We start from the raw sequence: 144,179 nt of genomic DNA on the forward strand, positions 1-144,179 counted from the left end.
GTCTTGCTTAATGTGCTTGACAACCAAATTGGGTTTAGACTTTGCAAATGAGCAAAGGCATTGTGTTGTATGCTGCCCTAATAATGCCAGCTAACTAATTCATTACATTATAAACTAGCTGGGGAAGTAATACTATATTCTCTTCATATAAATGACATTGATTTTGTTCATGAACTGAATTTTGAATCGTAGAGTATCTACTGTCAACCACAGACCTGCTGGTGGAAATAAATTATTAAAGTTACGGTCTTTTCCATATGTGGAATGGTACAAATACTGCTTTTTTAGAGTTTGGTTTTCCACAGTGCCCATGCTTAGAAGTATTTTCAAATGTGTTTTCAAGGAAAAACATGACAACTTGACTTTAAGTAAATTCTTTCGTTATACCTAATTTTATATTACTTAATTTATTGAAGCCTGGGGCTTGAGAAGGTCTATTCTGGCAACGTGTAAAGCATTCATGGGGGGTTGGGAAGAGTATGTGCGGTTCCTGGAGAATAAATTCCGTGACTGTAAAGGAAAAACAAGATTCTCTATGTTGAACATTTTTTGTGTGACGGTGGCAGTTGCTAACAAATAAGTTGGAAATAGTATGATGACACTTGAGCTTTGTCAGACAAGAACTGTTTGATAAATACTTACAGAGCAAGCTTTTCTAGTCAACCTGTGCAAGGAAGAAAACATGGCTCTTCTGGTGAGGGGAAAACAATTGAAATAGAAGTAGTTTTGTTATAAACCTTTTTCCAGGCAGAAAATTTCTCAGCATTTAAAGTTTCTTGCATAGTTTTTTATATATAAACCTTTTAACTCAACTTATATTAATGCCCTTCAGAAAACATTCTTTTTTTCTACTAAGAGCATGAGTCTATTTTTAGCCTATGTGTAGGTCCTTTGGTAGAATTATTTCCTAAGAGTTACTTAAAGATGCACAACTGATTTTTTTGTTGTTGTTGTTTAAGACTACAAACATTTACTATCAATTACTGAGTGCTCTGTTTGGGGACCTTTCTAAAGGAACAAGTCCAAAAATTGTGTTAAAAATGATTGCAAATTGGGTGCCAAGTAGACATTTTCACAGCTGTTTACAACACATATACACGGGGCAGGCACAGGTGGGTTTGCATAACCTTCCTCACACTACATGCCCTTTAGTCTTTGTACCTGATTGTGACACTTACAAAAAATTTCTTTGAGAAAATGTAATAATTGTCTTTTTGTACTCACCAAGTTATATCTGGACTTTATTAAAACAACTACAACTGTGGTAGCGCTGTCTGTGAGGTAGGTGTGTCCAAGTAGGAGTTGAAATAAAATGTGGTTTCACTTAATGTTAGTTTATGGCTGAGCAGCAGCCTTCACCCTTCCCTCTTCTGTCCCCAAGGTGAAAAGAACAGTTTCTTTTGCCCAGCAAGAGATGAATTCCAAGAACTAGATCCAACAATACATCTATTCTATTCATGCTTTACTTTGGTTACCTAAATCCAAAATTAAAACTCTCTAAAAGTGAGCTTTGGATGCACCTCTGTTCAGCAGTTTTCCCAGCTGTCTGAAGTTGCCCTCCTCGGTCGGAGACGGTGCAAAGTCTGAAGGATATATGGGAGAAGGATGGCAGAGATGGGACTGGGGCTGTGTCTCTTTTCTCCAACTGACCGTCTTCTGTAAGCAAGGCTAGAGGATTTTGTTCAGAAAACACGACTTCTGTATCCCTTATTAGAAGACACTTCTTCACATACTGTGTTATCTCATTCAGGAGAAAGTATGGGTTTTAAAATACTGTGTACTGAATAGTTCTTTTTGAACTGCAGCCCAATTGCACTTTCCAAGCATTTCAAAGGAAGTACCTAGTTTTTATCCAGAGCGCGGGATTCCACTTGTGGTCACATATGTGAATTTTAAATTGAAACTTACAACCCATGCTAGCCTGGGCAGAACTGAAATTCATAAATGTGAAGTCTTTGTTCTGCAAAATGTGGTTGTATTACCTTTCAGGGACACGCTTTTGGAAATAGATCTTGAAATAACAGTCATTTGTATAAACAACCTGAGGAGTTTCACCTCTCTAAGTACAATATCATGCAGCTATATATTAGCTTCTGTTTTGCTACATCATCACTAACCTTGAACTGTTTTACCATTTTAAAAGGTTTGGGATTAATTTAGTTATAACATTAGTCTAGAAAATCTTCCATTAATGTCATTGAAACAATACTCATATCTTCTATGGCAAAAGACACGTGCTCCTAAGTACTGCTTAGAGCAAAATTGTTAAAAAATTTACTTCACATTGTGAGAGTCTTTCTTACCACTTTCTCTTTTTTTTCAGATACGCTTTGTAATAAGGAACTGCATAAGTACATGATGCTGGTGTGATAAATTTTAATCTAACTTTATATAGTAAAGCCCTTCAGAGTACCTACATATATGGGGTTTTTTTCCTTCACTTATATTGTGCTAATGACTTTGGAATTTAAAGGTCACTGTAAAGCACAATATGTTGGCTGAAGAAGCCCATGCAATTTTAATAGTGCTTAGCAGGCTGGTGAAAAGAGCAATCTTTAACAGTATGCATGTTCTGTGGGAGTTACTGCTTTATGATGTGCAGACATTGAAGGAAAAATGCCAGTGGACTGGAAAGTTGTTAGAGCTTAATGATATCCTGCAGTTAGATAAATGCCAAGGCAAACCAACCGTGCTCATTTTCAAGCTAGGATAAATTGATTTTGTGATAATTTCTTACCTGATTAATTATAAACAATATGTCAATATGATTATTTTTTCCTGCTATTCATGTAACAGCTTGTCTATGGTAAATTCTCCTTTTCAGTGCACCTCACTGTTGCCCTGAGAACTTTGTGCATCATGAGCAAGTAATAGGAATGAAATGTAGTTAAAAACCTGTCTTCCGTGTGGGAGGGTTTTTTGTTTTTTCTCTTCCCCCTCCTCCTCCCACCTCCATGACTTCAATTCAATCAAGCATTAACCAACCTCAAAATAACAAGATATTTAGGGGAGTGTGTTGTTTGGGTTTTTAGGAGATACTCTCAGGATATCTAGGAATCTGCATACCCAACCATTGGGGTTGGGTACAAGCCTAAGCCTAAAGCACAGCATTAAGTTTGTTAAGATACTTCAGGTAAAACGCACGTTGCAAATGTCAACGTATTGTAATGCAGAAGTAAAATGAAAATTGGAGAATTTTAATTGCTTAGAAGTTGTGGCACATAAAAAATAAGCTTAGAAATTATTACTTTCTTATTTTAATAATTTAATGTTAACCGTAGAACTGCCCAAGCCATTATAGGTTTCTCTCTCCTCTGATTTCATTGTGTCTTTTTTCTTTTTCTTGCAGAATAATAGAATTTACTGTTTGATATGAAGTGTGAGTGTTTGGTCTGTCTTTCAGCTTTTAATGAAATATCTTTGCAGGGAAGAGAAATAACTTAAAAAGAAATTAAGTCCTTCATTTCATGAGATGACATGCTTTGAAGTTTTTGTCATCTAGACATATCATCTTTCCAACAAGCCGAATTTGACCTAGTTAAACTTAATTTATCAACTTAGAGTTTTAGAGCAGTCTTACCCACCCTGATTAAGACAAGTACAGCATCATGAGTTCAACTGCAAGCTCCTCATGAAGAGATGTAGTTTGTTTTGTTGAAGTTACTACTTATCATGTAATACTTCATGTAAACTGAAATTGTACTGATAGTGCTTTGGATGGATGCATTTAATAAAAATTCAGCTGAGATAACCAGTGTTGATAGGTTAAGCAGTGGCAAGCACTAACTGAACTATGGCTTAAGTTGCTATATATGGAAGGATTTCCTCCTAATTTAATTGTGCTGCAGAGGGCAAAACCATGTTGATTTGCTCTCTAGTTTTTTGTTTGTTTGTTGTTTGTTTACTTTTTTGTGCTGACATATTGAATAGTGTTATATTGTTGGAAGGAGATGATGAAAACTGGTAATGGAATCATAGACTGATTTGGGTGGTGATGGAACTTAACCCAGTACTAACCCCCCTGTCGTGGGCAGGGACACCTCCCACTGACCATGTTGCTCAGTGCCCCATCCAACCTGGCCTTGAACTGGTCCATAGTATTGTTAAGTTACCACATATTGGATCTTCTCCTGTGATGCTGTGTAATGAAATATTTCATCATTAATTTGTTTTATAATGCAAATGCAGTAAGGGGAGAATATGTCTCCTGCCAAGTGTATTGAGGAAACAATTAAATTGATCTCTCAAGTACTATTATGTTATTCCCATTTCTATTTTTTTAGAGAAAGTCCCCATTTTGTACTTCCCACAGTGCTGGAATTAGGCAAAGTGTAGGTTTTGGAAGGGCTACAGTACACATCATTGAACTGTACCTGTCTGGTTCTCCCTTTCTAGGGGTATTTTTTTTTCCTGTTTCCTGTATATAATTTTGTAACTATATGTGCCATTTGGTGTCATTTAAATAAATATTTTAAAAAATGCAATTCAGTGGAAATCCACTATAAAATCCAGAGTTTAATATAGTGGAATTGTAGTGAATCTTGTAATTTAAAAGAATATATTAGAATTACAGACCTACACACAGATTATGTGGATTCAACTTACTTTCTTCCTGGTATTTCCTGTGATTAATGGTTTAGAGATATGACAAGAAATCAAGTGTAATGCTTTGGGGGTACCAGTAATTGAACATTGTTTATTACTGGATAGAGCTAGTGCTGTCAGTCTGAAATAGTGCTGTGTCAGAACACAACAGTTCAAGCTTCCTGCTTTTATTAATTAAATTGTGTGTGTATGTGTAATAGAAACCTTACAAGATCTGTCAGGTAATGGGAGAATTTAATATGTACAGAACCAAGATGGCTGATGGTGCCATCCTCATGGGTGTGAATAGTGAAGGATTTTACACATACCTACTGAGGGAAGAGAATAATGTGTGGCAATTCTTGTGCTTTATTTTGGAATTTGAATGCCCAGACACATCTTCCTCTGAAGTAAATAATTTAACTTTATAAACATCAACAATAGGAACTTAATGCTTTCAGCAGATTTTAGTAGTAAAATAATAACTCTTCAAAAGATTTTTTTTTTTAATAGGCAGCATTATTTCAACCAGTAACTTTAATAAACTTGAGGTTGCTGTGCTGATTTCCATTAGCACACCGTGTACACATTAATTATACCAAAACAGGTGGAGTGTACCTATGCCAGGTATGATGGCATTGCCTGGAGTAAGTATTGACAGTAATATTTTTACTTGGGTCACAGTGTGGATAGGGAAACTGGTTTGGTTTTCAAGACAATTCTAACACTCCACTTAAAAATTAATTTTAGTTTTCACGCTCAGTTGGCATTTGTACCTCAGACATACACTGTAACAATTTTTCTTCTGAATAGTGTTTTGTGTTTGAAAAAATACTGCATTTTTTGAACAACATCTTCTCTTCATTATGTTCATTCCCTTTTGCAAAGTAACACTGAATTTGATCAGAAACTGTATTTAGCTGATTGTGACAGAGCCTGCCAGTGCGGATTTAAATAATTCAGTCTGTAGTAAAACTTGCCTGAGTTATTTTCAGGTAGATATCTGATTAATTCTAAATTCCCTGTGGATTTGTGTAGCCCAGAGTTCCATTTGTTTTAAAATAAATACATTTAAGAAAAAATTCTATGCTTCAATGGGTTTTTCAGATAAGGACCGAAGCAAATCCTTATAAATAGCAGAGTTCATAAACCGTGGGTAAGAGTCTCTGTGCATTAAGGTATAGATTTGAAGCTGTGCGTCATCAAAGGTGTGTTGTGAGGGTTCCAGCATATTTCGGTTAATCACTTCTCTTACTCTGGAGTCCAGACTGACCTGTGTGTTAAAATAGAAAGTCATGTAAATAATAGTGGTGAATAGTACAGGTGAGGTTTTAGGTTTCTTTTATAGGCTGAAAAAGTGATCTTTTTACCAATTCAGCTGGTGTCCTCCATGAGTGTAAAAACTGATAAATATACTTAGGCAAAATTGACTGTGTTAAAATTTGGAAGAAGTAGTATCTTGAGTATGGATACAGAAATGTCCTCACTGAGGTATCTTACTTGAAGAAGGCTGCCTGCAATCCCATTATTACTGAAGCCTTAGAGACCAGTGGGTTATTTCCAGGCCGACTTCCTGCTCTGTAGTAGAGAGGATTTGTAATTTTTTGTGAAGGTTCATTTCCTGGAGTGCTGTTGTAAAGAGGCTGAATTTGGAGTAAGGAGTATGACGCAGTCGGAAAATGTAACCTGGGAAGCTGTTGCTTAATCAAATTCCTGTTAAAGAGCAGGGTGAATTGATGTGAACCACAGGTTCACATCAATTGATATAATTGATACGTATATGTATAATTATATATATATAATTGATATATTGGTATATTATAATTCCATACAACATACAAGTAATTTTTTTTTTCTACAAGGCTCTAGTGTCTGTAGAAAGACATTAGTATTATGAGAATAGACTGACTAGGTTTAAACAGCGTTTCTATAAGTATGTAAGTATAGCTTGCACCACAAACAATTAAGTTGCAGTTTTGCAAGGATATTGAAAGGTTTAAAATTCCAGCCTGCTTGGCAGTTCAAACTGAACAGAGGTGTCTTTTAAACCTGGCATATTTGCTAACAGCAAAGTGATGAGTAGTTTTGGAAATTTTCAGGAAGTCGTTGTGTTTGTTCTGTGGCATATTTTGTGAGCTGCTCTTTGAGCGATTTGCAAATAACACTTTATTTGTGGTTAATGTGCTTTTGGAGACACGTACACTGCCTTCCTGGTGCAATGAGAAAAGAAAATGATTTGTCCAACAAATAAAATTTAAGTTGAGCAAGGATAACATGATAACGTGTATTTGTGGCTCAAACTGAAAATTCCATGTCAGCATGCCATGGTAGCATAGGATGCGCTTTCTTCCAACCAGTGAAAGTAGTTTTGACCATTTCACCTCAGTGATGGGTGCCTCCTTCCCCTAAATCCCTACTTGATGGAAGTGGACTGGAGGGCGTGAAAAAAGTTCTCCCTGACTATGGGTGTAGCTTTAAGCAAGTTAGAACTTCTGTGCAAAGCAGCATCAAAGAATGTATTAGGAAAAGTAATATACCTCTTTTGGAGAAAGGATAGAAATATAATCTTCATAAATTAGCCTTGCTTTTTCTTCAATGACACTTTTGTTGGATTCTTGCTTTAGTTCCTCACAGGCCATCCAGAAAAGCATGTTTTCCTCGCTGAATTCTGTTCGTAGAAATTCACGAAAAGCATTTCTGCCAGCTGGTGTAAGCATCAACTTGTCAAATGACTGAGCCCAGGCATTTACTTCTTCGAGAGTAGGAGCAGGGCTTGAGGAGGAAGAAGAGCACAAGAAGAGAGAAATAAATGATTGTTACTCAAGCTATTTGCAGCTGGGAGGCGGTATCTGCCATCACGATGGAACAAAATCGTAAGGTTCATGGGGCTCTGATTCCTCAGTGGAACTACCCAAGTGTAAACTCTTTGTTTTTTGAAAGTGTGCTTATCAAAAGCTCTGATGCAGGTGATTCTCAGCGCTTTGATGCAGAAATTGCAGTTTACTTCTTAAAGTAATTGCAACAAAGAAGTACCTCTGCAACAGCTACGCGTTTTTTTCTATACCTAATAATCCTTGTTGTTGTTAAAAATTGAATAAAAATCTGTATAAAGAAGCAATGATTTAAACACTATGAAAGGTAATGGCCTGTATATTACCATTTTGCAGGTGCTTTTACCTGTTTGAACAATTCTGAAAAGACTGTTGCCTAACTCTTGGGAGGATCTGAGCTCCTTTTTATTCTATTATGTTTGTAAGGCTGAGCACTGCCAGTTAACCTCATTACATAGTTGCTGGGTGGGAACAGGATGTATTTTCAAATTATTTCAGAAAAGAAGGAGACTATTTACATGTTGGCTTTGATCTATCGTGTTATGAGAGTAGTTACATGTGGTTACATCCTGCATATAAACAAGGTAAAATATTATAGATCAGACCTTTGGAGGTAAAAAACAGATGACAAGTAGATAATAGATATTTTTGTATTTCAGGTTATTCACTGAAATTACTTAGTATGGTTTGTTGGGTTTCATTTTAGCTTGACAGAACACTTAATAAAGACCATACCTTTCCTCGCAGTTTGGAATACCCTCTGCTTGTAGTTCATGAGATGTTGTCCTTGCTCTCTCTTCTTCTTGATTTCTAACAGTAAGGCTGCAAGGTAGCAAACAAAATTTTAGTCAACTTTGTAGAGAAAAATTCTGAACACAGATATTAAAAAAAAACCTAAAAGGACAGAAGCTAATGACAGCCACATTAGCCATAGTTAAACTCTGACCTTAATTTTACAGTTGTATAAACTTGGCGAACTTGAGTGTAGCTGAATGCTGTTTGATATTGAATCACATAGACTTTCTACAGAGGGATCGTATATCCATAGAACATCTCAAGTTGTAAGGGACTCATAAGGATCATCAGGTCCAATTCCCTATATATGTGTATACACAAGTATATATATGTATATGGGATATATATGTATACATGCCTACTCTTTATTGCATATCAAATCTATTCTCTGTTGATGCTTATTATACTGTGTATGCTCAATGCACTGTTTTTGCTTAGGTTAGACCTGATGCGCTGGTTTTATGTGAGTTAGATTTCAAGGTGCTTTTGAATTTGTTTATTTAGGGGTTTTGTTTCCTCCTTGGCTAATTTTTTTTATAGCCATAGGGGCACAATGAGGACTAAGACTCTGGTTTGGAGTGGTAATACCATGTTACAAGAAAGCCAGAGTTCAGAAGCTGGATACAAGTTTTAACTAAGCTAGAGACTTCTCTGTGTGATGTTGGAAAAGTAAACATCTTTCAGGGTTCAGATATAGATACAGCCGGATTGTGTGGTAATTAATTGCAGCTTTAAGAAAGTTCTAGTATATGCTTCAAAATGTGAGGCTGGAGCACAAAGAGTGAATCTATCATTGCTGAATATTGTTTTGAGTATGTCTGACAGGAAGCACTTGTTTGTAGCATTACCAAAAAAAAAAAAAAAGTTTGCTTTGTAGTTGTAGATGATTCTTTTTCATTTGAAACTGGATTTGACAAAATACACTTTGTTTTTAGGGAATTCCTTTTTAGGGAATGGAGACTACATTCCAGTATATTTAGGTCTTCATAACTTAGGAAGAAATACATGTGCATAGACACACACATTCATATAATCTGTAAACCTGCTTAAAATAGGTCAAGAAGAAAAAGTCCCAGTGAATTATATAACCTGTAATTTATATGAAATGTGTCCTCCAGCTGAAATAAAGCAACACAGTTGTTACAATTTGATAAATATCAAACAATTTCTTCATTTGTATCTTACCTTTCATCCATGCTCATGTTCTAAGTTTTGTTACCTTAATCCTGAAGAGTCTCATTTATTTCTAATGAGATTTTTTGTTAAACCACTTAATTTTTCTGCCCTTTCTGCCTTCTAAACTCTTGGCTAAGTCTTCTTTGCAGCCTTACTATTTTACTGGGTATCTCGTTCTCCTGCTTTGCCTACTCTTAGTCCATAATTTGCAGAGACCTGCTTTTTTCTTTGCCAGGGCAAAGGAAAGGTTTCCTGTTGGAGAGCAGATACTGCAAACAGGGTTTTTTTTGGCGACATCTGAACCATACATTCAAACCAATGAACTATTTGAATTTACCTTTCTAGAAAAAAGTAAGTAGAAAACCTACTTCTCTATTCTTTTGGGTTATGTAGATCTCAAGCATTTACTACCCTTTTTACTGGCCTTTTTTGTATATGTAAAGTGATATATTATATATTCCTCACACACAGACAAGAAGCAATATTCTTGTGGGAGCTATTTGTGGATTGAGGGGAACCAACAGATCCAACAGAAAGGATTACAGTCTTCATAGGATAATGCAGAAAAGGGGAAAAAGACAAAAGGAATAACAAAAGCTTCCCTAAGAGAACACAACATGGCTCAGAAAATTACTTACAGGCAGGTTCTTTCCCTAGAAATGTAAATGATAAAGAGACTAGTGCAACACTACATCCTCTCAGGATCTGGAAGAGTAACAGGCTGGAGGCTTGAGTTTTGGCTGTAGGAATGAACACAGGCTTTGAGCATCCAGCTGAGAATCTCATTTAATTTCATTCTAAATCTACTATTAAGAGTATGCTGAATAATGGATGTTCAGCTGCATGACTCATGTAGACTGTTATTTTTATTTTTATTCATAATTTTTCTGTTCCAAGTGCATGGGCTATTTTGAGGAAAGGGTCTATGAATAGGGAATATAAATAGCTTAATTACGGTTTGTTTTGCATTTCTTGCTACTAGAAAACAATTGTTCTCAAAAAAAAAAAAAATCAGGAATTATTTTAAAGCTAAAACAAGCTGCTCTGTTTCAGAGCCTGTACTGGTTTCCCAGATGATTCCAAAATGCAAATAGGAGTTTAAAGCATCATGAAATTTGGGTACTTTCACACACCCTATTGAGTAAATTGCTTTCTTTGAATTGTTTGAATAGTGACGTGCACAGAAAATGAGCATTCTGGAAAATATCAGGTAAAATGTCAAAAAAGCACTTTATCAACAATTTAAAAGGTAAAATGCAAATTTTATGTACTCTTAGATAAATGTGTTTTGTTTTTTCCTTTTATGGAAAAACATGTTTGTGTAATGAGGCTCTGGACTGAGCCACTTGCAATTGCACTGGACAGCTGATGAGATGGCACTGGAATTTGTGTGGGATGCTTTAACATAGATGTCATTCTTCAAGGTAGCAAACTCTGAGCCTGCACAGACACAGTACTTAATACCTCTTTGAACTCTACCTTAGTTTACCTCTAAGCTCCTGCTGAAAAGCTTTTTAGTGTACCAGAGTACTGGGCATTTGTAAAAAACCCCTCCAAGCAGCCTTTTATTCTTGCAAACTATTCATTGTTTGCATTGTCTTGGCTTCTGCTGAGCTGAGTACCTATACCAAAGAAACAATCAGCTTGCTCTTCCCTTGCCTTCTAATGGTATTCTCCAAAGCATTTGCCACGAGGTGCTATTGGAAAATTGGTAGAATAGGTTACTAGCGTGGGCTCTAAGTCTGTTTATGACTTCTTCACCTCAGTGCCAGGTTTGCTTGCTCTGAAGTGGTTGAGTTGTGGATGGTGAGTTTATAAGATGCACTCTGCTTGCTGTCAGTGTTTTGGTTGAACTCCTATGGCTGTTTAAGACTTTTTCTTAATTTCAATGCAAGTTCTGGTCTCAGCCATTAAACATACAGTATGGGAAGATTTACTTCAGTTTTGAATGAAATCACGTGGATCTAGAGGAGCTGGTAAGAAAGTGAAGGTGAACACATCATTAATTTAAGGAATCAAGTGATTACGTGTCCTTTTTTGCTTTGATTCCCTGATAGATTTTCTTCCTTAATACCCTGTAATGGGAGTTCTTCAGAATTATTTCTGCTTTACTGCTCATTTTCAGCAAGTATCCACAATGTTTAAAGTCTCTGATTCCAAGGATTAGCTTCATATGAATTGCAGGTGCCATGAGTTGGCAGCACTAATTAATGACAACAGATCCAGTTGCCTTCGGGGAGGAAAAGAACAATGCTGGGCACCTGGTTATTCATTTTCTGACCTACAAATTCTTTCACCTTCCGCTATCTCTCATTGTTGAGTCCCAAATCTAAATCTAAAGCTGTGATACATTCTGATATTGCTTTCAGTTTTTAGTGGAAGCCTTGGTGAATCTCAATGCTGAGGAGAACCAGTCCTGCACAGAACACACCTTCCATTGCACAGTACTGACAACAAAAGTAAGATACTGTGCAAATATTTTCTTAAAAATCTGTTATTTCAATGGCAGGGCAAAGAAAGAGTAGACTGAAGTAGAAGGTTGTGCACAGTCATCTCTCACAGTCCCAGATTTGCAGAATTACACAGGTGTTTTGTTTGGCTTCTGTTGTCCTATATACTAGCTATGCGTTCCTTCCCTGCAATTCTGTTCCCCAGAGGTTTTAAGGAGAGGGGTTACCATGAGCAGCTGCAGCAACAGCACCAACAAAAGCAGCAGGCATTGGACCCTCGATTTCCTGTGCTGAGCTGAGCCTGTGCAGCACCTGGGGTGTCCTGGGTTGTAGACATCTGCCGTTTGCGCATCTCCGTCCTCTCTGATCCCATGGGCTGCAAGACAGCAAAAGAAGGGGGAAGTAAGAAATCTATCTTTTTTTTTTTTTTCCCTTTTGTTTGCTTTAGAAGTCTTACCAAGAAGTGCAGAAGGCCACAGCTACAAAGGAATTGAAAAGCTAAACACCTGATTTCCCCCCATGGAATCTCTTAGGTGTTGAATCCTTTGGAAGATTCACTCATTTAAGTGCTGAGGGGGAAGGCAAAGGGCTAGTGAATTCTGCAAATGGGTGGGAATACAATGAGAAGGGAGTGGTGATGCAGAGAGCAAAACATACAAGGGAGGGTCTTGAAGAGCTCTTGGCACAGTGGTATATAAGCCTAGGAGTTGAAAAGTGTTTCATGAGGTTTTGACTTTAAGGCAAATCCTAAAGCAAATGATACAAAACAGAGGGAGTTAGGGCCTCTTTTTTTCTTTTTTCTTTTTTTTTTCCCCCCACTCTTTTTCTTACATTTGATTAGCCAGGGCACAGACTTAATGATGCTTGAGTGAGACACCTGAGCTCTCCTGAAAATCTGGTCTTTGTTGAGTACTGAGGATGTTTCAAACCTGCTGGTTGCCCTTGTAGCAAAGGGGGTAGTGCCAGTGCTCACTTGTCCATTGTAGGCCTGACTGCCACAGTTTTTAAAAATGCTTTTTTCTCAAGGAGGAGTCGAGTGCTTCTGTGAACATGAGGAGAAAACACACAACTAGATGATAATAATTACAGTATTTTGGTTGACCCCCAACTGAAGACAGTGTGAAACAATTTTTGATGGATGCACTGTTTGGGGTTTTTTTTGCGCTGTTCTAGGAAACCTTTTTGGAGCCTGCATTTTGCAGATTATGCAGAGAATTGGTGTTGATGAAGTCCCCTTAAAGTCCCTGTCCCTTTCTGACCTATCTTTGAGCTTCATATTTGCTCTACAGCACTTAATAATGCTCTCCCTATTATGCTGAGGGTTGTGCCATATGTGACAGATGTCTTTTATAGATGAAATGCCAGCTTGTACAAAAATGAGTCTTTCTTCATTTTATTTGTATTTGACTTTTGAATACATAACTAGTCATCCTCCTATGTCACGAGATCCCTTTGTGTGTAGGTTTGTTTCAGGTTGCTAAACCTTTTTAGGCCGTGACAGTTGTAGGGGAATTAAAATTAGCTGCTACCAATTTTGAGTTCTTTTTTAAATTGATAATTTAATATCAGACTTGAATCTAATGAAATGAATACTGGAGGGTTAGAAGTTGCCTTCGTTTCTAAGATGTTCAGCCAGGTTTAGGAAATACTGTTGTTGTAACTTGAGGGGGAAGGTACAGACGTTGTCATGTACTTGACAGAAGTGTCAGGAGAAGAAAGGAGGTTATTTTATCTGAGTGCAGCATTACATTTTGCTGCACTTCGGCTACTGGATTTTTTTTGTTAATGTTGAATTTCTTTCTGTCTTACAGAGCTTAGCAGTTTTTGTATTTGTGAGAACCACCCACTCTCCCAAGAGACAAATGCATGACATGGTGAGCAGAAGATGCACCTGTTTTGAAGGAGGAATAAAATACAAGAACAACAGTACAGATAGAAATTATAACCCATATAGATAGAAATTATAACCCATTTTGAAACTCTGTAGACCTAACTGACAAGCAATACCTGAATGACCAGAAATAGAATATCAGAAAAAGAACATAGTTCCCCACCCCCGCCAACCTTTCTCATTTCAAAATGTGGAAGAATAAATGTGAAATGTAGAATGAATTTGTAGATTCAAATTTCTTTCCTTCAGAGTTTCAGATTCACAGGAATAGAATGAAACTCTTAAGTGTTAATTTCCTTCCAGATACCTGTACTTTTTTATATAGAGCCTTTTCACAATTTCAGTTAGAAAGTGACAGTATAATAAAGCATTATTGGAAGACTAATATATCTAACATTATTTCAAGCTGTTTTGGACAGTAAAGATTTGTTATTGATTAGAAAAATGTAGCTTGAATTCAGATGTGCTGTTTATATAGCCTAATCCATAGGCTCTTGAGATGTTTTATGTAGATGGTTCACTCATTCATATCTCTAATCCATATTTCAATTGAGCAGATAGTGATCTGAGTAGAAAATTTTGTTCCTGTTGTCTGCTTTTTCCCAAGGAGAAAGGTATAGGATGGGGAAAATAGGAAGAATACACTCTCCCTCCCTGCCTCATTCCATCGTGACTTAATTCAAGAGATCTTTCTGGATCCATTGTTACCATTTCAGGTGGTTCTTTGTAATTTTCTTTGACATCTTTAATGAAAGGGAAGAATATGTAAGTACCTGCATGGCAAAAACTGCCCAGCAGCATCATGTCTTTGTTTCACTTCTGAATCATAGAGCATCTAACTATGACTTCTGCAGAAAAAATAATCTGTGGGAGAAGCAGATACGTTGCATCAAGTGAGGGTTTTGTTTCATCCTCTAACCAGAATTGCAAAATAAAGTTGACCCTCATATTTACAGAATGACTTGTTGCAAAGGTATTGTCCAAGTTTGTAATGCCAGACATGAGACCTGAATGCACAGTAGGACGTAGCCTCTGCCTAAGTTATGTCACATTTTCTTATCTATCTTTAATAGATATACACTGGCTTTCTAGATTTCTTTGCTTTTCAGAAAAAAAAAAAAAAAGAAAAAAAAGAAAAAAAAAAAAGGAAAAGGTAAAGCAGTGAAGCCCAAACCCTGCAATTTTGCAGCTGTACATGGTGATACAGTTCCCTGTCTGCTGCTTTTGCTCTTACATAAGCTGCTTCTTGCCTGGAATAGAGGCAAAGCCACAGACACTGAGTTTGTGTAAGTCATCTAAGGATTCATTTTCAAAGAAAAGTACCTTAAGTGTTAAGGCTATCAGAGTATGACTGTAGACAGGGAAGTATATTGATCTTGGAAGGTGTATGGCAAAAAGTCATAGAGATGAAGCAAGTTGTCTGAGATGCAGTGAGCTAATGACAGAGCCATGAATGAGACACAAACAGAAAAGCTTTGTTTTATGTATGTAGATGTGTTTCTGCTACTTCTAGTATATCCAGAATGTCACTATGGGACATGGAAGTTTTCCATCACACTTTGCTGCTTCTTGGTGCAACCACCATGGCTGTATAATGAGCCTTGCCAGGCAACTGCTTGAATTACTGTTTTGAGTTGTGCTGTGTGCAGGAATGGCTAGTAGATTTATCAGTTACCCCAGTGAATATTATTTGTAGGAATTAACAAAATTTCTTGCTTCTTTATAGTACAAGCCACACTAGCAGCAGTTTGAACAATTGGTTGACTGACTTGTGGATCTGTGGGAATTGAGGTCCTTATTTTTTTTGCCCCCAGTAGACTCCAAGTGTCAGGACAAAAAGGAGAGAGTTTTTCTAGACCTCCTAGTAAAAAGGTCTTCTCTTAATATAATTTTACAGTTGTTAATTTGGGACATCAGATGGTCTGACTGGGTCATGCAGTAAGTGTAAAACCAATTAGAAAATCTAGTACCTGTGTTCTTTGCATCAATGATGATACTTGCAATATATATTAGTTGAAGAATTATTCACCTGTAGCTCCTGATGCTATAGCACATGGTCCTGTTGACCACTTCAAGTTTATTATCCCACAGTACTAGGCCAAGGATTACGAACTGTAATCAAAGTGAGTGGAAGTGTGACTCCTAATTTTGCAAGAGGGCTTTCCTTTTTTCTAGGCTGATATTGTGGGTGATCAGGTTGTTTTAAGAATGAAAAGTCAGAATTGTCAACAGCATTTTGATCTAATAGCTTACCTTAAAACTTCTACAGGAATGACATATTGATACTTAACATTTAGCTAAAAAGTTTTCTTTTCTTATCTTGTCTGATAATACCTTCAGCAGACCCACAAATGGTAGAGTGGGGAAGTAGCTGAAGAGGCACATGGATATTGCTCCCCCCTTCCAGCTGCTGCATTTCATAAGGAGTTTAAGAGGTAGCCTAAACCTCTTTCCACAACCTCAGTGTGATGCTTAAATAACCATCTCTGTTTATTTAAGCCAGTAGTGCAGTGTTGCAAAAAAATTCATGTATGGAGCTGGGCAGGGAAAACAATTAGTTGCAGCAATCAACTTTGGAGCTCAAGGAGCCTGAGAACTGAATTGTGTATAAAACTAAGCGCGTTCAAGGGTGGGGGAGAGTTCAAAGCAATTATTTGACTGTAGAACAAAAGAGTCCATTCGTGAGGAAAGCAAGGTATACAGCCATCCTCCTACACCTGCTGCTGTCAGGTAGATCACACAAATCTGACATGAGACTGTTTTTTAGGTAATATGGCATTGAAGTGGGAAAGAACCTGTGATTGAACAGATTTCTCCTTGTAGAGAAATTTTATAATGCAGTTAGCAAAGAATTAATTAACTGGGTCAATTTTTTTGTAAATGTGACTGCAAATATTCTTCAATCACCTTATTAGCAGGTGTGCACTTTGAAAGTGGCAGTTGGTAAATTTAACTTGTTGTCACAGCAGCCTCCCAGGACAGTTACTTGTTTGGTCAGCTGACACTCTGGAGATAAAAACCAAGATGGAGATGTTCTTTCTAAGGTTTTCAGTTTGCCTGGCATGCAATTGGTATTTAGTTTTAAATGGATTTTTTACTGACCAGTATTTTCTGTTTCCTTTCTCTTGCCAATTAAATATAAGTATGTCCATCAACAAAGAGGATGTATTCTTTGGAATGTCAAAATCTTGTTGTGATGAGAGAAAATTCTATCCTAGTTTTTATTCATTCAATTTTAAAGTATTATGTTAATTACTTATAATGTGCATTAATGCTAATTTCATGTACATTAATGGAAAATGACATTTTTCAGCTACTGAAAAATTTTATAATTTCCCTATGGTCAGTGAAGACAAGGGAATTTATACTGGATACCAGCTGAGGATCTGATCTGGTACTTGTATTTATGCTGCAGGAAAAAGTGACTTCAAATCTTGGGTTGGACTTAACTCCACGTGGTGCTGAGCAGAGGTGTTCTGAATTGTCTGAAATGCCTTTCTTCAAAATCTCCTTCTGCTTCCTGAATGCATTTAAACAGTTGGTTACAGTGAGAATTTTACCTTGTCACCAAAAATGACTTTTTCCATCTTACTAAGGGAATAATGTGTATCAGTGTGCATGAACTATTGTTCTTTGTTTCTGCTCTCTTTGGACAATTTTGCATTTATGCTTTGAGAGAACTCTTGTTTTAACTATACATTAATTTTAGAGGTAGATTTTTTTTTTCCAAGGTAGTTTAGTTATGTTTAGATTCTTCAATACATTTATTTAAATAGTTGGAGATACAGACCTGTGAGGTGCTGTTCTTGAGATCCTTGCAGGTTCAGGAACATCAAGATCCCTCAGGTTCAAGCTCAAATCACTGCTCTGCTTTTGTTTGGGCTTTGATTCTTTGGTTTTATGGTTGTTTTTTTAAGTCACTTGAGTAGTCACACTGAGTTCTAGTGCTTTCCCTCATTAGGACTGAGGCAAGGTTATATTGCTGCTTCAAGGTAAGTGAGAAAAGTCTAGCAGCAGAACTTACCTCTGAGCCCCAATGGACAGTTTCAGCAACCTGTTTTGTGACATTTTGTCCCCTAAGACACCTGGCATTCCTATACCTTGGATGCTTCCTGGTCTCTTGTTTGTGTTTAATTCCCTATTACCTTTAACTCCCTTACTAGGTTGCTGGGCTACAACAGAGCTCCATAACCTAAAATTTGCCTCATTGAGGAATAATAAGCCTATCAAATATTGTCTTTCTCTAGGTTATCTCGTTGACACCAAACTGGAAATTTCACTGCTCTAAACGCCCTGTACCTCCTTTATCCTCTCAGATTTCCAGACCTCTCAGAAGGTGCTATGAGAATGAACAAATTGTATGAGAATCCTCTGTGCTGGATGTTCTCTGCACTTTGAGAACTAGGGTCTGTCTTCTTTGTCCCCACCATCTGGAGCAGCTACATGCCTTGTGAAAATGGGTTAGAGAAGAAAACACAGAAGATTAGAAAACTGGAGATAGGCTGCTATCTTGTTCATGCTCTCTTTGAACCCAGCCTGGGTACAGTTCTAGCCAATAGCTAGGTATAACATGAAATGTTATCTCTGTGTTCAATTATCAGTTTGACTGCCCAAAGTAATCACAGCACTCCCAAAGACACCCATGTCTGCTTGCTGAGAGCTTGGGTAGCAACAATTTAATAGAAAAAAATATTACTTTTTCATTCCTATGGATAGGGAAGGGCTAAATCTGATGATTCTTGGGTAGTCGACGGGGTCTGATTTTTGCTAATATTGCATCACTGTGAGGAATCAAATCCTTCAACAGGACAGTCAGTGTCCAGATGGCAAGAGGAGTTTCTGTTGCAAAGGTCTTCATAGTGATGGTGTTGGCTGGATCAGATGGGACTCTGAATCATGGGTTACTGTGCAGTTACATCCAGCTGTCTCGTGTTCTTTGGGGCTGCCCCATACAAAACATCATCTACCTACCTGAACTGTGTACGCAATGTCCTACATTGTGTACCTTTCTGCATCTGCAAGAAGTTTCTCTGACTACATACAAGTGACTTGCTACTTGCAAGTCTCCTCTGACTACCTGCAATCTATGCAGAATTGGACTGATTTTGTAGCCTTGGAGTCTCTACCCTAGATGTTAATCAGCACCTTGAAACATAAAGAAACTTGTCTTAGGCACAGCAGGTCCTGCCTGGAGGAATCCACACAACTGTCCCCACTCTGCATGGAAAGCACCAATAAGTCAAACCCCTAAATGAGGACAGGGAGTAGGAGTTGAGTTGATCAGCTTGTCTCCAGTTGGTTCACTGTTTCAAGTCAATCTAACGTAGCATCTATGCAGATGCCAGAGTTTCTGTGTCTCCCAGGGAAAGAGATGTCCTTCTCTATGTAATGATAATAACAAATTTAGTCCATTATAAAATTGTCCCTAAAGAACAATGAAACAAAAGTAGAGGAAAGTTAATGGCTTCTTATCCAGCAAGATAGCATTTATGAATCATATTAAAAAGTAGATGCTCATATTATTTGATGCTAATAAATAAGAAAAGAAAAAAAAAGTCCAAGGATTAAAGAAAGCTACTACTTTTAAAGAAACACTACTTTTGACAATAGTGGAAAAACTACTGTATGCTTTAAGAGTAGTGTTGAGGTGGTGAAGTAAGTATGTCTGTCATACCTTTTCCACTCCAAAGCATGCCTAACATTCAGACTATGAAGCATTTCTGTATGTAACCTTATAAACATAAAGGAGTGTAAAGGTCAGGAGTGAAAATTATTTCCCTGTTTAAAAACACCTCAGATGATATCTGGCTTAGTTGTAACATTTATAGTATTTGCTAATGTCTCAGCAGAAAGGTGGGTTACAAGAATATAGCATTCCCAAAGGAGGAATATTTAAAATCTAAGCCACAAATGTCAAATTTAAAAACCAAACCAAAACCAAACCTCGGACAAATACAAAAAAACCAAAACCAAAAACAAACAAACAAACAAAACCCACACCAAAACAAAAACAACCAAAAAAACCAAAACAACAACAACAACAAAACAAACAAAAAAACCCCACCAAGAATGTGCAGAAGATTGTAGTCAATAACTTTATACTTTTATCCTCATTTTATGCTGGAGCACAATGACATTTTCTCAGCTCAAAATGGAAATATTCTATTACTTAAACATAATTTCTTAGACATAAGGTTTCCTTCTTGTACATGTTACAGTCAGGCAGGTGTGCAAGCTTTTAACTTGTCCTCAGGGCTGATTTGCATGACCACAGCATGAAGCTTTCACAGTAACTCCACAGCCTGAGAAGCCCTGTGCTATAATGCTAGCTGGCAGCCACTTGGATTGAGTGCACAGATGTGGATCATATAGTGCAATTATTTTTGAGTAAATACTTCAGGCCTGATCCAAACCCCATTAAAGCAATGGAAACCACCTATTGGTGTCAGTGAGCTTTAGGGAAGGTTAGGTAACTCTCACAATTGCTGCTTTGTCTTTGGATCCTCACGACAGTGATAACCAGCGAATTGGAAGAGATTCTGTCCTTATCTACTAATGTCATGAGAGACTTGCAGCAGCTGGGGTCAAGCTCCAAGTAAATCTCTGGATCTATATTTTAACAATTCAGATATACATGGAGCTGCAACATACTCCCACTGAAGCCTGTGGCAGTTTATTGTCAGCTGAAATATGAACAGGAAACTCGATGCTCGTGCTTCTTCCTCTTCATTGACAAATGTGACAAGCAGGCTTTCTGCATCAAGCAGTGTGCTATTTTAGACAGAGAAGAATTCTAATATATGCTAATGAACTCACCCACACATGTGCACATGCTTTAGGCATAGTTGTCGGATTGCCCACTTAGTAAGTTGAGAGCAAGAGCTCTTTGAAAGTTATTTTCTATTACTGGAGATTTGGTGCATTGTGGTGAGGTGACTGAGATGGCTGAGAGTTTGTAAATGCAAGACAGAGGTTAGCAGAGAGGAGACTGGCAATGACATGGAATAAACCAGCTTTTTATGTCATTGCTGTGCCCAAGTCTGTCAAAGGCTTAAGTGGATAAACTTGCAAAAGTGTTGTCCTTCCATGAGTTTAACTAACAATTCTGGGATGCTTTTTTGTCAAATGTCTGGAAATTGAGTGCCTTTACCTATTTGACCTAATTTATTTTTCCAGAGGAGCAGCAGCTCACAGGAGCTGAGTTCATCTATCCAGCTTAAAATATTACTTTACATTTCAAAGGGAATGGCTGAAAGTGTATCACACCCGCATAGTAACAGGTAATGGTGCCTTGATCACATCACCTCCAGCTGAGGCATTTTTCTACCAATGGCTGAGACGTCTTCTCCTCCTTTTTCTTTGGTATTCGGTGCTGCCCAGCTGGCCAATACATCAGCCCACTGTCTGCAAAAAACTTCCTGCACTAAAGTCTTTCTGTGAGTAAAATCTGACTTTCTTGTTAAGAAACTGACTTGCTCAGGGTTTCAGTGGGATTTTTGTGGGGTGAGGTGTTTTTGGTTTTGTTTTGTTTTCCTTAGAGAGATGCCTTATATCTCCTCTGGATAAAGAATTGCTTTACTTTGGATTTTATCACAAGAGATTTAATTGAAAATATTACTCTAACATGTAGTTAGCAGGGTCACTGTCTGTCATTATTTCTTCTGTAATATGGGAAAGACATGAGAGAATTCTTTACCAGCTGCATGGAAAAAGCAACCTGTTGTTCCAGTCCAGCTGATTATGTGGATGCTATGACAGTGGAGCAGTATGAATATAAGTACGGATATAACTTTGTCCCATGCTGAGTCCCTTCACAAACTGGGTCATTGCAAACTGCAATTAAGTTAAATCAGTGTCAAGTCCTTCTCTGCACAGCACAGGCTTTTGGCATCCCTTTCCTTGTCTTCTATGGCAGCTGGAGTCGACCTCACTGGATTTATGTCAGTCACACTGCCTGATCAGCTCTCTTGGAAGCAAAAACAACCAAAAAACCCCTCAGGTTTCTCCAGTGTTGGAAGTTTTACTGTGGCTTCAACCCTGATTTGGCTGCCTCTGATGTCAGAGAAAGTATCTGCTCCTGGTTATTTTTATGTAGCTTGCTTAAAAAAAAAAAAAAATCATTCATCCTAATGTTTTACAAACCTCTCTACTATGCAGTGAAACTGCTGCATGTAGCAGATTACTCTACTTACTCCCATCATCTCCTACTGAGGGCTTGGTTGCATTGTGCTTAATTATGAATGGTCTCCAAAAAGCCCATTTTACTGTACTATGAAGTGACTCATATCACACAGAAGCTCTGACAACTCGCACCGGGTACTGGAGGCACATGGCGCTGTATTAGTTGGTGACTCATTTCATGTTGTACTCAGTGGTGAGATCTGACTCACACTGAACTGTGTGAGGCGCTGAGTGACATTGTACTGGTCTGAAAGCTGGTTTGAATTGGGATGACTCACCCTGGAGTGCATTAAACGGTGATTCACATACTGTTTCCTATTGATTCCGATTGTCGCGATTCACTTCGGATTGTACTACGCTGGCATCTGGCTGCTCTGGCAGGGCAGGCACTGTCATAGTGACACTCTGCCTTGTGAGCTCAGCTATACTGCCAAATGGCACAGTATCAACCAGGAGGAGTATTACCAAAGTCAATTTAAAGCTGAAGTAAGATCAGAAATTGGCTTAGCACACCTTCACTTTGGCCATGACACTTTATGGGCATCTATGCTTCACCTGGCTCTGACAAGCTTTGAAATATGCCTACAAACAGCAAGTGGAGAGTCACGAATGTCTAGCTAAGAACCCTCCTGCTTCTGAATGCCAGGAGATCTCTGGAGTATTTCCAAGACTTGCTGCCTCCTTTGTCATTTTTCTGAGTGACACAAAGATGAGATGAACTTTCATAAGTGACTGACTACTGGTAGTTGCTTAAACATTTCAAGTTCATCAACTTGTGACCTGGACTCAAGAGCTACGGGCACCTTATATTCTGAAAACTCCTTCCTCGTACTTTAAACTCAGCCATCAGACATCGCTACTCACTCTGAAATATGTTCAGTGTTCTGTCCAAGGGGTAAAGAGGTGTGTAACAGCTGAGGTGATGCTTCCATGGTTAACTATTTGGGACCCAGAGTAAAGATATCAAAGTAAGAATTAATGTAAAGGGTAGATAAGAAATTAAAGGGGAAATAAAGTAACCGTTCTCTCACCTTTAAGCATTTTATAAAACATAGTGCAAGTTTTACAGTCAGTTGTCTGAACATGCTTTGAGTTTAGAAAGACGCTCCTAATTTTAAACTGACCACACCTAGGACTGAGGTCCGAGCTGATACTGATTCTGATGCCCATTTATTTGAACCAGTTCTTGGTTCCACAGTACAGCAGAGGTGTAACTAGCATCATTGGACGTAGCTCTGGAGAGCCCTGGATGTGTTGCTAATGTTCTGTTTGTGCAGTGAGCACGGAGGTACAAGTAGACTCCTCACTGTTATGTCATAGCGATGGTATAGTATGAAAAATTTTGATTTTACATTTTTCAACAGCAAAAATGAAATAATGGAACAGTTGCATCAAGTAAATTACATTGGTATTAAATTACTGTAATTCTTACTGGAATGTACAAGGATAATCTTATTTCACTTTCTGCATTTGTGTCCAATTTTCATTACCTACTTTTTCTTGCCCACTGACATTACCTAATGACAGAGCTCAGGAAGAGCTTTTTCTCTCCCAGGAGGATGCATGATGAGGCAGGCTAATACTGGAAGAGTCGCTATGGAAGCACTCGCCTGTTGCTGCTCATCTTTCCAACTTCGCAGGGGAGCTCAGGGCCCCGAGATAGGACGCACCGCGGGACAGCCTTCACGGCGGGGCGCGGGGGGGCGGGTGTTGCCTTAACTTCGGTCGCACTCGTGAGGAGAGGCAGAAGGGCCCCTGAAAGCATGGCAGGGGCCGAGCCGAGGTGTTACCTGCGCTGAGGCCAGGGAGGTGACGGGGCGCGGGGTGCGATCCCGCCCTGGGGAGGGGTCCTACCCCCGCTCCCGGAGCCGCCGTCAGCCGGGTGCCACCCGGGCTCTGCGCTGGGGACGCGGTGGGAGCCGCGCCGGGAGTCCGTGGGGAGGAACGGGACGGGACGGGGCTGGGCAAGCCCGAGCGCCAGGCGCTCCTGTCTCGCAGCTCCCGACCCTCTGACATATCGGGGAAGCGCCTTTTGCGCCGGCTCGCTCCGGTTCCTCCCGGGGAGTGCCGCCACAGCCTCTCTCCCGCCCCGGCCGCTGGAGCCACCGCCGGCAGCGCCGCCCGTCCCGGCCCGGCCCGGCCCCTCCCGCTGCACCCGGACCGGTCCCGGCTACGGCGCGGGGGTCGCGGCTGCCGGCGAGGAGCCCGCAGCCGCCCGCACCGCGGGACAGAGGGGCCCGGGCGGCACCGAGCGCTACTTACTGTGTCGGCGACGGGGCCCCGACGGGCGTCCTCGCCCCCTTCCCCTTCCCCTCCTGTCCCGGAGGGCTGGGCGGCCGGGATCGGCGGCTCGCCGGCCCCACGCATGCGCCCGGCCCCCGCGGGCTCTCACAGTGCCGGCCGCGGGTGGGCTCCGCCGCCGCGACCGCAGCCGGAGGGAGCGAGGCCCGCAGCCCGCGCTCCCCGCCCCGGCACGGCCCGACGGGGCGGGCTGCGCTGGCCGCCCCCGCCGAGGCGAAGGCCGGGGGTCCCTGCGGCTCAGGGCCGGTTTGCAACGGGATCGAACGCGGCAGCGCCCGCACCGCGGCGGCGGAGTGGGGAGGGCGCGGGGGAAGCCATGGGGCCGGCTCCGCGTGGAGAAATGCCGGAGAGACCGGCGTGAGAGCGTGTGAGTGGAGTGTGCGGGACAGTGTGTGTGTGTGTGTGTGTGTGCCGAGGGGAAGGGGATGGGAAGGGTTTGGAGAGGTGGCGGTGCCGCCTCGGGGCTCGGTACTGATGCTTCAATACAGATGCCTTACGGGAGAGCCGGGCTTGTCAACCCGGGGCTGAAACACGGTCCCATTTTAAGTGACTGCAGGGATACACATTTTCCCCATCCCCCAGCTGCCTCCTGCCTTCCAGCGGCTCACAGCTCACGGCCGCCGGGCTCTCCCGGGATGGCTCTCCCGTTCCAGCGGGGCAGCTGTGACCCGGCTGCGGCAGCCGCGCAGCGCGGCTCCGGGGAAGGCGAGTGCCCGGGGCCGCCGGGCTCGGCGCTCACCCCGCTCCTCCGGGGCGGCCCTCTCGGCAGCGGCGCCCTTACCAACACCGCCACGTTTTGGGGATTATCTCACCGATAACGATCCGCCGCCTCCACTCCCCGGGCTGTCCCACATGCCGTCTGCCGGACAAGGGTTAACGGGACGACTGCGGCTGGCTAGTGCCACCGCCGTCTACGGGCAGAGTGACACTGTCTTCCCGTGAAACCCAGACTGATTCGGTGCGTGAACGCTCTGTGCACTCCCGGTTCCCGGAGCGGGACTCCCGGTTGCCGTCGGGGCTGTTCGCTTCCCGCCCGCGCACCAGGCGCGGAGCACGGCGGCCACGGGAGCCGCCTCGCTGGAGCCCGCGGACCCGGGAAACGCTGGGGATGGCAGATGGGGAGCAGCGGGCTTCGCCTGTAGCGCCCGGGGCTCTGAGCCGCGGGAGCTCGCCCTGCGCCCCCGAGACTCCCACGCCGGTGCCGGCTGGGGCACGTGGGCGGACAGCGGCTTCCCTGGCGCGGGGAGTAGGAGGAGAAGGAAGGGGCGGATGCGGCCCCGGGAGCGGTACTCACGGCGCCGGCAGGCTCGGGGGCAGCGCGGGGCTGCGGCGGCGCGGCTCCGTGGCACGCCGGGCATCTCCGGCGCTCCGGGGGGAGGCGGCTGGGCGGCGGCGGCGGCAGGGCCGGGGCGGAAGCCGGCGGCGGCTCAGCCCAGCGGCCCCGCAGCAGCGCGGCGAGCGGGCAGCGGGCCCCGGGCCCGGCCAGCAGCGCCGCCAAGCCCGAGGGGCAGAAGCGGGACCCCGGCGCGTCTCGACGGGGCGCGGAGACGAAGCGCGGGCAGGGCCGGCGGGCGGGGAGCTGCGGCCGCAGGAAGGGGCTGGAGAGCAGAGCTGACAGCGGGGCGAGGGGCCTGGCAGGCCTCGGAGTCTGCAGCGTGCGGGGGAGGTGTGGGAGCGGGGGGACGGGGCGGGAAGAGAGAGAGAGAGAGAAAGAGAAACACAAAGTGAGCATCACTCGGGGGGGGGGCAAGCGGGGACCCTGCACAGCCCAGCAGAGCTCCTCCACCGAGATGCTAATCCGAGGGGTGGAGGGGTGGCAGCCTTGAACCCCTACAGCCTTGCTCCGCACCCCCTGCGAGTACGCTCTGTCTTTTTAAGTTTCCTGTGCCGGCCCTTTAGGTGAGGGCTGGAGATCTCTCCTACCCAACCAGTGCTCATTGGGGTTCGGGGCAGGTCATAGTGACAAAGGAGCACGGGGAATATGTCGGCCACTTACTACCTACGCGTAAAGAGAACCCCCCAAAAAATCCTCACCCAAAAAGCCAACCGCAGACGACGGACGGAGCTGCGGCGGCGGCAGGCGGGCGAAGTGGCGGGGATCGGAGAGGAGCAGAGCTACGGCCGCCTGGCGCTGTCCAGGGTCCCGACCCTGCCCCGCCACCTCCTGCAGTGGCCGGGCAGCTCAGCGAGCCCGCCCCGCTCTGCAGGCAGCAGGGCAGTGTGACCTTGCCCTTCCTTGCTGAGTGCCACTGTCCTGCACAGTGAGACCCGCCTTGCTAGACCATGACCCCTAGCTGAGTAGGAACTGACAGAAATCACTCACTGTGCGAGCTCTGCCTCTCTTTTTTTCTAGCAGCGATTTCTACCTGTTCCTGCTCAGGGCATCATTTCTTCAATCAAGGTACAGCCCTTTGCAAAACATCATCCCTATTTCTGGCCTACAACCAGACATCAAAGATACTGGGAGGAACTGAAGCCTACACAGTGTGAAGAAAGTCCTTCCCACAGTGATGGCACTGCCCTTGAAGGCCAAAGGCACTGTTACTTCAGTGGGATAACACAGCTGTGGTGCTATTGATGCCAGGGGAAGGTGCTTGTTAGAGCTGAGACTAGCAGGGAAAGCTGCCATTCCTGCACAGAAGGAGAGTTTGCTGTTGCTTAGCAGCAGAGAGTTCCCCTAGATGTGTTTGGAGAGATGAACTAGGGTAGAAGCTGGACAATGTTCCCAGGAGAAAAGAAAAAATAGAAAGGTTTATTTCTGCCCCACAACCTCAGTATTTCTCCATCTCAGTGGCAAAGAGTCCTTCTGCAAATCTCTGCTCCTTTGGTCATGGCAGAAAGCACACAAGTGGGATTTTAAATAGACTTCTGTGCTGAACCAAAGCCTAGAGAGGACCTATAGAGATATTACAGGCTTGATAATTAGGATTAAATGATACTGCCTCACTCCATGTCAGAGAAAATGGAAGAAAGTCTCAGTAAGTGTACTAAGTTGTTCATGTGTCCTAAGATCAAGTTCAAAAAACCTGTTAAGACCTTTGAATTCAGCTCTTAGTCTCACTGCCAGGAAGGGCAGTCATTTAATTCAGACTGGTGAGTAAATGTGCCTCCTCTAAGACCTTTCTAGACTATGGTCTCAGGTGGCTTTTAAATCTTTGCAGGAATGCTTGAACAAGTTTAAGTTTAAAATACTGGCATAGCGTGACTTATCTGTGTGTGTTCTTGCTCCATCATCCTTTGCATTTCTCTCAGGAGAGTCACTATCTGTTGTCCCTGCCCATGGCAGGGGGTTTGGAACAAGATGATCTTTAAGGTCTCTTCCAACTCAACCATTCTATGATTGCAAATAACTAATTAAAGAAGTTTGGGGTTGTTTGTTTGGTTGTTTGGTTTTTTTCAAAATTAATGACACATAGTGATGGTGCATAGTATTGTATAAAAATGTGGTACTTACTCTCCCTAGCATAAACTGTTAGATAAACAAATCCACCTAAGCTAACTACCTTCCACTGATTGGTGTTTGTAGGCTAATCTGTCTAGCTCTGTAGGCAGGTACATCTGCATCACTGCATGTGTACACAGCCACCTAAATCCTGAAACAGCTAAGTGGTGTGGAGGCCTACTGTCCTTTCTAGCAATGATTTCTACCTGTTCCTGTTCAGGGCTTTATTTTTTCAGTCAAGGTCCAGCCCTTCCCAAAACATCATTCCTATTGGGGACATTGTCCTTTAATGTCCTACGGTTGGTAACACAGTCAACTTCTCCTTTCTCCCTGAATAATGGATGCATGCTGGTGTCCAGCTGCATAAGACAGAACTGCATAAACAAGTGCTTGGACTTGGATGAAATGGGGTTTAAGGTTGAGGGAGCTGAAAGACACAGACTGAGACCCTGTCTCTCCCTAAAAGACTTGTGAACATACATTTCATATGTGTGAAAGAAAATTCCCTGCCATCAGAGTAGCTCTCTCTGCATGTGCATGGCTGTGACCTTACTCTTGGTTCCCACTACTGCTCTGCTTTGTTCAGGTTACATGTATTCCTGCTCACTTAAATTGTTAAATAGAGAGTTTTTAGACTGTTGAATGGAGCTGATTCATAGTGAATTAGGGAGCAATTCAAACAGAGAGTAAGAAGCCATTTTTGACTTTTTTCATTGACATGAAAGGGCACTTGTTACAAATCATTTTGAAGATTGAGAAGCTTTTCTGGGAGAGGAGATATTTTCAGAAGGAGAATGAGTTTCCAGGGACTTTAGCTAAACTTCCATTTTCTTTATGTATCAGCAGTATTCTAGTATTTTCTTTCTTTTATCCCATAATAAAAGCTAAAAATGCAAAAAGAAAAATAAAAGATACATTTAAATAACCATATTTTGAATTGAACATAATACCAGTGATATGATGGGAATCAGCTTTGTTGAACTTTGAAATATTTATATCTTTTCAACATCAGTTTCTTACAGGTGTAAGTAACTTTTCTTCATGGATCTATTAGTAATTGCTTTCAAATAGAATATGTGTGCTCCATGCTGATGTGAGGCAGAATAAACCAAAGTCTTCAAACATGTAAGACCAACTATAGCGTAGCATGGTGCCTCAGGCCATTAACTAACGTGTCCTACATGCAGGGATGCCTTTTAGTATTAATTTTTCATCAGCTTTAATGGCGATGTGTTAATTCAGAAGTAGAATCCATTTTGTGTAAGCCCATGTTTTAAAGTCCCACTGTGAAGCTCCTCCCAGTGCCATGTCATTCAGAATGTCACAGGGTGTCTCTTATCCTTTTGCTGGAGGATTGAGTTTCCTCAAGACCAGATGCTGAAATCTGTAATTGCATCACATTAGGACTAACACTTAAAAAAATTATCGCAGTGATTAGTCTTGCTTTAGATCTCTGTGCAGGCAGAATGTTTTTTAATTGGTGGCTCTGCTTAGTGCTTTGATATTTGTTTCAGCACCATAAGGTTATTTTGTAGGATGATGTATTTTCTCAGAGTTGTCCAGTCCCATATATATGTTCTGCCAAAACTCTTGGCTCCAGTATTTGTTATCAGTCAGCCTCTGCTCCGATGCCACTAGAAGTCCAGGAATTAGCCTCCACCGTGTCCACTCGCAATTCTGTTTCTTTTCCACTCCTACATATCACATCTTTGTTACTTCTAAGGCAGTGGAAAACTTAAAGAGAAGTAACATTTGAGATGGAATTAAATATTAGAAATAAGGGTATGGTTTCTCACAGCAGGACTGAATGCTGGGTTTCAGCACGTCAGAGTCAGCTCAGTGATGGTTCTACTCCCCCTTCTGGCCCCAGCCCAGCTGATGGGTGCAGACTCCGTGGGGTTTGTGAGCCCTCGGATGGAGCTCTGTGGTGCAACTCATGTGCTTAAAATCCTTAGTGACTCAGAGTTTCTGGCAGATTGACAGACTACCCAGGAAGTCGGTGGCTTGGGCAAAGAAGGTCTAATTAGAAATTGCCATATGACACATACAGAAAATTAAATATTTGCTGAAGTGCGACTGCATTGAGAAACTCTGTTTTTCTTTTTATTTGTCATGTTTGGCAAATCGAAGCTTCACTATATTCTGTCTGACTTTCGCACCTGATGAATGACAATAAATAAATAAAAATATAATGCCAAAGGTTTTCTTTTGTAAAATCATGAGATTAACATCTTTAATTCTATCGTCTGTTTTTGGTGGTTTTGTTTTGTTTGGGTTTGTTTGTTTGTTTGTTGTTTTCCAGAAACCTTCAAATTATTTGTACTCGTTAAAAATACTTACAGTTTAGGCTTGATTTAAAAAGAAATATCTCTTCTATCACGACAACTCTCCATTAGTGTATGTCCCGACGACATGATAGACCCAGTACCAAATATCTGGGCAAAATGTTGACCAGAACAAGATTAGCTCCTACAAAACCCCCGTGAGTTTCCAGACGATGGAGGAAGCTGCTCGGTAACGCTCATCACAAGCTTCCAGAAGGTGTCACTGTGCACCTACATTTTGAATGGGAAACCTCAACATTTAAGGATTACTGCCAAAGCACTATTCCTCCTTCTGCTATTAGGGCTTCTCTTCTCTATCCATAATGGAAATTAAAAGAACAATGAAGAAAAAAAAATATTTTTTTTCCTGATTTGAAAAGTAAAAATATCTTCACAGTACCACTGTCACTGAAGAGGTACCTATCCAACCATCACCTGCAGGAATCTTCCTGTTATACTGTGGGTCACACATAACCTGATTATTATGCAGAATCCTTACCACACGTGCTTGGTAAGTAATAAATACAGTTAAATTAGAGAAGAAATCAAAACTGACATGACTGCACTTTTTATGTCTATGAAGGAGTTAGTAGTTACATTCTAGAGCTGGTTCAGAAAAGAAGATTAACAGGGCAATTTGGAACTGATGCTCCTGAACAGATCAAGGTTTCAGAGTAGCTGAGTAGTTCAAAGTGAGTCTGAAAGCCTCGTTGCACAATGTGGCTGCACAGTAATATTCCAGCTTGACAAGATCCCTGAGAAAGACACTGTCATTTTAGCCATTAATTTTCATCAGGTTTTGGACCTTATAAAATGTGGATGAATTCAGAAAATTATGCAGCCATGTTAAAAGCCTGATGGGAGAAAATATAGCTCTCTTATAGGATATGGTGGAAAATGTGAAAAGAGAAATGCACCAAAATTCCTTTGAAAAAGAAGAACAAAAGAATAAAGAACAGGCACTCAGAGATTGCTAAAGAGTATGAGGTTAAAAGGCACTATCAGAAACGACAGTGTCGTAGGCTGATAGATGCTGCCATGAAGAGTAAACTCTGTATTTGTCTATTGTCTCATTGCAAACTAGATTGAGTTGGTGACCAGAAGTATTTATCCGGTATCTTATAGTGATATATGAATGATGATGAGAGGAAAAGGAACTGATTTGATAAGAATGACAGTGAGGAGAAAGTGTAAATACATTTTGGAAATGGGAAAACTTCAGGTGATATCTGTGCCAGAGTACTGATTCATCAGTGGTACTGAACTCTCATCTCTGTCATGTAGATATCCCTGTAGAAATGAATGGAAAGGCCTGAGGCTTCATTGCAGAATCTCTCACTAATATTTCTTTCAGAGATGCCCTTTGTGATCTTGCCCATGTAGGAGTACCCACCTGGATTAGAGAGACTGTGACTGCAGACAGCACAAATTACTGGCTGAATGTCATGTTTGCTTCAAGCTTAGAAGCAGACTTACAAATGGTATCAGTTCCCCTGACACCACAAATACTGAATTACAACTTTAAGTTGGAGAGGATCTCAAGTAGATAAAAAGAAAAAAAAAAAAGCTCAGACTTACTGAGCATTTGGGGGAGGCATTGATGTGTTCCTGTGAAACCACATTTCTCCTGTTTGATGCACAGAGAGATTGACACTCCTTTCTGCAGGTTGGACTTTTCCTCTGGCCACTCTGGGCTGTCCATCATGTTTCTCTGCACTGCAATTTGCTGAAGATTCTAGAATTGTCCTGAGAGAGGGAGAACAGCACTCAGGATGCATAGAATTCTGAATATATCTATTTTTATGTACCATCCTTATGTATCACTATTCAAGATAACTCACTGACAGGCCACACTTATGGTGGTTTCCCTCTGTTACACTACTGCTTTGAAAGACCATGTCCTCCTCCTGGACAGACAAAATGTCCCGTCCAACCTCCTTTCTGCAGTTCATTACAAACAAACCTCCTCACCAAACACAGAAAAGACAAAGTGAGTCTGCAAGTCTCATCTCCGCAATAGCTTATACCTTTTTCTCTGACCTGTAACACCTGTAACTTATTTCTTCTCATTATTTGTAAAGAATGGTAAGAAACCAGTAGAGTTGGACTTTTCATTCTGTCCCAAGTGTGCCCATTTAGAAACCAGTGTGATACTTGAAAAATCACAGCATTCTTATGAATCTGAAACGATTTTATAGTCTGAGCATGCCACTGTTGTCCAGGTAAATCATTCAAGAAGATGCTGTTCTTGTACTGAAATAAAGCACACACAGTTATCTGCACAGGGTCTGTATGAACAGAATAAATGCAGTGCAGCGAGGAAGACTAGCCTGTCATAAAAACAGCAACCCATCTTTCAGAATCAAACATTTCAGTAAACATTAAGAAAGCCAGTTTTCAGAAATGTCCTTGGCATTTAAGGGCTGTGACTCACTTTGTCAGTCTTCCGACTGTAGAAGTATTCCATGCCAAACCATCCAGAAGATCTGGATGTAAACTGAAAACCACCCATATTCAATAGAAATGTTATAGATGTCCCATGTATTGACATGCAGAATTCGGGGTAATGTAAATCAGTAAATGGAGCAAGAATTTGCAAATGTAAAAAACAGGACAAAGGGTCAGAGAGGAGCAACTCAGCCACTTCTCCAGTGCACTTGTGCAAATCTTTCCACAAGTTCCAAGCACCAAAAGGCACAAAATGTGTGAGTGCCAAAGCTTATTTGGGATACTAAAGTGCAGGATGGGCAAGGAATCCCTAAAAGGAGATTCTCTTCCCCAAAGACATCTGTCTTGGAAGAATCACTGTGTTTAAACAAATTAGTTTGGTAATAAAAAGAGAAAAGCATGGATTTTACAAAATCAAGCACTGCAGTGCAAGAAAATTAATACTTTAAAATATTATAATCTGCCTACCTCTCATAACAAATGACAACTGTTATACAGTTCAAGAACTAATAATTTATCCTATTTTGGTCTAAGTCTGACCCATTGTTTTTGCTCTTAACCTGATTACCCTCAAAGCAAACAGTGAAGTTGACAGAACAGTAAGAACTATCTTCTTCTTTATTTAGTCCTAAAGTAAATCACATAAGATGTCACAGAAAAAAAATCACAGCTACTTTCTGAAATCAAGCTGTGTTCACAACTGGAACCAGATGCATAACCAAACAAAACTGAACCTTTCCCCTTTTCTATATGAATTCCTCATCATAGAACTGACATCTCTAGACTCCTGAAAATAATTTTCATACTTTTTGAGAGAGTAATTAAGTTCTTGCAGTAGTGAAACAGGAAAAATGATGTGATGTTTTGTAGGACAATCATCTGCTGCTTGGCAGGCACTACTGGGCAGCTCCTGATTTATTTCAGCCTGTTCATACCTTTAACAGTTGACATGGTATTTTAGTTTGGATTTACTTTCAGAATGACACTAAAAGCATACTATTGAGGGCAATAGCCTCCTGAACTGTTTCCAACCACACCTGGTGGTAGAATGAAGATCTGTTAAGTTACAGATCTCAACATCTAGTTTCCTGAAAGTCCCATTAGAATCAGTGTTAGAATAAAGAGGGGCCGTGGGAAAGGCCTAGCCTTCTCAGACATCCAGAACAGTCAGTAAGCAGGCACAGACCTGCTGCAAGCCAGGCTTCATCAGTTCACCTGCTCACAGATCCTTGCCATTTCCCAGGTTTCACCCTTCAGCCCACCTTTTAGATGTGGCTGATGGAAAAACAACATTCTGCCTGCCTTAGTTTTAAGAATACAGATACAGTTACTTACATTGTACATTAATAAGCTGTTTTCATCCCACACGTGGCCTCTGTGCCATAAGGGTCAGTCCCTTGCATTTCCTGGCTTAGCAGGGCTTTGGGTTCAACCTGCCCTGAGAAGGATGCACCTAGCTGTCACCTAGCAACATGGAGGTGGATTTTGAAATAAGGATATTTGTGATAGGATATTGTGATCCCTTTTTGCACCTTTCTTTTGACTGGATGAAGCTGATTTAGGAAAATGATGCAAATAAATGGGAATATGTAGCAGTTATTAATATAATAAATAATAAGTCCCATGGGGACCATAGCGACACCAACGTGGTGTGTAACAAGAGAGAGCGAGAGATCTTTATTCAAGGAGTCCCGGCTTATATAGCAGTTTCAAATGCTGCCACGTCACACAGGTAACTTTTTAAGCCAATCCCATACAAGCATTCAACAGAGCATGTGTGACAGAGTACTTAGAACTACAACTCCCAGGATGTTTTGCAGCACCTGGTGTAACCAGACCCCACAATTCCCCCATTTTTATTAATAAGAAGATACAAACAGTGTAAATTCAAAAAACAGTGCAATTCTTAACAAAACGCTTTTCATTTGACATAGTAAACTTATTTCTTGCTTAAACCTTATATACTTAAGAGTTCTATATAATAACAAAACTTTATTCATTATAAACCTTATTTACCTAAGAGGTCTATGGAATAACAAAACTTTATTCATTAAAAACCTTATTTACCTAAGGGTTTTTTGTAACTGGGTAGAACAAAAACTTTTATCAATCTGAGGGTTTACTTATAACTGGGGAAAACTTACTTTATTAAAACACAAGGAAAAGTTTAAAGGAGGAACATCATGTTTTGAGTTGTCTTTTATTAAGGCGATGTATTAGAGGTAGTGTTTGTTGTGTGTTCGTTTCAGATATTTTGTATAGGGTGTAAATGGTTCACATACATTCATACATTCACACAATTTCTCTTTCACTCATTCGGGTGGCCACCCCAATCATTTTTCATTCATGCATACATGCAATCTTTATTTTGTTTTCATATTCTAGGTTATACAACTTAAACTTTTATGTAGTGTTTGGTCAGAATGAAAATTGTTTGATTCAGGATTTACTTACTTAATTACATGCATATTCTGTCTACTCCCCTTCTTTTGTTGTGAATATGGAAAGGTAATGAATTTAAAGGTATAATACTGGTAAGTAGCGTGCACATTCCTGAGTGTGTACTTACAGAAATGCATAGGTAGGTTACTATTATAATGTGTTAATAACAATAGAAATTCTTAAAGATGCTAATTACTACTTAAACGATATAGTTATAAACTTAAACTTACTTAGATATATTTAAGAACTTAACAATTTTAAACAATACTCAGTAAATGTGACTATCAGTAATTTAAACAAAGTTACAGGGAAATTAGAAACTTAAAAATGTATTAATAAGGGAATGTTGAATTTTTCTCTTATTAAATAGAAAACTAAAGACAGTTAACCAAATTATTTTAGATAAAAACATTTGTAATAATTTCTAAAGGTTTATATGTAAAACATGTAAAAACAGTCAGTAAATTCAGTGTCTGTATAGTTTTGGCCCCGGCCCAGGTCTTTGTCCGGGCCGCCGCCTCTCTCACAGGAGTGGGGAGGCGGTGTTGTCACTGTTGAGGCTCCCAGGAGGAGCCGGAGTAGCTGCGGCCATGGCCCGGCCCGCTCACGGTGGGGGCCATGTCGCTGGTCATCGCCCGCCGGGCCTCGGCTCGGCTGCCGCGTTGTGCCGCATGTGCGGCTGTCCCGGGCCGCGCTGCTGCGGCCGCGTGGTCCGCTTCAGGGGAGCGGCGGCACGGGCGGCTGGCTCGTGTAGTGGGACGCGGCCGTCAGTTCCAGGCACGGCCCGGCCCGGCCCGCCCGTCACCACGGGCTGCCCGCGCTCCAGGTGCAGGCGGGCGGCGAAGGCCTCACAGGTCTGCGCCGCCGACACGTGCTCGCTGAAGCCGCCGCGCCGCCCCAGCTGCATTTACAAACTTGTGCCACAGTCCCGTCGCAATCCTGCTCGGCCGCCCGGGATGGCCGCGGGGCCGCCCCGCGGCTTCTCCTCAGGCATGGCGGCCGCTTCCCCGGCCCGGGGTTCCACGCGGAGCTCCGCCGGGAGCTCCACGCGGGTCAGGGGCGCGGCGGAGTCGCCGCCAGCTGCGGCGGGGCTTCAGCGTCGGGTCACCGCCTCCCGTTCGGCCGCGCCTGCCGGGCCTTGGCCCGCTTGCGGAGCTCTGGGAGAGGCGCCCCGCGGCGGCGCCGCTCCGGTCGCCTGGCTTTCTCCACGCTGTGCGCCGGGCCCGCCGCTCCCGGTGGTGCCGCCGCCGCTGCCATCTGGGTTTGCAGAGGAACCGCCGCCGCAGCCTGGTCGACACCAGCCGGCACCGCGAGATGAAGTCGCCGTCGCTGCCGAGCCCCGTCCCGAGCCGCCCGCCCGGGGCCGGAGTCGCCGCCCGCCGCCAGCAGTCCTGCGGAGCCGTGCGCAGCTCCGTCCCCGGTCTGCCTCGCTGCGGCTGCTGAGCACCCCGACAGCCCCGCGCTCTGTGCCCGCCGCCGGCCTCGCCGCTCGCAACGTCGAGCGGCTATCACGTATCTTTTTTAAACATCGCGCCGCTGTTGCTGGTAGGCACAGCAGCTGTTGCTTAGCTACCGGCTCCCAGCACGGACCATGTTCCATGCGTGCCTCCAGCAGAGGCAGTCCACAACATGGCCACGAGACAGGAAGAGAAGGTATTACCTTCTGCTCCCGGCATGGGCAAGATGGTGCCGCCCATGCTCCGGCGTGGTCTCCACGTGTTTGCAGGTTTGCCATGGCTTGGGGATTCAAAGTTTGTTCCCTTTTACCAGTTACATAACCCACGACACGCGCTTTCTTCCCGGAATTCACGCATCCGCAAAAATTCAGCACAAAAAGGTATATTCTAAGGCTTTTCTTCCGTGCTCTCGGACCCCCTCCCCCTTTCCAGACTGCAGTAGCACGTGGAGTTCCATGCTTTACAATGTCTGGGGGAGGGGAAGATTCAAAGTTTATCTCTGTGGACGAGTTCTCTTGCGAGGGTTTTAAAGCGTCCATCTTTTTTATTTCTATTTTCTCTCTGCTTCTCCACCCCTCTTTCCAAGTAATTTCACTAAGAATTGTAAATAACAGCAGTCTTAAACCAGTTATTTTCATCAATTTTAAAAGTCCAGTTATTTTATGTTTGTTAACTTGTCTCCAAAGTCTTTTCAATATTAAGCTTAAGGCTTTTGCAATATTCTGCGGTTCACGTGAATTAAAAGTTTTCATTTTTTCTCTTTTTCTTTTTTCTCCCGCCCTCTCACCTGGGACGTAGATTTTTCTTCTCGAGAGCGTCCTCTCAAAACGTAGGCAATTTCCTACCGAATTCAGGCCTTTTTTCGAGCTCAATCGCGGTTTCTCCCGCCTACGCCCATCAGAGTTTCCTTTCCTCTGGTACCTGGCGTTAATTTCTTTTTCACGGCGGACGTCCCTCAGCGTTAAATATAGGCTGGTACCTGACGTCTGGTCCGTATTTCTTCCTGATTCAGGATAAGGCTTAGGTCCCTGTTCCGGGCGCCATATGTAGCAGTTATTAATATAATAAATAATATGTCCCATGGGGACCATAGCGACACCAACGTGGTGTGTAACAAGAGAGAGAGCGCTTTATTCAAGGAGTCCCGGCTTATATAGCAGTTTCAAATGCTGCCACGTCACACAGGTAACTTCTTAAGCCAATCCCATACAAGCATTTAACAGAGCATGTGTGACAGAGTACTTAGAACTACAACTCCCAGGATGCTTTGCAGCACCTGGTGTAACCAGACCCCACAGGAATAATGTTTTTGCACAGAAGGGACCATCAAAATGTAGGACTGAGTAAGCATTAAAAGGCTTGAAAGAAATACTGCTTTTCCCTTAGAGTCTTTGAAATTTTTGTGGAAATAAACTACTGTGAAAAAGCATATGTGGAATTAATGATTTTTGTGTTTTTGCACCACTTATGCAAAATGCATTATCAGGTAGCATGCATTGTATACAAATGGGCAAGGAGAAAATTACTATTCATGCTCACTATATATACAGCAAGGACTTCAAACAGCAGGCAAGGATATCTGAGTTGATCCTAGCAGCAAAGGTCAGATGATACTTTCAAACTCACATCCAGAACCACCTTTCATAATTGTAGTTCACAGAACTGCTTGGGTTCAAAGGGACCTTAAAGATCATCTATTTCTAACCACTCTACCATGGGCAGGCCCACCTTCCACTAGACCAGGTTGCTCAGAGGTCCATCCAGCCTGGCCTTGAACACTTCAAGAGATGAGGCATCCACAGCTTCTCTGGGTAACCTGGTCCAGTGCCTCACCACCCACACAGTGAAGAATTTCTTCTTCATATCTTATCTAAACATATCATCTTTCAGATCTTTAAGGTCATTCCCACTTGTCCTATCACTACATGCCCTTCAAAAAGTCTATCTCCCGCTCTCTTGTTGGCCCTAGAATTCTGGACTAAGGTCTCCCTGGAGCCTTCTCTTCTCCAGGCAAAACTACCCCAATTCTCTTAGCCTGCCTTTATAGGAGTGCAGTTCCAGCTCTCTGATTACCATGATAGTGCACCCCACATCCTTTTCCTGGTCACTGGAAGGGTTTGCTAATTAGTGTGGACTTGCTGATACCTGCAGCTTATTCTGTGTATTGGAAATAAAGCAGAGTGTAATGGGAACTGTGCTCAGGGGATCTCTAACATATCATGGCATCTAGGCAAAATCACAAGTCAGAGCAACACCAACTGTATTATACAGGACTGATGATGCAGAAAGGTACATAATTTTAATTTTGTATTTGTGATGGTTTTGATCTAGGCCTTCCTGGTAACCAGTTTGTAACCAAGGAAGTGGCCAAGTACCCAGTATTCCATACGATTTTTACGTAAACCAGAGTATAAATAAGTTGGAGATTAGAGACCTCTCTCTCTTCTCTTCCAACGAGGGTCGGGAACTGTAGGTCCTTGCGTTGGTCTCGCTTATCTAAAGCTGAGGCCTGCAGCGACCGCTGGCCTGCCACGTGGGGGGTTTGGAGAGTGCTGGCTGTGTCTGCCAATCCTGCTTTTTCTAAGGGAAGTGGTGAGATCTGTTTTGTTAATTACTGGTATAGTTCTTGAATTTGATCAAGTATACCTGTTCGGTGTTCCTTTTTTTTTCCCCTTTCCCTATCCCTTCGGGGAGTGGATCCCCTTTTACTGTGTATATAGCATCTTAACTGTATATAACTTTAATTTACGTAAATATATATATATATATATTTTATATAAACAGCTTGACTTTGGGTTCTTTAATTTTTTATAGTTTTTTTTCTTTGCTCTAAGAGGAGAAGGGAGGGAGGAAGGGGGCTGCTGTCGTGACTTTCGGGCATTTGGCAGGGAGCCAAGTCCAAACCATCACAGATTTTCTGGTGGCCCGGTACGGGGAGATTGTTTTGGTTATCCTGGTTTGTTTTGGAACAGTTACCGGGAAAACTGCCAAGAGAGGCTTGTTTATATAAACAAACCTATTGTTTAAGAACAGAGAGAAAGAATAATATAACGATGGCTATTCTAACTACTTGTTTCATTGTACTAGCTATATTTGTGCCTGTTTTGGACTATCCTGTAGGGAAACGCCCAACTGGAGATGAATGGGAGGAGTATATCCCTTCCTTTGATTGGGATGAATGGAAAGAGTATCTCACTTTCCTTGATTGGGATGAATGGAAGGAGTATTTCACTTCCCTCAATTTTGACATCAAAGGCCTGCTAAAGGAGATCCCTATCATTACAATTGGCTCCAATTTTTACTTAAATTGTTTAGTGACAATCCTAGTACTCGTGAAGGCAATGAAAGAGTTATTTAAAACTGGAAGAATGGTGTTGTGTTGCTTTTCATCTTGTAGAAAAGGTCAGACCTCTAAAGGATTCGCTGGAACTTTGGGAAGACTCTTGGAAAGGCCAGTTTCTGGATGGCAAGGAGCATGGGTAAATTTTGGCAAACTGGTAGGGCGTGTGGCACCTCCCATTGTTTGGGACTTCACGCCAGAACATGTGTCTAATCCTGACGAGATGACACGTTGTTTAGTTGAAGGATGTCTTTCATATGATGACCCAAACACGCAGCTCCTTGCTTTATGCTGGGGTCTAGTGACAGCTTATGGAGCTGCCTTAGATCACTATCAAAAGCCTAAGACAGAGGCAGAAAGTCAAAATATGTCACCTGAAACAAATGATGCCCCTATTGAGTCCACAGACGTCGAGATCCAGACTCAACCTGAAGTCAGCACCATCTCTATTGAGTCAACTGAGTGTGGAACACAAACTCAACCCGAAATCAGCACCGTCTCTGTTAAACTGACTGAATGTGGAACACAGACTCAGACCGAAGACAGTGCCGTCTCTGTTAAACTGACTGAATGTGGAACACAGACTCAGACCGAAGGCAGTGCCGTCTCTGTTAAGCTGACTGAGTGTGGAACACAAACTCAACCTGAAGTCAGCGCCGTCTCCGTTACTTCAACTGAACATGGAACACAGACCCAACCTGAAGTTAGCGCCATCTCTATTAAGTCAATTGAGTGTGGGACTCAGACTCAATTTGAAGTCACCATAGCTTCTACTAAATCTGTTGAAACTGGAGTCTAGACCGTAGATCTCATGGACACTGGAACTCAAACTACGACATCTAATGTTAAGGCTATGACAGAGATGAAGACCCGAACTACAAACCCGAGAATCACTATTGCCCCCCTAACTAAGAAGAAGATATGGATAAGGGATACTGCAGAAGCTACAGGCCTAGTTCCACGATTAAGGCGTATGGAAGGAGAAGAAGAAGAAGAAGAAGAAGAAGAAGAAAAGGGAACAAAGGAACTTGCCAGCCCCATGGAACCTATCCCATTCAGTTATGTAGTAGTGGACGAATGGACGGCTGCAAAAGAAGAAGAAGTAACAGCGAGAGAAGGAGCGCGCCCAAAAGAATTAGGAGCGCGTCCAAAGGAAAAGGGAGTGCACCTAAAGGAAGAAGGGGCGACAGCACAAATAGCCAATAAACCACCAAAGACAAGGCTGACACCCAAATATTCTCTTCCTGACTTTCCAGCGGAAGATACAGAAGAACGGTTGAGACCTTCATCCCAAAGTCTGAAGGACTACTCGCTACCTCCACCTCGTGGGCTTAGACAACGGAGTAGAAGTCTATCCCCGCTACATGCTCAGTCTCTGCCTCCATGTGAGAGAGGTAGAGAGAGAGAGAGAGCAGTTCCACATAGAAGCGTCAAAAGGGAAGTGGAAATGGTTCCACCTAGGGGAGACCCTTATTCTGGAGCAGCAGTTGTGCGAACGAGTGAGGTACTGCGAACAATGACCCCAGCAGAGCTCCGGGATCTACGACGGGATTACAGCCGCCGGCCTGGTGAACAAATTCTCACCTGGCTGGTACGATGTTGGGATAATGGAGCCAGAAGCCACTTGTTAGAGGGTCATGAAGCACAGCAGCTAGGATCCCTCGCTCAAAACCGTGAAATAGAACAAGAAATCGCAAGAGAGACATACAATCTCAGTCTCTGGCTCCGAATCCTCCATGCTGTGAGGGAAAAATATCCATTTAAAGAATACTTAATGAGTTCTCCGAAAAAGTGGACGAGTGCAGAAGAAGGCGTCCAATACTTACGAGAATTAGCTATGCTGGAACTCATTTATTGCAATTCAGATTATTATGACTGTTTAGAACCAGAGAAAATTTCATGTACAGAGCCAATGTGGAAGCAAGTGATTAGAGGTGCCCCTGCATCATACCTCAATTGCTTAATATCAGTATATAATCCAAAAACGGATGAACCGACTGTGGACACCATGTGTTCATGGATACGGACCATAGCAGAAAATTTGGAAAGGTCCTCCGATGCCCGACACCGACCTATCCATGCTAGGGAAGCAATGGAGAGGCCCTATGAATATTTCAGATATGAAGACGACTATAGGGATAGAGATGATAGAGTCTATATAGACTACAGAGACTTTAGAGACAGACCAATAAAATGGTCTCGACCACGATTTCGACCTCGATCTTGGTCCCGGCCTCGTTCACGGTCTCCTTTCTTAGTACGCAGAAGGAGAGGAAACCCCAGACCGAGGTCACGTAATCAACTGTGGTCCTATCTGCGCAGCAAAGGAGAAAACATGAAGAAGTGGGATGGTGAACCCACTTCCAAACTTGAGGCCAGAGTGAGAGAGTTACAACAAAGGGAAAACAACAAAAAGGTTGTCTACGTGATTGATGCAGATGCTCTACAACCTCTGAAACACAAAAAGATGGAGATCCGCTTTGACAATAACAAGAAGGCTTCCAAGAAGGCAAAGTCAAAGTCGGACGATGAATACTCCGATCAAGACCAATAGAGGGGCCCTGCCTTCTGCCAGGAGAAGGATAGAGACCAGGAAGATAACAGGGTTTACTAGGCTGTGTGGGTTCGATGGCCTGGCACATCGGATCCTCAGAGATACCGGGCTTTAGTGGATACTGGTGCCCAGTGTACTTTAATGCCATCAGAGCATAAGAGTATAGAGGCTGTTTCTATTTCTGGAGTGACCGGAGGGTCTCAAGAGTTGTCAGTGGTAGAGGCCGATATGAGCTTGACAGGAGACCAATGGCAAAAGCATTCCATTGTGACGGGGCCAGAAGCCCCTTGCATTCTTGGTATGGACTACCTAAAAAGAGGATACTTCAAAGACCCGAAGGGGTACCGATGGGCTTTCGGTGTAGCCACGGTGATTGAAGAGAAGTCCAAGCAATTGTCTGCCCTATCTGGCCTCTCAGAAGATCCTTCCATTGTGGGACTACTCCAAGTTAAAGATCAGCAAGTGCCTATAGCCACTGCAACTGTACACAGGCGACAGTACAGGACAAATCGAGATGCTGTGATCCCCATTCACAAGATGATCAGGAAGTTAGAGAGTCAAGGGGTGGTCAGCAGAACACACTCACCCTTCAATAGCCCTATCTGGCCTGTACGTAAATCCGATGGAGAATGGAGACTGACAGTGGACTATCGTGGCTTGAATGAAGTCACGCCACCATTGAGTGCTGCTGTACCAGACATGTTGGAGCTCCAGTATGAGCTGGAGTCCAAGACAGCGAAGTGGTACGCCACTATTGATATTGCTAATGCATTTTTCTCCATTCCCTTGGCAGCAGAGTGCAGGCCACAGTTTGCTTTCACCTGGAGGGGTGTGCAGTACACCTGGAATCGACTGCCCCAGGGGTGGAAGCACAGTCCAACCATTTGTCATGGGCTGATTCAGGCCACCCTAGAGAAGGGTAAGGCCCCAGAGCACCTGCAGTACATCGATGACATCATTGTATGGGGGGACACAGCAGAAGAAGTTTTTGAAAAAGGGCAAAAGATCATCCAGATTCTCCTCGAGGCCGGTTTCGCCATCAAGAGAAATAAAGTCAAGGGACCTGCCAGAGAAATCCAATTCCTAGGGGTGAAATGGCAAGATGGACGTCGTCAGATTCCAACAGACGTCATCAATAAGATCGTAGCAATGGCTCCACCGACAAACAAAAAAGAAACCCAAGCTTTTCTGGGAGCCATAGGCTTCTGGAGGATGCACATCCCAGAGTACAGCCAAATTGTAAGCCCTCTTTACTTTGTGACCCGTAAAAAGAACAACTTCCAGTGGGGTCCTGAACAACAACAGGCTTTTAGGCAAATCAAGCAAGAGATTGCACATGCCGTGGCTCTTGGTCCAGTCAGGACGGGACCAGATGTAAAGAATGTACTTTACTCTACAGCTGGAGATAAAGGTCCCTCCTGGAGCCTCTGGCAAAAAGTGCCTGGCGAGACGCGAGGGCGACCACTTGGTTTCTGGAGCCGAAGCTACAGAGGTTCTGAAGCCAACTACACCCCTATGGAAAAAGAAATCTTAGCGGCATATGAAGGCATACGAGCAGCCTCAGAAGTGATTGGTACCGAAACACAACTCTTCCTGGCACCCCGATTACCAGTGCTGAGCTGGATGTTCAAGGGTAAGGTGCCCTCTACGCATCATGCCACCGATGCCACGTGGAGCAAGTGGATGGCTTTGATTACGCAACGTGTCCGAATGGGAAACTCGAATCGCCCTGGAATTTTGGAAATTATAACCAATTGGCCTGAAGGTGGGAACTTCAGTCTGGCGGATGAAGAAGAAGAAGAGCCAGTGAGTCGAGTTGAAGAAGCTCCGCCATATAATCAGTTGCCAGATGAAGAGACACGTTATGCCCTCTTCACTGACGGTTCTTGCCGCATTGTAGGAAGGAGCCGGAAGTGGAAAGCAGCTGTGTGGAGTCCCACCCGACGGGTGGCAGAAGCCACTGAAGGTAAAGGTGAATCGAGTCAGTTTGCGGAACTCAAAGCTGTCCAATTGGCCTTAGACATTGCAGAAAGAGAAGGATGGCCAAGACTCTACCTCTACACTGATTCGTGGATGATAGCCAATGCCCTATGGGGATGGCTAGACAGGTGGAAGAAAATGAATTGGAGACGTAGAGGAAAACCCATCTGGGCTGCCGACTTGTGGCAAGACATCGCTGCCAGAGTGAAAAAACTGAATGTGAGAGTCCGCCATGTAGATGCCCATGTGCCCAAGGATCGAGCTAATGAGGAACACACTCATAACAGACAAGCAGACCGTGCTGCACAAGTCGAGGTGTCACAAGTAGACCTAGACTGGCAGCAAAAGGGTGAGTTGTTCCTAGCTCGATGGGCCCATGATGCTTCAGGCCATCAGGGCCGAGATGCCACCTATAGATGGGCACGAGACCGAGGGGTGGATTTGACCATGGACTCTATTTCCCAGGTTATCCATGACTGTGAAACCTGTGCTGCCATTAAACAGGCCAAAAGGTTGAAGCCCCTATGGTATGGTGGACGCTGGGACAAGTATAGATACGGAGAAGCATGGCAGGTCGACTACATCACATTGCCACAAACCCGCCAAGGTAAACACTATGTGCTTACCATGGTGGAAGCGACTACTGGATGGTTAGAGACATATTCGGTACCACATGCAACAGCCCGGAATACCATTCTAGGTCTCGAGAAGCAAGTCCTGTGGAGACATGGTACTCCAGAACGAATTGAGTCAGACAATGGGACTCATTTTAAGAATAATCTGGTGGCCACTTGGGCACGGGAGCATGGTATTGAATGGGTATATCACATTCCATATCATGCACCCGCCGCTGGGAAAATTGAAAGGTGTAATGGACTGTTAAAAACAACTCTGAAGGCACTAGGTGAGGGAACTTTCAAGAACTGGGACAAGCACTTAGCCAAGGCCACCTGGCTAGTTAACACTAGAGGCTCTGTCAATCGAGCTGGTCCTGCCCAAGCAGAATCCCTCCACACTGTAGATGGAGACAAAGTTCCAGCGATCCATCTGAGAGGTATGTTAGGGAAGGCTGTTTGGATTACTCCTCCCTTGGGCGAAGACAAACCCATTCGTGGGATTGTTTTCGCTCAAGGGCCCGGAAATACCTGGTGGGTAATGAGAAAGGATGGAGAGATCCACTGTGTGCCTCAAGGAAATTTAACCTTGGGGAAAGACTAATCATGTGCTTTGAGTTGTGTTTTACAGGAAACCAGTCACCAGGTGGGAAAGACCTGAACAAACTAATGCCGGTATCCAGTGATAAACCAGCCCAGACCAGAGAACCAGCTCTAAAACCACAACTGTAATTGTCACCAAAGAGCCAAGAATCTGAACCAAGCTAATCCTGATGCTGATTCTTCTACAACAAAATGGATGCTCTAAAGAATGAACAAGGACTATATACATTTATCCATATGTGTATATATACGAAGGATATAAGTGAAGACAGAATATAAGTGTTACGTAAAAAAAGTATGGAATAAGGGGTGGAGAATGTGATGGTTTTGATCTAGGCCTTCCTGGTAACCAGTTTGTAACCAAGGAAGTGGCCAAGTACCCAGTATTCCATACGATTTTTACGTAAACCAGAGTATAAATAAGTTGGAGATTAGAGACCTCTCTCTCTTCTCTTCCAACGAGGGTCGGGAACTGTAGGTCCTTGCGTTTGTCTTGCTTATCTAAAGCTGAGGCCTGCAGCGACCGCTGGCCTGCCACGTGGGGGGTTTGGAGAGTGCTGGCTGTGTCTGCCAATCCTGCTTTTTCTAAGGGAAGTGGTGAGATCTGTTTTGTTAATTACTGGTATAGTTCTTGAATTTGATCAAGTATACCTGTTCGGTGTTCCTTTTTTTCCCCTTTCCCTATCCCTTCGGGGAGTGGATCCCCTTTTCCTGTGTATATAGCATCTTAACTGTATATAACTTTAATTTACGTAAATATATATATATATATTTTATATAAACAGCTTGACTTTGGGTTCTTTAATTTTTTATAGTTTTTTTTCTTTGCTCTAAGAGGAGAAGGGAGGGAGGAAGGGGGCTGCTGTCGTGACTTTCGGGCATTTGGCAGGGAGCCAAGTCCAAACCATCACAGTATTTTAGTGGAAATCATTTACTTTCATCATTCTGCATGTGAGAAACATATAATGGAATAAAGGTAAATTCCTTCTGATGCCCAGACATCAAAACTAGATGCCTTTCTAAGAAGGTTTCCATGGTCTTCCAGAGAAATGTTGCTTTTCCCTAGTGTCCTTTAATCTTAACTGTAAATTCTTGCTGCTGAAACGGTATCCTAAATTAATATATTTGTAAATTTGAATATCTCAAATGAGTTAATTTAGACTTAGTCTGAGTAGGTTACATATCAACCAGTATGACATTTTGTTCCACTTAAAGAAGGTCATTGTATATTATTAAAAACAATCTCTATAATTCAGGTCAGTATAGGATTGTTTTGCTGAAAAGTTTCCAGAACTAGTATAGAAACAGTTTGCCTTTTGATTTTCATATTCATTAAATTCTTTCTGACAGTAACATCCTAATCAGCCCAGGAATCTGCATTTTTTCCATTTCAAAGGTACACACCTGAAAAGGAAGCTTTAGGACTATTTCAATAGTAAAATATGTAAATCACTAAATTGGAAAACCACATGATTGCAAATTAGTACAAATTATCTCTGAGGACTAGAAAATTTGCACACCATTAATATGCAAGTAATCCACCCATTAATGTGTAGTTCATTATTATTTTGACAACTTTTACAAAAGAATGCCCTCTGATTGCTGTCTACACGCTATTATTGGCTCATAGACAATGCTGAGGAATACAGCCAGCTATTTTCTGGATGCAAACCAAATTTTTTTATGAATTAAAAATATTATTATGTCATTAATTACAGAACAGTTTAAAAAGAAAGACTCTTTGAAGAGCTCTTTGTTTCACAGAATGGTTGAGACTGGCAGGGGCCTCTGCGTATTGTTTGGTCCTGCTTCTTGTTCCTCAGGTTTGGAGACCTCTGAAGATGGAGACTTCACAACCTCTCGGGGCAACCTGTCCCACTATTCCAACACCCCACAGTAAAAAAGCACACAACTTTTTCTGTCTGATAGTGTAATTCCTTCATAAGCCACATTCATCTGTTCTTACTTTCGTGCATAATGCTAAACATTAAAACATACAGTTTTCAAGGAGTTATGTTTAAAGTTTGAGCTCCTTGCAGCAGACTAGTATACTATGCACGTTCAGAGGAAATACGACAAGAAAACTCCAAACCCAACATGAAAGGTCTCTGCAAGGCTGCCCAGGGGTAGCAAGTAAGTGGTGAATATGAGTCCTATCTACTGGCACTAGCTAAACCAGTGGCTTATTGCATGTCTTTCAAGGCTAAGCCTGCTGGAAGGTGTCCCATTCACAGCACATTGTGCTCCTCCACTGTTCCCAGCAGGACCCATAGAGCTGAATCAGCCTCTCCTGGCCAACTGTCCCCACCTTATATACTGGGCATGACACCCTATGGTATGGAATATCCTTTTGTCCCATTCAGGTCAGCTGCCCTGGCCCTGCTCCTTCCCAGTTTCTTGTGGACCTGCTCAGTGAGAGAGCATGGAAAACTGAAGTCCTCGGCTTAGGGCAAACACTGCTTAGCAACAACTAAAACTTCAGTATGTTAATAATGTTATCCTCATACTCAATCCAAAACACAGCTCTGCACCACCTACTAGGAAGAAAATTAACTTTATCCCAGCTGAAACCAAGACAACACTGCAGGTCTCAAAAGGATTAATACAATCTGTAAAAATGTGCAGGAGTAGCCCTTTCCTAACTAGTGAAAACATTTCGGGGACAGGACATACCCTTGTTATAAAGGATATATGTCAAGAAATCAAAATTAACCCCCACAGAAGATCACAGAGAGATAATGTTCTCCAGCTTGTCCTAGAAAAAATGTTGCTTCCCTTCAAAACTAAGTGCATATGATTTTATTTTATCTTAATCTATACCTATTTAGCAAAAAACCCACTCTTTAGCAAAAAGTATTCTGTATCATCAAAGAAGTTGTCAATAAGACTAGTTGCTCATAATTTGGTGGCCCTAAATGCTATATAATACTCCTAATTTCTTTCCCAGAATTCTGTCTCCCTTTAAAGCATTGCTCCTGAATAAAACAGAGCATCAAACATCTCAAATTTTACATCTGCTGTGTAAGAATAACCATTTCTGGCATAGACAAAGAATGCTAGCTGCCAAGTGATTCAATCCATAACCATACAGTTTGCATTCCCTGCCCATCTCAAACATAAGAATTAGATAAAACGTGACTGTTGAACTATGTTTCAGCTATTTAACTATGCACAACACCTGCTCGAAAGAACAGAAGGAATGTGCTCTTGGTATAAGTTACTGCTTGGTTTGTTCATAACACCCTACGACACAATCACAAGCTTTCAGACACACAAATGTTACCGTGACTAAGTATGAAAAATAGGCTTCACCAAATAAACACTCCTGACACGCCATACCTAGTAGGTATTGTATTGCCTAAGGAGGTGAATACATTATATGAATATAATATATGTTATATTCATATAATTATATATTACTAATATCAGATTTTTTTCCTACTCTTATAAAAGAGAAAGACAATGTCTGACTTCAGAGGGACTAAGAGTAATAGCAATTAAGAGTAATAGCAATTAATGACTGGCAGCACTCGTTACCTGAGGATACTAGAATACTTGGCAAGGCAGTGCAATCATTCAACTATCATGTCTTGCTTTGAAAATAACATCTTTTATGCTTTTTGACCTTTCTGGAGTTGTTTGTTAATGGATTCCTATTATATCAAAGAAAACATGATTCAGAGCTATTGATGAATAACTTAGACGAACTGTGCATGGTCACGAATGACTTTCACATTACAAGAAGTTCATAGAATAATGTTTGACATCTCCCAAAGGGTTCTTCCTGCAGAGCTGAGATTAGCTAGATGAAGGAAAAAGGATGCCATACTTCCCTTGGGCTGTTCCTTCAGACAGCATGCTCGTGGTCATTTCTATTTCTGCCTGGCCTCCCACACAGAATTGGACTTGGCAAGAAGAAGGGCCATGCTGGTATAACCAGGGTATCACTGTGCCTCAGCCTACAGGTTATTGTTTAAGGAGGTTTAATACTTGCTCTCTGCCTCTCCTTGGCACACGCCTTCTCACTTACTTGCCACTATGCTTTTCTTCACTTCTCTGCTCCATGCCTTGAGGAGGAAAGAAAGCCATTACAAATGAGACAAATCTCAACAGCGAGCTGGAAAGGACTCTGCTTGAATCCCCAGCAAAAAGAGGGCTGCTTCCTCAGAGTAGGTGAGCCGGAAGCAAGAGGATCCCACATCCCATACCACAGTATTTGAGCAAGGTAAACTGCACAGACACATGGATAATCCAAGAAGCATCCAGCTCATAAGACAGTATCACAGCAAGGTGGAAGTTGGCTCCTCAGATCAACCACCAGGCAAGCCCACACTGACAGGCAACAGCCAAGGTCCAGCCAGAAAGTCAGCCCTGGGTGGGGGTCGAGGGCTCAACCAGGTGGCTCCACCTCAAAGCTGTCTCTTGACTAGAGACGAGCACTCCTTCAGAACAGCTCAGGAGAACAGGCCCTCAGGGCAAAACTCCTCTTAAATACTCTTAATGTGACATTTACATTAACTCAAGGATTTGTTTGTTTCTAATCTCCATTTGCATTGCTTAAAAAGCCTTTTCCTCTGACATGTTTGCATCTTGATTTATAGAAGTGCTAAAAAGCAGAATCGAATAAACTGCTTTTTACCAGTCTCAGCACAAAGATGCAAGAATTTTCTTAACCTAGAGCTAACACGGACACATTCCTGTGTGCTCCCAATGAGCTTTTTGCAAGTTAACAAAATAAACACCCCAGAAAAATTACACAGCACAAGGAGGTAGTGCAAGGATTCAAATATATCACAGTGTTTTCCTGTTGACAAAATTTGGCCAAAGTCCCATTCCACATAGCTCATTGCTATTGCTTCCTCAGAAGACAATGAGAATTTTCTCCACATTTTATTCCATGTCCAGATTACACCTGGAAAGAACATGTTTCACTTCTATAATGTAGTTATGATTTCTAAGCCTAGAATCTCCAGATTTTTTGGGGTTTACATGAACAATACACCTACAGAAAATAAGTGACTGGGCAAGTGCAGATAAACAGCAGTGTCAGGACTCTGAGGGCATTCATAAATGTTAATGGCCCTGACCAGCCTCAGCTGGGGCCTCCGCTCTCACCCATGGACCCAGGAGTTCTAGGTTAAGAAAATTCTTGCATCTTTGTGCTGAGACTGGTAAAAAGCAGTTTATTCAATTTTGCTTTTTAGCACTTCTATAAATCAAGATGCAAACATGTGAGAGGAAAAGGTTTTTTAAGCAATGCAAATGGAGATTAGAAACAAACAACTTCTTGAGTTAATGTAAATGTCATGAACAGTATTTAAGAGGCCTTTAAGCTCTGCCTACCACCTTTCAAAAACATTTGGTAATTCAGTTTCTCTTTGAAAGCATGTTCAAGAATAAATAAACCTAATTCAAGTGTACTGCTATTTTTTTAAAAAAAGAACAATTTATTTAATATTTTGACTTTTGTACTCTTTGGCACGTTGAATTAGATGCCAACTTGCTCTCAGAAGCAGCCACTACTCACGTTCAGAAGCATCAAATTCAAAATCTCATCTAGTGCGAAAGGGAACATGGGAATTAATGAGGACTGTGGAATCAGTCCAATCAAGGACACTGCCAGTCACACAAATTACAGGTCTAGGAACATTGTCTACAGTAACCAGTATCACATATAGAAATTTTTTACCAGAAAGAATCTGAACTTTAATGCCACAAGGACTTAAAAAAAAAAGTAAGTTTTAACATGATCTCATCTATTCTGGAAGTGTGACAAACTAGTCTTTAACCTCACAAACTTCAAGTTTGTTTCCTAAATACTACTAGTAAATTATGAAAATCTTGGAGCCATCAGTAAAAAAGGAAGGCATTTCCATCCTATCTTAAGTAAAGTTTGCCATTTATTTTAGTTCCTAGCCTTAGGGCTATACACATTTCTAGATGGGTAAGTTTTCGAACTTCCTATCACCTCGTAGGCTCATTAACTACTAGTAACATTGCTTATGTTATATATGTGAAAGGATCATTTGCTGATATATTTTATAAAGTTTTTCCCCAGAGCATGTAACCTCACACATGAGATTCCATGTGACAGCAGCTTCAACTCAGCTGAGCTCAAGGAGTGGTTACAGAGCATCTCCTGGGCAGTCCCTGCAGACTGTCCCTGCAGAATGTTCCAGAGATGAGAGCCACACCAGCAGAGCTGCAGCACTTATAAATAAAAGCACTGAACAAAGTAAATGGGACAGATAGCCAGTAGAAAGGAAGAGGGTGGCACTGCTGTTAAAGGAACCATGGACAGTAGGTGGCTCTGAACCTTCCAATGCCATTTAGATACCTCTGTAGATAAATCCCTTTGCAGATTAGAGAAGTAATAAGTTGTCCTCTGTGCACCATGTTCTCAGAGACTCAGCAACAAACTACAGTGTCAGGCAACATTCATAAAAGTAATCACCAAGCTCAAGGGAACAATCAGCCTGGGATGAATTAAAGGATGGGTAAAATAAAAATGTCCGGGGACATGAGCTGTGAAGAACTCAATATATGGGTTTCAGACAGGGTTAAATTCAGGAGCCATTGGGCCTGTGAAAAAAATCCCTTTGCCTTCAAGAGGGCCAAGAAGTCCCCAGGCTGTTATGCTAAATGGGCAGATAATGAGAAAGAATGACATGAAAGTCTGAAAGGAGTGTACTTTGTTCATTATCAGAAACAGTTTCTCAATAGAGGCAAAGCAGACTGAGCATTTACTCTTAGCAAAAGCAATGAAAGTTATTTAGGATGACTGCATTCCTATAAATCAAATGAAATGTCTTTCTGGAAATGGGCATGCAAGGAGATGGATGGAGAAGTCAAATCTAGCTTTAACTTGAATCTCTGTAGGGCAGATGTGGAATGGAGAATGGCTTCTTTCCCTGTCTTGCCTTTCACCAACCATGCCAACAAACCTCAGCTAGCTGCCTTATCCCCTCTCTACCGGTTTTAAGTCTGAAAAAATGCCAAACTTAATGGTTCCAAGAGTGCAGGACTTTGCTATCACATTCTCTTCCCTATTATGCACCAGGGTACACCAGTTCTGCACCAAAGCTTTAATAAGATACAGTTTCTGGCTTGTCCCTCTTGCTCTGCTGAGCTGCACAGGAGCTTGCTTCTCACCATAAGTAATAACAGCAGAGCCCTCAGGCAGCTTTCAGGCTTTTGACAAAATCTAGAGGATCCATGACTGTTGTTTTTAATTAAGGAAAACAGCTCAGCTCTACATGCTCACTAAAAGGGATATACTGTAACACTCTAATAGATTTTAGTATTATGCTGTGTTTGATTCCTTTGGCATATTTTCTTTTGGTAACTACCAATAAAAATCAACTGATGTAGCATCAGTAGAGAATGAAAACCTCTTCAGTCTCTAAACACCATGAAGCAACTTATTTTCCCTCACCATATTTTCCCTCCCTTTTAACAACAGATTAGCTTCACAAAGTATGAAGCATTTTTAGGAGTTGGATGGATGTGTTTAAGATGTTCTTTGAAAGCAGAAAAGAAGGAGAATCACCACCTCCTTTTTCACTGTGGTTCGGACACACTGAGGAACAGAGTGCAGAAGATGAGGCTCAGGAATAAAGGAAAACCACGTGAATGTCTTGGTGATAAACAATCTATGGCTGTTATTCATGACATTAACATTTTCTTTTTCCTTCTTCCCAGATATACCACTTCACCCCCTCCTTCAGGACATTTGGATAACCCTGCTTTTTTTTTTTCTTACCTTAAAAATCCACTGTGCAGCTTTAATCTCCATTTCATCTTCATTTTGAAGGGTCTCCTTTGCTTGACAGTTGTCTGCATGGTAGCTGTGAGTCCTGAAGTAGAGGAAAACTTGCCTCCACATCGAGAAATAAAAGGGCTGTTCCTGAATCAAATTTTTCAATGATCTTCTTGGAGAAGCACCACTTTTATTTAATGATGAAACTGAACCAAATCCCAGACATCGGGCTGAATGACAACAACATAAAGATTGCTCGTCCTTACACTGATGGACAAATGTCAGGGCCTCTTGCAGCTTGCCAGTTCTTCCTGCAGCCTCTACAGCTCTGGAGACAAACAGGATTATCTGCCCTCAGATATCTGCAGTGTCTCATCCCCTCAGCATGCGCCAGCTTAGAGATTAGATTTACAACTTTGTAGGCTTTAGTAAATTGAAAAGGGGAAAGGCAGGCACATGGTGGTTGAATATACGTCAGGGAAACAAGCTGTAACAATCGTGAGACACATTTTATCGCCTCAGAGTGAATGTATTTAATTTACAACTTGCAGGAAGAAGCAACTCAGCACACATACTCATACTCTGCAGGAGGCACCAAGCAGAGATGTCTGTCTTAGGTCAGTGGCACCTGTCAATCACATTTTTTTCCTCACTGACTGAACAGATGGTCTGCTGGTAATCCTTCTAGTGCCAATGAAAACAGCACATGAGTCACAGCCATGTTTTAGGATAGAGACAACCCAAATATAAAGACTAAGGCTCCAGGTAGATTATTAATAGATTGTTTCTCCCAGCTATATAGAGGGTTGTCAGGGTTTTGCCTTCTGTTTGTCAACATTCACTTGCTATTGTTTACATCTTTTTTTCAAGTTGAAAAATATATCTAACCTAACATTTTTTTCTGCCAAGAGGCCAAAGTTTTGACAATTCAGAATTGTAGATACAAGGTAGATATAACACCATCTGCCCCCACAGCACCTCTTGTGAGAAGAGCTGCCTTGGTCACATCTCTGTCTTTTTTTTCAGAGAAATCCAGGAAGTGCTGAGGAGTGAAACTAAGAACAATGAGGCCTGACAAGCTGAATTGCACTAGAGGTCATTGTATAGTAATAAAGATGTGGCATAAGCTCTGGTAATATGTCTGACTTTGGTAGAGTTGCTGCTGAGGTGGAGGAAACTATCTTTTTTTTTTATCTGTTCTTTAGCCAGGCTTACTGTCAGCAGCACTGGGTAGCTCAGCATTTCCTTTTTAACTCTGAAAAGATTCTGCACTGACCTTGGCTTTTCCTGTGTCTGAGGATGAAATTAGAGGATCTATTATCTTTTTTTTGTTTTTTTTTTTTTAATATCACCTGGTACTGCAGCAATTTTCCAGAGAAGAGCACTCCTTCTACACATCCAGGTGTGGACCCCCTTGTACAGATGAAAGCTGTTGACACAAAGCAGAAGAGACTGATGATGAGAGGAGGAGATGCTGTTGGCTGCAAAGAGAGGCTAAAGACTGAGATCATTCAGCTTTCAATACAGAAGTGCACGTTCATGAGACAGAGACACTTGTCCCTACTCCCTAAAATAATATACTGTACTATTTTAACCCCAGATGCATTATTTCTCAAGGCTATAAATAGTATTGCACTGGCCTTTCTGTTCCTGTTTCTTCATGGTGCTTCACTTCCAATTTTCTGTCAATAAGGCATTGTTCCATTCTTTTGGGGGGGAAAAATAGAAGACATTAATTACAATAAAAAGTTCATTTTCTTTCAAAAACACAGCTCCTATGGAGGGTAAGTATAGTTCTTTCACTGAGCATGTGAAACCGAATTTCAAAGTGGTAGTGGTTCAATCAGAAGATTGCCTGCTCCAACATATATTGTGGCATATTAGCTTTTCCAGGTCCTTTAGGCCAGGATCTGATTAATTTAAAAGAAAAAATGATCCATGTGCTGTGACCTAGAAGTCATATAAGTCTATATTGGTTGCAGGAGGTAGTTAAAAGAGATACTCACTAAATAATCTTCTCCCACCATGACACAGACAATAAAATGAAGATAAAATAAGTGGAGAAAACAAATACAGATGAAGCAGTAAAAATCTGGTTCACAATTTTGCTATAATTACTTGGAAAATGTCTGGTGAAGTACTCCATATCTCCTCACACTGAAAAATCACTTCTCTTTCTGTGCAAGGAAGCCTGTTCTGTAACAACCCTCCACATTTAGACAGGAGAGAAAAACCCAACTCTTTAATATTTTGTGAATTAGAGAAGTATGTTAGCTCTTCCTGACCTTCTAAGTATGTTTTTGCTTGGATAAACTTTCTGAGTATTTTCTTCTACCCATGTTAAATACTCGTACAGACATGCAGGAGACAGCCTATACAGGTGATGTATAGAATGCTGAAAGGTTAAATGGCAAAGCACTTCTGTAATTTGCAGAATATGTGATAGACAATGACACATCATTCTTATTACAAGAAGGAAAGAAGACTAGAGAAATACTCTCACTATCCAGCTGTCTGTAGTCTTATTGTGAAGGTGTCTACATTAATTTTTTAGTATTAAACTATTGAGCATTTTTATTCTTTGTGATCCAGGCAATTGATGAGTTTTCTTCCTGCATGCTGATTGCTTTTCATTTTTCACTCTGTTTCACACATCAGTAAAGTCATCTAAATATAGCAACTTCAAGTGAAGTTGCGTTGCCAGGAGTTAAAGGACAAGCACTGATGTGACTGAAAATAGCTAAATGAGAATTGTTTTGCGCACCTGAATCCTCAAGGATACATGCTTGCCGAAAAATAGGAGCACAGCACTTTTTCAGTCATTACCTTTAGCAAGATTCAAAGAATCAACCAGCATGAATAAGGTGCCATGAGGTGCTGTCCAAGGCTGATGACACAGGATGTGTTTGTACTGGTTGCTGAGAACTGCCTCTCGATGTCGTAGTGATGACATGCACACATGAGACAGGCTCCTATAATGCTATGCAATGCTTTTCTTTTTCAAAGCCTCCCACTGCAATGCAATGAAGATTCTTAACACAGAGAGGGCCTCACGAGACTCGCACTGAGTGAAAATTTTCAGATGTGCCCAAGTGTTGGACAGGTGGGGCATAAGAGCACATGTGAATCTGTAGCTTACCACCATCCTCTGGCAAGGTGGTTCACAATTTCGCTGTACATTTGCCAAAGGACTAACACCATCATCAGTAAAGTTTTCACTACGTTATTTACCTCCTTTCTCAAGCATTTCTGAGTGTGCTGAATAGTACAGTCTCCGGTCAGATGCTTTTTGCACTCTGTTGAAGACCCTTCTGCATTGTGAAAGCTGGTAATTTCCTCCTTCCCTACGTTGTATGTATCTCATTCAAGAGTTATGAATCAGTGCACAGACTTTTCCGTTTAGCCCAGAAGAGGTGTTGGATGGAGTCTACCTGTACACACCTTGTCTACACACATGAAGAACTCCTTCAGAGGTGTGAGACATGATTGTCCCTGACAGAGCTATAGTGACCTTTTGTTATTGTTTTGCTTTTTTTCCCTTACATGGCATAGAAGAATATGTAAATTAAATACATTTCTATACAGGTATATTCAGAAACGATGTGTTGTTTGCATCCTTTAACATGGCACATTGGGTTCACTAATTTGATTCCTCTGCTGGAGATTCTATTACCATGCCTGGCATCGACGGTATGCTTACTGTTTTATAGTTCCTTAAATACCCCCTGGAACTCCTGTTAAAAAAAAAAAAAAAAAAAAGTAATTACTATTACAATTATTTCTCCTCTCTTTGCCTTTCTCTTTCTGCTAATTCAGTAGCTTCATGCTTTCAGACATTCTGCCTCGCTCCAAGGTTACAGAAATGTTACAGGAAAAATATTTTTTACTGTAGCCTCTCAACAGCCTGGGAAATAAATAGTAGAGCCAGAGGCTGCCATTTATGATGAAGTCAACACACCAAATCACAGCTTTTCAAATTTCTTTTCTATAGACAACTGATTATGTTGTTGTAGTATAAAAATTTTGACTGCAAATAGCAATCCATCTTCTTTTAGCCAGACTCCAGGCTGAATGGATGGAGCTAGACTCATGCAGGTGGTGGAATTAAGCAAAAAAATAGTCTGCTATGAAAAAGTATGACCACTGATGACCTGATGTATGCTCCAAATAAGAGATCACATTGGGCACCAAACGGAAACCATGAATTTATTATTCTCTGCTTAATATAAAGTACTGAAACCATAGTGGAGGCAGGGAATGGAAGTGGGAGAACCACAATCCTGTGCATACGCAGGCTCATACAGAGTACTCTGGTACTGGTGCTTGGGTTAAGAAAGAAATGTGCTAAAGGGGTGGGAGAAATATGCTGCACAAAATAGATTACAGTCCAATGTTTTGGATAATTTCCTTTAAATAGGTGATTCCCAGCAGAATAAGTGTCTTTGCATGCCCAAGAAAGCATTCAGGACATTACTCTGCTAGACATAGGGGCACATGATGGGAAGCAACTCTACTTGTGTCTTAAAACCAGCAGCTGGAAATGCACATTAAAAGATGCTGATCCAGTTTTCAAGGGTTTACTCAATCTCTGAGAACAATTATTGGACTGAGCTTGGAAAGGTGAAGGTGGATGAATACCATACCTGGCCTAGGTAAGAGAATGCACAAAGTCATCAATGTCTTAGGTGCTGGGACAGTTTGGGGTTTGGGTAGAAGTAATATGGTGGACAACTGAGGAAGATTCACGGAAGCAATGTGACCCTCAGAAGAGGGCGAACTGGTAGCTTGCAGGATGGCTGCACAGGCCTTCGATGCCTTGCTGTGGTTTAACCTCAGGTGCCTTGGTGCTCTGCAAGCCCTGCTCTGTAGTAATGGAAACATTCCTGTTTTCAGCACTAATCCGAAACATAGCCCCACACTAGCCACTCTAAAGAAAACTAACTCTATCCCAGCCAAAACCAGTACCTGCCTTCATTATGCAAATTGCATTTAAAAAGCTTCAAACCTTGTTCAGTTTATCTTGCCAGACCTTTGTGCTCTGGTTTATTTGTAAAACAGGTAGAGCTATATGTATCATCAGTAACGTGGTTTGAAAGGACTGTGGAAAAGGTGTATTCCAGATAGCTGATGCTGGACTCAAAACAAGAGTGGCAAGTGAGACATGCCATAAAAAGGCAGAGCAGAATTGGGAGATACAGAATGCCACAGGACAGAAGTTACAAAGAGTGTTTTAAAAGAGGTTAAAATAAGGCCAAATTCTATCTCTAAGCTATGAAGTAAAAATCAATTTCAAATAATCCTTAAAAGGAACAGATTTTTATTCGAGATTGTGTGGATATTTCTATGCTAGAGATCAGGAGCTGTGCCAGCGTTTGTTATCACAGTATGCAGGAAACCTGCAAGAATGCAAATTTGTTAGATTAGATTTCCAAGTCCCACATGCTGGGTAATCCACAGAATCACAATAATGGATGTGTTTATTACAGACCAAATGACACAGAGCGTACTCAGGGCCTAGAGAGCTTTCTTCTGATGAAGCATAAAGAAATGCAAATGCTGTTACTAAGATTGTGTCTGGGATTTAAGCTTGTGCTACCAAGAAACCAACAGTATTATTGGGGTGAGAAGAAATATCCATTTTAAAAGAGAAATTCTATGGAATTATAAATCAGTGGCAAAGTAACGACAATGCTCCTTGAGTTAAAAAAAGCACCTATAGGGATACTGGACAGGTATAATTTAAAAATCAATGTATCCCTTAAGCGGAAAATACAGAGAGCCTAGAAAAATTAAGTTAACTGTACGCCAGTTCTAAGTCAGCTCTACATTGGCTGTCTTGATCTGCTCACACACAAAACTCTGATTATTTTTGTTTTCTCTGCTTTTCCTCCTTATATGTTAGCAGAGTTATCCTTCGTGATCATTTCTGACTAGGAGTGGTATGTCTGTGCACCTCATCACAGCATGACTGGAAAACCTCACTCAGCAACTGAATGCAATGAGAAGCTTTTTCTCAGAAACTTGGAAGTTTAGGTCCATAGCTGCTGAAACACTCGGGCTTTTAGTCTGAAGAGTTTCCTGCATCTTTTGCTTGCAGAGGCAAAGCCCAAGGGCCCTCTTTAAAAAAAAACAAACCCAAACAACAAAGGAGTTATGCAGGGAGCATTTTCCACTGAGGTATGACTGGGGAGGAAGGAAATGGTGTGACACTGATGCATGTCCCGGAGTGAGGGGCTCACGAGGCAAGAGAGAGCTGTGACACAGTAAATTCCAGGCTGGCACAGCACAGCCAGCACAGGCACTCAGGCCTTGCTGCCAGGCACAGAGGCCCAGGAACACCTCTGTAGGAAAGAGCAAACTTTGCTTTTCCATTGCAGCATGAGAGGCAGAGAGTAAGAAAATGCTGGATACTGGAAAAACAACACAGCTAGGGCTTTGCCTGCCTTGTTCCCAGCCCATCCACCTCCTGTGGCTCCCTCCCGATCTTGGTGGCCCCTCACCTCTGTGGGGTGCAGGGGAGAGCCACAGGAACCTTCCAGGGGCCAGGAGGAGCTTGCCCTGGGGGACAGAACTGAGGGGATTTTCGGCAAGGGCATGTAGTGATGGGAAAAGGGGTAATGGCTTTGAAAAGGCAGGTTTCGATTAGATATTGCAAAGAAGTTCTTTACTGTGAATGTCATGAGGCAGCGAAACAGATTGCCCCATCTCTGGAATTGTTCAAAGCCAGTCTGGATGAGGCTTTGAATATCCAGCTCCAGTGGGAGGTGTCCCTGCCCACGGGAGGGGAGTATTGGTCTCTTCTCCCAGGCAACCACCAGTAGGACAAGATGGCACGGTCTTCTGCTGCGCCAGGGGAGGTTTAGGTTGGGCATTACGAAGAAGTTCTTACGGAGAGAGTAACTGGGCATTGGAATGGTCCGCCCAGGGAGGTGGTGGAGTCACCGCCCCTGGAGGTGTTTAAGAAGAGACTGGACGTGGAACTGAGTGCCAGCTGACGAGGCGGAGTTCGGTCACCGGCTGGACTCGACGCCCTCAGAGGTCTTTCCGAAGCTGGTCGATTCTGTGACCGCTAAGGTCTCTTCGAACCCAAAGCGTCCTATGGCTCTATGGCATGTGTATGTATGTATGTATAAATGCATATATATATGTATGTGTGTGTGTACTCTAACGTGTACTCTACACGCGTGTACGCGGTTACGCAGACACCGCCACGCAGCGCGCAGGCGGGGCCGGCGCGGGCTGTCCCTCGCCGGCCGCCGTGGCGCTCACGTGAGCGGCGTCACATGAGGGCGGCGGGCTGGGCCGGGCCGGGCGGTGCGCGGAGCTCCCGGCGCTGCGAGGGCCGCCCGCGGCCGCCTCTCCTTCTCCCTCTCCCTCCTGCCCTCCCTCCTGCCCTCCCACGGCCCCCGCGGTGAGTGACAGCTGCACGGGCCCTGGGGCGGTGGGGTTCGGGCTGTGCCGGGCCCCGTGTCTGCGGGCAGTGCAGGGAGCGGCGGGACGGGGCCGGGGCCGGGGCGTTTCCCCCCACCCCGTTTCCCAGGCGTCTCTCGGCTCCTTCGACTCAACTGCAGCTCCTGTACTGCTGGAACCGGTGCTGCCGACTGTGCCCTCGGGGGGTGTTTGAGCGGCTCTCAGGGGGTTATCGAAGGACGTGGCGGTACCGCCTTTTGGGGGTGTCTGCTCATAGAGGTGGTTTCAAAGGGAGGAGACTTCTGCTCCTCTGTTTGTCCAGAATAGTTCCTTTCTTTTTTTTTTTTTTTTTTTTTTTTTTTTTTTTTGTTAGAATCGTATTTTACTTCAGTCACACAAACGAGCTGTGCTTGCTCGGGGCAGGGCAGAATGTGCCAGTTTGCCCCCTCTTGTAAGGGGGGTCAGAACAGTCCAGAAACAGGCTGCATGGAGAGGCTTCGTGCAGTTTAGGTTGTAAAGAATTCCGGCTCCAGCTGGGTCTGAAGGCTCTGCAAACACGCTTCTTGTTTTGGCATCAAAGTCAGGTGGTGATTAAAGGAAGGAGGAAGAAGTGGTGAAGGTCACTGCCTGTGGTATGTGGTGTATTCTGATGAAGAGCTTCTGTTCATATTTAGTTTTAGATTTGCTTTCTGTACAGTAATGATCTTAATGTTCTTGTTTGTCTGTGTAGCGTGAGTTTTAATTTATATACTTACAAGGTTTTTTTTTTCTCCTGAAATTGTAGTTCACATATTTCTAATGTCTAAATACGCTTAGACAAATAGGGGAAGTAAATTAGTCCTAATGTGTGAGTGTGGAGAGGGTACGCATTCAATTTTAGCCATGCTTTGGAAGGAAGATAACTTCTGTTATCTGTAGGGCTACTTGGATGTTGCAGAAGAGTAGCCTTTATTCAAATAACTTCTTTTCATTGTTCAAGGAATTACAAGACTGGAAGTTATTTAGTAATGGTATATGTCTTTTATTTTAGCAAACTTATGATTGGCTACAGTTTAGTGTGTAGGTATGGCTTATTTTTGTTTCAGGTAATGCACATTTTAAATATTTCATAGAACTTTGATTTCTCAGAAAGTACTTAGTACAGTTTTAGGGAATGGGATACCTGAAAACAGATTTTTATTTGTATTTCTTTAAAATATTGGACAGATACTCTGGTCTTTAATACTGTAATAAGAGGTCTCAAATCTGACTTGCATTTCTAGGTACATTTTAATTACCGGTCAGGATGGATATCCGAGGTGCTGTAGACGCTGCTGTCCCAACAAACATCATTGCTGCCAAAGCTGCTGAAGTTCGGGCAAACAAAGTAAACTGGCAGTCGTATCTCCAGTAAGTAAAAATTTCCCATGTACTCTTTCTCTCTTAACGTTAGACTTCTTGAGATTTTACGCTGAATTGGAACATCAGGTTGCAGCGAAGAACGTTCTGTCTTAATTCCATGGAAGTAGTTGGTAAAAGTCCACATTAAACAGAAGGGGTTGTGGAATTTTTTCTTATGACTTATTACCAGAAGAGGAACAAAGTTTGCATAAATGTGTGGTATAACTGTCCATTTTTTCCCTCCTCATTCAAACACCATTCTCAAGTTTAGCCTTGTTGGATGAATACTGAATTAAGAAAAGTTTGTGGTAATAATTGTTTTATATGGAGGTCTGTTATCTCAATTGCTGAAGTGCTTTTTGTGGGATTACAAATTGTACTAGCAAAACTGGACTAGTAGTCCAGGAAAATAGACAGTACTTTAAGTAAAGGAAGAGCAGTACTGGAGAGCAGTTGAAGCAAGTAAATCAGGGAGTAGGCTGAAACAAATACTTTGGTGTGGGGAGAGCTGTGCTGGTGTTTCAGGTAAGCTCAGAGTTCACTTTGACTTGGTTATGGTGGCACTAGGAGTAGCAAGAGAAATAGTGTCCTAAGAGGATATAAGGACAAACTGAGGAAGATAGATTTATGCATGAAGTAGGGAACAGGGAGCAGAAACAGACTTTTAGTGGTCCTTTGTACTCCGAAGTGAAATGCAACATTCTTGCAGCCCTGCCTTTCTCATGAGAAGAACCTATAAAAATAATGACAAACTGTAAATTGCCATTATCTCATGAGGGCCCACGTATATTAGCAGATTACTTCATAGTTCATTGCTCTGTAACGAAAGTGACAGAAATCTTCATGACTGTAGAGGTACAAACCATACTGATGATGTTTTGTGATTATCAACATTACACCACTTAAAAAATTGTTTTTCAGATCGCTGTCATACATATGTAAATAAATGTTTTATATTAAGGAAACCTACAAGACTGTACATACACATGCAGGCTGAGAAATGCTAACCCAGTAGGAGCTTACTAATGACTTCCTGCTTGCCCTTTCCTGTGTATCTCAGACTTGCTTATTCCATACATTGAATTGTGTTATTTTTATCCTCTTTGTGTTGTATATCTGCATTATAAATCTGGATAAAGGAACTGATCTACTGAGGGAACTTCTCTTTCTAGGCTGTTTTTAAGATGGATCAGTTCTTGGTTCAGTTTATAGGGTGGTCCTCCAGTGGCTTTGCAGGCAAGAGAGGAAGCTTGGTGTGGTAACTTGACAGTGGCAGCTACCAAGCAGTTTTCAAATTATGGCTTTTGCTGTTACCGTGTGCCCTATTATCCATCTGGTAGGAAGTGTGTCCTGAGGAAGCCTGAGCAGCTGTTCCTGTGCTGTCCTAGTGGCAAGTTTGCAGTGACTTGTGATGAAAGGGAGAGTACAGTTGTGCACTGCTAATATAAGTGAACATGAGACTCTTTCACTGCTTCTTTGGTGGTTTTTACTGTAGGGCTGGTGAGATTAATCTGTTGCTTTTGTTGGTATAAGAGATGGTTCTGTTTGACAAGGAGTTGTATTTTGAATATTAATGTAGTAATATTTGTTTGACTATGCTTTTTATAATTTTCATTCATTCTTGGGATTCTCTTTCTCCGGTGCTGTATAAGGATGGGGGGAGTTTTGTTTATAAATCTTTCACCACATTTTTTATAGCATCTTACCAAGAGGCAGGATTCCTTTTCAGGATTCTACCTGTAGAATTTGACTTTGTTTTGGTTTTGAATCTGTGAAAAAAAATATATATCTATTTCCTGTCTTTGAGTCAGCCAAGTTCTGGAGGCTATTGTAGTCCATCTGGCTAGTGTTTTTTGCCATCAGATTGTGAGACTGCTTGATGCTTGGTGCACTTTGTATGTCAATGACAGTGTGTCCTCTTTGTTTTTGCTTTGAACTGAATGTAATCTTTCTGTCTTGTATTAACTGATAGCAACCTGTCTATGTGGGGCTGAAGTAGCTCAAGGATTGACTTAAATGGTGCCAGAGGGATTGTGGAACATTGTGAAGTAACTGTAGTTCCTTGACTTAGAAGTTTTCTTATAAATAGTTATTGAAGAACATCAGCAGAACTTTTTGTGCTTCTGAAGAGGAAGTAAAATCCTAGCTTCTGTTGGACATGCCCTTTTTACAATGGACAGGCTTGGATGTGATAGTGTCTTTGAGGCTGAGCTTTAAGGGATTTCTTGAAAAGTCAGTCAGTGCAGCTGTATCGGCTCATTTGTAGAATGAAGCACATTACTGCATGAGTGGAAACTTTATTCTGATGCACCTGTTAGAGGCAGCTCAGATTGATGTGTTTTTGTTCTGTAGAGCAGAAGGAAAATGCAGTCCTGGTGACTTGGAAGGACACTTCTCTTTCTTTTGAGCTCCTTGTTCTGACAGCTGATGCACTTAGTGTGGTACACTTGCATATAAATAAATGAAGGCACGCTTAAGTCTTCAGATGTTTTTACATTAGAGGAAATATTTTTGTTTTCTCTAAGTTCTTAACACATCAGGCATCACATAATTTGTGCTCCTTAAGCTGTAAGTAGTATTTATTTAATTGAAGTCAAAGAACTTTACAAGAAATTCTGATGAAATTTTTTTCCCCCTGGCTGTGGCAGTTGTATCTGTGTATAAAGATGCTTTAAAGGTTGCATTGGTTGCAACAGCTTTGGAGTCTGGGTCACACAGTAAGGTGTTCTGAAGTTCTTTTCTGCTCTCTCTGTTCTTCAGTGCAAAAATAAAGTGGCTCACCAGTAGCTGGTCAGACTGTAGTAGCCTGACTTCTCTTGTAGAGCTAGTTCAAGCTAAAGATTAACTGACATAGTGTTTATTCCACCTCTGAAGGTTGTAACTGTAAACTAAGTATCAAACTATGCTAACACACATCTGCTGACTTCTGATGTTTTTTCTGTATATGGTTGGCACAAAAGTCAGGTACTTAGGTATGACAACTGTATATATTATCAGTTTGCTAGTGTGTTCACTGCTCCCTACAAAATTAGGCTGTGGAAAGAGACAATTTGTTTCCTGGTGCTAAAATTTAGCCTTTCTTTGTGTTGAATTTAAGCTAGCATCTGTGCCTGAGGGAGAAGGAAGTAGCAAAACTAGGAGCAGTGGAAGGTGAAGTGTAGGTCTGCCAACCTTTTGGAAACTAAATGTAGTTGAAGGCATTAGTTCTGTACGGACTTTTTTGCCTTTGGATTTTGGGACTTGTAGCAGTTTTGAGGCATGGATGCCTTTTGTGGGTTGAAAATACAGTAGGTGACTGTTTTGTGGTTGCTTTCAGTGTTTGCCTCAGGGTGTCAGGATGCCTTTGGGGAGGGTGTGTTGGCTTGCTTTCTAAGGGTAGTAAATGAGTTCTGTAGAAAAATGAACTTTTTACAGAATTTACCTTGCATCTTATTGCACTGTAGGTTTTCTAGATATACAGCATTTGACAGTACTTCATACTTAATCAGGTGAGATACCTGTTTGCTAATTTATAAATAGCTTCCCGTGTGTCTTCGAGTACTTCACGTACATGTTTGTGAATTCTGATGTTAAAATATCTATTCTATGTTCCTGGGAGTGGATGAATTTTCTAAAGTGGTTGAATATCTCAGACTTTGAAAGGCAGTCTTGCATTAGAGGAAATACAGAAGTTTCCTAATTTGTAGTGTGTGGTTTTGGTTGTTTTTCTTTAAATCTGGTCTAGTCTTGTGGAGTACATTCAGCCTGTTTTACTGTTTTAAGTTTGTATATGTTAAAACTGTTGAGCAGTTGTATGAAATGAGTGTTTCTAGGTACATGCAAAGTACTATAGAAACCTGGATAAAAGAAATTATGGCTTCATGTGAGCTTCATATTTGCTGCAGATGTAGTAATTTTTTTATATTAAAAACAACAACAACAAAACCAACCAACCAAAAAAACCCCTAAAAATCCAAAATAAAAATGAAACAAAATACTCTCACCTCCAGAGTGTCTTTGGTTAAATCATTCAAACAAAAAAAAAGGGAACAAAAGCTACTGGAGGAAATGCATAATTAAAAGAAGGAGTCACAAGTTCCTGAATCATATTGAGAGACCAAGAGGTTTTAAAAATGGTGGCCTTGCAAATTCATGCTTTCTAAATCTTTTCAGTTTACTCTCCTGTAGCTGGTGTTCTCAAAGGCAGGTCTCGGTATCTCAAGCACAGAGCTTTGAAATGGGGTTCCAGGGTTCCTGGTCTAAACCTGATATGCTCAGACAGCCTGTTGTGGTTTAACCTAGCAGGCAGTTAAACACCAGACAGCTGCTTGCTCACTCCTCACCCACCACAAGGGGGTGGGGAGAGAATTAGGGGGGGAAGGAAAATTCATGTGTTGAGATAAAGAGGTTTTAATAGGACAGAAAAGGCAGGGGAAGTAATACTACTACTAATATAAAATAACAACAACAAAAGGATTTATATTAAAACTAGAACACAGCACTGTGCCAGCCATTGGGAAGACTATTAACTCTCTCCCGGTTGAAACCAAGGCACTGCTGAAGCTCAAAGTGACTTCTGTCTGTTCACAAAAGACTGTTAGACACATCCTGGAAAATAACAAATTGAATTCCTGTTAGGGATAGAAGGAAGCTTTGGTTACTCGTTTTTGTAAAGGTGCAGAGAAAATTCCTTTCTCTTTGAAAAGAGGATGAGGAGGATGTGTAATAGGATCATGGGACCTGATACCAGCTGTCTTAGGCTGCTTTGCATTTTCTCGTGGTTTGTTGTTGGGTATTTTTCTCCCCTCCAGTGGTTGCTGAGGTTTACTACATAATCAATTATTTCAGTATTAAAATGAGAGGAATGGAAATAGATGCATTTGAAATTACTAAAACTATTAATCATATGTATGAGTTCCCTGATAAAATATTAACAACTGGTTTACAAAGCTGTCAGATCCCTTGTAATGTTTTGTATGGGTTGGAAGTTGTCCTTTTGAATGGTGCTAATAAAGCAATAAATAGTAAATCCTAATGTCTTTTTTTCTCAAGGCAATATCAATCCCCACATCTTTTTTTCTTTATTTTTTTACCCTGTGGTCTAATGTAAGATAAAATCCAAAACTTGAAAGCTTTTTTCCTTGGCAGTTGGCAGACCTCTTCTAATAGCTTGGCTATAAAGAAGCATCTCTCTTCATGAGGATTTCTCCAACATTAAAGCTGAAAATTAAGAATTTCACCTTATGTTGGCTTTGAAGTGTTTTGTAAGTGGCAATTTTCTTATAAACAATCAACTTATCTTGTTGCTTTTATATCAGTATGATCCATCCATCCGTGGCTTGGCCAGCATTGTTTGAAGCATATGAAGCTTCTAGTTATGGGTCGTTTAATCCAGTATTTGTTGCAGGTGAATTGTTGTCATCTTTCCACAACTACTCAAATCCATCCTAAACAGAGAAGAAAGAATATTGGTCCATCTAAAAGGCATGTGTTAGCGGCATGGTCATCATCAGCTAATCATATATAGTTCATCTATACTTAGTTATGGTTTTGTAGAAATTAGTCGAGACTACCCTACCACTGGCTTTGTGAGTCTTCCATCTAGTAAATCTTAATTGCCTTTCTTCAGTGCATATGAGGATAAAGCAGCTGGAATACAGGAATAGCACACGTGGTACTAGGCTATTTATGTTCTTTGCTTGAATAGTAAATTGGTAAAATATGACTCTGTGATGGGGCCATACTCATGACGTAATCATTTAAGAAAGATGAAAGATAAGAACACATTGTAGATCTTATTTGTTTCTGTATGTCAAGAATCCAGGTGAGCCAATTGGAAAAAAATAAAAAGGGAACATTTCCTGTAAGTTTACAAGTATTTTAATGTAACCTCTAGTCATGGAACATCTGAAAAGTGACCTTGATGTGGAAAAGATAGGTTAAAAGAGTCCATGCTACATGGCTTTGCAAAGTGGAAGAGGCATTTGATTCAGTGGAAATATTAAGAGGAGATGAGTCTTGGAAATAACTGAATCAGAGCAATGTCTAATGCTTTCATCTCCAGTGACTTTTGTATTGATGATGATGTGCACAGTTTTCTTCTTTCCTGTAGCACCCCTGGTATTACCTAGTACGGGCAGTCATCTGTTAAAGTCTTGGATATTTTTAGGACTAATTGATTTACAACTAGTGTTCTTACCTGAAGAGTATCTGATTGTACTGTTTTGGCAAGTTTGTTATTTCTTGTGATGTTCAGGTACTGTGAAACTACCAGGAAAAGCTGAAGAGTTGTAATTAGCAAAAGATAAATTAGCGACCCTGTTCTCTGTCCTCCTTCCAAGTCTCTCCAGTGCTTATGGTAAACTTAAAATAACAATTAGTTTTGTTTTTAGCACTTATTTCGTTGGATTAGACTGTTATTCATGTTATGTGCTATAATCTTCTTCCACATATTCTCAGTCCTGTCTCATGGCTACTGCTGCACAGCAGCTTTTACTCCTTAAATATATTATCACAGAAATGTTACTGTCATCACTGAGTGGCCCAGCTTTGGCTCGTGGTGGGTCTGTCCTGAATCTGACTGGAACTGGCTCTGTATGACATGGGGGACACTTTTGCTGTCTTCTCATAGCAGCCACCCATGTAGCCCCCCGCTACCAAAACCTTGCCAAGTGAACCCAGTACAGTTACTTCAAACTTACTGTTTGTGTTACTTACGGTTTCATTTTCATTGGTTTTGTTTTTCAGAGGGCAGATGATTTCAGGTGAAGACTGTGAATTTATTCAAAGATTTGAACAGAAAAGGAGTCCAGAAGAAAAACAGGAGTTGTTGCAAACAGAAGGCAATCAAGTAACTTTCCTTTCTTTTAATGGTCTCTCTTTTGAGGAGGAAGATGGAAGGAAGTTTTCATAGTAATTCTTGTTTTATTGTTGGTTGTATACAGTTAAGATGTAATGGAATAAGTATAAAGCTTACTATAATGATTCTTTTTTTTTTTTCCCTTGGATATAGGTTGGATGTTATTTTTTAAACCTATTCAGTAATTATCAAATGTCGTCTGACTTTAACTATGTTTTGGGACAAGCCAGCTCAAGTCTTTCCTCATCCCAGTTTACTTAATCATGCACACTTGTACTTGAGCCACTTTCTTAAAGCTTTTTTCCTTATAGTTTATTGATGTTGGCTGCTACCAGTGAGATTTCTGCTTAGTTAGCTCAGTAATAATAATTTAGTTCCAGCAATGGAATCCACTGACTGCTAAGGTGGATTCAGTTAAACACAGGTGTCTAGTGTCATTTTAAACACGGTAAGATACGATATGAGGCATCTGCATGGGACAGAACTGGTTCAGGACTGAATCAGCCCTTAGCCCTTATGGAGTCCAGGCAAGATGCCCAAAAACACTTTATTGACATTTGAATCAGTAGAATCTCAGCCTTGAAACCTGAGGTTCTAGCACACAATATCAGACATCAAGAGGATTGGGAGAGGCAGAGAGTTAGGTGAAGAGTAGATGCTTTTAAGATACACTACTTTCCAGCCTTTTTTTTCTACTTTAATTTTAGGGTTTTCTGTGTTTTGGTTTTTTTTTTTTTATTTTTATTTCCTCTCTAAATTGTATTGTGTGACTGTTTATGTAATGGACCATAATTTGTGTTGTAGCAAACGTGTATGTGGTGTACATTTTATGCCACTGTATAATTGTGATGTAGCAGTTCAGAGTTCCATTTCTCTTTCAGTTTTAGGTTGCATGTAGTGAAGGGGAAGGAGGGAGTAGTGCTGAAACTATTTCAGCCTGTAATATCTGTTGCTGAAATTGTAAAATAATATGGGAGGCACAGCACAAATAGGAACAAGGTATATAGTAAGTGAAGAGATGAGAGTGACCTATCTTCCTCCCTCCCATTCATGTTGCTGAAGCCTTCTTGTACTATGTCTGAGTTTGTTGCTCTCCTGTCAATTTACTCAGATCTTCCCACTGCCATAGAAAAGGACGCTGAGGGAAACATTTCTAATCTGACTTTCAACAAAGCATCTCAGTGACTTTCCCTAGCGGGTACTTATTTCATTTGAAAGCCATAAAATAATTTGTAAAGGGTAACGATCAGTGTGACAGAAAATTTTCTTTGTGAGATAATGTCAAATGTATTCATCTCTTACTGCAATTAAGTAAGATGTTGGGATGCTCAATGGTTATGTAAGACTTAACTGTGAATTAATGAGGTCCTGTATTATATTATCAAAAGGAATGAAGACAATTGCTAATATTAATTTTAATGTTTCTCTTATTTTTCTAGTGTGCTAAAACATTTATAAACTTGATGACTCATATCTCCAAGGAACAGACTGTTCAGTACATTCTGACTATGGTTGATGATATGCTGCAAGTAGGTCAATAACCTGTATTATTTTTAAGTCTTTAAATGCATGCTTGAATGTTTCCTTCATTTATGTCTCTTCAGATGTTTGTCATGCTGTGTTAAAAATATTCTTTTAAATTTTCAGATCTTGTCTTCAGGGATTAAATGCTGGATCTAAAGTTGTAAGGATAATTTAGTCATGTGTGTGTGTATATATATATGTACATGTTTAAAATCTGGAAATAAAACATACCTGTATGCATGTCTGTGGGTTCTCAACCTTGTTTAATGCAGAACTGGGATGTTAAGGCTGGTATTGCATAGCAGTTTCTTTTATGTGATCCTGATTTGCAGAATTTTTTTTAAATGCTTTTTGGACTTATTGTACTGGCATATTTTGTGGTGGACCTGACAGTGTTAGGTTAATAGCTGGATTTGATGATCTTAAAGGTCTTTCCCAACCTAAATGATTCTAAGATTCTGTGACCTGTGCCCTCCGCCTTTCCTGTTGTCTAAAAGTTCTAACTTGAAGTTGTTGAGGCTTTTCCTATGAAGGTGTTAATTTGGCCACCTTCAGCAAGAAAGTGTAGTTTCTGCAGCTTCAGGTTTCCAGAAAAAGTTAGGTTAGTTATGTACCAGGAACTTTTGAATTAATGTAGTATACAGGTCTTTGTAGCTGTGGGATACAGAGGCTTATGAGAGTAGGCTATAAATTTGGTCTCAGGACTGCTGAGCTGACTGGGACAACTGAAGGCGAGGCTTTGCTCAGTCAGATAATCCTGCTTTTACATTTCCTTGCTCTGAAGTAGGCTAAGAGAAGTATTTGGAGTGATGATGTAACAAGATGAGTTGAGTTGTGTGAGTTTTTCTCCTGGTATTCACATAAACTATCTGTGTTTGACAGTTTCTGTTATATTTGATATGAGGTGACAGTGAAATGTATCTAATGATATTGGTTTAGGTCATCACCCTAGGATGTTCACCATGGAGGTGAACCATGTGAGTTCTGATGCCAACTCTGAGCATTTAGTATTTCAACAGGCAAGTTGAAAAGTGTGAACCACTCCACAGTACGTATAACATGGGGTTTCTTTCAGGCACTTGTCTGCATAATAGAGCCCTTAGTGAGTGCCCTGACATCTAGGATAATAGCTAGTGGTGGTGACAGTTTATTTATCTGTAGCTTTGTCACTCTGACCTCTTCCTCTTTAGATTTACTTTTTTGCAAGTGTGGCACAAACATCAAGAAGGAGAGAAGACAAAAAGGAGCCTCAGTGTCATGTGTCATTTCTTGATTATCACACTGAGTTGGGAGTACCTTGTTTTGGTTTTCATTTAGCATTTGATGACAAACTTTGTCTCAGTGTGTGAGAACTCTGTTTATTATAGCTACTTTTGTGAGGAATAAGTCTCACTTTCTGTGCAAGAAATCAGTAGCCACAGAAGTAATAATTTCTCTTGCCCTTCTTCAGAACTTTTTGTGAGCGTTAGTAGGTCTTGTTTTGCTTATGCCCTTTGCTGTTAGCACGTAGCCTACAGCTACAGTACACGATAGCCCATATCATCTCCTGTGCTGTGGAATTAATACCCCACAGGTAAAGGCTTTCACTGGTCCACTCTTGAACAGTTGCATGAGTTCTAGGTGGTCACAGGAAGTAGTTTTGAGTAATCTCTTATTTGCTGTATTGTTTCTGTCTTAAACCCTGCAGTTAGCTCAGTTGGTCAGAGCATGGTGCTAATTAACACCAAGGTCATGGCTTTGATCCTTGGATGGGCCGTTCACTTAAGAGTTGGACTTACTGATCTCAGTGGGTCCCTTCCAACTCAGAATATTCTGTGATTCTGATTAGTGGTTAGATGAATGTGTTTTCTTGACTTTATGACATTGCTGTGTTCAGGGCCTTACCCTGCTACAGAAGTGGCATGTGTGGAATTCTTAATGTTACACATAATGGCTTTAAATTGACCAGGCTTTATAGTGATACAGGAGAATAGATATGTGCTAATATATAATGGTGCGCATTATATACTGGCTTTTGTTTGAATTTGGATGCCCTTTTCACTTTAGAAATTCTGCTTCAGTTTTTGAAAGGCTGCACTGACTTTTGTAATGCTGTGTGTGAATGCATTATTCCGGGATGTCTGACTGCTGGCCCAGAGGGCTTGCGTGCAGACATCTGCATGGCTTCATCCCAGGGTTTCCTAATCTGCCACATCTCTATGCAGCAAGGCTGAAACAGGACTTTTGTTTTGTTTTGATCATGTTCACGTGGTAGAACATGCTGTCAGCGATGCCATATGGACCCCTGGTTGCACGTTTTCAAGGTGTAAGATTCTTGTCAGAAGGCAAGATATTGGCCAGTGACTGTGAGTTTAAGGCAGGTTCTCTGCAGACTGCATGGGCAGAAGAACCCACAGTTTCATAGAATCATAGACTGCTTTGGCTTAAAAGGGGATCTTGAAGATTATCTCAGTCCAACCCCTGTGCCTTGGGACAGGACACCTTCAACTAGACTAGGTTGCTCAGAGCCCCATCCAGCCTGTCCTTGAAGACCTTCAGGGATGGGGCATCCACAGCATCCCTGGGCGACCTGTTCCAGTGCCTCACCACCCTCTCAGAGTACAGAATTTTTTCCTAATATCTAATCTAAACCTTCTCTCTTTCAATTTGGTCCCATTCCCTCATGTCCTGTCACTCCATGCTCTTGTAGTCTTGCCCTGTCCTTACTGTAGTAGGTATGGAGTCTCTCCTGTCTTTACCTGAGTAGTCTTAATTCAGTACATTCAAAGATTTTAATCTTTAATTGTTCAAGGTCATGGTACCATTGACTCTTTGAGTAAAATTTGCCTTGAGCATGGATGTTTGCTGCAGTTTCATGAGATGAACTAATGAAATAATATTTGAAAGCTGCTTTTGATAGCTGAAACTTCTACAGACTATCACAGGTAACAGTGTCCAGGTTTTTAGTCTGTGTTGATAGTGACTGGCTGTGGTTCTTCTGTTATCTTTCTATGCTTTTGTTGTGAGGTGGTAAAAATTACATCAACTGTGTTCTGAGCACACCAAAAGCCTACCTGAGTGTCTAGGATTGTTCCAGGAATTCTACTTACGGATCTGATGATTTTTATAAGAAAGATTTCTTTTAAACTCTGGCAAATATGAAATTAATGTGGTGTTAACTCTGTAAGAATATTGCCATTCTGCTTATTTCTGAAAATGGAGAGTGTTAGCATACTGGAGTCCTGGAGGAAACATTTCTTTTTGTATTCATCTGATAAATTCTTGGAACAATTTCTTTGGGTTAGTGACCCCATCACACTACACAATCTGTTACTTATGAAATCTTTAAGAACCTATGCTGTAGTTGCTGCAGGTAGTGCCACCCAAGTGAACTTCATTATGCTTTTTTAGAAGTGACAGATGCTAAATTATTCAACTGTTGATGTGAGAGCTTTGGGATTTTCTTTTTAGCAGCGTTGTCAGTAGCTGCCTAGGAAAGTGCAACACTACAGATTTCAGGGCCGTGGGCAGTTTTCCATTCCTTCCCTCTTTAATCCTGTACCTTAACAGCAAACCAGATGAGTCTTCTGACTGACACTGTTGAAGTTATTTCAACATTTTTACTTCCAGACCTGTCTGTCTCCTCCTTAGTTATGTTGTAAATGGAACCCATTGATCGAGTTATTTTTGATCTTTTTTAGCTAGACTGAGTAGCACAAGCATAGATGCTAACAGTAATGTATTTGATCGAATGCCATTTTTCATCAAACAAGCCCTCACAGAGTGCAAGCTCTCCACCAAGACACTGTGTTCCTGAGATCTTAACTTTTTATTTACTTCATAGTTTGAACAACAAATTTCATAAGCATTTCTGTGTGCTCTTTGACACATGCCATGTAGAGCATTGATCACTGTAAGGGTGAGAGCTGGCAGATAACTGGCGACACCTGAGCCTCCCCAGTCAGTGATCAGGACAGCAATTTGCAGCCCATGTGGTACAGTACTGGCATGGTTTAGCCCCAGCTGGCAACTAAGTATCACACAATCACTTGCTCACTCATCTACCAGCTGGATGGGGAAGAGAATCAGAAGAATAAAAGTGAGAAAACCTGTGTCTGAGGTAAAGCCAGATAGTTTCAGTGAAAGGTTGGTTGTAACTCTGATGCTTAGTAAGATGCCGGTGTTTGGATCACAGATACATTCAGGTCATCTTGTGCTTAGTGACTCTTAGATGGGTATTCCAACAAGGAGAATTGCTTAGCTGAGTCTTGGTCCAGAGTTAATAATAACGTGCAGAACTGATGGAGAAAAGCCTTTCTAGTTAGGGGACTTTGAAAATTAAAATGTTTGGGTGGTGGAGACTGAGATACTGTTCTCATGCAAGTTTCCCAGTTACAGTGTTTCAAACAGTTTTGCCTTCCCTGATAGAAGTTGCATACTTGGTTGTAGTAGCTTGACTTCAGCGGGGAGACATCTCTTCAGAAGGAAAGCTTGCTATCCACCAGGCTGGAAAGTATATGGAAGTGCTTGAGGAAAAGCAAAAATTCAAGTATTAGATTTTTTGGAAGGCTGTCTATATTCTAGGCTACTAGGAAAGAGTAGAGCTTGCCTTTCTCCTTCATGTTTGTCTGGCCTGCTTTAAGCAGAACTGTAATAGCTACTTTACATAGTGATTATTAGGTGAAATACTGGAAGACTGCACAGTGCCCAGGTTTAGGTACTCATGGTCACTTGTGGTTCAACACAGAAGCCCTGGGGAACAGACTTCTGGTGGCTGTGCCCTCTCTTAGGTATGCAGCTTGCCTCAGAACTGCTGAATTAGTTGCAACCTCATCTGGTAGAGAAGGGCTCACTTATAATAAATAATAATAATGGCCAGTCTTCGCGAGCGAAGATCCGGGGAAGGTCTTTACACCTTCCAGCCTGCGCATTGGATTTTTTAGGTGAGACACAGTGTGCGCGGAACTGAGCCCACCCTTTAATCCTAAGGTTCATCTGCCGGGGCCAAGCGAGCTTGGACGGTGGCAGCGAGGTCCTTAGGACGTAGGTGGGTTGCCTTTAAGGGCTAACGAACCCCACCTGCCCGGGAGTGGCCCTGACCGGGAATCGAACCCGGGTCTCCGCGGTGATAGCGCAGCGAGAAATGCAGAGGTAGGGCTAGTTTACGCCTCCAAAATTTCACTTGTAGCACATGGAGCCAAGGTGAACAACAGGCTCATGGGCAGAAGTAGCAACACATGGAAAACTTTGTATGGACTTTAATTAAGCATAATTGATTGGATGAAGAGTAGTGTTCCTCTTAAAAAATGACAGTAATTATCTCGTTTCTCATTTCTCTCATTGCTTTTTCAAACGGATATATCCATTTTTGCCCAAGCAGGTGTTAAGAGCACTGAGATATAACCAGGATTTCAGGGTTTGTTTCCCCTGGGCCAAATCTTTAACCATAATGTGGAAGTGCTCAGATGAACTGTATCCACAAGTGATTGTCAAACTGAAATATTTTCACACCGGGATGTGCTCTGACAATGTGTGCCAACGTAACAAGGAGCAAATAACTGTGTTAACATTGAATGCTTTTACAAATGTGTCATCTTTTCCCCTCTCCCAATTTTTACAGGAAAATCATCAGCGTGTTTGCATCTTCTTTGATTATGCAAAGCGTGGTAAAAACACTGCGTGGTCCTATTTTCTGCCAATGTTGAATCGACAAGATCTCTTCACTGTGCATATGGTAAGTTTTAAATGAACCTGTCTCTGAAGATGGTAGAGGCAAATGCTGGTTCTATTTTTCTTCAGAAGATTTTGGATTTTGAAGCTAAACTTCTGCCTGGATGAAAAGTTTTCCTCTTGCAGTCTAGATGAGTCATTCTTAATGCAGGCTTCATTTAACCACATTTTAGAAACAAAAGTTACATTGTTTGCTGACATTTTTTTTTGCTGGGAGATTAAGGCAGGCTTAAAAAACTTGGAAAAACAAGGATTTTAGAATTAATTAATTACAGTAAGACATACCTGAAAAATTACCTTTTATCAGAGCTGCCAGTCAATGCCCCTAGTGCTGTACAAATACTAGCATTTAAGTTCTCATCCTGTGCAAGGAAAATATCTTTACCTTGATGAACCTTATTTTCTCATATGCTCAAATTACCAACTGATTCACTGAAAGCCGTGCAAGTGCTGCTCAACAACAGGTAAAACGTTGATATGTTATCAGCACTGTTTTGGACACCAGTCTAAACCACGGCATCATATGGACTGCTATGAGGAAAATTAAGTCCCTCCCAGTCAAACTCAGTACAACCATGTGCAGTGTATGGTTTCTGCTGTGTTTTGAGGTACTGGTTGCTGCTCATGTATATGGAGTAACTTTTCTGGAATTCTTCTGTCATCAGTGGTAAGAACTGGCTATTTCATATTGGCAGGTTTTTTTTTCCTTGTGGGGCAAAAATATGGCTGTATTACTGTGAATTCCTAGTGAAGACCACAGTTTCCACCACTGAAACTTGCATTATGGCATGAAGAGGAGAAAGCGGCGTGGCTGTGAATTGTTCTTCACTGCATATGTTTATGCTGGCATGAGATGGTAGAATCAAACCAGGGATCAAACTGCAAACCCCCATACCTGCCCTGCATATTAGGCTGTACTGGTGCAGGGATTCCACCAGGCAAGTCATGCTGTTTTGCCCTTAGGTGTGGCCAGTGCAACTGTGTTTAGGACTGTGCTGCAACTTGAACAGTGAGCTGGCCTGTCCTCAAGGAAAATATCAGACTTGATTTTTTTTTCCTTCCTTTTTTTTTTTTTTTTTAATCTAACTGATTGACTGTGTGGATGTGAATCAGGTTTCTTTGTGCAGCTGAGGGAGGAGGTGGCTGGGGTTTTTCTGGTTAGTGTAGTTTGTTTCTTGGTTTATTTGGTAGTAATGCTGCTGAAGACCCATCCTGCAAAACTGCAGTTTGAGCAAGTTCAGACAATTTTGATTTCCCAAATATGCAGGTAAAGTCTGATTTTTTTTTTTTTTTTTGGACCCCTCGTAGTGCCACCTAATTAGTCTCCCTGGAATGGTGACTTTTAAATGTGTGGAATGGAAATTTCAATCTTCACTATTTCTCTACTCAGAGATATGTTTTTCAGATAATGTTTCCTTTAGGTACTGCAAAACTGTACAAATAATTTCACAAGTCACAGAGAACCTCATGTGAAGTGCATCCACTTTAAAACACTAAGTTTATTGCCTTATTATACCTTTTCACAGCTCTTGTGCATATTTTTTTAAAGCACATGAATGTTTTCTAAACCAAGTTTTAGGATTGTGTTATTTCGTTATTTTTATTTTATTTTCCTCCTTACTATGCATGCTGGAAGGCGTTTGTTACCATGTTATTGCGTCTGTCTAGCCAGATAAAAATCCTTATCCTCTGTCTAGGCTTAAATTCTGCTAAGCATAAATGGTCTCTCATTTGTGGGCCAGGTAGCAGTTTTAACTCAGGAGCGTGGTAGACTAGAGAGCTAATATCTTGTCTTGTAAAGCTGGAGGGATTTTACAAGGTTATTTAATTGCATTCAGAAGGGGATTTGATGCATTTTAGTGTAGAGATTTTTTCCAGACTCTCACTTGTAATCCCTCTAGAAATCGGTGGTGGTGTCGCTGCACATGTGAATGCAGTGAAGTGGAAAGTCTCGTCACTCCATCATGGAGCTGTATGCAGGCAAACAAACCCCTTCTTCAGTAGTTTATTGGTTACACTGCCTTTTTATGTCCGAGCTGGCTCAAATGTTTTTGCAAATAAGTTGCAGGCTACAACATAGATTTACTTCAAATATAATTTGAACAGGCTGACATAGAAATATCTTGTTGTTTAAAGTATCCTTGAGCCATAGGCATCATGAAAATTTTTAACCTGACGACATTTTTACTCCTCAACTTCTATTCTTAAATTCTGCCTTCCCTTTGAGTTTCTTTTCTGCTCTTCTTTTTCTGAGCTTGAAACTTTTGCCTACTTGAAGATGACTTGCTTCAGTTTAAGTACAAAAAAACTTCGATACCGTGTCCTCATTTGTCTTGCCATATGCCACAGTTGCTTAAATCCAACCTGCTCATGTGTGTTAGGCCTTTAAGTGTTACTGTTGATCAATTCTGACTGTAATGATGTCCTACAGCAGTAGCCCATTGGTAGCTTCCATCAATCCTCTTCTGAGTTCTTCACTGATGCCTTGTGAACTTCAACAGCTATGGGTAACAGATGACATTGTGAAAATTAACCAGTTACTGGAAGGAGAAGCAGCAGAGAGCTGAAAAGAAACAAAATTACTAGGCACAAAGAGTCCCATACATAGAAAAGAGGTGGATTTTTGTAAGGGACCATTCTTTTCCTAAACTTGGTTTCCAAAGCTTATAGTACTTCTCACTGAATTCTGAAATTGCCGTGCTTGAAAAATCTGTTTATTATTATTTTTTTCAGGCAGCACGAATTATTGCCAAACTGGCTGCTTGGGGAAGGGAGCTTATGGAAGGCAGTGACCTGAATTACTATTTCAACTGGATTAAAACTCAACTCAGTTCACAGGTAAAAAGCTGCTTTTGTTTAAACATTACAGTGACTTTGGAAACATTTTTCAAGAATATGAATGTATAGATGTGCAAGCAAGAGGTATAGTTTTAGGTTTTTGTTGTTGTTTTTTTTTTAAATGGAATTTTACTTTGTCATTTTTAAAGCTAAATATCCTTTATTCAAGCATGTAGTTTTTAACTTAGTATTTTGCATTTTCTACTCTAGTCCTTGAAATTTAAAATAAGTAAAACTTTTTGCCTTTTCTGTTGGCTAACACTAATTTTTCTTCTGGACACTGAGAAAATACGTGATGGGGGTTTTTGTCTTGCCTCTGTTGTTTTGGTTATCCTTTTTGCTGGGAAGAAAAATCTCATGGCAGCAGGAATTGAATGTCAAAACTTTTTTCCAGTTGACTGTAGTACAGAACTTTTATTTTTAGTTCTCTCTCTTGAAATTAAGTAAATTCTGACTTTTTTTTAAGGTATTGTCTTAGTATGAACTGCTTACTTGTGGCTTGTCCTTCAAAGATGATTCATTCTCCTTTGTATTCATTTTTGGAGATTTTTCCTTTAAAAACCTAGTGATGTGTCATTCTCTAATGTAGTGTTGTAGCAGAAGTGCATTCTGGAGAGTGGAGAAGTAGATTTAGTAATTGTATATTTTTCATAGTTTTCTAAACTGGGTCTATTAAAAAGGAGTTTTATATTTTTTCCTTTGGAATAAGTATCTTAAGTTGGAATTTCCTTCACGAAGATTCTAAAGAACAGTTTTCAAATTCTTAAGTTGAATATGTCTTGAGTAAATCTGCACATAAATAAAAATTAAATCTTGATATATTAGAATCATGTCCAAGCATATTTTTTTAGACACAAAGTGTGCTTGGGAAATAAATATAATACATTATGACAGTGTGTTGAGAAGGAGGACTATCTAATAGATTCTAAATCTTTTCTTTTTTTGTAACTAGAGAGATTGGAGAACCAAAAGAAACTTGGTAACAGCTGTTCCTTAGGGGTGAAAGACAGGTTCTGATTTTAAACTTTTTAATTTTTTTTGCTAGAAACTGCGTGGTACAGGGGGTTCTGTGGAAGCAGGAGCAGTCTCCACAAGTGATGTGAGTATATCTTTGAAATCTGTGAATTTACTATTTTGGGCAGGTGATACCCACTCCTTGGATTAAGGTGCAGATCTGTTCTGGTATCTGTGATAAGAAGTACTTGGAATCAGAACTATACAGCAGAGTGCCAGGTGATGGCGCCAAGAAACAAAAGTATTTTTAAACTCTCATTTCACAAAGAATGTTGGCAGTGAAAGTATATACTTTGCAAGTTAGTTTGAGCTGTTAAAACTGTAGATGTATCTAGCTTTCTTTTTGTTAAGACTTGAAAAAATTATGTAAAATTAATTTAATATTTGAACAATTTTAAGTCACTGACTCAGTGGTCTTAGAGGCCTTTTCCAGCCTGAATAATTCCATGATTCAATACTGTGTGTTTAGGACTGAGCTGTTGGACTTGTAGAAGAAACCTAAGGCTATATGAAGCTTTTGGGTGTTGTGATGTTGAACTCAGAAAGGGCATGTCAGACATTAAAGCTAATGTTGCCACTTAACTGTTGTAGCATGAAATTGCAAAAGTACTTTCAAAGCTGTAAGCTTCTCATATTTGAATAGCTTGAATTCAAAGGAAATTTTTTTTGATACTAAATTTCATGTAACTGTAATGGCTGGTGAGCCTGGAGACGAACTGTGGCAGTATGACAAATGCAAATGATCATCCTAACTGGTTTTGCTGTGGTGGTGTGGCAGGATGAGGTGATTTATCATAGTTCTTGGATGTGGAGTAGAATTCAATTTGGTCTCTTGCTCCTTGTGCAGCCTGAAAGTGTTCACAGCTTTTCAAAAGTCTTAACCTGGAATTTGTTTTTCTTCTAAGTGTAATCATTGCTTTAAGGTGTTACCTTCCTGTAGAGGAGAGCCTCTTAAATTGCCATCTGTCTGCTGTTTACAGTAGGAAAGATGAAAGACTGTTATGCATGACCATGGGTAATGGGTGAAGATGAAGTATTCCAGTATTTCATGTGCAGATCTTTGTGCCATACTGTTAGGTTTTGTTGGACTGACAGCCCTCTGTCACACAGCCTTAAAAGAGTAGCATGGAACATCACTTACTGTGGAGCTCTTCTGACTTGTTTGGAAATCTGCATCTGTTGTACTGTGCCACAACAAGGTCCCAGAGCAGCAGAACTGATAGCGCAAATATGTTCATGGATAATTAAATTGGGCAAGTATTGTCCTAACTTCATTAGTGTTCAGGTTTCATATCTAGCTTATACAGGATTTTGAAGCAGGTCCTGACTAATTTATTAGAGATGCGTTTGTAGCATTTTGTACAGGAAATGAGGGCAAGAATCTATTATGAAATTTCAATTATAATAGTGTCGGATGAGAATGCTCTTATGAAAGCAAACTCCAAGTTCAGTAGTATACAGGTTGGTGATGCAGATAATATAATGTTTGGGGTGGGAGAGCTGTCTGTGTGTTTATTGCTGTTTTATTTGCATGGGGTGTGAAAGTGAATACTTACCCAGGGAAATGAACGTTCTGTGTGATGATTTGGGCCTAGATGTTCAGGCTTAGTTTTTACATAAAGGTCTTGAATCTCTCATGAGAGACAAACAGAATTAGTTACTCTCTATTTTAAATTCTTTATTGTCCCTTTTCATTTGGGATCGCGTAACTGTTTGAAAGGTTTGATCTTATGTGAGTGAGCTGCCGTAAGACTTTCAAAACACTAAGTGACGAAAAAGGCTTATAGGAGAAAAAGCCCCCAGAAACATTTTATCAGCAGCATATCTGAGTATTAGTGAAGATAGTGCTGACAATTGAGTAAGAAGAGAGAAAAACGTGCTATTTCTGTTGCACCTTTGGATTTTTCAGTTGCTGTAGTGGGAGGATCAATGTGTTGACCAAACCCCATTTTTGAACTGCAGCCCATCTTATGTGTTACTACACAGAAAATATATGTTTTTACTGATGAAAAATTGTTTAATGTGACTGTTCATGAATGAAAATAGAGTTCATTGGTGCATCTCATAATTTTTCTGATGGTAAAGATTTAGTCTTATTCTTTTCTTAGCACAGCTTATGTGTTTTTCTGGTGGCATTGTTTTTGTCTGAATACACATCTCATTATGATAAGTAAGGTACTGTGTGGCAAATGCATAGCAAAATTTGCAATTGTGAGGGCACCATTGCTCTCTTGAGTTGGAGTGGAAAGAACCTAAGCTCAAGATTCCTGTTTCTGCAGTAACCTCTAGCAAAGTCCTTCAAGCTTGGTAATCAGTTTGCTGATTTATTTTCCAAAGTTTTCTCAGTGGAATAATAGTTGACCCTGTGGATGAAAGGGCTCTGGCAAGTATAATCAAACAGAAGGCAGCTTTCATTCATGGGTACTGAAGGAAGGCATGTTCACATGTTCTGGTAATGTAAAGTGTTGTCACTTGTGTAACACTTCTTTAGTATTCAGAACTCTTCTCAATTTATGCCAGTAAAACCTAGTCTGGAAAACTGAACTTCAGTACTTAGTAACTAACTGTTCTTGTAAGAAACGTTGTGCTGTTCTCTTCACCCAGAGTTCCCAGTATGTACAGTGCGTTGCTGGATGTCTGCAGCTGATGCTCAGGGTCAATGAATATCGCTTTGCGTGGGTAGAAGCAGATGGAGTAAATTGGTGAGCATCTATTTCAATTTATGTGGATATACTTGCACCTACAGTAGCACATTCCCCAGTGACCTTTTTTTTTGCAATAGAACTCTTGTAATAGGCAGCTGTTCTGTTTTGAGTACAAAGAGGTTTGTTTTCAGACATTAACACAGTCAAATAGACAAATGAAACTTGCAATGTTGAGGCTTTAATGCTACTCTTCTTTTAAAGAAGAACGGCTTAAATATTTATGTGAAGGGGAAGGTGCCCATTTGTCTTCAGCTGAAGATGCACTGTTTATTATTTAATAGAATGAGGATTAATGAAATGAGTTTCTGCTAATCATCTTTGGCTTTGGAAGTGTTTAGTCTGAAAATATTAGTGAAAGGAAAAACATTTTCTAGAGCTAAGCTCAATTTTTTGCCACATGTGACTTCAAGTAAGTCTTTCTTTTGTCCAGATTCTCTTAATAAGTAGCTTTGCGTAAGGCTAGGATGGCAGCACTAAACTTATTTAAAATATGCTTATATATAGACAGTTTTTCTGCCATGCGTGCCTCTGTTGGGGATAGTTGCTGTATGATTTGCATTTTAATGAAAAGTACCCTTGTATTCTGAAATGGAGAAAAGTCAAAGTTGCCAATAAAGTAAAATTTTGGATCAAGTTCATATGTGTCAAGATGACGCTATCGAAACAACCTTTTTCACAGAGGAGGCTTTTTAATCAAGTATTAAAGCATTACAATAAACCTGTGTTTCAACAAGTTCAAGTTTGTCGTAAACTTGATATCAGTGATTTTGAACGTAGATTATTTTTAAGTTGAGTTAGCTGTTTCATGATGGACCTATAAGTTGCTTATTAAATTTTTAAAACTTCAGCTGAGCACGTCTTCTGCGTGATTTCTTCTTGGAGATCTTGTGATATTTCTTTCTAGCAGTACTTGGTATATTTTCATCTATCAACCATTTTCTGAGAATGCACTGTTAAATAATGAATACTTCAGCTCATTTCAGACACTCCTGTGGAGAGGTACAATTAAGGAAACAAGTTCAATTTGTGTAGATTTTGTTCTGTCTCTTTACTCCTTCTTAACTGTGAAGGAGTTGCTGCGTGTTTTTCTGTTTCTCCTAGAATGACAAATAATGCTCTAAACATACCAGGAGAAAAAGTGTCTCGGTGAAGCTGAAGATGGATACAGTACCACATCGGCTCACATGGGGAAAGCTGCTTTATGGCTCTCAGGCTAAGGAGAAAATAGTTACATCTTTAAAAGACGACTTTGAACAAGCTGCTTGTACAATGATAAGTAGTGATGCAGGATACTGTGAAGTGTGCACTGTATGCTCATCCTTAGCAGCTCTTTCCAATAAGTTCCTGTTAACCATTTCTTTTAAGGTTTCAGGGTGGAAATCTGCAATCTATACAGTCATTATTTAAAAATTAAATGTGTACTGTGTCAATTTTTCAGCATCATGGGTGTCTTGAGCAACAAATGCGGTTTCCAGCTCCAGTATCAGATGATTTTCTGTGTGTGGCTGCTGGCATTTAGCCCTCAAATGTGTGAATATCTTAGACGTTATAATATCGTCCCAGTGCTATCGGATATTCTTCAGGAATCTGTCAAAGAGAAAGTGACTAGAATCATTCTTGCAGCATTTCGGGTAAGTACCTGTTGACTGCAATGAGTCTGTGCATCTCTCCTGAATTTCTAGGTCTGAAACGTTGCTGATGGATAGCTGTTTCTGCCACATCAGTAAACTGGATTGAAAGCTTAATTCTCCTTTTTTTTTTTTTTTTTTTTTTGTGAACTGAGTTTTTCTACAGGTAATAGACATGCTATTACAAGTAATAGGTATCTGCTATTCAATATCTTTTTAAAATAAGGTTGACTAAAAACCTAAAATATGTTAACACAGGCACTAGTGATTTCTTTTTTTTAATTCAAGATCCTTTTTTCTATTTGCACTAGTGTAAAACACTTCAGTTATTAGTATCTGATAAATTTTACCTTAGGAATTTGCCTTTAGTTAACAAAATACTACCTTGAACACACACATTTGCCCAGCTGAGAAATTATTTTTATCTGCTAGTCCAAAAATCTTCTGGTGGCTGTGTCAAGACAAATGAGAATATCCATGTAATTAGTTGATTTACTGTGTCTGGATTACCTGAAAATCACTGGTCCTATTTAAGATAATTTGGAATAACTGAGTACCTAGGCTTGATGTTTTCAATGTGAGAGTACTATTTTATGTTCATGAATGCCAATAGTTTTATGTGCATGCTTGTCAAGTGTCTTGTGAGTAATACAGGAACGCTATAACAACTTGTAATTCTGTTTTAAAACAGCATAATCTTGGAAACTTCTTGTTTTCCTGGGTGTTGATTGTGTTTTTTCTAATAGTAAGCATTGCAGGCAAATTAGGATGAGGAGAGGGGAATTGTTGCTTGATGACTGGCTAATTAGAAACAATAAGATGTGTGAAGGTGCCTACTCTGTGTTTTAAATGGTCTTTCTATCTGAAAACCTCTGCTACTGAAAAATTTCTAGATAAGGCAGATTGTAAGAGTATTCCATTTTTCTGGTTGAAAGACTGCAGTGGTGTGAGGTCTCCGTGGGGGCTGTTCTTACCATGTAGACCTCTGTTGTAGTGTTCTTTAGGATCTCAGTGTCAGGATTAAACAGGGATATATATAGCAAGGCAGATTTGAAAAAAAAATAAAAAAGAAAGAAGTTGAGAGGGTCAGCAGTCTAGATCTTACATCCAGCTTCTTCCAATTCTGAGGTCATAAAAAGTAGGACAAATAGTGGTTAGCTCTTATGTTTAATGTGTTTTGCAATTTCTTTTTTCTAATAAATGAAGGCTAAGAAAGAATTACGGTGGTTTTGTTACAGGCTTTGGGGAATGTAATTTAGCTGTTTCCTTTCTCCAACATTAAAGACTCGTGTTGGCATGAAAATGAGTTGTAAACTGCCAGCCAGGAAAACAATAGATGAGAAATTAGACTTCAGAGTTCTGAAACAACATTAAAATAGGTAGAAGAGACAACCTATTTTCCCATGTGAGATGCTACAGTATCAGTTTATATAGCCTGGGGAGAAAAAAAAAAGGTGAATTGCATAAAAGACTGGGCTTGATGATTCTCCAAATCTGCCTGTGCCTTACTGAAGGCGTACCATGAGTCTTGACAACTTGGATGTCTTCTATACTACTTGGTTTCTCCTAATTTGACCTATTTCACCTCTTTGTCAATTACCTGAAGTATATAATTGTAATGTAATAATTCTTTCTATAAAGCAATAGATCTTGGGTACTTCTGTCTCTTTCAATTGCTTTCTTTACCTATATTTTTTTTTTCTCATTTTTCATACTTTTATTGTCTTTAATGTCTGTTTCCTGCCTATAACTAATTTTGTACCTTAAGATTTTGCTTTTCATCCCTGAGTGGTTTACTGATCCATTCTATTTGGTCATGTGTTCATGTTTGTATTTTGTTATCATATCCTTTCAATTTCACTATGTAAAGCTTGAATATCTCATTATTGTATGAGGTGGATAATAATATTTGGAGAAGCTTTCACATCTGCCTGCAGTTCTCTTAACTAGGAGTTCTTTGGAAACTTTATCTACCTTATCCTTGAACTTGAATTGTCTTTTTAAGACTTACCCTTTTGCTCTCATTAGCACTTTTCAGTAATTTTGCTTTACTTGCTGTGAATTACCTTTTAGTTCTCTTATTGAAGTAGAAACTGGGGTGGAGTTTTTTTCACACATTAAAGCTAATTGTATGTGACCATTAAAAGCAGTAATATGACTTACTTTTAGTTTGCCAGTTTTAACAATGATGTGCAGTGTTCTGTCTTACTAATTAATAGGATGTCTGATACCTAAGAAACCTTAAGTGTCGTAGTTCTCTGACATGAGAGTGATGCAGTCAAGTTCCTTCTATGTAGTTTCATTGCTTATTTCTGGTAGACATTGTCTTATTTATAGGAACACTTGTTTTGTTTGTTAAGGACTTCATCTTTATATGAGATTCATGTTTTCAGCTTTATCAAATAGTGCAGGTGGCCAGCTCTGATTGAGCAACATAATTGGAAGCTGATTAAATTGAGTAGAAATGTAATGAATAAATGACATTGGAACTTGAGTATTGCATTCTGTGCTTGTAATTCCAGTCTTACCAACAAGCTTCTGTTTGAATAAAAATGTCTGTTTGGAATATTCCCAAATTTGAAAGGAGTTGATCTAATCCAGATGGTAACTCTTTAATTGGAAATATGACTTCAGGTTGTTTTTTAGGGTTTTTTTTAAGGCTTTTCTGCTTTATGCTATTGCTGCACAGAAAGCTAAAATGACAATTCAAGATAAAAGTAGTTGTTTATGGCAGAGATTCTGGTATTTGGGATATAAACCTTCTATTTTTTCTTTGAATAGTGTTTGTAGTCACACTGATTTGATGTGGAAAATGTTAAAAAACGGTGAATTAATACTTTCTAATATTGAAGAGAGAGATTATTTCAGGAAGTGGTCAGTTCTGTCACTTACTAAATTAAAAAATGCCAATAAGAATTTCTTAAAAATACCACTTTGTTTCAAAGTAATCGATTTTAAAAAAAAAAACACACACAAAAAATAATTACATCTTTACTTCTCTAGAATTTGTTAGAGAAATCTACTGAGAGAGAAACTCGCCAAGAATATGCCCTTGCCATGATTCAGTGTAAGGTTTTAAAGCAGCTTGAGAATTTGGATCAGCAGAAATATGATGATGAAGACATAAGTGAAGATATCAAATTTCTACTGGACAAGCTTGGCGAGAGCGTGCAAGACCTTAGGTATGCTTTGCAGTGTGAACTTTAGAAAAAAAGGCAATTATAGGGCTTTGGTAAAATGTTTTTCCTTTGTAAGGCTAAATAATCTACAGAATTATGATATGTAAATACTAGTTGGTAAGGTAGAGCATACAGAGATGCTGGTTTTAGTTTTCTGTTGTGAGTGAGTAGAGCTAAATCTTCACGTAGATGTATGATCTAGTGCTTACCCAGTTCTTGCTCTTGTGCCTACATTGAAGTGCATGTTGTAGTTCATGTCAAAGGTTTAATTGGATGGAAGGCAAAGACTGGGATCCTTGGCTGAGGAAGTTTAAAGCCTAAAAAACTTGTGAAATAACTAATTGAATTCCAAGATGTCATATTCTTGTGGCTTATGTTTTTCCCTTTTTTTTTTTTTTTTCCTTTAGGTATAGTGTTCTGTGTGGATAGAGAGGCATGTTTGAAAACAAATTTTTCAGCCTACCTTTCATGCACTCTCTTATTTATAGAATGTTGAGACAGGGACCAGTTCTCATGCTCTGCAGATCACACCGACTTCTAAATGTGTCATAGCAGTTTGTGCTCCAGCTTTGTTAGGGACAGGCTTGGGCATGCAATTCAGACTGTTCATAGAAGCTTAGCCAATATATCATTTACTTCTTGTGTCACAGCTCCTTTGATGAGTACAGTTCTGAGCTCAAGTCAGGAAGACTGGAGTGGAGTCCTGTGCACAAGTCTGAGAAGTTTTGGCGGGAGAATGCTGTAAGACTAAATGAGAAGAATTATGAACTACTCAAGTAAGTTTTCAAGTCGTGAATCACATAATTCTGTAATATTTTTTGTGTTTAACTGAACCTGTATCTGATACAGGTTTTACATTTCAAGATTAAGTAATGTCTAGAATGAAAGCAAGTTGGAACATCGCACATATTTTAGAATGTATGGTCCTTACTCATGTGTGGTTTGTTTTCTTCAAAAGCTGAATTGTTTATTTGCTTTTACTGGTCAAAGTGTAGCAATGATAGAGGGAATATCTCTAGATTAACTTGCGTGCAGATTTGTGCCATTGACTCTTTTCATACTTTTCTTGGAAAGACAGCTATGCTAAGTGATGTAAATAAAAATGTTTTTAATATACCTTAATTTTAGTTTTGGGTTGTGTGGTGATGTTGGTCCGAGTAATGAACTACTGCCTTGAATATTTGGGGGCTGAAAGTTGTGGTGCTGTTCCATGGAAAATCTGACTTGCTGCATTACATTCCATTCTGTCTATTTTGTCTTGGAACTGTGTTTGGAGTGCATAGGTTGTTAGAGGAAACGAAGTGGAAGCTCATATTTTCTTTTGGAGTTAAGGACTGATTTGAGGACTTACGAAATTATGTACTGAAAAGATGTCTAGGCCTAAAGTACCTTATAAGAGCTCTTAGTTGTTTAACTGCACTGTCATTAACTGAAATATGTGGTGTTCTTTCAGTTCAGGGTTTGCTAATAAGTACCAGTCCTAACAGGAATCAGGAGGTTGAGTGGAGCATGTGAGACTTTCAAAGGCCTGGCAAGAGCAAGCTGATCCTGAGCTTTATGTGCTTTCAGTCTGCCCTGACACCTCACTGGAACAAGTCTGATAAATTCCTCCCTGCGTGCATATTGATAAATATGTCGAATTATGGACTTGAAAATTTTAGATGGTGACAACTGCAGCATGAGGTTAATGTTGAGGCTTAATATTTCCTGTAGTGATGGCAATGTTTTGCTGTATTCATCTGTCCTAGTTCTAGGACTGTTATGTAAATTTTTTGGGCTTGTGCTGCTATAAAGATAGTTTGTTTAACACTGCCCAAAAAACCCACCAAACCACTACCACAACAACAAAATCCACAAAAACCCCACCCACTCTCCCCCACAATGTGATGGGGAGATGCTTGCACCTCAGAACTTCTCTTTTGCATTGTAAGGTGTTTGACGGGCAATAGGCCACATAATTCTATTTTCTCTTATCTGTGTGCTTATTAGTTTTCTAAATCTAAAAGATTTACGCTACTGTCAAACTTATTTTTTTCATACCTTCCACCATTATTGCCTACTTTGATGCTAGACTTGTATTTTGTTCAGCAACGTTGTATGGATCTTTACTGTCTTCTGATTAGTGCTATGGTTCAAGTTTCTCCTTCTACTTTTTGACCAAATTAGGATTTTTTTTTCATTTAAAAAGTGCTTCATCTGTCACTTTCTGGCCTCTAGGGAGGCAATGGCTACTGTAATTTAATTTTACCAGAATGTTCTTTAACTCCCCTATTTCAACTTGCTACTAACTTTCTGTGATTAGAACACGTTTCTCATCTCACTAAGCATAGAGTAATCTAATTTTCCAGTGATCTATGTGTTTAACCTTTTCAGTTTATTAGTGCCTAACCTTCATAATCTGTATCATTTTTCCCCTTCCTCATTACTGGCTGGAGGACAGTGTTACTGGTAGCTGTTTTCCACTAAAGGTGATTTAATTACTTAATTCAAAAATGCAGACAATATTAAGAGCTGATAAGCTGTTTTCTGCTTCTTACAGTTCTGTATTTCTGTGCATTCTAAGAAAATAGCAAATATATGGCACTGGAGTCATAGACAAATGTACAGCTTTCATCTTCTCAGTCTTTGAGTTAGGACAGAACTGCTTTTTAGTTCAATTTGTCTTGAACTCAGAACTGCTGGTCTTGAAGCCAGTGTATAAAAAAAAGGGAGATTTTGTAAACCTTGGTTATAGGTAACTGTGGATGTGGCTCACTAAACTGGCTCTAGTGAATGCTTTTAATAATGCTATTAATAAAGGCAGGATCTCAGTTGCTTTAAGTGCAGCTGCATGTGGAGGAAAAGTTCTATTCTAGCTTTGCTGTTTGGGTAACTTGTAAAACATTTTTATGATTATGGACTTCGTTATTTTAAGTTATCACTGATTTTAAAAATAAAACAACAACAAAGAAAACCCAAAACAAAACAAAAAAATAAAACCCAAGCCAAAACCCGGGACTTTATTGTTTCAAATCCTTTCCTAGAATCCTGACAAAACTTCTGGAGGTTTCTGATGATCCACAAGTGCTGGCTGTAGCTGCTCATGATGTGGGAGAATATGTACGACACTATCCCCGGGGAAAACGGTAAGAAAAATTATTCAAGACTAACTGGAATGTGTACTTTGCCTGTGGCTTGTTTTGCTTATTTATATTAAAATATTCTCCAAAGGGATTTCAGGTTATGCTTGAGTTTAATTCACTGGGAAGGTGAGAAAGCACAAAACTAGATCAGACTAGAAAATGCAAACTGAATCTTTGACTTAGTATATTTCAGTGTCTCGTAACAATGAAGGGAACCAGTGTTTAAAGAAGTACTGAATATGTTGTTTAGACTAAGCAGAAGATGGACACCAGAAGAAATTGGAAGACCTACCAAGAATTTGATCAACATATAATTTTTGCCCTCTATTGTGACTTTAATTATTGTACTTACAGTAGGGATGGACTATTCCAACAATGATTAAGACTGTTTTGTGACTTAAGACTACTGAGAAAATTTTTTTACAAACAATTGCTAATGTAATTTCCGTGATGTTAGCACAGATTCAGTTGTCACTCTTCTATTTTAGCGTGTTTTCTTTTAACTACACAAATACGCATTTCGGTGAAAATGTTTATTGTAAACCTGAATTCTTATTGAAATTCTGCTTTGTTTAGTTTTAAAAACCTGTGAGCAAAGATGTTTGCTGTATAATGGCCCCTCTGAGGTAGAGACTACTGAAGCAGAAGGGAGCCTTTGGTTTTTGCAGGAATCTGTCTCATCAGTCACACAGAAGGACATGTGATTTAATTCTTGTAGCAAAGAAGTGGTCTGTTTCTGGTTTCTGCCTAGTATTTAATGGGTGTCTTGTTTAACCCCAGCTCATATACTCAGGCCTATAAAGCCACTTGCTCACTTCCCACAGCAGGGCGGGGGAGAGAAACAGAAGAGTAAAAGTGAGAAAACTTGTGGGTTGAGATAAAGACAATTTAATAGGTAAAGGAAAACAAAGATTTAATTCACTGCTTCCCGCAGACCAGCCTGTGTTCAACCATCCTGAGGAAAGTTAGGATCTATCAAGCTTAATGGGTACTTGGAAGGACAAACACCATCACTTTAAATGCTCCCCACCTTCCTTCTTATTCCCCCAGCTTTATGTGCTGAGTGTGATTCCATGTGGTATGGAATATTCCATTGGTCACCTGGGGTCAGCTGTCCTCCCTGTGCCCATTCCCAGCTCCTTGTGCACCCCCAGCTACCTTGCTGGTGGGCTGGGGTGAGGAACAGAAAAGGCCTTGATGCAGTACAAGAGCTGCTCAGCAATAATGAAGCACTGTTCTTAGTACAAAGAAGAAAATTAACTATCTCAGCTAAAACCAGCACAACAGGGAAGATGAGAAGGGCCTTCTAGCCTTGCTGGGAATTTCATGAACGCTTCTGGTGCAGACTGCTGTCTTGACAGTAGTAGAATCACAGACAACACACTAAAACTTCATGCCATATGTATGCTAGAAAGATTTGTTCACTCAAGAAATAGACTCACAGCTCTTGCAGTCTTGCAAGCAACTTCAACAGAAGATATTTTTAGATTATTGGAAGAAATTAAATGTTTTCTAGGCCACTAAGAAAGGTCAGAGGTGTTTGTTGTGCACCACTTATACTGAGCAGTGCTGTGTATTTGCTAATTAGCTCCTGTGCTTTCCAATAGAGATTGATGACAACTGGTATTTGGAGGAGAGACAAGATATCCTCTAATAAGGTGGAAACTCACAGTACTGCCTGCAAGTGACAAAGCCGAAGGACTGACTAATACTGGCTGCTCTTGCTTTGAGCGACCCTTTGAAACCATTTTGTCATGCATTTTCCGTAATCTTTAAAACAGCTTGCATGCATCTACCTGAATGTGCTATAATGCTTTGGCTAGAATGGCCATGCAGTTGCTGGACCAAAGCTATGAAGTCAGAAGAGTGGATAAACAGGACCTGTATCTCTCTGTCTGTATTGCTGTTGGAACCACAGCTCTGCTTGGCTCCCAGCCTGTTAAACCTATTCAGAAATGCATTGACCTTCAAAGGAGATCAAATAAACTCAGCAAATAAGCTCAGCATCAGCAAATAAGTCCTAGATACTACTCTAACCCACATTCACTCTCAAATTCTAATACTTCAGCTGCTTTCTACTTACAGACGTCCTTATTTGGCTTTCTGTTCCAATGAACAAACTAAAATGCCTCAATCTCTTTCTTTTAAATAATTTTGTTTGTAATCTGGCATATTCTTACCAAGTATGACTTCAGCAATTTTGGAACTAACTAAAAGCTTAAAATACTTAAGGATCATGTGTCAGTTCCAGCATAATAGTCCATTTCTTACCATGATGTTTTTCGATATATAGTCATTTACTGTTCCCACGCTTGGATGGTATTTCACACTCCCATTGCATGACTCACTTTGAGAGTGGATACTGTTCCTTGGTTTAGAGGAGTAGAAGAATTCAGATGTCTTATACTTTTGTTTCCTTTAAGTGTTTATCATCAATTCTTAACTGGATCATCCTTTAACCTTTGAAGGTTGCAGATAAGAATTGGAACCTAAAACTTCTTGACTTTACCTACTGCACACAGCAGAGACCTTGAGTTACAGTTCTGGCTAACCTTTCCCTTTGTCTGGCAGAAGAAAATATTTGTTAAACTAAACACTACGTCTTTGCTCAGTTGTTCTCCAGTGCTGTCAGCTTAAATAACCTTAAGTTGCCTTTAACTTTACACATTTTGGACCAAGTTGTCAAGACAATAGCACTATGGGCTTCTAATGAGGCTCACCAAGATGCATTTGCTGACAATGTAACAGCAGAAATAAAGTATGGCACTGGTGTTTCCTGTCACTGAAAATAAATGCAGGCCTTCAGCACAGCTTCTATGTGACCTAAAGGTTATTGCTATGTCCTGTCAGCGCTTTCAGTCTCTTGAATGCCATGAACATGGGCTGTGTGTTTTACATGTACAACAGATGGACAACTAGAACCATTCCCTTCCTTAGCTCACAATTCAGAAACAACTTGCATTCCCTTTTTCACCTTGATCTGCTTTTAGATATGTGGTGTGGATTTTATATTTTTTTTCTGCTATAGCAGTCTAACTTGTTCTCATTTGTCTTCACCTTCCATTTCCTCTTTCTCCATTTAAATGGGTCATGTTAAAATCTGGATCTTCAGCATCCAGACACTATTTTGAAATGCTGCTGTTTTGGCTTAGTGCCCTGGTATTACAGGGAACAGTCCCTGCAGAAGATGATGCACATACGGTAACTGTTCCTCTGGGCTCTCTTTAGTGCTGTGAAGTAAGCAGAAGTTGACAGGAGGGGAAACAGAATTAAAGGTAGTGTTTTGGGAACGTTTGGAACTTGAAGGAATAGGATTCGCTGTGAAACTTCCTCACAGTTTAGACCTTTGGGTCAAAAAGCGATGGCTGGGAAGAGATTTGTACTAGTAAGCGGCATTATGCAAGAATGGTAATGCTGTTCTTCGACTCTTCATATTGTCAGCCATAATTTCAATGATGTATTGTCATCTGAAAGAGCCTATTAGCATTTGTGATTATAGGCTTTTAACTTTTCATTTTGGTTCTTGCATTCTAGCATAAGGAAGCTTTTGAGTTTAATGCCTTTTTTAAATGCTTTCAATTCCTGAAACTCCAGTGGTTTAAGTCAGTCCTATAATAAAGAAAAATTCCTGTTTGTGTTTCATAGTCTTGTCTTTGTGTGAGGTGGTTTTATATTTAACTCAGTAAAAATGTGATGCAACCTAAAGGCAGGCATAAAGGTTTTTTGAATGTTACATTACTAATAACTCCTTGAATTCTTGGCAAGGATTCTCCAGCTTAAAACAACTGCACTTTTCTGAATGTATTCCTGCTTTATGAAACATGCTTAAATGTTTTAATATTGTTGGGAAATAATATTCCCTATGATCTTAAGGATGGATTTGACTGAGTTATAAAATGAAATCGGATATTCTCTTTTTCATCTCCATGCTATGTCTTCATACCCATTCTGCAGTTTACAAAACTACAGTGCTGTGCAGCAGCAATACATTCGTTTGGCCATGGAAAGAGCAGTGCTAAACTCCAGTAGCTCATGCAAGCTTAAAATGGCAGGACAGCATCAGGATAAGACTAATGCAAGAGATAGCCTCTTCACAGGATAGTATGTTTAAATACTAAGTGATGTGTGAGAAAAGTCACGTAGAAAACCATATGGAAGTCAGTGGGTAATCAGCTTAAATATTCCTTGCAAATTCTCTCCGAACTTTAGTGCTACACGTAGAGTCATCTGGATGGTGATACTTTTTAGGTTTTAAGTGTGTTGCCTTCTATTTTTTCTTTATTATTAAGAAACGATATGTTCATGAATGAGACACAAGGTTTCATGGATATTTCATGGGGGATTTGGTATAGCTGTGAAAAAGGTATGGCTGACTATGGTGGTAAAGTTCATAGTGAAAGATGAAGCTGAAACATAATTTTTCTGGAAATGGTACCCTAGCAGCCAGTTCTGCCTCTTGTGCAGGAGTAGCTGTGGCTCAAGTACAGTTCGAGTATCAAAAAGTACTATATGTACAAGGTGGGTGATTTAATAGGTGTTGGTGTGATTACAACGATTTTTCTGTGCTGGACTAGGTTGGGGTTTTGTTCTTACAAAAAATGGAGTGACCTGGTTATCATCCATTTGTGGAGGAGAGGGAAGCACTACCTCCTACCTAATAATTGATAATGCTGTACCCTGCCAACCCTTTCAAGCTGATATTGAGCTGGATAAAGTAAATAACCCTCTCTGAAAAGGGTTCTTTCCTTGGTTATTTATTTCAAAGTTTATGGAAGTAGGTAGTGGGAAGCAAACAGGAGACCAGTAAAAACACTTTCTGTTGTTGTGAATACTTTAAAAAAAATTAAAAAAACCCCACAGTAGTAGGAGATAATCTGCATCTGTAACATGTCAAATAAGATGTCCATGTTAGGAAATAAATATTTTTAATAAAATAAATATTACATGTAACTTAAACTTAACCTCTTAATGCCTTGGGCGTGAAGTGGTTGGATAGGATAATTACTCAGAATTCAAAGTAATGTCAAAAAAACTGCTCCCCTCTTCTCTTTCAGAGTGATTGAACAACTTGGTGGTAAGCAGCTGGTAATGAACCACATGCATCACGAAGACCAACAAGTTCGTTATAATGCACTACTGGCTGTGCAGAAGCTGATGGTTCACAATTGGTAAGTGAAGATCATTTAACATGTGACTAACAGTGAGAAATCTTGGGTGTGGAGAGAGGATTCAAGACAGAAGATTTCTTTAAGGAGGGAATAGCATTTTTATGTGGAAAGACAGCAATTTTTAAACAGTAGGGCAATATGATCTGGATTGTAAGAACTTAGCTTTTCTGCTTTTGGAAGCAGTTGAATTGCGTAGCTTCATCTTACATGGTTGAATCTCAAATGAGTAATTCAGTTGAGCAATGTATTTTAACTAAGGTTGGATATTAGGAAACATTTTTTCACCCAGAGGGTGGTTGGGCACTGGAGCAGGCTCCCCAGGGAAGTGGTCACAGCACCAAGCCTGACAGAGTTCAAGAACTTCTTGGCAATGCTCTCAGGCACATGGTACAATTCTTAGGCCAGTCCTGTGCAGGGCCAGGAGCTGGACTCTGATCCTTGTGGTTCCCTTCCAACTCAGAATATTCTATAATGGTTTTATTTGAACTGCTTAATATTCAATACAAGCTGTAAGTTAGGCTTGCACTTGTTCAAGTACTTAATTGGCAGTTGCTTTACCAAGTGCATACCTTACCATTCCTTCGCCTTGTTGTTCTTTGCTCTAGTCCTTTCTCCCATTCTACACTGTTATTTTTCTGTTACCATTTGAAGGGTTGCAAATACAACTTTCTTGTACTCCTGGAGTAGCAGACATTTACAGGCTGGTTGGTTAGATGAAGTTGAAAATCTCATGTTGGTACCTCTTTCATCAATCACTGAGAACGGTGTTTGAAGTGAGGTTTTTCTTTCATTGTTTGTTAACTAGTTCTCTAATAACCCCTAAATCTTGGCATGTTCTGCCACGGAACTCACTGGTGGGTGATGCTGCCTTTCCAACAAAGCACAGGATCTTTATAGGGAAGCACTGAAGGGGTGAAGTTAAGAAAAACTTCATGGAACAACTTTGTATAACTTGCCAAACTAATTAGGTATGCTAAGCATAAAGCATGGAGAGTTAAAAATACTAATTAGGAGTTCTTAATCTGATTATTAATTATGATTACACCAGAGCTCATATTTTCAATTTGGCATTTCCTGAAAGGAAGATGAAATGCAACAGTATATCTGGGTACATTGAAACATAGATGTTGGGATACAAACAACTAATTTAATTTTGAACTTTAACAACCTTTTATCTCTGAAAAGCTTAGTGCTTGGAAGTATCTGTAACTTCTTTCAGTTTTCTCACTTCTGAGACAATGTGATCTTTTTAAAAGGCTGAGCAGTGATGATGCTAGTGTGTGCAAGTGGTAGGGGGAACAAGGTCTGTTGAGTGCCTTCTGACAGTTTAAGTCGCCTACTTGCTCTGACAGGCTGGCAAGGCTGACAAAAAGCTCCTGTCATCTCTCCCTGCAGTGTATCTGAGGTAAAACCAAGCTGGTTTTCTCCCTCTCCTTCTGAAGAATATGGGTTTTAATTCTCGCATGTGTCGTATTCATTTTGTCCTTCTCTCTCCCTCTCACATACTGTTAGAGCCTTCTATAACAGGGAAACACGTTTAAATATCCAAATGTGGAAAATCCAGAGTTAATATTCTCCACGTGTAAGAAGTACGTTGGTAAACAATGTGGAATTTCTGAGTGTGTGGACATGGAGACTAAATGCATGGTTATGTGCAACCTAATTTTTGGTCATTATTGTATATTACACTCCACTCTGCTTCTCAGTTGGATACATTTCTCACTATGCTATTCTCATATATTTGAAACATTCTCAGTATTATAAACCAGTTGTAACTAAATAGAGATTATGGCATGGGAGGTTAAGTTACTGAATTTGCTTTCTGCAGTAGGGGCAGGTGCGTTCTGATGTCTTGGAAATCTGGTAATAAATATATGAAACTCTGGTCTTTCTCCAGCACAAACCTCACTGGTAGTAAAACTTTTCCTGAATGCCTAACCTGGTTCTTTCTCACTTTCAACTTGAGAATACGACTTGTAAAAACGTAATATCTGATCTTCTAGATTTGTCTTGTTTTTTTAATGGCATGAGCATTTCTGTGCCTGGTTTTTGCAGTTTTTGAACCTTGAGACTTGAGACTGAGAGGGAGATGGCAAATATATCTAGTTTCAGATCTTCAGAGGTGTCAGTAAAAGGATCTGTATAAGTTGGTGCCATTTTCAGATCCGTATGGTCATTTCTGTAGGGAGTATTTTCCTGTTCAATTTTTATTGGAACAAGCTTCTGAGACACATTGTCCTTGGCTCATATTGGCCAGAGTAGTGCTCCCCCTGCCATGAACATCAGATAGGTTCAGCTAAGGAAATGACACACTGTTCGTACATGGGAAGCTGGATCTGTCTTTGTATAGATCTGGCTTTTGATGAGTGTCAGAAGCTCCTCTGTTTCATTGCTGTCCCTTCTCCCCAGAGAAGCTAAGTCCCCTGAATGCAGCTCAGTGTAGTTTAAGTGCCTACTTAATTACCTTTGCTTCATCATAAGTTGGATTATTCAGCAGTTTCAAGGTTTTACTTACCTTGCTCTTCAGAGCTGGAGAAACAATAAACATTTTTCCTCTTGCTTCCAGATATTCTGTAACTCCAGTTATTTCACTCAAAGCAGTTGTCTTGTTTCCTTGAGTTTAATTGGCTTCGAACAACTCTGTATTAATGTCTGTGACACGTGTGACAGAGGTAGTCAGGCATTTCCTAGATCTGGAGGCTGACTGAGATAAGGATGTGAAAATATGGGTTTGCTCTGCTAGGGTGAGGCTTGGTGCAAGTGCTGTGCCTGAAGAAGCAGAGTAAGGAAGACTTCTGGTACCTGAACTGGGCGAGTGTCATGGGGCAGCTGAAGTAGCATTCTGCTTAAGATGTAGCTGTATCATTAGACCGCTAATAACTCAACTTAGAGACAGTGAGCTCTTAAGTAATTTGACTAGTTCATTACAGGCTGCTCAACTGTCTTTCCCTTAGGGGCTTTTAAGTCAGGGATAAATGGGGAGAAATCAGACTGTCAGGCATTCTGTTAAATGGGGAAGCTGTTTTGGCAAAAGCAGTAACTGCTGTCAGCTTATCAGATGAGATAAGTTCAGGTGAAATATTCCAGTTACATTTGCACGTTAAATCATCATGCACTTGATGCAGCAGGGAGCAAAATTATCTTTTTGGTATCACTTAATGCCTATACATGATAATTAATCCTGAGTTCCACTCTGATTTGAACTGTATTAATCATGGCACCCTGTGCTGATGGTAAAAACCTGTTATTGGCAAGTGGGAGAGTTTGGCCTGGCAACAATAGTGCAAAGTTTTTTGTGTGTCCTGTTCAATCTGGCCGTTAACTATGCAAGAGAAACATCGTCTCCTTATCCCTTGTCTTTGCTGGTGTTCAGAGGCAATACCCAACTTGTCGTTTTTAGTATTAGGAACTTGTTTTGGGAAGGTAGTCCTGCTTGGAGCGATGTTCTTAATGATGCAAAGTTTAAAGGAATCAAATCATTAAATTCTAACAGCACTTACATGTATCACTTTAAAGAAACAGTGTATTAATCACTACAGATGAAGCAGGAACCTTTCATGTGCTTCATGGCACAGCATTTTACTGAATTATAGGGATGGGTTGTTGTGACTTAAAGCACCTTCAAATTCCTTCTATGAACAACAGAGAGAAGCAGGTTTTCAGAGCAGTGCAGAGCAGCTTCAGTGCCTGAAGTTAAGCAGTGGGAATAATCTTTCGTCTTTCAGATTTGTGAACCTAGAATCTCTTGGCTTCATTTTACAGGAGTTAATTCCAAACTTCTGTTATTTCACTAAAATAAGATCTAGGTGAAATCTAGATACCCTACATTTAATGTATATTTTATTTGTGACCTTACTGGTCACCTAAAACACAGTGCATTAGTTTCCACAACCTGCTAATCTTCTAGGCAGGTTAGGCCCAGGAAAGTTTGCTCATGTCTCGTGTAGTTAGAGCAGCATATTACTTTTTTCTTGCTCTGTTAGCAGCAGTGCTGATGGGAACTGGGGATCAGAGGTCATAAATAGAAGAGAATGGTTGCAGTATCCAGTCTAGCTGACAATGCAGAGGTAGATCACGTGTGATCTTTGTTCATGCAAATGTAAAGTAAAATGCGGTGGCTTAACCTCTGTAGCTCAAACGTTCTTCAGTATTCATACAAGTGCTACTGAAACCATAGTGAATCTGATTGCAAACTTGTCTATTTTTCCTCTGGCTGGTTCAGGGTAGTGGCGAGAACTGGCAGTTGCTCCCATTGAGTAAACTACTGGACTGGACTACCCCATCTTTCTGCTTATGCTGTAGTAGTGAGCTGTTGTCAGGCAGGGATCCATCTCTTACCTCTGGGCTCAGGTGTGATGCCTCATCTCTCAGGTTCCTGAGCTATAAACTTCCTTTCAACAGGCAGACTTTTAGAATAAAGTGCTCTCCAATGCATTGATTACCTGCATGGAGAGTATGAGTGTGTTGGTGGACGCTAAACAGTGGGAGTTGGGATGTATCACTTGAGCATGATCAAGTATGGTTTGGGAAGTGGAGGTGTTGTTTTTATTGTGCATATCCTCTCCGGTTTTCACACTGTGATCATGTTTACTGCCATAAGATCTCTACGCGTTGCAAAAACACAGTTTAGTATTTCTTGAGCTTGTGATAACATGGAGCAAATATTTTGCAAATATCAAAGATCCTCAGTTTGCATTTTCTTTTTTCAAAGAAATTGCTCATTTTCAAGTGTTACACTGAAAAATGTGTCACCAAAGAAGTAACTTTTTGATAGTTTACTTCTGATTAGTATTACTTTAAAGATTTGATTTTCTGATAGGAAAAATTGGTTAAGCATTATTTATGTCAGTCATTCTGACATATGCTGGGCAAACATTCAACATGTGTTGAAAGCAACAAAATTCTTTGTGGCAACTAAACCTTTTGATTAAATATGAAACCACTTTCAAGCCATGTTGCATGCAAAGTCAGGTGATCTTTTTCAATTCACAAAAGGGCTTTGTATGTGAGCTCGCAGTGTGTCTTATAAGTGAAAAATGGCTTATACTTTGTCTCCCTAATAGAAAGGCATACGTTGAATTGAATTTTGTAGTTTATTTTCTTTCAAAATCTGATCAAATGCTTAAGTAGTGCCATGTTATAAGACCTCCTGATCTGCTGTTTCTTCATATGTGAAGATGTGAGGTTGTGAACTGGAAGTCTGTAATAACTTCTTCAGAAAAGGGACAAAACCTCTCTGAAGGGAAGCTGCTTAGTGAAAAGGAGGTTCTTGCTGTGTCTCAGTTTGAATGCATTAATTTTGCATTTCATGTCATAAGGAGGGCTTTAAACCATCCTATGAGTAAAGTTTTCAGTAATCAGGAGATTATCTGTAGATTTTCTATCAATATTATTACATTCAGCTGAAGACAGGCTCCATTTGGAAAAAACCCACCTTTCATGTAGCATTTATAATCCTTCTTCACAACCATTCAGCCTGTTTAGTTTAAATGTGCACATCAGAATGTTGAATGTCTATTATGTGTAATTAAAGTGAAACAATGTCCTAAGTGCTGTTCATCTTAACAGTTGGACTTTGTTCTACTTGTTTTTATGAAGTGGAATCTGTTAAACTATATATTGAGAACTACAGAGAATTTTGCAGTATCTCCTCTCTCTACCATATATGTAGGTCAAGGAGATATGTGGTAAAAATCACCATGGTTCCACTGAAATAAGATCATTTATAAAACCTTCAGTTTGATGTGGTGTAGTCCCAAACTGTTTGGTCAAAGTAGCTTTGATTCTGTTGCATATGTTTGTTTCTTCTTTGTTCTTGGTATTGGTTTGTGATGGCTTACCTTCAACATTACTTATGGTCTGCATTGGTATAATAGACAAATATTTTATAATCTCTAACGCATTTTAAAAATTGAAATATTTCATATTGCATTAATCCACTGAGTCAAAGAAGAAAATTGTGTTCAGCAAACAAGTGACAGAAGAGGGCTGCAGTTTTCCTGGGATAGCATTTCAGCTTTGTCAGTCTTCCCAGCCCAGCTCTCTAGGAAGAATTCTCTTTGTTTTTTAGTGTACTGCTTTCGTAGCTGTACAATTTCTGTTTACTTCTGTGAAGCACATGATAATGAGGAGCATAAAATGATACATAAAAATATACAGTGATACAACTTTGGATCCAGCAGTATGATATGTTAACATTACGTTTCAGGAGCCAAACATTAACTTCACTCCAGGTGTGATTTGAGCCCTGGCTTCTTTATTGTCTTTCCTATCTTCTGTGACCATGGCTCTGTGGCAAGGCAAATGCACCTGGGCTCTGTGGCAAGGCAAATGGACCTGTGGTGGCTCCTCTCCATCTCCACCTGCCTTTCTCCCAGCCACCACTAGTACTAGTGTGACACTACAGGGGGTGAACCTTGAATCAGGTTCAGGGGGCTTGGTAATAAAGAGCAGTTCACTTGAGTTAAATGAACAGAAAGCACTGTCTCACCAGAGTGCCTTAAATGCCCCGTGAGAAAGGCAGGAGCACACAGCTGGAATGGGTTAAAGGGTGGCTGTTCCAGCTTTGTCTCTCACTGGATTAGGTAGAGATTTGACAGATGGTTGCAACCTTGTCCTGGTGTTGCCACTTTGTGTCTGCTGCTCAGAGGTTCCAGGGAGTGCCAGTCTGTGGAGTTGTTTCCGCAGCAGTGTTACACTTACAAGAGCAATGCTTTCAAGGGATAGTTTAACCTGCTTAGAATTTGGAATACATCAGTTGTGTAATTCAAATACCTACTTGTAAAGCCACAATAAATTACTAAAACTGGCCCATCTCTCTCTACAGGTCTAATAACCTCTCTCCATGTTATTAGACCCCTAGCAGAAATGCAACATAAAAATGGCAAAACTGTTCAATCTGTTCAAACTATTCCATCTACTGCCTGTCCTGTGAACTTGTTTAAGTGTTTGTCATATATTTTTGATTTTTCTGTAAACAGTATATTTTGGCAATGTTTTTTGAATGTGTTGTGTCAAGTGGCAGACTTTCTACTATAGGTTTATTACACTTCTGTACCCTTTCAGAAGGGAAAGTGTTTCTTTAGAACTAGCTTTTTAATTTCACTCTCAAAAACTCCAGATTTGTATTTAGATAGAGAAAAATAAAATCAATACTTTTATTTTGTCCTTTGTCGAAGGAAGGCATCCTGTCTGTTGAGAACCTCAGTCTATTAAACCAAGCTAGAAATTGCAGATGTTCAAGACTATCAAATATTTTTTGAATAACTTGGTTCTTTAATAAAACAGGAAGCAAAATTTAAAATAAATGTTATAAAAAAGAAAATATGAAAATTTTAGCCTTTGTTTCTTCTGTGCTTCATCTACTTTTCTTCTCTTCCCTAAAATTTTTGATGTTCTTTCATGGACAGGTAAGTCTGACTGCTCTGGAATTTCGAGTATAACACTAAAATCAGCACTCCTTAAACTTCGAGGCTGGTTCCTTTTAGCACAGCCTCTAGAGATCTGTTGTATGTGTCTTAAAACTTTCCCTTCTATCACTGATTGTTGTTGACAACAGTCCTTTAGTATACAGTATATATTAGTATAACATTTTCAGGTAGTGTCTTGTGCCAGTTTGCAATTATCTCCTTGTTCCATACTCACTGAGTTTGGTGGCTTACATGTTGAATCAGTTCCACGTGCCTTTTCCTAAATCACCTTTAAGCAGTTGTTGCAATTACCACAACACTTAAATATATCTTAGCTTGGAGGTGTCAGTGTCTCTCGTGTGAAACAAAACCAATTAAATTAAAATGAAGCAATAAATTGGAATAAGAATTTGAGATACAACAAATTCATGTATTTACCTCCAAGCTTCCTTTTCTTTTTGGAAGAAGCACTTTGGAAACAACAGAAAATGTGTTTTTAAAGAGGGGCCTGAAAAAGGGGAAATTGCTAGTGTGGAAGGAATCTCACTCAGTTATTCTAATGAGGATGGAAAGATTAATTTGCAAATGGAAATTACTTATGTCTCACCATCAGACTTCTGAATAACCAGGGAAGTGAAAAAGTGTGGTGTTCCAAGTTTCATTGATCTGAGCTTTAATTGAGAAATGTAAGCTTCTCAGAAGTGGTGTACTCCAGTTGCATGTTTGAAACTTTTCTGCAGTGCAGAGGTAATATTTTGTGTTCCTGTAAATTTATACTGAGTAATTTGTTTCATGTTTGAATATTATCTTTAAATGCAAACTTGTTTGCACTAGCTTTATAATAAGGATGGTTTTATGTTGAAGGAAGTCAGAAGGTGGCTAAAACTGACATTTTTTATAGAGGACTTTCTGTTCCAGTGTGAGGAAAATGGCTTAAAATAGGTTGAAGTGGTCCAATTCATTAAAAAACCCCTAAGTCTAATACACCTCATTAGTTTCCATTGTAACATGCATCACAAATGTCCTAGATGCTAGGAATAGTTTTTGAAATTATTTTTTATCTTGGAGACAAGATCTATCCTTTCAGCATACATACACCTACAGTGCAAAGTGTTGAATGCTTGCATTCTTAAAGGTAACATTAATTTTGTGAGGTAAACAGCACTTTTAAAATCCCAGGTTTTCTCTGAAGATTTAACTAAGGAACAGTGCAGGATAAATAAGAAGTATTAGAACCTTGATTTGTAATAGCCTGGGGGTGGGAACTGCTGTTGGAGCAGGTCAAGAGGAGGGTGGAGATGATTTAGAGGGATGGAACACCTCTCCTATGAGGTGTGAACACCTATGAGAAAAAGCTCAGAGTTGGGATTCTTCAGCCTGGAGAGAGAAGTCTCTGGGAAGACATTAGAGCACCTTGTCAATCCTGAAAGGAGGCTACAGGAAAGCTGAAGGGACTTTTCCAAAGGCTGTTTAGTGACAGGCCAAGGGGTGGTGGCTTTAAAGTAAAAGAGGGTTGATTTAGATCAGGAAGAAATTCTTTACTGTGATGGTGGTGAGACACTGGAAGAGGCTGTCTGGAGAAGTTATGTATGTCCCATCCCTGGCAGTGTTCAAGGCCAGGTTGACTGGGGCTTTGAGCAACCTGGTGTAGTGGAAGGTGTCCCTGCCTATGGCAGGGGCGTTGGAACTAGTTGATCTTGAAGGTCCCTTCCAACCCAAACCATTCTGTGATTCTATGTTCATCTAACAGAGACTATGCAAGAACTTGTCCTGGGCTAACCAGTGACACTCAGATGGAAGTGATAACCAAACAGAAGATTAGCTGGTGCTTGTAACAGCTGGTGATGCAAGGTTCTTGCGTTTCAGTGCCCCTTAGTGGTGGCTAGAGGTGATGGGGTAGGAACACTGGGGTTTTCACCTGGGCTTGCAGCATGGCAATGTAGAGGAGTAGCTGCAGGTGCTCATTCTGTATGGGAAGATGGGATGAGAGCTTTTCCTTGCCTGTGTTCTACTTACTGTATGTCGTTAGAAGTTGAATATGTCTGTGGGGGCACTAAGTACATACAAAATGTGCTACTGCTCTGCCTTCTTGGAGATTTTTGCTCAGTATACTGGGCTATGGTGGGAGCCTTCATCATGCATCTGAAACACTGTAAGATATGCAATAATTGTAGTGTTATGGATTGTTAGCTTGATTGATTTTCCTACTTCAAAGTAATGGTGTAGAAATTTCACATTCAATATGGTTCATCTGTGCTTTAAGAATAAGTAACGTTGTGGGCTTGTAATACAGTGAGTAGAGCTGTGTATGAAGCCAGTGTCAAGGCTTTCAAGGCTCGATGTCAGAGAAGAAACACTAGAGTCAGTACATGCATATAGGCATGAAACAAATGAAAAAAAAAAAAAACTTCAAAGGAGCAGGACAAGGTCTGGTGAGTTTGGAAGACCTTCCATAGTTGCTGGCTGTGTTTTTGGATGACTTTCAGATTTTGTTTGTTTTGTTTGTACACTTTCAAGTCCTGTACAGCCACAAGAGAGAGCAGCTCATTTCCTTCTTTGCCCTCAGTAGCATCTACTTTGAGGGTGATAACCTGCCTGTTAATGATTGAGAGTCACATCTATTAAATGTAGCCAACCCAAGCATTCTACAGCAACACCGGATGAAGCTGGGATGGAAGGTGCTAAATTGTAGCATATGGTTCAGCCTGCAAACTATGTGTTCTTTGCCAGTGATGTTTGAAGGTAACATTGTATCTTACAGGAATTTTGGTTTTCTGAATGCTTAATGCTAAAACTGAGAAAAGTGCTGTTGGGTGGTGCAGTTGAGGTGCTAAACTTCATTGTGCGGTAGGAGTTGTAATGCCCAGGGAATAACAGTTCCACAGGACACTAAGCTGAAAACTAGTTTTTTAAATGTGCAAAAAGAACTGATCTTTTTATTTATTTATTTTTTTAAATAAAACGAACGCACATACTCAAGTTAGGGATTTTTTTTTTTAAGACTTCATTCTGAACATCATTCCTCTGAGCTGCTTCTATTGTTTAACCTGTGTAGGTTGAAATATCTGTGTAGTGAGAAAAAATGTGGTACTAAGTGTACGATCCGCAATGGAAAAAGAACGCCTACATTTCACGAGTCCTGAAACCTCTCTTTCAGCTGATACAGTGGCACAAATATTGTGTTTGCTGTAACAGGCAGCAACCTAGGTATTATTATTAAAGACCTCTTTCAGCTTTTTTGTGGTTCTGTGTTGATCTCTGAAACATCCAGAAGAATTGTGCAGTTATTTTTCCATAGACTTTAGATATTGTTGCTCAAGGCACATGTTAATAATTTAAGGAGTGTTTTTTCCTGTGTTGAGAGGAGAGTTAGAAAGTAAGTGACTTGGTGCACTTCAAAATGCAGGTGAAGAAAACACTTTAAAGAAGTGTTGGTATACAGTGGGACTGGATTGCTTCTGTCGTCTTTTTTTTTTCAGCTGGAATCTGCAGTCAGTGTCTGTTTTGTTACTCTATGGGTTATATTGCCAGGATGTCATTGGTGTTACTTGTGCTCATCCACCTGGATTATGGGAAGAAATACGTTTAAATGTTTTGCCGCAGCCTCTGAAATGTATATGCAACAAGCAAAATCAGTGGGCTTCATGTGGGTGTTCTATGTCAGTTTTCAGGGTGTCTGAATGTTACCATTGGGCTTTGACCTTTTCTAGACAGCTTTGGTGATGTTTGATTTGTTCTTAATTTTCATAGGGATAGTTGATGGATACCTAAAGCTTTGGTACTCTCATTGTCACTTCAGTTGACTATTGACAGTAGACATCATTTGAAGGAATAATTCTGAATTTAAAGCTTTTTCTTCTTTATCTACTTCATACTTCCCACCACTATCCCACTCCATAATCTCAAGGACATTTCTCAATCTAATTTTTTGTTGTGTTTCAGGGAATACCTTGGAAAACAGCTGCAGTCAGAACAACCTCAGACGGCCACTGCACGGAGCTAAACGTTTCTGTCAGTTCATGCAGTTCATACTTACAACTACAGTATGTTTGTCTTTAAAATTAATATAAAGGAAATACTGAAATCACATGTTCCCTATCTGCTACTGGTGCATAAACATTCCAACTTTCCTCTGATGTTGTTGGCTTAGTAAAAATTTGTTTGTTCTGATGCTTATGCCTATTAGCTTCTTGTTCTATTCTGAATGTATATGAAGAAATGTGGCTAATATATTGCATTTGTTTTATGTATTTATTCTCATAATAAAAAATATTAATAAAGGAAGTCCCTTCCATAATGGATATTACAACTAGCCTAGAAAATTTGCTCTCTTATTTTTGTGGGTTGTCAGTGTTGTGACTTTCCAAGGAAAGCAAGTGGTCCTTATATGTCTCCAGACAAATTAATAAAGCTTTGAAATGGTGTTCCATAGAAAGTGCAATAGCCTGAGAAATGTTGATTATGGATACTAAAATATATACCAAGACTTAAAACAGTTTAAAAATTGTATATAAGAACAAATGTATAGGTGGGGGCTTTTTTGAATGTGGGGTACTTCTCTTGTTAGAGACTACATTTAAAAAATCTGGAAATGAGAAGAGGAAATGAAAATGAACACTCTTCCGTCAGTGAAAACTGGTACATTCAAGACTATTAGTCCAGCAGTTTAAGACCACTTTTAAGGCTGTACATCAGAGATCAAGTTGAGTTTTTTTTTGTTTTTTTGTTTTTTGGGTTTTTTTTAAATAAATTTAGCTATAATTATTTTCTGTGTTTTGTAATTTGAAAGTATAAAATACGTAGGCATCAATAAATCTAAGATGATCTTGGATTGGCATGTGAAAATAGTTTTGTTGCATAGATAGAAGCCTGGCTCCAGGCACATGCAGCACTGCATAGTTAATATTCTTGTGATTCATTTTTAGAATTAGAAAAAAAAAAAAAGGGAGCAAACATAATCTTGTTGCTAGTCTTGTGTGGTGCAAGTCTCTGGGGAAGCTTAGGGTACTTTATCACCAAGTGAAAAGGCAAATTGGGAGAACATTTTTTTTTCATCATACGTAATTAAAATTTGACCCCTGTTGCAGCAGAGAGAGAGAACAGTTCGGGGATTATGGTTTGGTGATTTCTTGGCCTGCTTAATTAAAATTGGATTGTGTAGCTTAATGACTGCTGCTTTCTTCTCCATATAGGAGGCAAAGGCTTTGATATTGCAGTCAGTATCATGAGGGTAGATGCTGAAGCCTGAAAAGAATTAACCCTCACTCAGACTAGTCAGTTTACATGAGTGGATCTTAGTGCTACATATTGCCACAGTGGTGGGGGATACTGATGGTGTGGGAAGCTGTTGGGAGAAAAAGGGTGCACCCACACTGCCGGTTTTATCTTGGGTCAGTTGAATGCCTTTGAAATGAGTCTCTGAGTCTTCCCTGTGTTTCACACTTCAATTTGCATCACGTGATGGTGTCAGTACATGAACGAGGTTCTTCTCTCAATAAAGCTAAAGCTCAGGACATACATCCTGTGTGTCTTGGCTACTTGGCAAGTGTTCAGTCCACTGGAGCAGGTAAGACTGTTTGAAATATGGCCTTTTGAAATGCACGCAGAGTGAAAGCTGGATTCTTGATGCCAAGTGCCTTGCTCTACAGGTCAGTTTCTGATGTCACACTTGTTGATGTAAGGAGAGCCTAAGACTTATCTTGCAAGTGCTATAAAGGATTTGTCCTATGGTTACACCTGTATTTTTGGGCCCAAGAACCATGGTGGGGCATTAATGGGGAAGGAATATACCCACATTCAAAACTGGGTGTGTTGTTTACTATTCTGAAGGGAACACTGGAACACTGCTTGGTAAGGAGATTTAGGGTTGAATTGTATGAGTAAACATGATGGATGCTACCACTAGCAACCCCTTGAATTTCTGGAGGAGCTAGAAATAATCAAGCTAATCATAACATGAAACAAAATTGCTTACAAGGGTTGTCCTGAAACATTATGTTTCAGTATTATGAGGATTATGTTCATATATTATACGAAGAAATTCTCCTCTCTTACTTTTCTGGTATTACTCTGTGCAGAGTTTAATTCTTCATTATGGGATCTGTTTTTAAGCTATGTGATACCTGGCATTCTCCACCATTTAGTCACCACCTTCTGTCTCCAACATATTTTTAATTAAAGAAATAGTTCTGATGTTTCACTTATATCCCTGTGCAGTATTGATACTCTAGTGCCTGTGAAACCTGAAAGCCCTGAAATTTCCAGTCCCCAGTGGTGACATTCAGGTGGCTCAAGGGTTACGGCCTGAGTGAGTTGATGCCAACAACTGTACCTGAAGCCTGGAAAGCTGTGGGGGAGGACTTGCCTGTGCAGCCAGTAATTTGGACTGAAGTTGCCAGAGCTGAGGTTTCTGCAGGAGTCAGAGTGCTCACTCTGTCCTAGAGATCAATTTTGGCATAGCAGGGAGCTGTAGAGTAGATTCTTCATCTCCCATCCTATGGCAGGCCAAGACCTTGAAGACCTTGAAGCCCAGACCTGTGGAAGGAAGGCCTTGAATCCACGGTCCCAAGAGAGAAAATAGGGCAGAGGTGTCCTGGAGCTTTTAACCTTTGGAATCAGGAGAATCAACCAAAAGTTTTTGTTCAATTTTAACTGATTCATAAAACTTTCAACTGCATGTGTTTTGTGTCTGACAAGTTAAACTTAGTGTTAGCTTTTGCTACTGAGCACTGTTTTTACTATTCACCTGTTCGCATTAGCTCGCTTAACTTGCTCAGCCACACTCTCCCAAAATCTGGCATGGTGCTGGCAGGCAGATGCCATGGTAGCAGATTGATTGCTCCAGGGCTGTGTGATGACAGTGTGGGCAGAGCTTGGTGTTAGGAAGAGAAACGTATGCCAGCAGCTTCCCTGCTTCCCTCGGTGACATGAAGATTGATAGATCAGCTGCCAGGGACCAGATGACTAACTTGCTTCTAAAGTGAGGAGATCCTCCAAATTAGGGTAAGCAGTCTTCTCTTTGTGAAATTCACCATTTTCCTAACTTCTGATTCATTCTTATGTTTCATCCAACAATAAATCCAGTTCTGTTTTCCTGTAATGAAAGTAAGTCTTTGAAATCTTTATAAACTGACTTTTAAGTTTTGCATTTGAGATTTCTTCGGCTTTTCTGCTTAAATGATTGGGTTTGGTCTGAAGTCTAAACGGTAAATTGAGTAATTTTTTGAGATGCAGCAACTGTGAAAAGAATGCCATCTGTAATAATTCTGTGTAGGAGGAATGGAGGGGATGCATGGTGAAGAACAGTAGTGACACCTAGAACTAAGGCAGGAAAATGCTTTTAATCATATGCTTAGTGAATGTTTATTATTCCCACAAGTCATTTGAGATTTTCAGGCCTGCAGTCAGATGCAGAGGAGGCCAGATTTTGCTCTTGGCCCCTGTGAGCTACTTTTCTGGAAGCAAACCAGGGCTGAGCAGGAGAAGGGCTGCCCAGGCCCTGGATGTACCACACTATATCAGAACTCTGCAGTATCTCGTCTGAGTTTCAAAAATGTCTTTGTGTACCTACATGAACAAATGAAGACAGTCAACAGTTTCTAATGCTCAGAGCTGCTGGGGCAGTATTTTTTCACAAATATGACATGCTGGTTTTAGCCCAGTGAGTGATGAGGAGTCAGTTTGGTTGACTCATCTCTATCCAAAAGTTTTTGCGTTTTCCTTTGGCAGCATCTGTGGAATAGCTGGGAGTTGTCATTTTAGAACCACGTGTTGTCAGACCTGCAAACAGAGCTCATGCTCTAATGGGGATCAGGTATGTTATTAATTGTATTTGCTTCCTCTTACACTCCAGTATAATTATTTGAAAAATCCAAACTACTGTCCAGATTTTCAAATGGCCAAGGGTATCATCATTCAAATACCGGAGAAAGCAGGAACCTGTTAGGTGCAGCATTTAAGGTATTACCTTGGAACTCTTCTTACCTCGGGATGTGAATATTTTGTTGCTACAGCTGAGTCTGAAATGCATCAGATATCAATGAGTATCCTTTAAGGATATTTTTCATGACCTACCCCTTACCGCTGCTTGTAAGCTAAACTACTGTGTAGTAAGGAGTCTAATAAAAAAATAATAATAACAAATTGAATAATTATTTTTATGCAGAGTGTTTTGTTTCTGCTTCTTGATTGTATCCAAGAACACTTCTGTGCTATGGGAATGTAATTTTTCTTGGGGGTAAAACTTAAAGAGGAAAAAAAACCTCCATATGAAAGTGAACCGAAAGGCTATATATATATATATATTTTTTTTTTAACCTGATAATCACAGATTTTCCTGGAAGTGCACAGTTTGAACCTCTGTGTGAAAACTGAACCTACAGAAGGGAAAAAATTAGGTTTGTCCAAGAGTAATTTTTTGTGCCCTTATGTGCATATTTATCATATTAGTTTTTCAAGGCTCTTCAGTTTACTCTGTCTGTATTCTGTGTAAAGACAAACTGTCGAGTTGAAAAAATAAATAACTTTTTCAGTGTCATCATTAAGTATTTTAAAAAGGCTGCACACATCCAGCTCTACCAAAAAAAATAGGCAAAGAAATTGGATAGCTGATTGTGGCAAGGACAGTTAAAACGTATTGATTTGGAAATCGTAGAACTGCTACATCATCAGATTATTTTGTAGCAAGAAAACATGATAAATTGTGGACTTAAAGGTCATCTTTCTCTAGGCAATTTCCATGGTCAGGAAGCGTGCAAAACAAGCCTATTCTGTCAGGTTTAGTTGGCTAAAATAAAGCTTTGGATTATGAGTCTGCCACTGTGGGAATCACGACAACACTTTTTTTTTTTTCCCCTAGAAGATCACAGGATGTCTTCATCTTTGAGACTTACAAAGATTACAATGCATTTACAAAGAATCAATTTTTATCTGGCTTCCTCCAGCTGGTGCACTTGAACAGAGCTCGTTCTTTCCTATCCAAGTGTATGGGCATGAGACCACTGGTGAAATACTAAAATCCATTTGGGATGTCTTCAATTGGTGACGTTCTTTTACTGGACGTACATAAATTGTACCTTCTGTTGTGTTTCTGAATGTCACATCTCTCTTACTGTTTCACTTCTTAGGGGCCATCTAGTTCTTTCTGTATTATATCCTAATTTATCTTAGAATTGGTAGAATTTCACAATTTAAATACATTGTCTTGCTATGTTAAGCAGATGATGGATATGACCTAGAATAAGGGAAATGTTTCAGAAAAAAATAGTTTTCTCTGGTAAGAAAAGGCTATTTATGCCTCTTCTGTTTTGTATTTTACCTACTTTTCTTATACATTCCAGTATTCTGTCAATACTATTTCTAAAGAAGTAGTCAAGATTTTTATCCTATTGCTTTTAATCTGGCAAGTCTGGTGTTTGTTTGTTTTTTTTTCCCATGGTTTTTTTCTGCAGCAATGGGGATGCAAACACATATCTCTTGCTGGCTGTGAGACTACAGCTTAAATTTTTTCTGTTCACAGATACGGAAAATCACAATTTTGGTTAAAAAAGCTAGTTCATACTATGGAGTCATCCTAGATCATCAGACACAATAAATATAACACTTGAAATCAATAGATTTTTAAAAGGTTCCTCTTCACCTTCTGCCTCAAGACAACTTGAGGAACAGATGTTGAAAAATGGTGACTGTGAAGAGCATGTTCTTGAAGACCCATTTCATGCAGTGCTTGTAATAGGCGTTTTTTGCATTCACTGTGGTCATATCCCACAAGACCCTGGCTCTGCAGTATCAGCAACGCGGTACTTAAAATTTAATCTGTGTGCCCTGAACTCAGTAGCCTGAGAGAATTAGATAATATATTATAAATTTAAAATAGAATTCTGAGATAAATAATAACAAAAGTAATCAAAAGGTAACTATTTGCTCATCGTCTGTTTACCATAAATCAATAGGAGTGAAGCGTAAACCACTTTTTGAGAAACACTGAAAGGAACTCCATTGCAGCTTCTGTAGGTGATGGTAATAACTTGTGCACAAGCAAGTTAAATCTTAGTCTTTGTCAAAGTAGACTGCTCTGTGCCATCTCCCCCTCCCACTGCTCAGTCATGTTTAATTTGAAATGTCCATGGTGCAACATCTGTAGAGCTGGTTTTTTCTCCCTTGTCTTCAACTGGGAATGTTTGTCAGGTAAAGGGATGTGAAAAGAGTTCAGTAAGTGGAGGATCTCAAGCTGCCCTTCAGCTATCAACAGTTGGTGTGGCTTTGCAAGACTTGTAAAATAACTGATGGTGTTTGCTTGTTTTCCTCTCTATAGTCATCCAGCTACCACCTTTCTTACCTTAGGAAAATCCAACAAACCAAACCCTTTGAGGACGTGTGCTGAGGCTTCAGTGTAGCGCACATTGTGATGGACTGAAATCTCAGTAATGTCTTAAAAATTCTCAAAATCATAGAAAGACTTTTTGTCAAACTGCAAAGAAGCAACTGTCTGTGTCCACCGAGGTTCCTCCCCTCCCCCCATGCATCCCGACTGGAATTTGGAATGGGGACTTGAGATAAGACTATTGTCTAATCATTTCAGGTCTGAGGAGAAGTAAACAAGGCCCAGGCAGTGGTGAAGGTGTTTTGGGTGTGAGGTGGTGAAATAAATCTCTCCACACCAAACTGAAGGAGTAAACCACCCACACTCCCCGCTCTGGCATGACCACATACACAGGGGACATTCATGCAAGAGGCAGCTGAGAAGGGCTCATGAACCATCAAAGACCCCCAAAGTGCCCCCTCAACTCATTCCTGAAGCCTTCCACCACCAGAGGACTGCAAGTGATCCAAGTGAAGTAACAAATCCAGAGATTATCACAAGAGACTGCAAAGCTTCTGCCCCTACCCCCAGGGGAGGTACCTGGCATCTCCTGAACATATATTAATCCATTAGACTCTCTGTTTTGTGGGACCCTCACCACCAAGAAGACCAGAAGAACCAGACCAATGGGACACTGTTGGGTTACATGGAGTGGTGATACATTTTCTGTTTTAAATTCTCTCTGTCCCTTTCTTTATTTCCTCTCTCCTTTTCCTAATTCTTTCTATCTCTCTGTCTCACATTTACCATTAAATAAAACTCATATTGTTGACTTTGGCATCTGGTTTCATTTGTACCTCAATTTAAGCAGAGGCATTTCTAATAATTTTAATAACCAGGTCATAGCACACATGTAGCCATTTCACTTTCCTCCTGAATGTGGCTGGCTTAGCTGTCTAGTTCAGTTCTGTGTCTGGACACAAGTTCTGACTCCTAGGGCAGTGAGGAACTGCTTTCGGTTCCCACTTAACCTTCTGGCTTTCTGGGAGCCTGACAGAGCAGCAGAGGAAAGCATGGCTTGTGCTGAATGTATTTCTTTGCTGCCAATTTGTTTCCTTTTGTAAGCAGACCTACAGCTTCCTTTTTCTCTCTTCCACCATGGCTGCAGGAACACCTGCTCCCTCTGAGGCATAAACACCAGGTAAACCAAGAGAGATAATACTTCCTCCTGGTGAAGTTATGGATAAAGAGCTCCATACAGCTTTTCCAGGGGTGAGAGTTTTGTTTATATTTCCTTTAAAGCTACTTTTAAAAATCTTGATTATATTTTTTTCCCTATTATGTGAAGCTGTTAGAAATTGCAGATAAAACTTGTGTTTTTATGAAGTGGTAGGCAAGCTATTTCCTACTGAAGTGCCTGGAGAGTGAAATAAGAGTCAGACCTGATCAAATGATGCTTCTGAGACTTACTCTACGTGCTGATAATAGTATTGTGGCTTTCTACATTTAGCCTTTAGCTTTAAGAAACTCTGCTGCCAGATCAGGTGTCTATTTAAAGTACCTTTTGGCTATTTTATTTTGAATACAAAAATTACCATGAAAGATCTTTACAATGGGGTCTGCATAAAACTTCTCTAAATGTTTGGGAATTTGCTTATAGTAAACATTACTTTAGCAGAAATGCCTGTCCTTCTCCTGGCATTTTTGAAAATGAGTGGCTGGTGAGTGCTAAGGGGTGACCAAAGTAGAGGACAGTGCTTTTTTCTCAGCACAGTGAAGGAGTAAAAAAATAAAGGTTGCAATATTATCAGGAGCTCCTGTGTAACAAGAATAACTTCATGATGCTGCTTACTTAAACCAGTGCTTGGGAACGCTGTTTATTCACCACTGTTGCAGCCTGGGATTTGTAATAAGCTAAAGAGGCTAAACAGAAGAAATCTGTGTGCCAGTTCAGTTTGTTATGAAAACAATTTGGTTTATGCCATGCAAAATGACCAGGCTGCTGTGTAGCCTCCCTTCCAGGGTAGGACATCAGTAGGTAACTGGTTTGTATTAAACAAGAAGGTTTTCTTGAAAAGTGCCCAACTCTTTTGGCAGACACCACGAGCAGTGCAGGGCATTGCCTGTGTTGTGGTTTAGGAACGGTACTCCCCAATTTAGTGCTCTCACTGAGACTCTCTGAAACCACATTGCCGTTTCCTTGCTCCACCCCTCCCATTCCTGCTCTCCTCTGTGATGGGATGGAGAGGAGAATTGGAGGCACAAATTTACTGGAAGCAGCAGTGAGATAAGAAAACAAACAGTGACAGCAACAATGCTAATGACAGAGGGTACAAGAAAAGAAGCGTTTATTGCTCACTGTCAAAACCCCGACAAGAGACAATACCCGGCTGCTACCTCCTGCTCGGAACCACGGACACACCCCTGCTCCCTCCTCCACTCTTACTTGACCTGAAGGAACTCCTTCTCCTCAGAAGAGACTCCCTCCCCCCCCCACTTCCCCCAGCAATGATGTGAGATGGTACAGAATAACCTCTGTGTCCTGGCTATGCCCCCTCCTGGTTACTGCAAAAACTAACCCTGTCCTGTCCAGACCCATGCCAGCTTGGTAACCCGATGCTCCTCAGACCGCTATGGCAGCTTGGGCAGGGCATCAGTGAGGGACTTACCCTGCTCAGCTGCTCTGGTGCACTGCCCTAGCACAAAAGTGATTCTTGATTTCACCCCTTTTAAAGGCTAGTTCAGTGATTTGGTTTCCCTGGGTAGATCCTTGCAGAGACCTCTCCTGAACCTGAAGATTCAGGCTAGCACAAGTGTTTGTACACAAGCTGACAATGCAGCAGGGAATGGAGGAGATTTGCACTGGTAAATGGGAGGGTTCTGAAGCAAAGTCAGTCCCCTGTTTCCCCATTAAGTTTTCCTAGGGCTTAACTGGTATCCCTGAAGGACTGTGAATCCTTGAATTTGTGGAAGCAGAGCATTGTCTCATGATTATAAGAAAGGTTCATGAAAGATCCCCATTAATTCTAGGTCCCCATTCTCAGAGATTGCAATATTAACTGTCTTTGTCTCAGTGTCAGTTCTTTCTCCTACTCTTCCTGTTGGGACCTGGGACTAGAAACCCACTCCTCTGCTTCCAGGAGCCTTCCTGCTTCCAGATCCACTGAAGCTCTGATAAGGATCACAGAATCACAGGATGGTTGAGGTTAGAAGGGACCTCTGAAGATCATCTCGTCCAAGCCCCCTGCTAAAGCAGGTTTATCTACAGCAGGTTACATGGGAATGCATCCAAGTGGATTTTGAATATCTCCAGAGGAGATATTCTCTCTGGGCAGCCTGTTACAGTGCTCTGCCACACTCCAAGTAAGGAAGTTTTTCCTTGTATTCAAATGAAACTTCTGGCATTTCAGTTTGTGCCCATTGCCCCTGGACCTGGATATTATAACTTATTCTTGTACTGGTATTTTCCTACAGCTGCTGAAACTTTGGTGACAGCAACTCTCTCTCAGACACCTGCCAAAGAATTTTAGAGAAAGATCACTTAAAACATTGTTATCTCTGTTTCTAATGGGTCCTGATAGTATGACAAACTCTTCTTCCTTGAGTCAGAATGCAAAAATTAAGAACATGACAGATGTGATGTATTAGAGGTGTCAGAAAGTCCTGACACGAACCTCACATCTGTGTTAGAAAGAACCAGCTTATGAGACATGGGCTGTATCTGTAGATGATGGCTCCTGCCACAAAAAAAAAATCTTAAATGTAAGGACCACAGGCAGAACTAATGAGGTAGTGGATAACTGAAGCCTTAATTACTGCACTGATATACTCTGTTTTTATTGTCTTTCCCAGGTCAGAATCATGGCATTCTGGGAAAGGTTGCAGTATTAGATCTACATTTAAAAATGTCTTAATTAAGGTGTTTATTCACACAACTAGTTTTTGTTTGATTCTGTAGGAGAATAAAACGACTTTTACATATTTACGTGTACTTCGTAATTATCTTGTGACTGACTCTGCTGGCTTGACTTGTTTTTCACACAGAATGAACCACCCAATGACATGACAATAGACTTGAGTGCTGTTACCTGAATTTGGTTTTTTTCTTGCACCCAAGAAACTCTGTCAAATATGTTGATCTTCACTTCCCTCTTAACCATCCTGAGCTACTCAGGTATTGTTTACTACTGCATTATTCCATTCCTGTGGTAATGTTCTTTTGAAGATAGTAGGGAAAGTCACTTCTGTTGTCTCAAGAATACTTTCCCCCAAAGCCGTTTTCCTTCTTTTAATGGTTTATTTTGATCTAAGTGCAGTGATGTTAACATCACACAGGTATTGTTTCACCAGTGCCTTTGAAATGGCCTCGTAACCTATTTGGTCCATAGCAAGATCAGGATATGAGGGGAAGATATGTAGCATAAGTAGGTGTTCAGGGATGATTCTGTGCTAATTTATTAATCTGGTAGTCCTTGATGGCAGTGCCACTGCCTTTCCTATGCTGACCCACTTCACATCAGTTTGAAAATGGTACAGCAGTACCTGGATTCTACCTGTCCTCCCTCATTTTTGTCATTCATTCTGTTTGTCCTTGACTGGCTTACAGTGAGGGCCAATGTAACCTAATTCTTGACTGCTGTGACACTCATCTGTGTTCTTCATGAATATAACTAGTATAATTCTGTAAAAGCTTGTAAGGCTTTGGCAGACTATTGAATGTAAGAGCAGATTTTTTTTTTTTTTTTTTTAAAATATGTGTGGATATGTGTGTGTTCCTGACTTTGCTAGTAGAGAGGATGAAGCTTTCCTGCTTTCTATAGTTCTGGAGCTGAAGAAGAGGTTAACTCCTGCTTCTGGTTGCCAGAGCTAGAAGCCTTTTAACGCGTTATCCTGAAATGCAGGACTGTTTTTGCATGTTTGTAGATACATCACAAGCTCTAATTAAGAGGATTATCTTCCTGAGCCGAATTGCTTTGAGGTGTTTCCAAAGTTGAACAGGGTTGTTAATGCAGCATGATTTTATTTAATTTTTTTCTGTTTTTACAAAATTTGCTTAGGTGATGAGATGTTAGTGATTTGTTTACCTTAAATAAATTGCTTAAGTATAATGGTATTAGTAAGTACTCTGAATATGACACTGTCTCTCCTGTACAGTTACCTTAAAAGGAGATAATTATTAGCTTTTGAATTAATTTAACCTCTGTGATAACATATTTAAGAAGGAGAAAAAAAAGGTTTTGTGCAGATTAAAATTGCAGCCAGAGAAGAGCAGAGAGAGAACATGTCCACAAGTCTGCAGACATCAAGGCCAGTGGAGAAGGAGGGGGAGGAAGTGCTCCAGGAGCTGGAGCTGAGGTTCCCCTGAAGACTGTGGTGGAGGAGCTGTGTCCCTGCAGTCCATGGAGGACCATGGTGTTGCAGAGATCCATCTGCAGCCTGTGGAGGAGACCCACACTGGACCAGGTGGATGCCCAAAGGAGGCTGTGACCTCATGGGAGGCTCATGCTGGAGCAGGGTCCTGGCAGGGACCTGCTGACCCAGGGGGAGAGGAGCCCACACTGGAGCAGGTTTTTCTGGAAAGACTCGTGGCCCTGTGGGGACCCACACTGGAGCAGCTTGTTCCTGAGGGACTGCATCCCATGGAAAAGTGACGCACGTGGCAGCAGTTTGTGGAGAGCTGTTGCCCTTGGGATGGACTCACGCTGGAGAAGTTCATGAAGAACTGCCTCCCGTGGGAGGGACCCCACGGGGAGCAGGGCAAGGACTCCTCTCGCACAGTGGCAGAAGCAATCTGTGATGAACTGATCATAACCCCCTGTGCCACTGTGGGGAGAGAGGCAGATCTTGGGAAGGAAGGATGGGTGGAAGAAGGTGTTTTTAAGATTTATTTCTCATTCTCCTGCTCTGATTCTGTTAGTAATGAATTTGATTAATATCCCCACTTGGAGCCTGTTTTGCCTGGAAATGGATCTGCTTCAGCAAAGCAAATGGAGACACTTCCCAAGAACACTAGACTGGTGGTCACAGTACCTGTCTGGAGAGAGATACCTGGTTTAAAATTGATAGTTCAGATTAGATAGATGAGATGGGTATTCACAACCTCAATGAGTAGTCAAACCATTATTTTGAGGTTTGCAGATTTTTCCATTTAAACTTAAGTTCATAAATAGCTTAAATGCTTTTCAGACTTAATAGGAAGTCTCCATAAGTGGAATGGAAATTAAATCCGGCCAGGCAAATTTGATTTCTTCTTATATGGCAATATAAATTAATCTACTTAACACCTGAATTGGAGATGGCCCTTATGCACACAGAAGAGCTGATATAATATTATCTTGATTCTTAATGTAGTAATTTATTGTTTCTCTCTGAAATTCATCGTAAAATTTCATCCACTTGGATGAAAGCAGTATTGAGTGGATAACTACAGAATTTGCTGGATTTATTGGGATGAGGTTTGCTTGTAAAATGCCTACAAGCAGGTTGTGATTCCATCAGCGTTATTTGTTCTTTAATTTACTTGACATAATTTTCTGTTTAGAATTGGGTTTTGTTCCTATTTGTTATTGTTGGCAGCAGTTATGTGATTAACTGAGGCCACTGGTTTGAGGTAGATGAGCTGCTGTAATTACATAAGTCACAATCTATCACTTCATATATCTTGACAGGAGGAAAACAGCTTTGTTATTAGGAGAAAAAATAGAGAAGGATTTGACGCTTGGGAAGCAGCATTAAATGCAGAGGATCAGCAGACTTTTATTGACCTAAGCATTGTCTAAAATGCCAGTCCCAAACACAATAACCTATTTTTATATCTGTTCTGAGTTCAGATGTGAAATGAAATCTTCTTTTGCAAATTACTTATATTAGAGCAGTTTCTCCCTGCCCCGATGGGGGCTGTTGCCCTTTTTGTGCACATTAACAGCATCTTACTTGTTTGCCTGGAATAGGGCCCATCATCCCATACGTGCTGTATTAGCTGCAGAGCCTCGGTGGTTTAAAAGTTGAGCATTACTATTTATAATTAGAACTTGAGCATGTGCAGTGGGTTGTTTTCTTGTTCTGGGAAGCAGCCAAAAAAAAATTGGGATCACATTCAAGACAAGGCAGTTGTTTACTACTCTTTCCTCAGGTGTGTAGAGTACAGCGTAGGATGAATTAGCAGTAGTCATGGACAGTGACAAATATTAATTTGTCAGATTAGTTTGGTGGAGGGACAGACCTCACCCTTCCCAAGGCCTCAGGCAGAGAGGCTAAGAACTTCTCTTTCTATGCGGGAGGGGGAGAAGAAAGCATTGAAACTGCCTGTGAGAAAGGTACCATTTAGACAGAAAGATCGAGTCCCTGAGTTTCTGTTAAAAAGTCTTCTGAGGCTGTATCAATCTCTAGAATGTGAAAGAAATCCTTAATCTGCTTTCCTGCAATCTGCAAAGTGTTTCACTTTTTAAGTTACAAAACAGCAGCTTCCACTTTATATTGTGGTATTTGACTGAACGTGATTCAAGTCCTAACAGATGGGCTTGGATGCTCAGCTCCTGAGTTTTGCTGTGAACCTTCATGAGCTGAGCAAAGCCAACAGAATGAATCATAGAACGGTTTGGGTTGGAAAGGACCTCTAAAGATCATCTAGTTCAACCCCTCTGCCACGGGTGGCAGGGACACCAGCAACCTTCCACTAGACCAGGTTACTCCAAGCTCCGTGAACACTTCAAAGTATGGGGTATCCACAACTTCTCTGGGAAACACCACACTCAGGTGCCACACTAGCCAATCCTCCCCATCCTTGGTATAATACACACATATCATTCTCTTAGTACACAGAACACCCTATTAAAATGCATGTAAAATGTCTACAAATGTTCACAAAATGTCATTAAAGTCTCCATGGAGCCTTTGGCATTTTTGATTTCAGAATTTCAGTGATATTTTGTGACCTCTGTTGTGCAAATAGGTGAATAAGGGTTTAGCCAGGGTTCTGCAGGCTTTGCCATATCATGTTTGTCCCATCTTTCTGGGGGTATATCTGCATGATATGGTATGATATGTGATTTGGAAAGGGAATAAGCTCTGACTGCCCAAGAAAATGGGTGTCTGCAGCATCCTAAATCCTTATGTTCTCTGAAAGAGCTGTTGGAGCAGAGCTCCTGTTCAGCTGCAGAGAGATTAACATCTATGGAAACAGCAAGTGTTTTTCACTGGCTGAGGAACAACTATTTAAACCAAAGTAGGTAATTGGCATGTGAGAGCTAAGGTCAAAAGGAGGAGTGAATCCTCTGCACAGATCTTTAGTGGTGGCTTCATTTGCATCCATACAATGAGCTGGATAATCTGCTTGTTACTGGAGGAGGGTGTTTTGTTTTGTTTTGGTTTGGTTTTTGCCTTTTTGTGTGTGTGTGTGTGTGTTTGGTTTGGGTTTTTGTGTGGGTTTTTTTGTTTGTTTGTTTGGTTGGTTGGTTTTTTTTGTATTTTTGTTTGGATTATTTTTCCCTAAAAGTTGAAACCATATTCTCTCTGAATATGGTTTTCTGTCCTAGAAAGAAAAGTTCTGGCTCTTCAGTTTACTCATTTGCCCATTAAAACTAGATGCTTATCATAAAAAATTTGAAATTCCAAAATTTCCTCTAGCTCTTCACAGAATTACTTTCCCTTATGCTCTGTATGGTGGGGAGCCCAGTGCTAAAGAACAGTATCTATTTCAAGTTGTTTGTTGGGTTTCCAGTGCCTTTGAAACAAATGATTTATGCCTTTTTCTTTTATAATTTTTTATTACAGATGAACACTCTAAAGCTTAACCTTTGTTCTTTGAAGGTTGAATGAAGTAAGAAAAAGGAGATAAATTATTTGTGATAACAGCAATTGATTCTGTCTTCAAACACATCTTCAAAATACAGTTCCCCAAAATAGGTCTCAAATGTTCCCTTACTATAGTTTATCTGCTCCAAAAACCTGAGAGAAGATATTCTTAATTTCTAACTATCACTGCTGTGCATGAAAGGCTCAAGTGAGCCTGAGATATATATATATATAGATATATATATATATAGATATATATATAAAGAGAGAGAGAGTCAGATGCAATTTAGCACTGCACAAAAGACCATGGAGACTGAAGTGGACTAAAGTAAACAAGATGTTATTCTTGGTATAAAACCAATTAAATGAGACACTAACTAACATAAATGAGACACTGTAACAATGAAGGCATAGCAAAAATCCAGGAGTACAGAAGAATTCCAAAAGGGGAGAGACAAGATACTCTAGGAAGCTGTAACCATTTTATATTGTTGTGGTAAAAATGTCTGGGAGATGCTCTATTTACAGTATGAGCATTTCCTGTGTAAGTGTAGGAAGCAGTGGCTGGTGGTGAGGCAGGGCTTTAGACCTTGAGCCATGGCCAAGGGCGAGCCTGCTGGGATCATGTGAATATGGGCTTGATGACTGAGCTGATGACTGAAAGTACCAAAAACATTCCAGAGTACATCTCCACCTGCTTTTGCAACAGCTTTTCGAAGTGGAAAGGAGGATGTGGTACCCCTCCAGGAGGTGTGTGCACAGGACTGATGTTAGGTGCGTAATGTGCATGAGTTTGTGATGTGTCATTTCATGCTACATCAGCTATTTGTGTCATTTTTTGCTTGTGCACCTAAGCCAGTGAGTGCTGGAAGCTGTGCTTGTTACCTGTTTGTGTCGAGGGAAGCTGTGGCAAAGGAGTGCTGGAAGGGAGTGGATGAGTGTTTTCTCATAGTTGAAGAAGAGCAGATTCCTGCTGCCAGGCAACAGCACACAGGTTACAGCTGTGTGCTGCCTGCACCTGCCTGTTGCTGTGGGTCAGTGTCTCTGAGCAGATAAACCCAGGTTCCCTTAGAGTGTGTGCAGACATTGGCTTTACTCTGCCTGGAGGCTGAACTCTAGGGTTCCCAGAGCACTGTGAGAAGCAGAAGCAGCAGGAATTGGTGCCACAGAGGGGATGACAATCCAAACCCATGCTTCTTTCAAATATACAGAGGCACCATGCCTCATTTCCTTGCTTTACTTGGTCTCGAAATTATGTGGAAATGAGAGAGTGAAAAGCACATAGCCTCTTTCATAAGCTCAGGTTAGAAGAAAAGTCCATGACATCCAAACAATAGTACTTCAAAGGAGAGGTTTAACAAATGCCTACTGGGCTGCTCTCCATGGATGCAGGAGAGAGTTAGCATAACGAGACCTGTGGGCTTTTTAAAGGATGAAAGGTGTGTTTGTGGCTGAACAACTGCCAATTATTTCAAAGATGAAAAGCAGGCATGTTAGTAAAATTGAAATTAAAAAAAAGACAACAGGGAAATTGAGTTTTAAAGAGACTTTGGCTTTTTCTGCTCAATAGTGCATCACTGGTGGGTTGTCCTTTGTATGGTGATATAGGTACAGTAACAACAGGACTATGATTCTTTTGCTTAATAAGGGGACAGCGAGCTAAGGGTGTTCAAGTCCTTTTTGTAGATAACAGCACCAAGATTATGTGTCTGATGAATTGAACCCGAAAGGACAGCAAAGTTTTTGGCCAATTTAGTTACACATGGTTGGAAATAATTTAAAAGCCCTATCCCTATGTCACTTGGAGCTGATAAGCATTATGCTAATCATACGTGGACAAAGCCTCATGGATTGTAAGCCATCAGATTTAGATAATAGCTTTATAAGCATGCACTGTGCTGAGAGAATCTGCCAGGGTGCAATGAAGAGTGAGCTTGTGAAACTGAGAAAAAGAACTGAGAAAAAGAGAAAGAATTTACCATCATTAAGATCTTTTCTTTGAGTCTGGTTTTTATGTGCATTTATGAATCTAACACGTATGATCTGTTACTGGGACATCTGGCGTGGAACAAAGCTGAAGTTAATAAAATGGTTTGTATGGGAAATCATCTGGTGGCATTACTGGATTGTACCTCTCCCCGTAGTGGTTCTTTTGCACATAAAAATATGTATTGTATGCAATTTGCAGGAAGAATGTTGGTTATTAATATTTAGTTGGGTTATGGTGAGGAGGGTGCTCTGTTCTTTAGAGCAACTCTGAGGAAAGAGCAGGTCCATTAGGAAGGCACCAGCAAATCTCACCATGTCTGTAGCAGACCAGAGGGTAAAATCAATCCTTGGGCAGAATATGGCTGACATGTGGGGCTCGGTGGTATTGATAGCTATGGGAGAATGAGAATAGTGATAAACTAGTTGGGCAGAAATCCTTTATTTTCCTGTCAGGACTCAAGAGGGAAATATGTACCTTCACGCTGGATAACAGTCTGAACACTTGAATCTGTTGGAAAGCTAAATCAATAAATATTTGTAACTCGCTGCCAAAACACTGAACAGCTCCATCGATATTTTGAGCTTGTTCTTTAGACAAATATCTGTGGGAAGGTGCCTGTGCTACAAATGGCTTGGGTGGTTATTTATCTAGGGGCTCCTGGTAGGACTTGGAAAATTATGTTGTGAGAGTTGTAGTCTGTTTTTTTTTTTTTGGGGGAGAAGCCAAGCTTTTGTCAGTGAAGTTTGATCTGCTGTAGGACTGGCTTGCTTGGAGGAGTTATGGTGTAATAAGTAAAATGTGATTTTATGGCTCCTTTAGGGACTTATTTTGTTCCCGTCATGCTCTGACTGTATTGGAGCAGCCTTTCCAGCATATTACCATCTGGCTGCAGGAGCAGTGCAGAGAGGAAGAGCATGGGACCGTGAGGAAGGCTGTGCTTGATGAGGCTTAATGTCCATTTGGAAGACCAGGCAACCTCAGAAAGCCAGAGAAGAGGAAAAGGGCAGGGTAAACTTGTTAATATCCTGGAATGCTTTCCCAGTGTCCAGTAAAGTTCAGGAACTTCTGGAGGGTGTTTGTTACTCTTTGCACCAAAATCTATCTTTAATAATCTCCAGGTTTAATTTGTTTTGCGTGAATTTGACCAGAGTCCTTTCAAACCCATGTCTTCATAGTTACAACACTCTATGACAAAGTCCTGCAGTTTAACCACCTCTTGGGTGAAGAAACTGTCTGGTTTGTTTCCCCTCTGACCCCTCTATGTTCAGACCTCCTGGAACCATCTCTATGTTGGTATTACTGTGTATGGGAGAGAGGCTGGCAGGTAGCCCCCAAAACAGCCCAATAAAGCAGAGCATGGAGACAGAATTATTCCTGGGAGCAAGAAACACTACAGGCATTCAAACTAATTTTCTAGAGGTCTGTTTTTCCTGTTTTACCTTTGACCTGCTAGGATCTCATATAAAAGCAATTACACACTTACTCCATCTGCTCTTTTGTGAGAATAAATGCAGCAGCCACAAAGGTATATTTTTGTCTTTCTTTCCAGCTGTGAAAAGTCTTGAGAGATAGTAGTAATTCAAATTCATCCTCAGTAAAGGCAGAATTTTGTTTGTTGAAGTCAAGGAAAACTTTCTTGGACTCTTCAATGAAACCTGGTCTTAAAGTCTCCATCCTCTTCGAGAGGAGGATAAAGGAGCATCAGCCCAAGGACGAATTGGATTCTTGGTGTCGTTTCCTTCGCGTGCTGTGTTGTTGCTCCTGAATTTTCCCAAATGCAATTTTGGAAGGGTGTTAAGATGAATAATGTGATGAATAATTTGATGCATAATTTGCAGGACACTTGCCAATATTTCATTAGTATTTTGTCCCGAAGCTCATTTTTGGATGCAAATATCTACAAGCATAAAGAGTATCAGTAAGGTTGGCATTATAAAAGTGAAATCCTGTTCAGCTGTGGTAGAATTTCCCTCCACACAACTAATATTTTGAAGGGGATTTGTTTTACTGGTTTTTGAAAATATTTAGCCTGAGTGCCACTATCTGTTGCAGAATGTCTAAATAATGCAATAGCAGAAGATGATGAACAACATCCACAAAAACAGCAGTTGCCCAGCTGGAGAGATTAAAACAGTATTATGCCATTTAAACCTAGGAAAAAGAAATGACACCTAAACTTTTATCTCAAAAGCTGAGATAAACAGGAGGGGTCTCATGACCTTTCAGTAAGCGATGTGCATTATTTTAGGCAAGGGGAAAAAAGGCAAAGCCCCAAAACTAACAATTTTTTTTTTTTTGGTAGAGACTGTTCTGTTGATAGAGCTCCTTTGCTAACTGAAGTAGGCGTAAGTTCAGATGCTGCTAATGGCAAAGCAAAAGTTCAAAAACAAATTGCACCTCTTAGCCTTCCTGAGACCTTGAGCTATCTGAACTCATCCCAACATTGGAGGCACTTACGATACTGAGACAACCACCCAAGGCACTGATACATCCAGTGTTGGTGTACTCCCTGATGCTTTATGCAGGATTCCCTGAGCCTTCTCAGGGGGCACCAGGTGCTGACATTTGGGTGACTGAATCAAGCTGTGCATCAGTGCATGGGAGATGCTTGCTAAGCAACAGTAGGGGAAGCCAAAATACCTGTGAGAACAGCAGACAACTCTGCTGATGTGAGAGTGCCTTTGGGGCAGTTTGGCATCTGCCTTTCGGGTCTTGCTATGTCTAAATATGGCAGTAAACAAGTGACCTGGAATGTGATCCCTAATCAGGGCAGGTGCCAGGGGTTGGTGATGATGTAACCTCACCTGTATTCCGGGGTCTGTCTTTTCTACATAATTTCTGATTTCTGCTTTATGATGTAGTTGCAGGAAAATGTCTAGTAGAAGTGAGAAGGATTTAATCCACTGAAATAGTGGAAGGTTTCCTGGTGATTTATATCAACTTTGAACCAAACTGCTTGCAAAATGCTGCTCTGTGTCTGGAAGCTATAAGAAATGTGTGGTGTCAGACCGTGTATGAGCAAACTTGCTGGTTTCAGATTATTCTCCTCTTGGAAGGAATCTGTTAGTCCTTTTCTCATCTATGCAAACAGTTTTGTGAACTTTGAAATGGTCCTCTGTGCATTAAAATGGATTTGCTGCTGAAATGTTAAATCAAACAGTAGCTTGAATATTTTCAAAGGTCACAGTCACTGAAGCAAAATACACATTGCATACAACTTTTTGAACTGGTTGGTGTTTGTTTTGTTCTGTTTGTTTGTTTGTTTTTGTTTTGTTTGGGTTTTTGTTTTCTTGGTTTTTTTTTTTAATTTGAGTGGAATCCTGCAGTGTGTAGACAATGCTGCCATTAAAATGCATAGAGTGAAATCTAATTTTGTTCTACAGGAATTAACAAGCATGATGATGTTTTCATCTTCCATTTACCATTCACAGATGAATAAGAAAAGGACTAGACAAATGGTAATGATATTTTCTTAGGAAAACCCCAAAACAATTCATAATTCACCTTTTCAGTAATTTACCTTTTCTCCATCACTCTGAGGCTTCAGGAGCATGTCTGGAGCAAGTACATCAGTGGTTTAAATGAAAGCCGAGGTCTGCGGGTGGAATTCTGCGAGCAGGGCTGAATGACGCAGCAGCTGATGGCAGCTGAGGGATTGCAGCAATTCAAGGCTGTAAAGAAATACTCTGACTGCTGCAAGCAATAAAGCATATTAAACACATCATGTTAGATGAGCAGACATGGTTTGCAGACATTCTTTATTATCTTGGAGTTGGACTTTGAAGAACCTTGTGGGTCCCTTTCGATTTAGGATATTTTATGTTCTTCTATTAGGATGACTCTGTTTTTAGTTATCATCTGGCTACAGTAAACGTGTTAAATCCCATCTTAATTTGTCTCCTCTGGCTGCAGATATGAATGTTTAGAATATCTGCGGTAGTTCTGAGTACACATCTATCTATGAAACAGTAAACCAGTAGAATTGCACAGAATTTGACACTGGTGCTTTTGCATTTACTGTGTTCCTCCTGTGCATTCAGGATAAAGAACTGCACACTCAAAAGTAAAAACTGACTCAGTAATAACGAATGTCCTAAGCATTGCTATTCCCAGTGACAGATGCAAATCCTGAGAGAGAGGATCAAAGAATTTAAAAGCTTTAGCTTGGGGTCAGGTCTTGGCCACTTAGGCAGGCATTTGGCCTTTCAGCATGGAGGCACTGAGGGTTGTTTCTCCCTGCTGGAGTTCAATTGTCCTTAAAGTTTTGGTTCGTAGATCCATCATGGTCACATAAGAAATAATGAAGGATTATTTGTTCTCCTATTAAGTGAGCTCCTACCTCATTAATTTTAAGACTGACTGATCTATCTATCCATCTGTCCTGAGCACATTATATCACATAGATTTTTTTTTTCTTCCTTTCCCTTATTTGCTAATATAAGACAGAGGTGAAGATGTAATTATTTCTGTCAGGGTAATTAATTTAAAATTAATTTAATAAAAAGCACTTATTAAATTTTTCAAATGCAGCTGATGAAATTAAAAATATAATCTTTCCTGCACTCAGGAGGGAGAGGATTCTTCTAATCTAAGCAAAATGTAAGCAAAATGTAAGCAAAAGCTTACATTACAACAACAACAAACCAAAAGGACAAAAAATGCAATTCCATTGAGGTTAATATTTGAAAAGTGTTAATTTTATTTCTCTCAAGGATGAACTTGGCCTGCCGTGGTATACGATCATTCACTCTCAGAGGTTACTGCAGTTGCTACTGTGGGTTTAGAAGAAACTGTCCAGCAGTGTTGAGTGCTGCAAAGTGCTGGATATCTTTCATCTCTTCTTCACTCCCATTGCAAGAAGAGTTAAGCACCTGATGGGTTTCAATCAAATTGTTTGTAAAGACTTGGGTCTTTGACCACCAAGTCACTTTGTTATTTGCCTCTTATTCTTTTATATTAGTTATCTCTACTTGAAGCAGACACAATATTGAAAGAACAAATGTTTGACCCCTGCCTAAAAGAATCTGTATTTTTTTGCATAACCCCCAAATGTGTTATAGGTATCATCTTGTATGTCTTTCTCTGAACTAATAATACTTTTTGTGTCTATGAGGGAGTTATGAGCATCCTTGTGCTCTGAATAAAAATAATAAAGAAACCCCACACCTGGACTTTGTGGTGCCATGAATGACTGAGTGATAATTTATTAATTTGACTGTCATCTAGGCAGTGCCTAAGTCTGTAATTAGATCTGCTGTGTAAGCATCTGTTACCAGCAGAACATCAATGTGCATCTGGCTGCACTTGCAGGGTGTTTCAGGAACTGAGAAAAAGGGGTGCGAAAGTCATCTGTGAGGGTGCTGATGGAAGTAGTCAGGAGGAAAAATACCATTTGTGTCTGCAGCTGTGAGGCTGTCCATTCATCAGCACATTTTGTTTCTCTGAAAACACAGAAATGATGAATTCAAATCTGAGTACCTCCTTGACTCTTAAACAGAGTGTTCTGTAGAGTCTGATGCTATAGATGATGTATAGCTGCATAAAGAATGATGTGATTTGTATGTTTTGGATGGGATTGTAAATGGCAGGACCGGTTAACAGACATTAACTGTATGTGTTTCTAAATAGAGAGCTGAAACCTTGACAAAGCTTTTGCAAGATACTCATATGCTTCACATACAAAATTCTTTCTGAAATTTAATTGAAATTTTAATGATGTAAAATCACTTGACTGAAAGGAGAATACTTACAGCCTACTTAGAAACAAAAATCATTTGTCGCCATGCTAGAATTCATTAACCTGATGGAGTGCCACAATCTGGACAGCATAAAATTATTGTGATTGGTACTTCTGTGATGTAAGGATCCAGAAAAACTGAGCCTCTGTTTTGCCTATTTTTCTGCATTTTTATTAATTTCTCTTACTGGCTGAGACCCTCCAGCTTCTATGATTAGGAACTGTAGATCAACCCCCACCCCCAATATGATTATGCAATAATTTAAAGTTACATGAAGTCAAAAAGATTACCCAAACTGCTGCAATTCTATACCAATATATACAAGTGGAGATCCAGAATCTCTTGTTGCTGAGACTTCTTGTGTTTGATGGGGCAGCAAAATGAGCCAAATGAGCTGGGCTCTGCGTAATTTGCACTGCGGCTGGCAGTAAAAAAGAGAGGTCAGTGGAAAAACAGACCTTGTGGTGCGTGACTGTGGATTAGCAGCTTTCCTTGGGGTATTGTAAAGGAACTGAATCATTGTTGCTGCGCAGCACAGAGACCTTGATTCTTCTCATGACCAGTGGCCATGTAGCAGAATCTCAGGGTAATGAGTAGACATTTTAAACCCATTCACTGTGAAAACATATGGGGTGAGGTGTAATAGAGAGGCAAAACATTTCAGTTCCAGTTAGCCTGGATTAAGATTTGTGTGTGTTATTGGAGAGTTGCTGAGAGTACATGACTTTTCTTGGAGGCAGGGGGAACTCTTGTCTTTTACCATGAACATGTATTTGTCAAATGAGGAAGATGTATCTTTCTGTCTTTTTCAGAGTAGATTTTGCTGAGCCAAACCATCCTGAAAAGCTGAACAGTGCAAACCACAGCTGTTGTGGCTGAAGCCAAAGCAGTTCATTTGAGCAGGAACCACAGGATGTTTTAGAAAAATGGGGGCTTCTTGTAGTGTTTTATTCATGATTAAAAGCTAACTTGGAGAGAATGAGAGAATAAATGGAGTGGTGCTGGTGGGGAAGAGGAGAATAATGTGGTGGCAGAATATTAACAGACAATTTTGAGACCTTTATTAAGGCTGTGGTACACTCTCAATAATGTACACGTGTAATGCAACCTTGATTAGCCTTGATGATATTTTGCCTCCTTGGCATCATGCCTAAAGATGAACAGAAGCTTTTGCCTTGGTGGGCCAAGACAGTGAGAGTGGGCTGGGGATGTGATCTAGTCCCTCAGGTGCACAGATCACATCCCTCAAACCTCCTCTCACGGAGGAGGATAAATAGAGAAACATGGGGATAAACAGAGGGAAAAGGATTTTGCTGATCTTTAAAAACACCTCAGTGTTCTTGGAGCTGTGTGTGTTGTCAGAGTTACAAAAATCTTTAGCAGAGGAATGGGTAGGCAGTAAGATTAGGGTATTCACAGGGTTCCCAGCAGCTTCTGTCAAAATAAACATTATTTTGTTAACAGAACAAGCAGTAGTGCCTATGTATTGTATAGAAGCATCACTGTATTCTTCTGTCACATTGCAACAGCTTTGAGATTAGAAAAGAGTATAATCATTTAAGTACATATGCGTGAGTTATAATAAATAGCTTATGTTTTCAAAAAAACCTAAGTGATTTATGGATCTAAACTTACCTCTGTAATGGCTTAGGCATTAGAATCATAGATTCATTAAGATTGGAAAAGACCTCCAAGGTCATCTGAACACCATCATATCAGTGAAACTATAACGCTAAGTGCCATGTCCAGTTCTTTCTTGAACACTCCCAGGGATGGTGACTCCACCACCCCCCTGGGCAGTCTGTTCCAATGCTTAACTACACTTTCCATGAAGAAACTCTTCCTGATGTCCAACCTAAACCTAATCAAGCTATGTCCTCTTGTCCTATCACTGGTTGCCTGGGAGGAGAGATCAACTCCCACCTGGCTACAGCCTCCTTTTGGGCAGCTGTAGAGAGCAATAAGATCACCCTTGAACCTTCTTTTCTCCAGGTAAAACCACCCCAGCTCCCTCAGCTGCTCCTCGTTTCTTTGGAAATCAGTAATACTCTAAAGGTCTTATATGCATTTAAAATTATATTAAGTGATTTGACAGATAAGTGATTTATTAAAAAAACTATTAATTCTGAATTAGACAGGATTTCAGGCTAATTTCAAGATTATTCTACAGTGTCCCTAAATCTACTAAGATAGGTAAATTTATCATTACACCCATAATTATCTTAATATATTTACATTAATATGCACTTTAACCCCTGTTCTATGTTATTTCCAGTGTTCTTAATAAAAAATTGGGTATGTTCTAGTTATGTACTGTCAGAACAGCTCTGCACCTATACAAACACACCATTCCCCTTCCCTAACTACTTTTACTGTTGTGCGAAAAAGCTACTTCACTTCTTAGAAGTAAAATATGTTATTAATCTTCACAGAAATGAGCCCTTCCTCTTCCTAGAAAAAAATATGAAGTCGGTAACCCAGAGCTTGCTTTGGATGTGTAAAACTATTTCTCACAGCGCTGCCTAATGCTCTAATCTCAGGGTCTAATTTAGGAAACAGGAGCACAATGCATATGGCAGCTACCTGATAGCCAGCTCAGACTACTGGTTTGACCAGGCTTGGACCCTACTTTTTATGTTGTTTTATCATCTGCAGAAATTGCTTGGGGAGCAATATAGAGCCTCTCTTCAGAGAACTGACAAGTTTTGTCCTTGCTTTTACAGCACTGACACATTTTTTCCTGGCATACCTTCACCTTATTGGTGAATACTGCTGAAGTCCCAGAGGGGTCTAACAGATGTAGCTACAATACCAGGGCCCTCATGGCTGACCTTTAGATGCTGCTGTTGAACTTGTGCTATGCCTGTTGGGCTGACCACAGCTGAGGGGCAGCTGGTATGACTGTTAAACCAGGTCTGCCTTGGTTGTGGAGCCCAATCTGATGTAAAAGCCAATATTCTTTTCCACTTACAAGAAACAATTGTAGAATGCACTTCCTGGGACGGCAAGACTGTATGCATATGTCCATTAAATCCCCAAATTAGTGGGTAAGGTCTTCTTGGACTGAAGAGAAAGCAACAGGTATGTGAACATAAATCTGCCACTTCCAAGGTGAGTGCTTCAGGCTTTTGAGCAGATCGTTTCCATCCTGGAAATGTGTCATGGCAATATGGAAAGCGGTTCTGTAATCTATAAAAGATAAGGTGCTATTTCATACAAAATATGTTTGTCTTTAATAACTTTAAAATTGAAATGAGAAGAATAAATATTACAACAATGTAACATTTGAATATTCCAATAATATCTCTGTATGTTCTGAATTATTAACAATTTTCATGAAATATTGCAAAGATAATATTTTTTTACACAAAGGAATTAAATTTAAAATGCAGTTCTAAACTACATTGTGGGGCTCTAGGTTAAAGGAAGCCAAACTCAGTAGCTTCTCAGATCTTTCATTCCAAACCAAGAAGAAAAAGTTTCTTAATCTTTTTCATATTAAGTGAAACATCCAGAGTTCAGCAAGTCCAATGACCACAGGGAATTAAACTTGTGAGCATCTCTTACATATGAATGAGTGCCTGGTGAGGAAATTTGACATTAGTTAATATTTCAGTGGTGTTGATAATATGGGTTTTTTTGTGTTAGCATTCTGAGAGGAATTAGAAATACAATTAATTTTGCTGTTCTGCTGAAGGGTTAGTTCATCAGAATTAAACAGTGGGAGAGCTACCCAGCTCTCTGAAGCCGGGCAGCCATTCTCATTAGGGGTTTGTTTCTCCCCCTCTTTAACAGGAGGTTCTGCTTGATGTCTGGCTGTCATTTCAGCCGCCTATCTAGAAAGCAAACATTTTATTTCCACGGCATGCCAGCTGTTCTTAGGAAGGTTTCTCTGCTACCACAGAGTTTTAAATGGGCTTAGACTGCTTGGTAGACATTCAAGGGTGAGGAGGAGTGGGTGAGGAATGGCTTTAAAAGTGATTGGGAACTGGCAACACTGGAGTGATCAAGTCCTGTTTGCTCTACAACAGCTGAGATCTATCTTGTATATTAATGGGTAGTTTTTATGCTATTAATGATGTAAATGAAGATAAGTTCAAGAAATAAGGTGTTGTCATAAATTGTGCGTGTGCTTTTTTTGTGGTAGTATTCCAGAGCCAGAAACTCTGATAGTTACAGATACAGAAGCTTTTGAAGCACTTACTGCTAATTATAAACTTGATTATAATTAATTATTAGATGATAATGCAGATAAACTAATTTTTATGTGAGAGAACACAGTAAAACAAACATACAGATTCTGAACCTTATTGTTAGAGAAGAATCACTGAGGGAAGTGTAAGATTGAGTTTGAGATTACTTTACCCCAGGACTTCAGTCCTTGAACAAAATGAGGTAACAGGAAGGGGAAACAAGTACGTTTAAAACTATGAGTAAATAGCCTGCTCAAGAAAAAAGAGATTATGTGATCTCAGCATATATCTTGCCAAAAATGATGAGACCAACCCACTGAAATCATGGCTTGTAAATAGCACCTTGTTGGAATTCAAAGAGGAGAGCAAAAGGGAAAAAACACAGAAGATTATGATGCTGGAGATGAACAAAAATAACCAGATGTATGTTTTGTAGTGATTGACCTGCAAAAAGCCCTCTGGAAAACGGTACCACCACAGAGTAAGTGCCATCAGTCATGTGAGATGATTCCTTCACATCAGCTTTTTATTTTACTGAAGAGATTGATGACACCTATTCAGACCTGATTTTCAGTAAAGGCGAAGAAAGGACTGGATGTGAAGTGATGAATCTGAACCAAACACTTTTAAAAGGAGAAGTATGCAGCTATATTTCTTTTATATGGTAATGCAGATCAGCACGATCCATTTTAGGCTTGGAAAGCCAAAAAGCAGGAAAAATTTAGCTAGACATAACAGAATAAGTTGTGAGAATTTGCAACTGCTAGAGGGAAAAAGCATTGCTAGCAAAGTGAAGAACAAAACAATTAGATATTAAATGCCTATGATAGTTTAAAACTCTCACATTTTCCATGTGATGGTTGAATGAATAGGGATTTTCCAAAGATCTGCTCCATCTATTGTGGTCCCAAAGAAGAGTGGGAGATCACTGTGAAGGTATAGCAAGATGTTTTTGCTGTGTATGTACTGTACTGTTGGGCAGGCATGAAAGAAGACAGGTGTACAGTGTGTTCCACAAATCACTGTTTTATTTCACATAGTAGCAGTAATTCTGTTCAGGTCTTTCCTCAAAAATTAAATGCCATTTCCTAAATATTTGTCATATTTCTAAGGAAAATTGGTGTACTGTCAGATCCTCTTCCCTGTAGTCTGCTGTCCTCTCTATTTAGTTACACTGGTGTGCTGTGGTGAAGGGCTTTGAGTGATACTCTGCAACTCCTGACCTTGCGTTGGGCACACTGGGAACCTGTCCAAGGGTGGGATGCCTGAGGGCTATCGGTCAACCCCAAACTAATCGTAACTGTAGACAAACTGGAAGGTAAGAATAGATTCTAAAATTGAAGAAATCTGTCCTGCCATTTAGTGTCTGTTGTAGAGTGCTGAAATGGTAAAAGACAACACTTAACCCTTCTCATTATGGTTTGACTTTTTATTCTTACTTCATTTTTTTTTTTTTAAATCATTAAAATGGATGATTTCTAACAAATGCTTTTTAAGTTTTGACTGGATATAGGTCTGGTAAGTCAATTTTTGGAAGTTACTGTTAGTTACACTGAGTAGGTGTATCAACACATAAATCGGACTGGATTCTTGTATATGGATGGTACTTTTCTTTAGTCAAATAAGGCTTATTTGGTTTTTTTAAAAGATAATTTCTAAAGCTATTGCTCAAAGAAACATGCCATGTGTGTTTTTTTAGTGAGAAGCATCCTATTTACGAATTTAAACACAGATATATATTCAGAAAAAGAAACGTAAACAAACTCTATCTCACCATGGAGCAAGCCTTCTTTTCAGATACATATGTAAGTGCATCAATTAGAAACTTGCAGTTATCTCATAATTTATGAGGTAAATAACAGGAAATGAAGTGTGTAGCTTGTATAAGTTGTCAGCAGCCCTGTGCAGGTCCTGCTTCAGGGCAGCCACTTGTCCTGTCCCCTGGCAACCACCACTTGTCAGATTGAACAGGAGAGGGCACTGCGTGGACTAGAATTGAAAAGCTTTTTATATTGAGGATTAGTGATTTTGCAAATGACAGAACAGAATATTTTCAGTTGGAAGGAAAAGACTGCTAATATCATCAAGTCCAACCATTAACCCAGCACTGCCAAACCCACTACTAAACCATGTCCCTGAGTGCCACATCTACATGTCTTTTAAATAACTCCAGGGGTGGTTACTCACGACTATCTAGTCCAAGTGCCTGATCACTTCAGTGCTGACCAAAAGTTAAAACATGTTATTGTCAAAAAGGAGTCTTTTAAAATTATAAGAACCACCTCTCTAGGAAGTCTATTACAATGTTTGACCACCTCCTTGGTAACAAAATGCTTCCAGTATCAAGTCTAAACCAAAACAAGAGTAGGTCTCTTACAAATCCCACATCATTGTTTCCTCTCATGCAGCTATAAAAACGGGTTTTGAATTTTAATTCAAGCATACACATGGAATATCAAGTGAAATTCTTCTCCTTCAAAGGGAACAGGAAAACTAGCAGTGAGCAATCATAACAAAAACCCTATTTTTTTAAAGAGTGAGTTACTGCCCTATGGTAACTATATAGGATTGCTTCAGTAGTCTTGAAGGGTTTTTCTGGTAAATATATTCACTTTAGAGAGTTACTGCTGGTGTAGAACAGAGGCCATGAAATAAGTATAGGTATACATACTTTTTTTCCCCTTTCATCAAAGGTGCTAAGATCTTTCAAACATGACAAAGAGCAGCCAGGCACACATGATGGCAAGTTGTGTTTGTCCACAGAGAAAACCTTCCATAGACACACTTAACAGTTTGGAGAACAAGGCTGCACTTTCAAGGGTGGAAGAAGTGATTTGAATATTTTAATGTTGAATCAATTACTTGAAAGCATTCAGAGGGATTGAGGTCTGGGCCTTATCATCCTAATTAACTATATCACCAATAAGAAATGAAAAAAGTTTTCTATGTATGAAACAGTGAAGCAGGGGGAGGCTCGAGTCTCTAGGAAACACTGAGAATTAGGGAAATTGAATACTGGGTCTAAAATCACCGCCAGACTCTTCCTTTGGTCACACACAAACTGGTACAGTACTGGATTTAAATGTGAAGGACATCTTAGATATCTAAAAGCATAACCCTGTGGCATTCAAAAAACAGAGAAAATGGGACTTTCAGTGCAGGAGGTAGAATGAGGAATATTTAGTAACTCTCTGTACTTGTTTCATACTGGAGATCCCATAAAGGAGGTAATGCCATATGACAGTTTCACTACACTGAATCTCCTTTTTTGCCTGAAAACCTGATTTTGTTTGAAATTTAACTGCAAAGTGGATTTATGACTTCTCCTTGATATATTAATTTCTTTGTATTAATTGGAAGCTGATATGTGGAATTCTTTGTGTTGATGTATTAGGGGTGCTTATTGCAGATGCCTTGTGCTTATCTTGCACGAAAGGCAGGCAGTTTCTCTGGTATTTTTGCTGAACTCATTTCATGCAAACACTAGAAATTTTGATCGTAGTTATTGCCTGGAATAAATTACATAAAAGTCAGCTCTTGTACTTTTATGTTACTGATGAGTTTTTAAGTTCTATAATCATTCAGAAAACCTGGAAAGGAAAAACTGTCCCAGCCTTTTTGAATTCAGTGTCATGAGGGAGCAAACTCTAGCAGGCTCAAGAGAAATGGCACAGCGAACTTGCATCGTGCTGCGATCAGTGATTTTCTCTTGTAGCTGATGAACCTTCTTTTCTCCCTCTGTGAAAAGACTAAATCAAAAGAGAGTAACATGGAATTCAGAGACTATTTACAATACTTCTTCCCACCTTTTTCTTTCTCTTGAACATGACTTCTACATCCTCATTTTCTAAAGGTGCCATCAACTGTCTGGCCTCCGAATCATGCAGGCACCAGTGGAAGAACACAAGAATTTGTTACAAACTTTAGGGTGTGATGTGGCAAAAGGTTGTAACTTTTTAAATGGTTGCTGCTCCATAGCACTAAGGCTGTAGGGAAATATAATTTTAAATTTCTTAGTTATTTTTTGGATTCTTAAAACTTCATGAAAACAATCCTTAAAATTTAGCTGTTCACAATAGACTTTTGTCATGCCTGAATAATCAAAGTTGATGAATATAACACAAAATCATTTGTGTTAAAATACTATACTATATGCCTCATGTATTCACAATACTTTTAAATACACAGTAAATATTGCTATTTTAATGGGATTGTTTTATCAAGGCTTAGTGTTTTGGCTGTGATTTTCTTTGGCCTGCACTTCATTCTGAAGCATTCATTTCAAGCAGAGAAGATCCATATGTGACTTTTCAGGTTATTTTTCTGTTGAGTTTTCAATAAACTGGAGCCTTCTGCAAAATCATCAGGGGAAGAGTGCCACAGCCTTTTTGTTTTAAGTCTTTCCTCTATTGTATTATCTAATATTCACATACAATTATGCTCTCTGTTCTAATGTCTCACTTAAAGCAAAGACAGCAAATAATGTTATTGCAACTTTTGGGAGATTGCTGAGGGCCAGGTGGATTAACTGTGTGGGCAGGAAACATTTTTTCAGAGACATTTTCCATGGCTTCGCAAAGAACTTGCCCATTATCCTTCAATACTTATGATGCCAGTGGCAGGCATTTTCCTTGCACTCACTTCCAAGCCTTTGAGTTTTTTTAAACATTCTGTAGCTTTTCCAGCCTGAGAAGTAGGCAGCCTTCCAATCAGGCTTTGATGGTATAGAGGAAGGTAGCGTGGAAAACTTGATTGCTTGCTCTTTCTCTTCCACCCTCATCCTTTGCCTCAGAATTTTTCCATTATAGGTGGAATAACACCTTTTATTTGACCTCCTAAGAAGTTTGTTTCATTTTGTGGGCCTTGCTCTGCATGCTAGTTTTTGAGTTCCACTTTTGTGGTACTGAGCTCTTCACCAAGCAGACACTCCACAAAGTCAAAATATTTTCCCCAGAGTATACAATTATGTTCTGAGATGTCCAGAACTTGGTGAAACAGTCAACATTGTGCATGAACCATCTTTCTGCACTGCTAAAACCTTTCCCAAGGGGTTGTGCTTAAGAAGTATGTCATGGCCAAGGAAAGCTCACAAGGGTGAGGGATCCAGGAGGTGGGAGACAAACACCAGAGTATGACTGTTTAACTAAGAAGCTCTCAGGGTAGTCTTGTTTCTGAAAAAAAATACTTGTATGAAAATTACTTGATCCCACTTCCAGCACAGATAGCTTGGTTGCTTGAAACCTTTAGGTTTTCACTACTATGAAATCAAATGTTTTCTTAGAGCACCATGAATTACCGTCCTCCTGCATTTCTCAGTTTATTCCTTCTTCAGAAAGTTGACCACACATCAATTTGACTACATAAGAGAAATGAGCACTATGATATTGAAAAGAAACTTTTCAGTTGCCTTTAAATTTGACACTGGAAAACAAATGAGCATGGAGCAAGTTTATCCTTTTGTCAAAGGAGTAACAAACTATAAGGTTTTTTTTACAGGGAAGGAAATCTAACTTTTTCGTTTCGGTGGGTAGCTGTTCCCTGCATCCTTGGTTTGTTCAGTTTTATTTTCCATCTACTTCTGCCATGCTGTTTGTTGCTAAAAGCATTCTTTTATCTGAGGAACACCCTTAACAGCTCTATGGACCTACCAGTGAGCATTAAAAGCATGCTGGAAGAATTCTTCTTTTTTCAGGAGGGTTCAAGGTGTTTTCCTGTGGCATGTACTCTGGTAAACTTTTCAGGCTTAAGATCAAGGCTCAGTAGTCTTCTGCCAAAATACTTGCAATCTATTTCAGTCTGAATTGCATTAGGAGTTAGTAGCTCAAGCATGGCTTTCTGCTCAGCCCTTTTAGCTAGAGTGAATTTTGGAGCAGTGATATTCTTACCACCTGAGGGTATCTCCAGTACATACAACTTTAGGAAGTCACCTGAAAAGTCTACAAAGCTGTTCAGAAAACCAAACCATAACCTAAAAAAATCCAACCACCCTGATATTCTCATGTAAGTATGCCTAATTAGGGTAAGCAGGAAGAAAATAATGATATAAAGTTTGTAAGGTAAAACATATGCAGGTATTCTTTTCAAGAATGCCAAGGCAGTGGAAGGACAAAAAAAAGAGGTTTATTTCAGATGCAAGGACCACTTTTTTTGTGACGCAGTTTGCATTGGACCTTCAGGGGAAAGGCAACGCCTCCCCTCCTCTAAGGCTTTTTGTATCTTCTCTCTCTCCTTTCCCTCTCTCTCTGGCCCAAGAAGGCCTTGTACATGTCTGCATGCATGTTATCTCTCTGCATACCAGAGAGCAAGGCTGAGAACTTCTCTTACTATATAGGGGTATGGGGGAGGGGAAAGCATTGAAACTGCCTTTGAGAAAGAGCCACCACCCAGGCAGAAAGCCTTCCTAGCAAAATGAGCTCTAAATTTCCATTACAAATTCTTCCAGAAATGCATCTATTCCTACAAGTTAATCCTAATGAAGGTTCAAAATTTTCCCTCACTTTCCTTTACTGTAAATGAAAATTATCATGGTATCAGAGCGTGGGACAGCAGCTGGGTTATGTCTTAGAGAAATCAGGTAGTTCTTCAGTTTCAAGAATTTTTCTATGTCTTTCTTGATGAGGGTTAGAAAGGAGGAACTTTGCCAGATATGCTAGGCTGTGCATCACTGCAGGATTTCCTCCTGTAAGTCTTTGTCTGCTTGCATGTGACTGCGTGACAATGGTCTGCAATAGTTCTTCTTCAATAAGCTTTTGATAAGTTGACTTTCTTCAATGAAGTTGAAAAAAGTGGCCATTAGTGTGTCAAAGCAGAGTGGCAGCATGGGCAGGGGGGCTTGGTATTGATTGCTTAATGCATTTTCATTTCATACCTGAGGGTTTTTGTGTTTCCCCTGTAAGAATGGCTTTCCTAGGTAGGCAAGCCCTCAATCACTGCCTCAGGGATTGCTGAAGGAGCATTTTAGGAGGTCTGAACTCATCTCACTGATGAGTACTGGAAATGGAAATAGAAAGGAGCTGCTTCTGTGTGGGTGTTAAATTTTGTGGGTGTTTCACCTGTCTCTGAAAAGTGTTTTCTGAACTGGGTACTTCAGTCTGTGCCTGCAAACTTAACCCCTTTGCAGGCCTCCCTACTTCCCCAAGACTCTGGCGTAATATTGAAAACACCAAACAAATCATCTATCCCAGGCCTGCTGTGGGAGCTGTCCCATCCTTTCATCTTTTTTTTTTTTTGGGTGAAAAATGCTTGTGTGGAATTTCAAGTAGGTGAGACTTCGTACATTCCCTCTCTTCCTTGTGAGAAGCACTTCTGCCTTACCTTGTGGCTGCTATATCTCATCCTAATGGATATTGTGGTGTTGTGTATTGCCTGAAGCTCTTCTATCATTAGCTTCACTATAGTCCATTTCTTTTGTAGCTATTTTATTGTTGCTGAAAAATGGAGATGCAGGACAGGGGCTCAAAAGCCAGTTGCATTCAGATCTCTTGATGAGTATCTGACTTCAATTCTGTGACTTAAAAAAAGAAAGTAGTTGCAATCTTGTAGCAATCTGAGATTCCTTGAATTGCACTGTGATCGTCTTAACAGAGGAGCATAGTCTGTATTCTCGGTACAGGCACAAACTCTTTTAGAAGGGCAAGAAAGCAGAAGAAAGCTTGTTTTTCAGTTCTTTGAGCCGTGCAGGACAATAAGGCATCTGATGAATAAAGTTCTGGTTTGTCCCTCTGAGGCCCTCACAACAACAACAACAACATAAAGCCTCACTCGTTCCTCTAAAATGTGCTAGCGCCCACCCAACAAAAATGAATCTGGAACAAAAAAATGGAAATTATCTTTTATTGCAAAATTGCAAAGGGGCTTTGAAAGCTTGTGTTAAATTCCATGTTATGTCTCTGGCTTACTAGGCTGTAAAGGCAACTCTCCAGTCTTTTATATCAAAGTCTTAAAGCCTTCCTTCTGCCATCCAAATAAGTGTTCAAATACACTGAGCAAATCAATCATAAAGTTTCATCAGTACCTCATTGATCCTGACATGACTGGCTGTTTAAAGTAAACAAAAGCTTACTAAGATTTTAATTTCTTGAGGAAACTGAACTTGTCAAAGTCTTCTGAGCTTTTTTTCTTCACAGTTTGGTTTTTTTTTTTTTTCTTCCCAGACAGAAATGTCTTTCAAAGGATTTGTGCCTGTGTCTGGGTAGAGTAGAAGAGTTTTGATTAAACTTGACTTTAAAGGCCTCTAAAGTTCAACCTGGAAATCATGGTCAAGTTCTGCAGAAGATTTACTTACCCCAGGATACCAAATAAGCCAGTGAGTTGGTGCATTTGCTGTACTGGCAGCCAATGCCTTGCGCTTTTGGAGTTGAAGAGAGGGCTGGATGTGGGTATATTGTTTTCAACATGGATATTTTGCTTTCAACTTCCTATCCAGATGGAGGAGATGTTGTTTAGATCCTGTTTCAGATCAGGTAGTGCCCTCAGGCTGATGATGTCTGCTTGCTCTGGGAGGCAGTATATAGACACATCCTGCACTGATCTGGGGTGATGTTTTCAGCTCTTTAACATAAAGGTAAGGGACTCTCAATCACTTTTGGTTTCCTACCTGGATGTCTGCTGTGGGCCTGTTCTCATACAGCAACGTGGTGGTACCCCTGCTCACCTGTTCCTTTAGTCAGACTCTAAACAAAATCTCCTTTAAACAATATTTTCCTAAGGTATACTGAGCTTTCATCCCTCCCTACATTGTAGAGTTGAGGGTTTCTCTAGGCTTTAGATATATTATGTGCTGGTTTAAAAGTAAACTGGCAGGAGAAATGAATCCAACTCAAGAGATATTACAAGTCAGAGTTACAATTTACTAAAAAGATTACAATATATACTGTGATGCAGAGAAAAAACCCTAGTTTTAGCCCTCAAAGACAGATGTATAACCCTGGGACAAGAACGGAACAGTGTTTGTATTGGGGCTCACTTATCTGTCTTGTGTTTTATCCCTCTCTCTCTCTTTTTGTAGTCTCCCTTTTCATTACTCTTAATATTATTATTATATTATTTTATTATTATTATTTTATTTCAATTGCTAAACTGTTCTTATCTCAACCCACAACTTTTACCTCTTTCCAGTTCTTCTCCCCACCCCACCAGGGCCAGGAACAAACAGCAGCACGGTATTTAGTTGCTGGCTGGGGTTAAACTGTGACAATTATATTCAGAGAGGCAGTGCTGGTTCCATGACAACACCAGTATTTACAGGATCAGAGGAACTGCTTTTGGTAATGCATCAACCTGAGAAGGCAGCTGCGGCACCACAGGAGGAGAATACACCCAGGCAGGCAGCCTCGTCCATCCCCACAGCTGCAGAGCTACACGTGACCACAGCCTGCATACCTTGCAGAGGCCAGGGCTTGCCACAGGTGCATTTTTGCTGTTTGTGCAGTCTCAAGCTAAGAAATAAGACTCCCAGATCTCACAGAGCTTCCCCAAGTCATTCAGCTCCTTGCTGTGAAGGAAACCATCTCCATTTTGGTGAACTTCTCTCTGCACGTTTCCTTCACGTCCTTGGTAAATAGCTTCACATTCAGATGTCTCCTTAGATGTTTCACTGCCTAATACATTGTCTTTTCTCCCCAGTGGTAAAAAATTTTCAGGCTGATTCTGGGAGGATGCTGGTTACTGGCATGCACAGGTGGGTGATCGCAGGAGAGAAGTTCTTCCCATTGGGGATGGATGCTGTCTGTGGCTGCATTTTCATGGAAGAAAGGCTGGCAGGGAGTGCAGCAGAAATGAGGTTTTCAGAAATGAAGCATTGCAGTCTCACCTAATACTGAGTAGGCACACTCTGTACTGTGAGGTTTTCTTCGTTGCTGAACTGAGAGCAACAAACTGGTGGAACATCTTGCTGGATTAGAGCAAAAGATCTCTCATTTCTGCTTCCTTTTTTTTTTCTTTTCAGTTTATCTTGAATGCTGTGGGTGTGAAGACGTGTAAGTTAAGACCGTTGTGTAAAAATTTTTAATATTGGTTTGTTGTTTTTCTTTCTTTGAACAAAGATGACAGAAAACCCATGTAAAAAACG

General features: G+C 40.4%; 3 protein-coding genes across 10 annotated transcripts; 2 read left to right on the forward strand and 1 right to left on the reverse strand.

The window, feature by feature from the left end:
* Nucleotides 1–3,896: 3,896 nt before the first annotated feature.
* RGS20 (regulator of G protein signaling 20) lies at nucleotides 3,897–53,423 on the reverse strand. Of its 7 annotated transcripts, none has more exons than XM_050328515.1 (5): nucleotides 53,176–53,423; nucleotides 12,064–12,212; nucleotides 8,151–8,237; nucleotides 7,122–7,356; nucleotides 3,897–5,857 (listed from the first exon to the last, which is right to left on the reverse strand). In XM_050328515.1, the coding sequence occupies exons 1-5, from the start codon at nucleotides 53,296–53,298 to the stop codon at nucleotides 5,669–5,671; spliced, it is 783 nt and encodes a 260-aa protein (XP_050184472.1). In that variant the 5' UTR covers nucleotides 53,299–53,423; the 3' UTR covers nucleotides 3,897–5,668. The 7 variants fall into 7 exon arrangements, with proteins under 7 accessions (XP_050184472.1, XP_050184506.1, XP_050184481.1 ...); XM_050328549.1 differs by lacking the exon at nucleotides 53,176–53,423 and adding an exon at nucleotides 25,504–25,590; XM_050328524.1 differs by lacking the exon at nucleotides 53,176–53,423 and adding an exon at nucleotides 25,022–25,320.
* Nucleotides 42,282–45,542, forward strand: LOC126636693 (uncharacterized). Its single transcript, XM_050309133.1, has 2 exons — nucleotides 42,282–45,250; nucleotides 45,442–45,542. Exons 1-2 carry the CDS (start codon nucleotides 42,358–42,360, stop codon nucleotides 45,540–45,542), a joined length of 2,994 nt encoding a protein of 997 aa, XP_050165090.1. The 5' UTR covers nucleotides 42,282–42,357.
* Nucleotides 53,424–60,449: 7,026 nt separating the features above from the next.
* Nucleotides 60,450–107,408, forward strand: ATP6V1H (ATPase H+ transporting V1 subunit H). 2 transcript variants are annotated; one of them, XM_050328394.1, is made up of 14 exons: nucleotides 60,450–60,583; nucleotides 61,845–61,971; nucleotides 68,689–68,791; nucleotides 70,240–70,329; nucleotides 75,924–76,037; nucleotides 78,767–78,871; nucleotides 79,917–79,970; nucleotides 82,490–82,587; nucleotides 84,029–84,221; nucleotides 87,222–87,400; nucleotides 88,048–88,173; nucleotides 90,421–90,522; nucleotides 95,574–95,687; nucleotides 107,039–107,408. In XM_050328394.1, exons 2-14 carry the CDS (start codon nucleotides 61,868–61,870, stop codon nucleotides 107,097–107,099), a joined length of 1,443 nt encoding a protein of 480 aa, XP_050184351.1. In that variant the 5' UTR covers nucleotides 60,450–60,583; nucleotides 61,845–61,867; the 3' UTR covers nucleotides 107,100–107,408. The 2 variants fall into 2 exon arrangements, with proteins under 2 accessions (XP_050184351.1, XP_050184360.1); XM_050328403.1 differs by lacking the exon at nucleotides 60,450–60,583 and adding an exon at nucleotides 61,057–61,214.
* Nucleotides 107,409–144,179: the final 36,771 nt, after the last annotated feature.

This window comes from Myiozetetes cayanensis, unplaced genomic scaffold (genome assembly GCF_022539395.1).
Source record: "Myiozetetes cayanensis isolate MyiCay16 unplaced genomic scaffold, myiCay2020 scf1, whole genome shotgun sequence".
Classification (NCBI taxonomy): domain Eukaryota; kingdom Metazoa; phylum Chordata; class Aves; order Passeriformes; family Tyrannidae; genus Myiozetetes; species Myiozetetes cayanensis.

Coding starts and splice junctions, on each gene's coding strand:
- LOC126636693 (XM_050309133.1), top strand. CDS start 42,358: ATGCCATCAGAGCATAAGAGTATAGAGGCTGTTTCTATTTCTGGAGTG. Junction 45,251..45,441: donor TCCAGCGATCCATCTGAGAG/GTATGTTAGGGA, acceptor TGTGTTTTACAG/GAAACCAGTCACCAGGTGGG.
- RGS20 (XM_050328515.1), bottom strand. CDS start 53,298: ATGTGGAGGCAAGTTTTCCTCTACTTCAGGACTCACAGCTACCATGCA. Junction 8,238..12,063: donor TGTTGCTGCAGCTGCTCATG/GTAACCCCTCTC, acceptor GCTACCTTGCAG/CCTTACTGTTAGAAATCAAG. Junction 5,858..7,121: donor CTATCCTTTCTCCAAAAGAG/GTATATTACTTT, acceptor TTTAACACACAG/GTCAGTCTGGACTCCAGAGT.
- ATP6V1H (XM_050328394.1), top strand. CDS start 61,868: ATGGATATCCGAGGTGCTGTAGACGCTGCTGTCCCAACAAACATCATT. Junction 70,330..75,923: donor TGGTTGATGATATGCTGCAA/GTAGGTCAATAA, acceptor CAATTTTTACAG/GAAAATCATCAGCGTGTTTG. Junction 95,688..107,038: donor AAGCTGATGGTTCACAATTG/GTAAGTGAAGAT, acceptor GTTGTGTTTCAG/GGAATACCTTGGAAAACAGC.